We start from the raw sequence: 144179 nt of genomic DNA on the forward strand, positions 1-144179 counted from the left end.
ACCTGGATTATTCAAACAGGCCAGGTATGTTCCTGTCAGAGACCAGGACAGGTATGTTCCTGTCAGAGACTAGGCCACTCCACCTGGATTATTCAAACAGGCCAGGTATGTTCCTGTCAGAGACCAGGCCAGGTATGTTTAATGTCAGTGAAATAAAACACCTGACTCCTCTATTCATCCTCTGAAGTTGTTCTCTCCCATCCCTCGTTCCTGTTCCATTACAGAGTGCTGCATCATGCTGTTATACAGAAGGGCTTTTATAAGGACTTTTCTTATAGAACTCTACACGTAACTATTTCTACACTGAGTCCATATAACTGACACATGGCCTCTCAAGGGTTGCGTCATACTGTTATGAGTTATACAAATACTGTGGGGGTTTTCTTACGAGTTCCTTTTATTGGTTCTACAAATAACAATGTGTATACCGACACATCCTCTCAGGGTTTACCAGTACACACACATAGAACCACGCACACATAGAACCACACACACACAGACACACACACACACAGACACACACACACACACACACACACACACACACACAGACACACACACACACACAGACACACACACACACACACAGACACACAGACACACACACACACAGACACACACACACACAAACACACACACACATGCAGACACACACACACAGACACACACAGACACACACACACACAGACACACACACACACACAAACACACACACAGACACACACACAGACACACACACACACAGACACACACACACAGACACACACACAGACACACACACACAGACACACACACACACACACAGAGACACACACACAGATGTCCTAACCTGGCAGTGAAAACATGTAGAGGCCCCCCAGGGTCCCCTTCCTAACCTGGCAGTGAAAACATGTAGAGGCCTCCAGGGTCCCCTTCCTAACCTGGCAGTGAAAACATGTAGAGGCCCCCCAGGGTCCCCTTCCTAACCTGGCAGTGAAAACATGTAGAGACCCCCAGGGTCCCCTTCCTAACCTGGCAGTGAAAACATGTAGAGGCCCCCCAGGGTCCCCTTCCTAACCTGGCAGTGAAAACATGTAGAGGCCTCCAGGGTCCCCTTCCTAACCTGGCAGTGAAAACATGTAGAGGTCCCCCAGGGTCCCCTTCCTAACCTGGCAGTGAAAACATGTAGAGGCCCCCCAGGGTCCCCTTCCTAACCTGGCAGTGAAAACATGTAGAGGCCCCCCAGGGTCCCCTTCCTAACCTGGCAGTGAAAACATGTAGAGGCCTCCAGGGTCCCCTTCCTAACCTGGCAGTGAAAACATGTAGAGGCCTCCAGGGGCCCCTTCCTAACCTGGCAGTGAAAACATGTAGAGGCCCCCCAGGGTCCCCTTCCTAACCTGGCAGTGAAAACATGTAGAGGCCCCCCCAGGGTCCCCTTCCTAACCTGGCAGTGAAAACATGTAGAGGCCTCCAGGGTCCCCTTCCTAACCTGGCAGTGAAAACATGTAGAGGCCCCCCAGGGTCCCCTTCCTAACCTGGCAGTGAAAACATGTAGAGGCCCCCAGGGTCCCCTTCCTAACCTGGCAGTGAAAACATGTAGAGGCCCCCCAGGGTCCCCTTCCTAACCTGGCAGTGAAAACATGTAGAGGCCCCCCAGGGTCCCCTTCTATAACACCATACAGTCACTGTGACCTCTGCAGTGTTCATACTGTAGGACTGCTTTATACCAACCTGCTATGGAGGTTTATACCATATAAATACTATAGATAGATTAGATAAATGATTACAATGTATATATATAATATTTCTATGTGTGTGTGTGTGTGTGTGTGTGTGTGTGTGTGTGTGTGTGTGTGTGTGTGTGTGTGTGTGTGTGTGTGTGCGTGCGGGTGGGTGGGTGTGTGTGTGTGCGTGCGTGCGTGCGTGCATGCGTGCGTGTGTGTAACTGGTCATCATATTTACCTAGACAAACCAGAGATGGACCGTCTATTGGTTATTATGGAAATAGTTTGGCCAGTAGTGTTTGTTTCTGTTTACTTATGAAAACACACATCAACGATGGTGGAAACAGCATTACTTACACAACTAACCTGGATTGGAAACAAACTATTCAGTGGATTCTAGGTAATGACATTGCTGAATTCTTCCACCGTGTTACTCCATCTCCCAGCATGCTCTTCACTCAGCTACAGTCCCCCGGTGAGCTCTCTGTTCGACAGCAGCTGTGATCGATACACATGATGTCCTCAGGCTTCTTTATGGGGTCAGTGGATAAGAGACCACAGACAGAGCCCTTTATAAAATACACCGTAATGTGCCAATGTGTTGTGTTGTGTTAGACTACAGCATGTATATGCCCACCCCTCCATCCATCCCTCCCATAATAAACATAACATATCATATTAATTTGAGCGTCTCGGCTTTATGTGGACTATTTTACGTCTAGTCTATGAGACCAGGCTGGTAGAGTAGTAGTGTCAGCACGTCATAGATATTGATAGAGAGTAGAGTCATATAGCTATAGTGTAGTGAGCCAAGAGATCCTTTTGGCAGGTGCCCATCCATTCCTAGACAGCTCTCAGACCACTTAGCTTACAGAGTCAGACTAAGGTCAATGAAAAGGGTCCTGGGAAGCAATGGATGTGAAATTGCCACAATTTCCAAATTATGATCCAATTTTGGACAGAGTAGATCTGTTTGTGTTCATGCCAACTCCGTTGCTGTTCTTGTCAAGCCAAACACTGGCACCCAGGCTAGGTTAAGAGGTACAGACTGACTGGCACCCAGGCTAGGATGAGAGGTACAGATTGACTGGCACCCAGGCTAGGTTAAGAGGTACAGATTGACTGGCACCCAGGCTAGGTTAAGAGATACAGACTGACTGGAACCCAGGCTAGGTTAAGAGGTACTGACTGACTGGCACCCAGGCTAGGTTAAGAGGTACAGACTGACTGGAACCCAGGCTAGGTTAAGAGGTACAGACTGACTGGAACCCAGGCTAGGTTAAGAGGTACAGACTGACTGGAACCCAGGCTAGGTTAAGAGGTACTGACTGACTGGCACCCAGGCTAGGTTAAGAGGTACTGACTGACTGGAACCAAGGCTAGGTTGAGAGGTACAGATTGACTGGCACCCATGCTAGGTTGAGAGGTACAGACTGACTGGCACCCAGGCTAGGTTGAGAGGTACAGATTGACTGGCACCCAGGCTAGGATGAGAGGTACAGACTGACTGGCACCCAGGCTAGGATGAGAGGTACAGACTGACTGGCACCCAGGCTAGGTTGAGAGGTACAGACTGACTGGCACCCAGGCTAGGATGAGAGGTACAGATTGACTGGCACCCAGGCTAGGATGAGAGGTACAGATTGACTGGCACCCAGGCTAGGATGAGAGGTACAGATTGACTGGCACCCAGGCTAGGATGAGAGGTACAGACTGACTGGCACCCAGGCTAGGATGAGAGGTACAGACTGACTGGCACCCAGGCTAGGATGAGAGGTGATTATGTCCTTTAAGTTTCCACACAGCATCCAGCTATTCACAATCACAATCTTGTGACATGCTGCCCATAATGGTGTCATGACTGCACACACACACACACACACACACACACACACACACACACACACACACACACAGAGAGAGAGAGAGAGATGCAACTGTGTGTGTTTTCCTCCAAGCATCCCAGCTCTAAAAATATCTGTTAATTTCCCTATTATGAGACCATAAGTGGAAAAAATACTTAAAAAATGCAGGAAATAGAAAAGGAAATGAATACATCAGTTACAGTCACTGTTGCGTCACCAAACAGGAAACGGGCTGTCACTCTAACGCTGCCGACACTAGGACCCTGTACTATCTCTGTCGTAGTGAGTAAGTGGGGGAGTTTCCTTTTTTCACTTCGCTGACGTCGCAGGTCTTATACGTGCCGGAGTGAACGTGATAGAACCTTACTAAGGACAAGGTGGTAGAGGGAGACCAGGATAGCATACAGACCGTTCTGAGCTCAGTAGAGGGAGCGACCAGGATAGAATACAGACCGTTCTGAGCTCAGTAGAGGGAGCGACCAGGACAGCATACAGACCGTTCTGAGCTCAGCGATCAGAGCATCCCTCAGGTAGGTACCACTACTACTGTCATTATAGGCTGGAAAGGAAACCATTACTGGAAGAGGGGCAGAGGGGCAACAGGATAACGATGACACGATGATTTGGTTCTTATCTGTTATAATGAAGATGATGATGATGATGATGATGGGAGTGAGAAATCCTCCTCAGCTGCCACAATGGGATATAGTTATTTTGTATGGAATTGGGTACCAACCATGCTGTTGCTGACTGTCTGAAAGGTCGGCGGAGTAACTGAGGCTATGTAATGATGGAGACGATCAAAAATATGGCATTATGACAGAGAGAAGGGATGGAAGGATGACAGATTATGAAATTATTCTTTTTAGTAAAGGACCTTTTCAGAATGTGTCTATTTATATTATTTTATAAGTAGGCATCATGGCATGTCATTTTATTATAGACAAAAAATGTGTATATTATAAAATGTGTATATTATAAAATGTGTATATTATAAAGCCGTTATTACCCAATAGAATAAGTGACAGGCCATTCATTCAGCTGGGTGTGCGCTATAGTCGTGACACCGGCCACAGCATCTTGGGGGCCGGTTGGGGGGTGTAACAGCAGACCCCTCTCCTCTCCGAACAGCGTGTCGCCATCAACATCATAAAATAGACGATGTCGATCACAACCGCTGAGAGGCTCAAATATAGACCTGTAGCTTCGGTAAGTCTGTTTTTGGTTACACGTAGGCTTAATATATTTTACGTTTTTTTGTGAAGACTACAACGGCCAAGCTAACAACAGGATAAACATGTAGGCTATGCGCCAAAACCAACGCTCAGATGGAACTTTGCGCATCATCGCGGAGTGGGGTGACTGTAGTGACGTGGCGTAGATGACATCGCTCCGGGGAATCTCTATATTGTAGGCATATCTCTAGCCCAGTTCTAGGGTCCCCTGTCCCCCAACAAGCTATGTGGGGTGAAAAGAACATGAAGTAGGCTACCGATATCATACCAGGTCCGTGTTATGTGTCTGTGAGTTTGGAGATGCCAAACTCTATTTTGAGCGCACCATCATATTTCACTATGAATGCCTTTTACTTTCACTTCAATCCTCATTTCGTTGTCTATCTCACTATTTTAAGAGTCTATTATGAAATATTGCATGTGGTTCTTCTGCCTGGTGCCCACATTAGCATCTGCGCAGAGTTGCTCAGCTGATGTAACAATACCTTGCGAAGCTGAAACCATGTATTCTCACTCCACATCTCTCAGGGACCAAGTGTGTGTGTGTGTGTGTGTGTGTTTGGAAGTGTTTAACTATACTTGTGGGGACCAGAAGTGCAAACAAACAAACAAACAAACAAACATTTGACCAACTGGGTACATTGTTGGGGTCCTCACGTGGTCAAATGCTATTTCTGAGGGGTTTAGGGTTAAGGTTAGAAATAGTGTTAGGGTTAGAATTAGGTTTAGTGTTAGGAGCTAGGGTTAGTTTTATGGTTAGGGTTAGGAGCTAGGGTTAGTTTTATGGTTAGGGTTAGGAGCTAGGGTTAGTTGTATGGTTAGTGTTAGGAGCTAGGGTTAGTTTTATGGTTAGGGTTAGGAGCTAGGGTTAGTTTTATGGTTAGGGTTAGGAGCTAGGGTTAGTTGTATGGTTAGTGTTAGGAGCTAGGGTTAGTTTTATGGTTAGGGTTAGGAGCTAGGGTTAGTTTTATGGTTAGGGTTAAGGTTAGGTTTTTGGGTTAGGGGTTAAGGAAAATAGGATTTTGAATGGGACTGAAATGTATGTCCCCACAAGGTTAACTGTGCGAGATAGAGAGAGAGAATATCATCCATGATCCCCATAACACGTTGTTAAAAATCATAGTTTGGTCGATTCAGCACGTTGGTCACGTTCCGGACGCACCAACACAGGCTGACTTGCTGTACCGCGTTGCTAGGTGATTGTACTCTACTTTACGGTCAGCGAATCCATCTCTGTCCTGTCCGGTGAATGACCCACAGACCCTGTTAGCTTATGCACATGATCACCACTTCATAAAGCAGAGACCCTAATAAGAACATACACGTTCAACAGTGACATCGGAGGGTTCAGTCATTGACGGCGGCGGGCTGCGTTCACCTCAGAGTTTTCTGTTAAAGGAGAGTTCTGTGAAGTGACGATAATAATGATGGGAAGGTTGATGTGGTTCAGTAGTTTTTTATTTATTTATTTAATTCTTATTTATTTTTTAGTTTACCCCTTTTTTCGCCCCAATTTCGTGATATCCAATTGGTAGTTACGATCCTGTCTCATCTCTGCAACTACCCTACCGACTCCGGAGAGGCGAAGGTCGAGAGCTATGCGTCCGAAACACAGCCCTGCCAAGCCATACTGCTTCTTGACACACTGCTCGCTTAACCCGGAAGCCAGCCGCACCAATGTGTCGGAGGAAACATCGTCCAACTGTCAACCGAAGTCAGCCAATTTTGACTTTGTGGCTGTGGTAACTAGTGACAAACCCTTATAGCTTTTGGCTTTCCATAACACATTCGGAGCGCAGTCTACGTCTTGTCTTACACAGCTAATAGGATTTTGGACATTCAAATAAAACATTTGTTAATACTGCTGTTTTTATAATACTATATTTGCTGTAGGTTAAGCATTCAAAGGACCGTTATGCCCGCACAACATCGGCCATGTACAGTGGGCTATGGTAGCAGGTCTATTTATGAGATAGGCCTATATGTCGGGTCTTAAAGGGGAATGTCTTTGTTTGGGTTCTCAGTATCAGACTTTCTTCAAGATGGAAACAGAACTGTGTCACAGTCAATCCGTCCCTTTTAAAGCTGCGATCCAGGAAATTATCGAACTTGGAGTTTTGGCTTTAAACTTGTCCATGTGAAGACATTCCAAGGATGCGCGGGAATGGAGAGCGACCCCAGATGTTTTATTTGTATTTATTTAACCTTTATTTAACTAGGCAAGTCAGTTAAGAACACATTCTTATTTCCAATGATGGCCTACCCTGGCCAAACCGCTGGGCCAATTGTGTGCAGCCTTATGGGACTCTCAATCACGGAGCTAAGCAGTGTTCCTCCCTGGATGGGAGACCAGATGCTGCTGGAAGTGGTGTTGGAGGGCCAGTGGGAGGCACTCTTTCCTCTGGTTTAAGATACAAATATCTCAACGCTCAAAGACAGTGTAGGGTGCTGTCTTTAAGATGGGACGTTAAACTGGTGTCCTGACTCTTTGTGGTCACTAAAGATACCAGTATTGTAAGAGTAGGGGTGTTAACCCCAGTGTCCTGGTTAAATTCCCAATCTGGTCCTCATACCATCATGGCCACCTAATCATCCCCAGCTTCCAATTGGCTCATTCATCCCCCTCCTCTCCCCTGTAACTATTCCCCGGGTTGTTGCTGTGAATGAGAATGTGTTCTCAGTCAATTTACCTGGTTAAATAAAAAAACACCCATTGCAATTGATAGTTCCTCAGTATTTGACAAATCTTTCCAACATCACCAAGCACGGGAAACTCTGAGGGCCCAGAATAGGCTTGTTGATACAATGTTGCAAGTTCGGTAGTAGCAGCTTCTGGACCGGGCCACGTGACGGCTTGATAAAAATGTTGCACTTCACTAGCGATAGCTCAAGTCAAGACAGATAGAAAGGGAGGCAGACAGGCGGAGTAGAGAGATTCATGTGATCGAAAGAACCAGGAATGTTCTACTGTTTTTATTTGTTGGCCTAGTTATTTAACGTAGTTGATGATGGAAGTTAAAGGCCTAGTTATTTAACGTAGTTGATGATGGAAGTTAAAGGCCTAGTTATTTAACGTAGTTGATGATGGAAGTTAAAGGCCTAGTTATTTAACGTAGTTGATGATGGAAGTTAAAGGCCTAGTTATTTAACGTAGTTGATGATGGAAGTTAATGGCCTAGTTATTTAACGTAGTTGATGATGGAAGTTAATGGCCTAGTTATTTAACGTAGTTGATGATGGAAGTTAAAGGCCTAGTTATTTAACGTAGTTGATGATGGAAGTTAAAGGCCTAGTTATTTAACGTAGTTGATGATGGAAGTTAAAGGCCTAGTTATTTAACGTAGTTGATGATGGAAGTTAAAGGCCTAGTTATTTAACGTAGTTGATGATGGAAGTTAAAGGCCTAGTTATTTAACGTAGTTGATGATGGAAGTTAATGGCCTAGTTATTTAACGTAGTTGATGATGGAAGTTAAAGGCCTAGTTATTTAACGTAGTTGATGATGGAAGTTAAAGGCATAGTTATTTAACGTAGTTGATGATGGAAGTTAAAGGCCTAGTTATTTAACGTAGTTGATGATGGAAGTTAAAGGCCTAGTTATTTAACGTAGTTGATGATGGAAGTTAAAGGCCTAGTTATTTAACGTAGTTGATGATGGAAGTTAAAGGCCTAGTTATTTAACGTAGTTGATGATGGAAGTTAAAGGCCTAGTTATTTAACGTAGTTGATGATGGAAGTTAAAGGCCTAGTTATTTAACGTAGTTGATGATGGAAGTTAAATGCCTAGTTATTTAACGTAGTTGATGATGGAAGTTAATGGCCTAGTTATTTAACGTAGTTGATGATGGAAGTTCTTTATCCACCAATGGATCACAGTGTATCAGTGTGTCCATATGGCAGAGGTTGGTGCTCTCGCCATAGTTGAATTTAAACTTTTAGATTGTTATCATTTTAATTCTGATTTTTATGATTAACCACGTGACAAGGATTTTGAGAAAGGAACGTTTTATTTTTGAAATTAAATTGTTCCCCTAAAATGCATATAAAAATAATCATAACTGGCACGCAGATCGGTAGAAATTATAGGATAAATTGTAAGCTTCCCCAAAACTTGAAACTCATGAGCTGTGCAGCCATAACAACGTGTGAACGTAGAAGGTCCCATGAAAAAACGAGCCCCCCTTTGGAAGTCAAAGGCCCTTCCAACTGATTGGTTCTGGCGCCAGATCTGTATTAGGTTATAAGCTCTAATTGGGCTACAACAGGTGTCAGTTAGGCTATAGGCCCACTGCTAGACTAGACACATCAGACATAGTTCTCATAAAGCTCATTAGTATGTTAACAGTCCCACTAACAACCCCTTATAGGAAAAAATCATGTCAAATGTTTTAAAGGATTTGGCATTGAGAATATTTGATTAAAGTCAGCCTCAAGCATATCAGAATAGCCCCATTGTGTTTAGGGAAGTTAAATCCTACATTTCTGAGAAACTGCTGCACAGAACAGATAACTCCTGCCTGTGTGTGTGTGTGTGTGTGTGTGTGTGGCTAGCTCTCTATATCGACGGTGTCTTGGTCATAAATATCCCTCAGAGAATGCTTGGCCTGGGGGGGCCTGCCATGGTTGCTGATGTGTGGCGGTGGCACTAAAACCCATTGCTTTCTCCATTGCTGAAATGAAACTGTAAATCTCCAGAGTCCATTACGGCTCTCCATGCAGCCATGGCTCGCAATTACTCGGTGTAATCAGTCAGGCTCCTGAAGCTATGTTTGTAAATCTAATATATTGTGATGGTGGTGGTGAGTATGATTATTACAGACTATGTGTATATGGGGGTAAGCAGAATATCTTGCTGAAAGTACACACACAGCAAAGATGATTGCAATACTGTAGTGTCCTCCAGGTTTGCAAGGTCACCTGGCCGGGATATGGAGAGTAAATAATGGATTGTGTTTATATTGAACTTTTCAGTCTGGTTTAAATAATTGTTGCTGACCGTATTTCAACCTGCTGTTGCACAATGAATACAGACCGGCAAAGCCACTTTATGCAATTCTGTTCATCAATATTTAATTTAATCAATATATAATTTATTCAACAACATCTATTCATTTAGGGGCTCCCAATTGGTGCAGTGGTCTAAGGCACTGCATCTCAATGCTAGAGGCATCACTACAGAGACCCTGGTTCGAATCCAGGCTGTATCACAACCGACCTTGATTGGGAGTCCCATAGGGTGGTGCACAATTGGCCCCATGTCGTCCTGGTGTAGGCTGTAAATTGTAAATAAGAATTTGTTCTTAACTGACTTGCCTAGTTAAATAAAGGTTAAATAAAATTCAACAAGGTAATAATTAAGGCAATGACAACATGGTTATGAGGCTTAGGATATAGCTAGGAAGTTGTGTTACTACTGGTATACAATGTTATATCTACGCTGACCTTTAATCCCAACACCTAGCAACCTCGTCAAGAGCTTTGGATCTCTTGGTGTAACAGCTAAGGTGTTGGGTTGACAGACGCTGGACCGGGGTTCGAGTCCTGGTCAGGAATGCCCCCTGAGTTAGCAATACTATAACCCACCCCTCCTCTCTCTCCTCTCAGATCTAAACTTAGAGGACCATGGGAGGTGTGGTGGTGGACGAGGGACCTGGGGGGGTGAAGGCACCAGACGGGGGGTGGGGCTGGGCTGTGCTGTCCGGCTGTTTCGTCATCACTGGGTTCTCCTACGCCTTCCCCAAGGCTGTCAGCGTGTTCTTCAAGGAACTGATCAGAGAGTTCGGAGTGGGGTATAGCGACACAGCATGGATCTCATCTATACTGCTGGCTATGCTCTACGGCACAGGTAGAGAATTTACATACACACACAGGCAGGTACACGGGGGGGCCTCCCAAGTGGTGCGGTGGTCTAAGACACTGCATCGCAGTGCTATCTGTGCCACTAGAGATCCTGGGTTAGAGTCCAGGCTCTGTCTTAGCCGGCCGCGACCGGGAGACCCATGGAGCGGCGTACAATTGGCCCAGCTTCGTCTGGGTTAGGGGAGGGTTTGGCCGGCAGGGATGTCCTTGTCCCATCGCGCACTAGCGACTCCTGTGGCTGGCTGGACGCAGTGCACACTGACACGGTCGCCAGGTGTACAGTGTTTCCTCCGACACATTGGTGCGGCTGGCTTCTGGGTTAAGTGGGCATTGTGTCAAGAAGCAGTGCGGCTAGGTTGGGTTGTGTTTCGGAGGACGCATGGCTCTCAACCTTCGCCTCTCCTGAGTCCGTACGGAAGTTGCAGCGATGGGACAAGACTGTAACTACCAATTGGATACCACACAGTTGGGGAGAAAAAGAAAGACAGGTACACTGATACTGTCTAACACACACACACACACACACACACACACACACACACACACACACAGATACTGTCTAACACACACACACACTGATACTGTCTAACACACACACTGATACTGTCTCACACACACACACACACACACACTGATACTGTCTCACAGACACACACACACACACACAGATACTGTCTAACACACACATAGATTCAATATGTGTGTGTGTTCCTCTCACTGCAGGTCCTCTGTGCAGTGTGTTGGTGAATCGTTACGGGTGTCGTCCGGTGATGATGGTGGGGGGACTTTTTGCCTCTCTGGGGATGATTCTGTCTTCCTTCTCCACCAGCATCATCCACATCTACCTGTCTACTGGAGTCATTACAGGTTGGTCCACATCTACCTCTCTACTGGAGTCATTACAGGTTGGTCCACATCTACCTGTCTACTGGAGTCATTACAGGTTGGTCCACATCTACCTCTCTACTGGAGTCATTACAGGTTGGTCCACATCTACCTCTCTACTGGAGTCATTACAGGTTGGTCCACATCTACCTGTCTACTGGAGTCATTACAGGTTGGTCCACATCTACCTCTCTACTGGAGTCATTACAGGTTGGTCCACATCTACCTCTCTACTGGAGTCATTACAGGTTGGTCCACATCTACCTGTCTACTGGAGTCATTACAGGTTGGTCCACATCTACCTGTCTACTGGAGTCATTACAGGTTGGTCCACATCTACCTCTCTACTGGAGTCATTACAGGTTGGTCCACATCTACCTGTCTACTGGAGTCATTACAGGTTGGTCCACATCTACCTCTCTACTGGAGTCATTACAGGTTGGTCCACATCTACCTCTCTACTGGAGTCATTACAGGTTGGTCCACATCTACCTCTCTACTGGAGTCATTACAGGTTGGTCCACATCTACCCGTCTACTGGATTCATTACAGGTTGGTCCACATTGACAGTCCTCTCCTGTTCCCCTGTCCTCCAGGTCTGGGCCTGGCGTTGAACTTCCAGCCATCTCTGATCATGCTGAATCGCTACTTCAGTGAGAAGAGGCCCCTGGCTAATGGCCTGGCTGCTGCTGGGAGCCCTGTGGCCCTCTGCTGCTTATCACCTCTGGGACAGGTATTACACTACACCTCTAACGTCTGACCCCTAGCCATAACCCTGCTGCTGGGAGCCCCATCACCCTCTAACGTCTGACCCCTAGCCATAACCCTGCTGCTGGGAGCCCCATCACCCTCTAACGTCTGACCCCTAACCATAACCCTGCTGCTGGGAGCCCCATCACCCTCTAACGTCTGACCCCTAGCCATAACCCTGCTGCTGGGAGCCCCATCACCCTCTAACGTCTGACCCCTAGCCATAACCCTGCTGCTGGGAGCCCCATCACCCTCTAACGTCTGACCCCTAGCCATAACCCTGCTGCTGGGAGCCCCATCACCCTTTGCTGCCTCTCCCCTCTACATTACACCTCTAACCTTTGACCCTAACCCTGACCTTAATCCTAACCCTGCTGTCTCTTCCAGCTGTTGCAGTACCAGTACGGTTGGAGAGGAGGCTTCCTTATCCTGGGGGGGCTACTGCTCAACTGCTGCGCTTGTGCAGCCCTCATGAGGCCCCTAGTGGCCCCTCCTAAAAGCACCCAGCTGGAACTGGAAGATGTAGAGAAGGAGGGAAAAGAGTTGGAGGTAGAGAAGACCCCGTCCAAACGCAAACCGCTCCTGGACTTCAGTGTGTTTAAGGATAGGGGTTTCCTGATCTACACCATAGCTGCGTCTATTATGGTGAGTCAGAACAGGAACAATACTGTGTTATGTCCCAAATGGCATCCTATTCCCTTTTATAGTGTACTACTCCTGACCAGAGCTCTATGCACCCTATTCCCTATATAGTGCACTACTCCTGACCAGAGCTCTATGCACCCTATTCCCTATATAGTGCACTACTTGTGACCTAAGAAGTCCTAAGAAAACTGAAATTACAATTCAATAATTGAAAAAAAGGGTGTTTATTTTAAATGACTTCTCAATAAACTGCAAAGTAGAAGCTATAGTTCTATTTTTTTAAATTTATTTTTGTATTCATGTCACTTGACTGCAATTAAATTGTCTGCCTTCATTTCAAATTGACATTGTTAAAGTTCATCTGATCCTATCCTAGGTTCTGGGTCTGTTTGTGCCGCCGGTGTTCGTGGTGAGCTATGCCAAAGAGCTTGGCAACGAAGACACTAAGTCGGCCCTCCTCCTAACCATCCTAGGCTTCATAGATATCTTCGCCCGGCCCACCTGTGGCATCATCGCTGGGCTGAAGTGGGTCAGGCCCAGAGTTGTTTACCTGTTCAGCTTCGCCATGATTTTCAACGGATGCACTGACCTGGTGGGATCTCAGGTAAGGCTGGACATGGAATTACAGTAATGTGTTGGCTTGTTGAGCTTGATTTGGTTGTCATGTGTACATTTATGTTTGCTGTATTGACTAATGATACACACAGCATCTAAACTAAACATATGTGTTGTTAACATCCCTGTTGTTACTGTATTTTGTATCCTGAGTATCAATACTGTTACTGTTGGTATCCTGTAAATACTGTAAAATGTTACTGTAAATACTATCTCGTTTCCATGTCACCTTCAGGCGAAGGACTACCCGTCTCTGGTGGTGTTCTGTGTGTTCTTCGGGATCTCCTACGGCATGGTCGGGGCGCTACAGTTTGAGGTTCTCATGGCGATCGTTGGCACGGAGAAATTCCCCAGCGCTATAGGACTGGTGTTGCTCATGGAAGCCATTGCTGTGCTGGTGGGACCACCTGGAGCAGGTTAGTACACACAGGATTAACAGGTGGAGGTTGGGTTAGGGTTTGGTTAGGGTTAGAGTTTGGTTAGGGTTAGATAAATATAATGTAGAATTTATCCAGTTCCCTCTCGTCTCTGATCTCTCTCCCCTCTCCCTTTCTCCACGTCTCTCTCTCCCTCCCTCGCTCCACCTGTTTCTCCTTAATCTCTCCTCCCCCTCCTCCCTCTCTCCATCCCTCCTCAGGTCGACTGCTGGACGCCACTAAGAACTACATGTACGTGTTCCTGCTGGCAGGAATTGAGGTGGTTCTCGCTGCCGTGGTCCTCGCCACGTGTAACTTCCTGTTCATCAGGAAGAAGCCCGCGGAACCCGCCGCGGAACTGGAGAACGGAACGGTTTCTGCGGAAATGGAGCTTCTCAACAAGCCTGTTGCCGCTGAGGAAGAGGAGGAGGAGGAAGTAGAGAAGGGGGAGAAAGAGGTGAAGGAGATGAAAGAGGAGGTGAAGGAGATGAAGGAGAAAGAGGAGAATGAGAAAGAGGAGGTGAAGGAGATGAAGGAGAAAGAGGAGGAGAAGGAGATGGAGGAAGCGGTTGAGAAAGCGAAGGAGGACGAGGAGGACAGTGAGAAAAAGAAGGAGGAAGAGAAGGAGGAGGAGATCAGGCCTGAGAGCGTAATGGGGGTCTCAGAAGAAGTGGAGCGCTTCCTTAAAGAACCAGAAGAACAAAATGGCGCCGTGCTCTCCAGTTCTGAGACACGTCTGTAGGAGGAAGAGAACCTGGTACAGGACAAACTACAGACTTTACACTTAAACACTGACAAGGGCACTTTAAAGGGCACTAAGAAATGTACTCCACAGTGTACTTTGAAGGGCACTAAAACGTGTACTTAGAAGTGGGCCAAGAAAGTGCTTAGAGAAGCATACTGGGGAAGACAGAGCTGGTCCTAGCAGGATCCTCCTGTATGTAGTTGAGGTGTTGTTGTTATGTTGTGTAGCTGTTCTCTGTGGGGCTGTGTGCCATATCAACAACAATAACACACACACACACACACACACACACACACACACACACACACACACTCATAAAGTGAAAGTGATAAATGTCAAGTGAATAACCGTGTTAATAGTGTTGTACACTGCCATGTGAATTGTGAAGCTACCAGTGTGTAGTGCTGCAGGGCGATATGGTATACACCATGTTGTTGTCTGTAATAATATGGAATAAATAGCATCCTTCCTACCACTGTTACTCTGGAGCACAACATTAGAAGTGTTCCGGAACTTTAACCAAACCCAGTGTGGAACATTCCGTTGTCATTCAACATTCCGTTGAGTGGCAGAATGAGGAATGAATGGACACCTGGGTATTGTCAGATGCATATCATTTCACTCAGAGCTTTGACACAGACGTTTAAAGGTATAGTGATGTTGAACGGTTGAATTTCACTCTGTAACCTTTATTAGACTAGGACACACAGAGAGAGAGAGACCAATGAGAACACCAGACTAGTATCCCATGTTACATTCCTAATGGCACCCAGAGAGAGATACCCTGTTTCTGTTTGTTTCAGTGTCATAACATTAACTATGATGGCAGAAATAGGTCACACTGTTTCTAGAGTTCACAGTTTAATCTGTAGATGCAGTGTGTGAGTCCCAAATGGAACTCTTCTCCCTATATAGTGCACTGCTTTTTACCAGGGCCCATAGGGCTCCCATAGGGCTCTGGTCAAAACTAGGGCACTATATAGGGAATAGGGTTCCATTTGGAACAGACATTATTAGGTCTGGCAGAACTAGCTGACAGAAACCATTCAGTCCAGAGAAACCAATGACCTCCCATGCAGATCTAAAACACAGAACTTAAAAAATGTATTGATACTTTTATTATGTCAGTATTTGTTAAGGAAGGCTAATAGCCTCTCCATTTCATGATAAGTTATATTTATGTACTTCCTTGTTCACTGCGTGTGTTCTGTTTTCTAAAAGATAACTTGCAGTGAGACTCTGTGCTACATGTTAACTGATAAAGACCATGTTACGCAGCGGTGTGGCTATTATTTTACCTTGGTTGCATCCCAAATGGCACCATATTCCCTATATAGTGCACTATTGGCCCTGGGCAAAACTTTTTTTAAATGTATATAATCTTTATTTAACTAGGCTAGTCAGTTAAGAACAAATTCTTATTTACAATGATGGCCCAAACCCGGATGATGCTGGGCCAATTGTGCACCGCTTTATGGGACTCCCAATCACGGCCGGTTGTGATACAGCCTGGAACCGAACCAGGGTCTGTAGTGACGCCTCTTGCACTGTGATGCAGTGCCTTAGACCGCTGCGCCACCCAGGAGCCCCAAAGTAATAGGGACTAGGGTCCCACTAGGGTGCATAGTCACTTTAACTCTACCTACATGTACATATTACCTCAATTACCTCAACTAACCTGTGCCCCCACACATTGACTCTGTACCGGTAATACCCTGTATATAGCCTCCACATTGACTCTGTACCGGTACCACCTGTATATAGCCTCCACATTGACTCTGTACCGGTACCCCCTGTATATAGCCTCCACATTGACTCTGTACCGGTACCCCCTGTATATAGCCTCCACATTAACTCTGTACCGGTACCCCCCTGTATATTGCCTCCACATTGACTCTGTACCGGTACCCCCTGTATATAGCCTCCACATTAACTCTGTACCGGTACCCCCCTGTATATAGCCTCCACATTGACTCTGTACCGGTACCCCCTGTATATAGCCTCCACATTAACTCTGTACCGGTACATTGTATATAGCCTCCACATTGACTCTGTACCGGTACCCCCTGTATATAGCCTCCACATTAACTCTGTACCGGTACATTGTATATAGCCTCCACATTGACTCTGTACCAGTACCCCCTGTATACAGCCTCCACATTGACTCTGTACCAGTACCCCCTGTATATAGCCTCCACATTGACTCTGTACCGGTACCCCCCTGTATATAGCCTCCACATTAACTCTGTACAGGTACCCCCCTGTATATAGCCTCCACATTAACTCTGTACCGTAATACCCTGTATACAGCCTCCACATTGACTCTGTACCGGTACCTCCTGTATATAGCCTCCACATTGACTCTGTACCGTAATACCCTGTATATAGCCTCCACATTGACTCTGTACCAGTACCCCCTGTATATAGCCTCCACATTGACTCTGTACCAGTACCACCTGTATATAGCCTCCACATTGACTCTGTACCGGTACCCCCTGTATATAGCCTCCACATTGACTCTGTACCGGTACCCCCTGTATATAGCCTCCACATTGACTCTGTACCGGTACCCCCTGTATATAGCCTCCACATTGACTCTGTACCGGTAATACCCTGTATATAGCCTCCACACTGTACCGTGATGGAACTAAACACCTCAACGAGTTGATGGAACTAAACACCTCAACGAGTTGATGGAACTAAACACCTCAACGAGTTGATGGAACTAAACACCTCAACGAGTTGATGGAACTAAACACCTCAACGAGTTGATGGAACTAAACACCTCAACGAGTTGATGGAACTAAACACCTCAAGGAGTTGGAACTGAAAATACCACATAAAAAACAAGGCAGAATTTAAAGTCCAGGTTTATTGTTCTTGTCAGTATAGATGATATGTTTATTATCGTATTCAAGTTTAGATCCTGACTATTTAATTGGAGTCAGTTCTGATTATTTTGTTATTTGGCACTTCGGTCACATCAGATAGTAGATGAGACATGAAGACTTAGAATATTTCCCAAACTCATTTTGGTTATCAGAGCACTTCCAAGCACGACTCTGTGGAGCCATGTGTTATTTCTGTCATACTTGTTCTGAGTATACACCTTGACTGTGTGGAACCGTGTGTGTTTTAGTCATACTTGTTCTGAGTGATGAATAATGACTGAATAAACGGCCATGTTCTAGTTCTGGGGTTTTGTTGACGTTAAATAAGGAGAGAGCTGCTCTCGCTACCCTGCCTTCCCCTGTGTGTCCTCTTTTTAGCATCTGCTGCTTCCATTGAACACACGTCACCTCTTGCCTCCGGTTCTGTGGTAAAATCGTTACACAAACCACATGCATGTACACACACACACACACACACTCACTCACACAATCACAATGTTCCGTGCTGAGGTCATTTCCTGTGTATGTTGCTTGTTGACATTATGTTGATTCAGGTTGGGTTCAATTGTCAGTTGAGCAATTTCATTTCTGTTTAAACTTCCTAAAGAATGCAAACAGATTAGTCATTTTATTAATTGCACAACTACTGATAACACACTCCACAAATATGTCCTTTGTAAAATATTGTTCTCTAGTTTCAAACCGCTCTCACGACCTCAAAACAGACGTCTCTAGGGTGTATTAGTGTTTCTATGCTGTGGTACTATGACATGTATCACTAAGGTCTATAGTCCTAACCTCTCTATGATCTACGTGTGGCTCAGTTGGTAGAGCATGGCGTTTGCCATGTGGGTTCGATTCCCACGGGGGACCAGTACAGAAAAATAAAAAAAATGTATGAAATGTATGCATTCACTACTGTAAGTCGCTCTGGATAAGAGCGTCTGCTAAATGACTTAAATGTAAAATGTGTTCAAAGTGTGTGTACTGTTTGTCAATGTCTTTGAAGACTAACAATATACTTCCTGTATTAAATGCATTGATGTACTTACACAGGCCTGTATTATATGTGAACTTCTGGGTGAACCTGGGGTTTACTCATCAGGAACCAATTGGAAACAAACAGGTCAAAACAGGGAGGTCACCTTCATGAACTTGTCCAATAAGAAAGTCTTGTTTTGACTAGCTTCATTCTGCACTGATCTGTAAGCGGTTGAGCTATGGAAGTAAATTGTTCATAAACATCAACCATAATTATTTCTACCACCTATCCTATAGTTTCAGATCTGTGTGTAGATGAAGCAGAGGAGGCGTCTTTAGACTATTGGGACGCAGCCATGTGGGCTTAATGCTTGCTATGACCTCACCTGGCCTCACCTGTGTGAAGATTATGTTTGCAAAATTCCAGGAACTTTCAATAAAATTCCCTGTTTTCCCAGAAATCCTGGTTGGAGGATTCTGAATTTCCAGTTTATTCCCTCTAGATTAAAAAAAATCCTCCAACCCAGATTTCGGGAAATCCAAGGAATTCATTGAAAATGTTGCAACCCTAGTTAAGATGGCGTACTGTATGGCTGTCGTCGTGCGAGCTCGAACCAAACTTTGCTATTCTGTGATTCTTTTGGCATTTCTCTTTAAAACAAATAGTATCTACTATCATGATCTTATGATCGACAATAACTTCTGAACATCATATCAACAGTTACTAACCTCAATTCTGGCTTCAACCAGAGACTCATCTGCCCTGTTTAATTCCCACCCAATTGTCAAGCTACCCCAGAGGAAACGGCAGCATTACAGAGCCAGGAGAGGGGGGGGTCCTGGCGAGATTAAGGCGAAGGGAAAACCAGTCATCTCTTCATTCTATTGTTTAGACCAGTCACTTGATAATAAAATGCATGACCTCCAATCACGGAATTCAACGGGACTCTCATAACTGCTGTCTTTTCTGCTTTTCTCAAACATGACTTTTGGACAAGATCCCCCACATGGCTATCTATCCAACTTGATAGATTTCTCCATTCACCAAGCAGACAGGACATCGGATTCAGGAAAATCGATAAGGGGAGGGGTATGCCTCTTCATCAACAGCAAATGGTGTGTTGACTATAGCGCAGTGGAAATCTCTACCCGAAGTTCATCCGTGTTGGAATACCTGATGGTTAAATGCCGACCCTTCCACCATTTGAGTAACAGCCAGCAAGATGAACACAGAGGAGCGAGAAAGAGAGACGAATGATGTGGTGCGCATACTGGATCTGCACATACAGTATGTGCCGTAGTACGCACTTTCCGGGGACCACTTTTGGCTCGTGAGCGCTACTTTCAGAACTACTGGCTAAAAAGTATACAAAAGTACTGGGGAATCTCTTTAAGACAGGTAATGCCCAACTTCAATCAACATGTCTCCTTCACCACTAGAGTCGATACAGTCCTAGACCACTGTTACTCTAACCACAAGCAAGCATACAAGGCCCTCCCTTGTCCCCCCTTCGGCAAATCAGATCATGACTCTATACTACTGCTTCCTGTCTACAAGCAGAAGCTCAAACAGGAAGTACCCGTGACGTGTCCCGTTGAGAAATTGTCCTTCGTATCGGAGGCAATGGGTTATCACTACTTTTTGGTATTCATTTAAGGTTAAGGTTAGGCAAAAGGTTAGCAGTGTGGTTAAGCAGTTAGGTTAAAAATCACTTTTTAAGAAGATAAATTGTAGAAATAGGCAGGGTTTATGACTTTGTGGCTGTGGTAACTAGTGACTAACGAGACTGTGTTACAAGACTGCTTCGCTAGCGCTGACTGGACTGGCCTCAGTCACCGGCTTCATTAGGAAATGCATCGCCGACGTTGTCCCCACAGTGAAGGTTCGCTGCGTCCCCCAATCAAAAGCCCAGGATTAACACAGAGGTTGGTGCTAAACTAAAGGACAGGGCTACAACACACAGAGCTATCGCAGCCAACCCAGAGGCTACGGCTGAGTCCCGCTACGACCTCCTCAGAGCCATCCAACAAGCTGGACTCATATTACACAGGCTCCGCATGTGGCAGGGCTCTCAGTCCATTACAGATTCTAAAAGGAAGATCTAGCCGTGGTCTGCCCAACGATGCCCCTCTACCAGACCAACTCAATGAATTTTATGCTTCACGCTACGACCAAAAATAACACAGAGCCATGCATGAGGGCCCCCGCTGACACGAGACTCGGCGATCTCGCTCTCTGATGCCGACATGATTAATATAGACTTGTTTAACTGTCCTGTTACAGCAGTGGGTAGATGGGAAAGGGGCATGTTGTCCCACAGCGCCACTTAGTGGGGGACTACAGTGGTACAGATTGTCCATACTATGTTCACGCCAACTTCTGTTCAGCTTGAAGTCTACACTAGCGTCTGACAACGCTACAAAACAGAGTCTGACAACGCTACAAAACAGAGTCTGACAACGCTACAAAACAGAGTCTGACAACGCTACAAAACAGAGTCTGACAACGCTACAAAACAGAGTCTAACAACGCTACAAAACAGAGTCTAACAACGCTACAAAACAGAGTCTAACAACGCTACAAAACAGAGTCTGACTGCTGAAGCCACATGCTCATCAATGAAAACTGTAGTGACACAAGTGTACAAGGACTTATTCATTTATTTACACAATTTTAAAATACACAAATACAGTGGCATTACAAATGATGAGCAAAACTGACGACAAGACTTCCCATGACTCAGTGAGTGATGCATTGTGGGAACCAACGCAAGGTTCCGGAGTCCGTCCCCACGTAGAAATGCAAACACAAAACAAGAAGGAAATAAACAGAGAAAGAGGGAAAGACATGACATACCCAGATAGAAACAAGAGATCCCACGTAAAGAACTGTACTTAACACAAGTGTACCTTTATCGTCATTACCCACAATCCCACACTGAAGAGAATGAGGTGGGAGTTTCTTTTTTTCAGCCGGTCGGTTTGAGGGTTTAAAACTAACTTACCCAAAACTACAATGGAGTAAAGCATTCAACCCCCCCCCCCATACACTACCTTCATCATCATCATCATCATCATACTACACACACAGTGGCTAATACAGAGCTGGAGGTAGAACTTAACCCTAACCACAGATCCAGAATCAGGTTATCCAACTAACTCCTAACCTTAACCATTAGGAGGAAAACAATACATCTGATCCTGGAACTGCTACCAGCTCCTAATGCAGACATGATATTTCACCGTGAGTACTAGGTACATCCTATATACATGACAACAGAAGACAGACCCACCACTAAACTAGTCTGGTCCCAGATCTGGTTGTACTCTCTTGCCAACTCCTTGTCACTCATTATAATGCATTGAGGGATAAAGTTGACAAGACAGCACAAACTGATCTAGGAACAGGCTACCACTAAACCCCCTTTAACCCAGACTACAGAAAAGGCCCACAGCACCCTGAGGCCATACTACACTGAATGATATGATCAGTGGGTTGGCCCTCTTCCTGAACTAACCAATAGGACAACCAGAAGAGAGAGAACCGTAGCATTGGTCGATAGTCTACTGTACATCCACCAAACCCGACTTTGCCCTCTGGCACCAAACCCGACTTTGCCCTCTGGCACCAAACCCGACTTTGCCCTCTGGCACCAAACCCGACTTTGCCCTCTGGCACCAAACCCGACTTTGCCCTCTGGCACCAAACCCAACTTTGCCCTCTGGCACCAAACCCAACTTTGCCCTCTGGCACCAAACCCAACTTTGCCCTCTGGCACCAAACCCGACTTTGCCCTCTGGCACCAAACCCGACTTTGCCCTCTGGCACCAAACCCGACTTTGCCCTCTGGCACCAAACCCGACTTTGCCCTCTGGCACCAAACCCGACTTTGCCCTCTGGCAATTATCAGATCACTTTTTATTAGAAACGTAGTTTCATTACGTTAAAAAACATTTTCAAATATTGATTGATAAAAATCAAAAAGTTATAGATTGTGGTGGATTGAAAGCATAGGTTGAAATAGGTGTTTTAAAGCAGACCCCCCCCCCCCAACACACATTTAACTGACCAACAAGTTCAACAACAAACAAAATAACTGCTACATGAAAGTGTTTCACAGCTGTCAGCCCCAGAACAGCACCAGCAGAAGGTGGATGCTGAAGAGAGACGAGGTGATGGAGAAACAGACCCCCCGCCCATCCCAATGGACAAACAACCAGTCCTTATTTAAAACTGTCACACACACAGTCAGCTTAAGAACAGTAGAGGGTTTGCTTTCTCACAGTCCCCTTTAAAAACAACAGAGAAGGCCACGTCTCAAACAGTAACCTATTCCCTATTCAGCCCACAAGCATTTAGCTACACCTACATCGGCTAAACACGTGTATATGTGACCAATACAATGGGATTTGAACCACCCTCGACCAGAGCCCATAGGGAGTAGGGTGGTGTTTGGGACGCGTCTTCCCTCTGGAAATTGTTACGTTTCTACAAACCCGCTGTCCAGTTGGAGAATAGTACTCTCTTTCTAGGCATTGCATTGTGGGGATTAAGAGAGTCTTTGAGGACACAAAATGGAACCCAGGCCATCTCCTGCTGCACAAACATACCTCTCATATGACCTTCAGAATAGCAATTAGGGGTTATTCATTCAATATTACCTCCATCATCTCTCTTTAAAACGGAAAACACACACCACTTTTCACTTAGACAATTTCTGATTGTGTGATTTCTGATTCAGTGTAGTCAGAACAGAACACACCAGTCAGTGTAGTCAGAACAGAACACACAGTCAGTGTAGTCAGAACAGAACACACCAGTCAGTGTAGTCAGAACAGAACACACCAGTCAGTGTAGTCAGAACAGAACACACCAGTCAGTGTAGTCAGAACAGAACACACAGTCAGTGTAGTCAGAACAGAACACACAGTCAGTGTAGTCAGAACAGAACACACCAGTCAGTGTAGTCAGAACAGAACACACCAGTCAGTGTAGTCAGAACAGAACACACAGTCAGTGTAGTCAGAACAGAACACACAGTCAGTGTAGTCAGAACAGAACACACCAGTCAGTGTAGTCAGAACAGAACACACAGTCAGTGTAGTCAGAACAGAACACACCAGTCAGTGTAGTCAGAACAGAACACACAGTCAGTGTAGTCAGAACAGAACACACCAGTCAGTGTAGTCAGAACAGAACACACCAGTCAGTGTAGTCAGAACAGAACACACAGTCAGTGTAGTCAGAACAGAACACACAGTCAGTGTAGTCAGAACAGAACACACCCAGTCCGTGTAGTCAGAACAGAACACACCAGTCCAGTGTAGTCAGAACAGAACACACCAGTCAGTGTAGTCAGAACAGAACACACCAGTCAGTGTAGTCAGAACAGAACACACCAGTCAGTGTAGTCAGAACAGAACACACCAGTCAGTGTAGTCAGAACAGAACACACAGTCAGTGTAGTCAGAACAGAACACACCAGTCAGTGTAGTCAGAACAGAACACACCAGTCAGTGTAGTCAGAACAGAACACACCAGTCAGTGTAGTCAGAACAGAACACACCAGTCAGTGTAGTCAGAACAGAACACACAGTCAGTGTAGTCAGAACAGAACACACAGTCAGTGTAGTCAGAACAGAACACACAGTCAGTGTAGTCAGAACAGAACACACCAGTCAGTGTAGTCAGAACAGAACACACAGTCAGTGTAGTCAGAACAGAACACACCAGTCAGTGTAGTCAGAACAGAACACACAGTCAGTGTAGTCAGAACAGAACACACCAGTCAGTGTAGTCAGAACAGAACACACCAGTCAGTGTAGTCAGAACAGAACACACCAGTCAGTGTAGTCAGAACAGAACACACCAGTCAGTGTAGTCAGAACAGAACACACAGTCAGTGTAGTCAGAACAGAACACACAGTCAGTGTAGTCAGAACAGAACACACCAGTCAGTGTAGTCAGAACAGAACACACAGTCAGTGTAGTCAGAACAGAACACACCAGTCAGTGTAGTCAGAACAGAACACACCAGTCAGTGTAGTCAGAACAGAACACACCAGTCAGTGTAGTCAGAACAGAACACACCAGTCAGTGTAGTCAGAACAGAACACACCAGTCAGTGTAGTCAGAACAGAACACACAGTCAGTGTAGTCAGAACAGAACACACCAGTCAGTGTAGTCAGAACAGAACACTACCAGTACAAACAGCTTTTAATCAACTTCACCTAAAACACAAACAGAGGAAAAGTCAACTAGTAAATCAAGTAAAAGACAACAGGGAGGGAAAGAGAAAGAAGCTGATGGCCTGATGGCTTTATCAGTACAGCAGCAGCTCTGGAGGATACCTGGCTGGGAGGAGCATCTGCTTCAGCTGATGGACTGATGGAGGATACCTGGCTGGGAGGAGCATCTGCTTCAGCTGATGGAGTGATGGAGGAGGAGAGAGGGAGATAAGTGATGGAGGAGGAGAGAGGGAGAGAAGTGATGGAGGAGGTGAGGAGAGAAGTGATGGAGGAGGTGAGAAGTGATGGAGGAGGTGAGAAGTGATGGAGGAGGAGAGGAGAGAAGTGATGGAGGAGGTGAGGAGCGAAGTGATGATGGAGGAGAGGAGCGAAGTGATGGAGGAGGAGAGGAGCAATGGAGGGTGAGGCCATGTAAGGGGTGTTAAGCAGGTCTGTGTGCCCCATGTCAGTGTCCTCGCTGGGGTTCACGACAGCAGAGGGGTGGGGGGGGGCAGTGACTGTTCTGGGTGTGCCAGGGGCAACAAAATCCCTCCTTCCCCTCTCTCTCGTTTCTCCTCCTCCTCCATCACGTCTCATCTCCTCCGTGTCCAAAGCCAGACGTCCTCTGACAGAAAGTGATCAAGAGCACGGCTGAACGCTCTCCGAGTCGTGTGTGTGTGTGTGTGTGTGTGTGTGTCGTCCACCATGTTACAACAGCATGAGCTTGTTACTTAGCAGAGATCAGTTGATGTCAAAGAGGCAGAGCATCAGTCTGTGTTTTGATTGGCTGGTTGGATGGATGGAGTTAATAGCGGATGTAGAGGTCCTTGTCCTGCCTTTTGATTGGTTGATTCTGTAAGAGTCCTCCAGGTATTGAAGTGTGTGTTGGTGTGTGTGTTGGGAGGTGGTATGGTTTAACCCTCCAGGTATTGGTGTGTGTGTTGGGAGGTGGTATGGTTTAACCCTCCAGGTATTGGTGTGTGTGTTGGGAGGTGGTATGGTTTAACCCTCCAGGTATTGAAGTGTGTGTTGGTGTGTGGTATGGTTAGGGTCGTGCATGGTTTAACCCTCCAGGGTGATGATGGTGGTGATGGGGGACAGAGGGACTCATCGAGGGGCTGCTGACTGGAGACCACTGGGGGTGACACGAGAGAGAGCCTGGAGAGGAGAGAGAGAGAAGGGGGGACAGAGAGGGCAGAGGGAGAGTAGTTAGTACAGTAGCCATAGATACAACAGTGATATTACACATTAGAAAAGGGAACTTGGAGGGATTTAAGAGGTTGAACACAACACAAGGAGGGAAGGAGGGACAGCCCTCAAATATTACAGTCTATAGTCTCCAAACATCCAGGTTATAGAGCCAGACCGACAGACAGCACCAACAGGGATCAATAACATCCACATTACCAGACAGCACCACTCATTGTCTCACCACTGTGCTGGCTAAGTACGCAAATGATGAGGACATTCATATTTTATAGACTGGAATATTAATGAGATGGAGCTCATTATTTGGCAAGGTGTAACATTCCAGAATGTTCAGATAGAAATTCTCTGTAGTCTGATATGAGCGGCAGCCTGTTTGTACTATAACGGCAACTCCTTGTCACACCTTGTAATGGTGGCTTGACAATGGAGCTGGCAAGAGCACAAACTGACCTGGGACCAGGCTATAGAAGGAGACGACAGATCTGGGACCAGGCTATAGAAGGAGAAAACAGATCTGGGACCAGGCTATAGAAGGAGAAAACAGACCTGGGACCAGGCTATAGAAGGAGAAAACAGAACTGGGACCAGGCTATAGAAGGAGACAACAGATCTGGGACCAGGCTATAGAAGGAGAAAACAGACCTGGGACCAGGCTATAGAAGGAGACAACAGATCTGGGACCAGGCTATAGAAGGAGAAAACAGAACTGGGACCAGGCTATAGAAGGAGACAACAGACCTGGGACCAGGCTATAGAAGGAGACGACAGACCTGGGACCAGGCTATAGAAGGAGACGACAGACCTGGGACCAGGCTATAGAAGGAGACGACAGACCTGGGACCAGGCTGTAGAGGGAGACGACAGACCTGGGACCAGGCTATAGAAGGAGACGACAGACCTGGGACCAGGCTATAGAAGGAGACGACAGATCTGGGACCAGGCTATAGAAGGAGACGACAGATCTGGGACCAGGCTATAGAAGGAGACGACAGATCTGGGACCAGGCTATAGAAGGAGACGACAGATCTGGGACCAGGCTATAGAAGGAGACGACAGATCTGGGACCAGGCTATAGAAGGAGACGACAGATCTGGGACCAGGCTATAGAAGGAGACGACAGATCTGGGACCAGGCTATAGAAGGAGACGACAGATCTGGGACCAGGCTATAGAAGGAGACGACAGATCTGGGACCAGGCTATAGAAGGAGACGACAGATCTGGGACCAGGCTATAGAAGGAGACGACAGATCTGGGACCAGGCTATAGAAGGAGACGACAGACCTGGGACCAGGCTATAGAAGGAGACGACAGATCTGGGACCAGGCTATAGAAGGAGAAAACAGATCTGGGACCAGGCTATAGAAGGAGACGACAGATCTGGGACCAGGCTATAGAAGGAGACAACAGATCTGGGACCAGGCTAGGTTTTCAGTAATGTAGAACAGTGATCCATGTCAGTTCTATACATCACGTTTCCAACAGAATAAGCTACATTTCACTACACAAATCAAATGTTATTGGTCACATACACATGTTTAGCAGATGTTATTGCAGGTGTAGTGAAATGGTGCAGTAATATCTAAGAAATAATATCTAATAATTTCACAACAATTGACACAAATCTAAGTAACAGAATGGAATTATAAAGAATATATAAATATTTGGACGAGCAATGTCAAAGCGGCATAAACTAAGATACAGTAGAATAAAATACAGTATGTACATATGAGATGGGTAAAGCAGTATGTAAACATTATTAGAGTGACTAGTGTTCCATTATTAGAGTGGCCAGTGATTCCATGTCTATGTATATGGGGCAGCAGCCTCTAATGTGCAGGGTTACATAACCAGGTGGAAGCTGGCTAGTGATGGCTATTTACCAGTCTGATGACCTTGAGATAAAATGCCCTACAGCAGCTCCTAACAAATATTTTAACCAAATTCTTATTTACAATGACTGCTTACACTGGCAAAATCCAGACAACGCTGGGCCAATTGTGCGCCGCCCTATGGGTCTCCCAATCACAGCCAGTTACGATACAGCCTGGAATCGAACCAGAGTGTCTGTAGTGAGGCCTCAAGCACAGAGAAGCAGTGCCTTAGACCTCTGCGCCATTCGGGAGACCACTAGGACAGACGTGAGTCTATCTCCTAAGCAGCAATAACATCTGTTAAATATGTGTACAGTCGTGGCCAAAAGTTTTGAGAATGACACAAATATTAATTTCCACAAAGTTTGCTGCTTCAGTATCTTTAGATATTTTTGTCAGATGTTACTATGGAATACTGAAGTATAATTACAAGCATTTCATAAGTGTCAAAGGCTTTTATTGACAATTACATGAAGTTGATGCAAAGAGTCAATATTTGCAGTGTTGACCCTTCTTTTTCAAGACCTCTGCAATCCGCCCTGGCATGCTGTCAATTAACTTCTGGGCCACATCCTGACTGATGGCAGCCCATTCTTGCATAATCAATGCTTGGAGCTTGTCAGAATTTGTGGGTTTTTGTTTGTCCACCCGCCTCTTGAGGATTGACCACAAGTTCTCAATTGGATTAAGGTCTGGGGGGGTTCCTGGCCATGGACCCAAAATATCGATGTTTTGTTCCCCGAGCCACTTAGTTATCACTTTTGCCTTATGGCAAGGTGCTCCATCATGCTGGAAAAGGCATTGTTCGTCACCAAACTGTTCCTGGATAGTTGGGAGAAGTTGCTCTCGGAGGATGTGTTGGTACCATTCTTTATTCATGGCTGTGTTCTTAGGCAAAATTGTGAGTGAGCCCACTCCCTTGGCTGAGAAGCAACCCCACACATGAATGGTCTCAGGGTGCTTTACTGTTGGCGTGACACAGGACTGATGGTAGCGCTCACATTGTCTTCTCCGGACAAGCTTTTTTCCAGATGTCCCAAACAATCGGAAAGGGGATTCATCAGAGAAAATGACTTTACCCCAGTCCTCAGCAGTCCAATCCCTGTACCTTTTGCAGAATATCAGTCTGTCCCTGATGATTTTCCTGGAGAGAAGTGGCTTCTTTGCTGCCCTTCTTGACACCAGGCCATCCTCCAAAAGTCTTCGCCTCACTGTGCGTGCAGATGCACTCACACCTGCCTGCTGCCATTCCTGAGCAAGCTCTGTACTGGTGGTGCCCCGATCCCGCAACTGAATCAACTTTAGGAGACTGTCCTGGCGCTTGCTGGACTTTCTTGGGCACCCTGAAGCCTTCTTCACAACAATTGAACCGCTCTCCTTGAAGTTCTTGATGATCCGATAAATGGTTGATTTAGGTGCAATCTTACTGGCAGCAATATCCTTGCCTGTGATGCCCTTTTTGTGCAAAGCAATGATGATGGCATGTGTTTCCTTGCAGGTAACCATGGTTGACAGAGGAAGAACAATGATTCCAAGCACCACCCTCCTTTTGAAGCTTCCAGTCTGTTATTCAAACTCAATCAGCATGACAGAGTGATCACCAGCCTTGTCCTCGTCAACACTCACACCTGTATTAACGAGAGAATCACTGACATGATGTCAGCTGGTCCTTTTGTGGCAGGGCTGAAATGCAATGGAAATGTTTTTGGGGGGATTCAGTTCATTTGCATGGCAAAGAGGGACTTTGAAATTAATTGCAATTCATCACTCTTCATAACATTCTGGAGTATATGCAAATTGCCATCATACAAACTGAGGCAGCAGACTTTGTGAAAATGAATATGTGTGTCATTCTCAAAACTTTTGGCCACGACTGTATGTGTCCAATAACATCTGCTAAATATGTGTATGGACCAATAACATCTGCTAAATATGTGTGTGAGTCCAATAACATCTGCTAAATATGTGTATGGACCAATAACATCTGTTTAATATGTGTATGGACCAATAACATCTGCTAAATATGTGTATGGACCAATAACATCTGCTAAATACGTGTACAATAACATCTGCTAAATATGTGTATTAGTCCAATAACATCTGCTAAATATGTGTATGAACCAATAACATTGCTAAATGTGTGTATGAGTCCAATAACATCTGCTAAATGTGTGTATGAACCAATAACATCTGCTAAATATGTGTATGGACCAATAACATCTGCTAAATATGTGTATGGACCAATAACATCTGCTAAATGTGTGTATTTGACCAATAACATGTGATTTGATAAGCAACAGGATTGTGGAGAGGACTGGGGCTGGGCTGTAATGTGGCCTCCCTCCACTAGAGGGCGAGAACGGGCCATGAGTGACAGAGACGGAACAAAAGAACAGAACAGACACTTCTATCACGTACATCATGGTCTTTCTAGAAGCTGATTGAAGGATGTATTAATGTGACTAGAGGACAGTGATTATGCCTCTAGACAGGAAGAGAGTCGAACTGAACATCCAGTGGGGTGGCAGGTAGTCTAGTGGTTAGAGCAGGTAGCCTAGTGGTTAGAGCATTGGGCCAATAACCGAAAGGTTGCTAGATCGAATCCCCGAGCTGACAAAGTAAAGATCTGTCGTTCTGCCCCTGAACAAGGTAGTTAACACGCTGTTCCTAGGCCATCATTGAAAATAAGAATTTGTTCTTAAATGACTTGCCTAGTTTAATAAAGGTTAAATCCTTATTATATATATATATATTTTTAAATAACAGTATATATATTAACAGTCTAATAGTAATATAACAGTATATATATTAACAGTCTAATAGTAATATAACAGTATATATATATTAAGTCTAATAGTAATATAACAGTATATATATTAACAGTATAATAGTAATATAACAGTATATATATTAACAGTCTAATAGTAATATAACAGTATATATATTAACAGTCTAATAGTAATATAACAGTATATATATTAACAGTCTAATAGTAATATAACAGTATATATATTAACAGTCTAATAGTAATATAACAATATACACTGCTCAAAAAAATAAAGGGAACACTTAAACAACACAATGTAACTCCAAGTCAATCACACTTCTGTGAAATCAAACTGTCCACTTAGGAAGCAACACTGATTGACAATAAATTGCACATGCTGTTGTGCAAATGGAATAGACAACAGGTGGAAATTATAGGCAATAAGCAAGACACCCCCAATAAAGGAGTGGTTCTGCAGGTGGGGACCACAGACCACTTCTCAGTTCCTATGCTTCCTGGCTGATGTTTTGGTCACTTTGAATGCTGGCGGTGCTTTCACTCTAGTGGTAGCATGAGACGGAGTCTACAACCCACACAAGTGGCTCAGGTAGTGCAGCTCATCCAGGATGGCACATCAATGCGAGCTGTGGCAAGAAGGTTTGCTGTGTCTGTCAGCGTAGTGTCCAGAGCATGGAGGCGCTACCAGGAGACAGGCCAGTACATCAGGAGACGTGGAGGAGGCCGTAGGAGGGCAACAACCCAGCAGCAGGACCGCTACCTCCGCCTTTGTGCAAGGAGGAGCAGGAGGAACACTGCCAGAGCCCTGCAAAATGACCTCCAGCAGGCCACAAATGTGCATGTGTCTGCTCAAACGGTCAGAAACAGACTCCATGAGGGTGGTATGAGGGCCCGACGTTCACAGGTGGGGGTTGTGCTTACAGCCCAACGCCGTGCAGGACGTTTGGCATTTGCCAGAGAACACCAAGATTGGCAAATTTGCCACTGGCGCCCTGTGCTCTTCACAGATGAAAGCAGGTTCACACTGAGCACGGGACAGACGTGACAGAGTCTGGAGACGCCGTGGAGAACGTTCTGCTACCTGCAACATCCTCCAGCATGACCGGTTTGGCGGTGGGTCAGTCATGGTGTGGGGTGGAATTTCTTTGGGGGGGCCGCACAGCCCTCCATGTGCTCGCCAGAGGTAGCCTGACTGCCATTAGGTACCGAGATGAGATCCTCAGACCCCTTGTGAGACCATATGCTGGTGCGGTTGGCCCTGGGTTCCTCCTAATGCAAGACAATGCTAGACCTCATGTGGCTGGAGTGTGTCAGCAGTTCCTGCAAGAGGAAGGCATTGATGCTATGGACTGGCCCGCCCGTTCCCCAGACCTGAATCCAATTGAGCACATCTGGGACATCATGTCTTGCTCCATCCACCAACGCCACGTTGCACCACAGTCTGTCCAGGAGTTGGCGGATGCTTTAGTCCAGGTCTGGGAGGAGATCCCTCAGGAGACCATCCGCCACCTCATCAGGAGCATGCCCAGGCGTTGTAGGGAGGTCATACAGGCACGTGGAGGCCACACACACTACTGAGCCTCATTTTGACTTGTTTTAAGGACATTACATCAAAGTTGGATCAGCCTGTAGTGTGGTTTTCCACTTTAATTTTAAGTGTGACTCCAAATCCAGACCTCCATGGGTTGATAAATTGGATTTCCATAGATTATTTTTGTGTGATTTTGTTGTCAGCACATTCAACTATGTAAAGAAAAAAGTATTTAATAAGATTATTTCTTTCATTCAGATCTAGGATGTGTTGTTTAAGTGTTCCCTTTATTTTTTTGAGCAGTATATATATTAACAGTCTAATAGTAATATATCAGTATATATATATATTAACAGTCTAATAGTAATATAACGGTATATATATTAACAGTCTAATAGTAATATAACAGTATATATATTAACAGTCTAATAGTAATATAACAGTATATATTAACAGTATAATAGTGTAACAGGTGAATGCCAGCCAATGCTTAGGGCAGTGGTTCTTAACCTGGGTTCGATCGAACCCCAGGGGTTCGGTGAGTCAGTCTCAGGGGTTCGGCGGAGGTCAAGACACACACCCGACTCATATGATTCGTGATGACATGCCCCGCTTGGCCATCATTGGCTGCAGGTGATCACGCAACATCGCTTGGCCTATCTGTGCTGCAGGGAATTTGGCGCGCTCAGTAGTCGAATTGTGACTGTCGTGATGGTACGTCGTGTGATTTCTTTCTTAATATTTTAATCCCTTCATACTAACTATGTTGAGCAAAAAAAGAAAGTGGTCGGACGAATATGTACAATATGGATTCACATGTATAACGGAACGTGATGAGAGTCAGCGTCCTAACCGCATGATTTGCAATGCCAAGTTGAGCAATTCTAGTCTAGCACCGGCAAAACTAAGAGAACACTTCCTTAAGCTGCATGGAGATGGACAATACAAGAACACAACACTCGCTGAATTCAAGGTGAAGAGAGCCATTTTTCCAATTAAGAAGGGTTCGGTGAATGCGCATATGAAACTGGTGGGGGTCAGTACCTCCAACAAGGTTAAGAACCACTGATCTAGGGTGTTCGCTCTATTCAGTCCATTCAATAAGGAGGGTAGGTTGCAGCCAGGACACTGGAGTATTACAATATTACAACAATATATATAGTATTACAACAATACTTTCTCTATTTCCTCAACTGAAACACACACGTTTAGTTTGAGAACAACAAACTGAAAGGAGAGTTTGGATGAGGGTGTTTGGATGCAGCAGGTGGATTATAGTTAATGAATTATTTCTGTATAAATGCAGTCAGGCATCTGGCAGGTGCTGTTTACATACAGAAATCCAAACCATCTCAGAGAATTTACAGAAAACGTCAAAGTGGAAGAAAAATTCTAACTTGTATTTTCTTTTTATTACCGGTAAATGGAAAACAACACACATATGTTAATTAGATAAGTATTCAACCTCCTGAGTCAACACATGTTACAATCACCTTTGGCAGTGACCTGGGACGTGGCTATAGAGACAGTTGGGAGTCTTTCTGGGTAAGTCTCTAAGAGTTTCGCACACCTGGATTGTGTAAATATTGTAAAATCCAGTTGTGCACATTATTCTTTCTAAAAGTCTTCAAGCTCTGTCAAGTTGGTTGTTGATCATTGCTAGACAGCTAATTTCAAGTCTTTCCATAGATTCTCAAGCTAATTTAAGTCAAAACTACTAGGCCACTCAGGAACATTCATTGTCTTATTGGTAAGCAACTCCAGTGTATATTTGGCCTTGTGTTATTGTCCTGCTGAAAGGTGAATTATTCTCCCAGTGTCTGGTGGAAAGCAGACTGATCCAGGTTTTCCTCTAGGATTTCGCCGGTGCTTAGCTCTATTCTGTTTCTTTTTATCCTTAACTCCCCAGTCCTTGCCGATGACGAGCATACCCATAACATGATGCAGCCACCACTATGCTTGAAAATATGAAGAGCGGTACTCAGAGATGTGTTGGACTGGATTTGCCCCAAACATAAGGCTTTGTATTCAGGATAAAACATGTAGTGTGTATAAATCAGTGATAAAATCTCAAATGTAATCCATTTTAAATTCAGGATGTAATAAAATATGAATCAAGTCAAGGGGTGTGAATACCTTCTGAAGGCACTGTGTATGGACCATGGGAAGAATATGGTCCACCTAGTATATGAGATGTGTCTCAATCTGTCCACTACAGAGGGTGAATGGAAGAGCTTAAACCAAACATTACCTAACAGAGGGTATTGTTTGGGTCAGTGAAGGTCTACCTTAAAACTTATGTTATATAGCCCATATCCTACAGCCTTGTAAGGTCATGAGGTGAACCAGACCTAGTTAAGTAGGGCTGTGGTCAAGTACAGGGGTTATGAACTATTTTACAAGGGCATGAGGGTTCAGAGACGGTTAGAATCCTTGTTCAAGAGAACTGGAATTCCTATTAATTGGGGAATGCAGAATGTGGAACTGAATATGTGGATAGAACTCCACCTCTCCTTTATTACATCACCAATAGTTCCAGAATGGAATGTTTCTGACCCTCCAGAACCGGAGTTTCCAGAGTGGAGCTAGCCTTATGGGGTGTATCTACTATAGCATACTCTGGATCTCTGAGTGTAAAATACCTTTTCACCTGTCTGATTCTTTCAGGTTCAGTTCAGATGAAGGAGAGGAGACATGGGGATCAAGCCACTTTAGACCTGAGTCATACTATATATAGACTTGGTTATAGACTATTGAGATGTGACCTGTTTCTATAGGAGGGTTTAGGGGGGTTGGGGTGAGGTTGGGAGCTGACAGTCTAAAGAAGGTACGGTAACAGTGTGGCTATCAAGACGTAGCCTAACCCATAGATATTTCTATGGGGGGGTGAAATAGTCTTTAGACTATCAAGACGTAGCCTAACCCATAGATATTTCTATGGGGGGGTGAAATAGTCTTTAGACTATCAAGACGTAGCCTAACCCATAGATATTTCTATGGGGGGGTGAAATAGTCTTTAGACTATCAAGACGTAGCCTAAAGGCGTCATCATGCTTCCGTTCATCTGGAGCATAGCTGAACTCGGCTAGGTGAACCGGACGAGTGTGCTCGCATACTCGTCCGGTTACTTCCCGACCACTACCCCTATAGGCCCTGGTCAAAAGTTTGCTTGAAAAACGAGAAAAAAGCGGCAATAGTACTGTTTGTCCATCTTGAGACGCTGTAGCCAGAATTAATTTGACATAACTCCAGAAATCTGTCATAAATTGAAGTTTTTGCCAAGGAGTTCTTGGTCGCGTAACTTCACATCTAAGTTCGGTGGAGTATTTCTCAATGAAAGAATGTGTGTGAAAAAAAACCGAGTCCTCTCTCATTGAATGACAACAAACACTTCATTGAAGAATCCCTAGTGTTGACCAGAAGCCCGCGGACGCCTTAAGCCTATAGATATCTCTAAAGGGAGGGGGATTAGTGTGAGGTTGAAGGGACACCTACACCCACACTCTTACCTAACATGACTGTATCCAAAATGGCACCCTTTCCCCAATATTATAGTGCACTACTTCCCGACCACTACCCCTATAGGCCCTGGTCAAAAGTAGTGCACGACATAGTGAATAGGGTGCCATTTGGGATACCAGTGGTGACTCACCGGGAGCAGCCAGCCAGCCGTTCACACCAGGACGTGATGAGCTGCTACTTTCTCAGATGATGATCGAAGGAAATGCTATTCTGAGTTGGTGAGAGGAGGGGGGGGGGGGCGGTGAGGGGGAGACAACACTACAACTGGCTAATAGCACATTACTAGAGGTGTGTTCCAAATGGGATCCTATTCCACATACAGCGCACTCAGAAAGTATTCAGACACCTTCCCCTTTTTACACATTTTGTTACGTTACAGTCTTATTCTAAAATGGATTAAATGAAATGTTTTCCTCAATCAATCTACCCCATAATGACAAAGACAAAGCAAGTTTTTAGAAACAAAACAAAAAACAGAAATACCTTATTTACATAAGTACTCAGACTTGAAATTGAGCTCAGGTGCATCCTGTTTCCATTGATCATCCTTGAGATGTTTCTACAACTTCAATTGATTGGACATGATTTGGAAAGGCACACACCTGTCTATATAAGGTCCCACAGTTGACAGTGCACAGATCAACAAAGTACTGAGTAAAGGGTCTGAATACTTATGAAAATTGCGATGTCATTACGGGGTATTGCGATGTCATTACGGGGTGTCGCGATGTCATTACGGGGTGTCGCGATGTCATTACGGGGTGTCGCGATGTCATTACGGGGTGTCGCGATGTCATTACGGGGTGTCGCGATGTCATTACGGGGTGTCGCGATGTCATTACGGGGTGTTGCGATGTCATTACGGGGTGTCGCGTGTAGATTAATGAAGAAAAAAAAACTATTTAATCCATTTCATAATAAGGCTGTAACGTAACAAAATTTGGAAAAAGTCAAGGGGTCTGAATACTGTCCTAATGCACAGTATCGTACAATACTTTTAACCAGCGCCCTAGTAGTGCACCATAGAGGGATTAGGGTTCCATTTGAGAAGCGACCAAAAAAAATAGATGCTCTGAAGAAGCCAAGATGTGTGACTGTTAGGAGAACACAGTTAGAGGCTGAACAATGCTGTTGTGGTGGAGCAACTTGTTAGGAGGGAAAACAGGACTAGAATTGTCTGACAACACATTACTAAAAGATACTATAAAGAAGCCAAGATGTCTAAATGTTTCTAAAATGTGAAGAGAAGTGTAGTAGGGTATTTTATCAGTATTAGATCGAGGTTGAAAAGTGCTGGAGTGGTTTCTGCACCAAACTTATATAGAGAGACTTTATGTTCATCTCCATTAAATACACTATATACACACACAAAAGTATGTGGACACCCCTTCAAATTAGTGGATTGGTCTATTTCAGCCACACCGGTTGCTGACAGGTGTATAAAATCGAGCAAACAGCCATGCAATCTCCATAGACAAACATTGGCAGTTGAATGGGCCTTACTGAAGAGCTCAGTGATTTTCAACATGGCACCGTCATAGGATGCCACCTTTCCAACAAGTCAGTTCGTTGAATTTCTGCTCTGCTAGAGCTGCCCCGGTCAACTGTAAGTGCTATTATGGTAAAGTGGAAAGGTCTAGGAGCAACAACGGCTCAGCAGCAAAGTGTTAGACCACACAAGCTAACAGAACAGGACCGCTGAGTGCTGAAACGCACAAAAATCATCTGTCCTCAGTTGCAACACTCACTACAGAGTTCCAAACTGCCTCTGGAAGCAACATCAGCACAATAATTGTTTGTCGGGAGCTTCATGAGATGGGTTTCCATGGCCGAGCAGCCGCACACAAGCCTAAGATCACCATGCACAGTACCAAGCGTCAGCTGGAGTGGTGTAAGGTTTGCAGCCATTGGACTCTGGGGCAGTGGAAACACGTTCTCTGGAGTGATGAATCACGATTCACCATTTGGCAGTTCGACGAATGAATCTGGGTTTGGCGGATACCAGGAGAATGCTACCTGCCCCAATGCATAGTGCCAACTGTAAAGTTTGGTGGAGGAGGAATAATGGTCTGGGGCTGTTTTTCATGGTTCGGGCCCTTTAGTTCCAGTGAAGGGAAATCTTAACACTACAGCATACAATTACACTCTACAGTCGTGGCCAAATGTTTTGAGAATGACACAAATATTAATTTTCACAAAGTCTGCTGCCTCAGTGTCTTTAGATATTTTTGTCAGATGTTACTGTGGAATACTGAAGTATAATTACAAGCATTTCATAAGTGTCAAAGGCTTTTATTGACAATTACATGATGTTGATGCAAAGAGTCAATATTTGCAGTGTAGACCCTTCTTTTTCAAGACCTCTGCAATCCGCCCTGGCATGCTGTCAATTAACTTCTGGGCCACATCCTGACTGATGGCAGCCCATTCTTGCATAATCAATGCTTGGAGTTTGTCAGAATTTGTGGGTTTTTGTTCGTCCACCCACTTCTTGAGGATTGACCACAAGTTCTCAATGGGATTAAGGTCTGGGGAGTTTCCTGGCCATGGACCCAAAATATCGATGTTTTGTTCCCCGAGCCACTTAGTTATCACTTTTGCCTTATGGCAAGGTGCTCCATCATGCTGGAAAAGGCATTGTTCGTCACCAAACTGTTCCTGGATGGTTGGGAGAAGTTGCTCTCAGAGGATGTGTTGGTACCATTCTTTATTCATGGCTGTGTTCTTAGGCAAAATTGTGAGTGAGCCCACTCCCTTGGCTGAGAAGCAACCCCACACATGAATGGTCTCAGGATGCTTTACTGTTGGCATGACACAGGACTGATGGTAGCGCTCATCTTGTCTTCTCCGGACAAGCTTTTGTCCGGATGTCCCAAACAATCGGAAAGGGGATTCATCAGAGAAAATGACTTTACCCCAGTCCTCAGCAGTCCAATCCCTGTACCTTTCGCAGAATATCAGTCTGTCCCTGATGTTTTTCCTGGAGAGAAGTGGCTTCTTTGCTGCCCTTCTTGACACCAGGTCATCCTCCAAAAGTCTTCACCTCACTGTGCGTGCAGATGCACTCACACCTGCCTGTTGCCATTCCTGAGCAAGCTCTGTACTGGTGGTGCCCCGATCCCGCAGCTGAATCAACTTTAGGAGACGGTCCTGGTGCTTGCTGGACTTTCTTGGGCACCCTGAAGCCTTGTTCACAACAATTGAACCGCTCTCCTTGAAGTTCTTGATGATCCGATAAATGGTTGATTTAGGTGCAATCTTACTGGCAGCAATATCCTTGCCTGTGAAGCACCTTTTGTGCAAAGCAATGATGACGGCACATGTTTCCTTGCAGGTAACCATGGATGACAGAGGAAGAACAATGATTCCAAGCACCACCCTCCTTTTGAAGCTTCCAGTCTGTTATTCAAACTCAATCAGCATGACAGAGTGATCACCAGCCTTGTCCTCGTCAACACTCACACCTGTGTTAACGAGAGAATCACTGACATGATGTCAGCTGGTCCTTTTGTGGCAGGGCTGAAATGCAGTGGAAATGTTGTTTGGGGATTCAGGTTTATTTGCATGGCAAAGAGGGACTTTGCAATTAATTGCAATTCATCGGATCACTCTTCATAACATTCTGGAGTATATGCAAATTGCCATCATACAAACTGAGGCAGCAGACTTTGAGGAAAATTAATATTTGTGTCATTCTCAAAACTTTTGGCCACAACTGTAGACGATTCTGTGCTTCCAGCTTTGTGGGAACAGTTTTGGGAAGGCTCTTTCCTGTTTCAGCATGACAATGTCTCCCTGCACAAAGCGAGGTCCATACAGAAATGGTTTCTCGAGATCGGTGTGGAAGAACTTAACTGGCCTGCACAAAGCCCTGACTTCAACTCCATCAAACACCTTTGGGATTAATTGGAACGCTGACTGCGAGTCAGGCCTTATCACCCAACATCATTCATGCTCATGGCTCAACGGAAGCAAGTCCCCGCAGTAATGCTCCAACATCTAGTGGAAAGCCTTCCCAGAAGAGTGGAGGCTGTTATAGCAGTAAAGAGGGGACCAACTCCATATTAATGCCCATGATTATGGAATAAGATGTTTGACGAGCAGGTGTCCACATACTTTTGGTCATGTAGTGTGTGATTATGAATCTTGGACACCATTTCGTTGAAAAATAAAAACAATGAATTATTAGTTACTGTGGTTACCGGTCCTAGACCTTCATAAAGCCCATAATATTAACACGACACAGCATGACCCCTCTCACCCTGTTCATGCCAGCAGACAGTCAGCTTAGCCATATGGTGTTACCAGTCACACACCTCATCATGCCAGCGACTGTTCGTCATGAGGGTCTGTATAAACTAAACTAGCTAGGTGTTCACAGATTCTTTGATTGGAGCGGTGCCTTGTTTAGACTTAACGTTATGAACAAGCACAGAATATAGAGTCAAATTCCCCTTTTTCTTCTCTAGCCATTCCACTGCTTATTCACAGAGTTTCAGAGCCGGTCTCTGAGCCACACCCAGAACTTTAGTTTACTGCAATTCTACACATTATGCCGTGTTCTTATGCTATCTGAGTGACTGAAATATAAGGAACTAAATTGTTTTAATTTTTGATTCTCACTGAATGTCTAGTTTTTATATGGGTGATTTTTAGTTCTCAAAGATGATCTCATGTTAAATATCAGTCTGTTATCTTTTCTACATACTTTATATCTGTTTTTTGTCTTTTCAATACATAAAAAAAAAAAATGTATTTTATTCTTCAATGGTGGCCCGCCACTGCTCAATGAATATAGGGGAAAACACTGACACCCTGCAACATTAAAGCCATGTTTTTATGATGCCAGTGAAAAGGTTTCACATTCCTGTGTGACTGTTTGTGGACGCCCTGCGGTGTTGATCGTTAAAGTGTCATCAGTGAGAGTCCAAAAGGAATGAAGAAATTCAAACAATTAAAACAAGGCTAGAAACATGATGACGTTTTCAGACCTGTGAGAAGTGTGTGAGTCTCACCTGTGAGGTGGAAATACGGTGTGTTGTGCGTGTGTGTGTGTGTGTATATGTATGTATGTATGTATGTATGTATGTATGTATGTATGTATGTATGTATGTGTGTGTGTGTGTGTGTATGTCTAACCTGTGAGGTGGAAATACGGGGTGTTGTGTGTGTGTGTGTGTGTGTGTGTGTGTGTGTGTGTGTGTGTGTGTGTATGTCTAACCTGTGAGATGGAAATACGGGGTGTTGTGTGTGTGTGTGTATGTATGTGTGTGTGTGTGTGGGTGTGTATGTGTGTGTGTCTAACCTGTGAGATGGAAATACGGGGTGTGTGTGTGTGTGTGTTTAACCTGTGAGATGGAAATACGGGGTGTTGTGTGTGTGTGTGTGTGTGTGTGTGTGTGTGTCTAACCTGTGGGTTGTGTCATTACCTGTGAGGTGGACATGCGTGAGTCCTGTCGTCCAGTCAGGTCTGAGGAGGAGATGTTGACAGGAGCTCCACGGTGAAGACGCATGCTGACCTTCCTCTCTCGCTCCATACCTGGGATAGAGGACAGATACCTGGGGTTAGAGAGAGAGACCTCCATACCTGGGATAGAGGACAGATACCTGGGGTTAGAGAGAGAGACCTCCATACCTGGGATAGAGGACAGATAACTGGGGTTAGAGAGAGAGACCTCCATACCTGGGATAGAGGACAGATACCTGGGATAGAGGACAGATACCTGGGGTTAGAGAGACCTCCATACCTGGGATAGAGGACAGATACCTGGGGTTAGAGAGAGACCTCCATACCTGGGATAGAGGACAGATACCTGGGGTTAGAGAGAGAGACCTCCATACCTGGGATAGAGGACAGATACCTGGGGTTAGAGAGAGAGACCTCCATACCTGGCATAGAGGACAGATACCTGGGGTTAGAGAGAGAGACCTCCATACCTGGGATAGAGGACAGATACCTGGGGTTAGAGAGAGAGACCTCCATACCTGGGATAGAGGACAGATAACTGGGGTTAGAGAGAGAGACCTCCATACCTGGGATAGAGGACAGATACCTGGGATAGAGGACAGATACCTGGGATAGAGGACAGATACCTGGGGTTAGAGAGACCTCCATACCTGGGATAGAGGACAGATACCTGGGGTTAGAGAGACCTCCATACCTGGGATAGAGGACAGATACCTGGGATAGAGAGAGAGACCTCCATACCTGGGATAGAGGACAGATACCTGGGGTTAGAGAGAGACCTCCATACCTGGGATAGAGGACAGATACCTGGGGTTAGAGAGAGAGACCTCCATACCTGGGATAGAGGACAGATAACTGGGGTTAGAGAGAGAGACCTCCATACCTGGGATAGAGGACAGATACCTGGGATAGAGGACAGATACCTGGGATAGAGGACAGATACCTGGGGTTAGAGAGACCTCCATACCTGGGATAGAGGACAGATACCTGGGGTTAGAGAGAGAGACCTCCATACCTGGGATAGAGGACAGATACCTGGGATTAGAGAGAGACCTCCATACCTGGGATAGAGGACAGATACCTGGGATAGAGGACAGATACCTGGGATAGAGGACAGATACCTGGGGTTAGAGAGACCTCCATACCTGGGATAGAGGACAGATACCTGGGGTTAGAGAGAGAGACCTCCATACCTGGGATAGAGGACAGATACCTGGGATTAGAGAGAGACCTCCATACCTGGGATAGAGGACAGATACCTGGGGTTAGAGAGAGAGACCTCCATACCTGGGATAGAGGACAGATACCTGGGGTTAGAGAGAGAGACCTCCATACCTGGGATAGAGGACAGATACCTGGGGTTAGAGAGAGAGACCTCCATACCTGGGATAGAGGACAGATACCTGGGATTAGAGAGAGACCTCCATACCTGGGATAGAGGACAGATACCTGGGGTTATAGAGAGAGACCTCCATACCTGGGATAGAGGACAGATACCTGGGGTTAGAGAGAGACCTCCATACCTGGGATAGAGGACAGATACCTGGGGTTAGAGAGAGAGACCTCCATACCTGGGATAGAGGACAGATACCTGGGGTTAGAGAGAGAGACCTCCATACCTGGGATAGAGGACAGATACCTGGGGTTAGAGAGAGAGACCTCCATACCTGGGATAGAGGACAGATACCTGGGGTTAGAGAGAGAGACCTCCATACCTGGGATAGAGGACAGATACCTGGGATAGAGAGAGAGACCTCCATACCTGGGATAGAGGACAGATAACTGGGGTTAGAGAGACCTCCATACCTGGGATAGAGGACAGATACCTGGGGTTAGAGAGAGAGACCTCCATACCTGGGATAGAGGACAGATACCTGGGGTTAGAGAGAGAGACCTCCATACCTGGGATAGAGGACAGATACCTGGGGTTAGAGAGAGACCTCCATACCTGGGATAGAGGACAGATACCTGGGGTTAGAGAGAGAGACCTCCATACCTGGGATAGAGGACAGATACCTGGGGTTAGAGAGAGAGACCTCCATACCTGGGATAGAGGACAGATACCTGGGGTTAGAGAGAGAGACCTCCATACCTGGGATAGAGGACAGATACCTGGGGTTAGAGAGAGAGACCTCCATACCTGGGATAGTGGACAGATACCTGGGGTTAGAGAGAGAGACCTCCATACCTGGGATAGAGGACAGATACCTGGGGTTAGAGAGAGAGACCTCCATACCTGGGATAGAGGACAGATACCTGGGGTTAGAGAGAGAGACCTCCATACCTGGGATAGAGGACAGATACCTGGGGTTAGAGAGAGAGACCTCCATACCTGGGATAGAGGACAGATACCTGGGGTTAGAGAGAGAGACCTCCATACCTGGGATAGAGGACAGATACCTGGGGTTAGAGAGAGAGACCTCCATACCTGGGATAGAGGACAGATACCTGGGGTTAGAGAGAGAGACCTCCATACCTGGGATAGAGGACAGATACCTGGGGTTAGAGAGAGAGACCTCCATACCTGGGATAGAGGACAGATACCTGGGGTTAGAGAGAGAGACCTCCATACCTGGGATAGAGGACAGATACCTGGGGTTATAGAGAGAGACCTCCATACCTGGGATAGAGGACAGATACCTGGGGTTAGAGAGAGAGACCTCCATACCTGGGATAGAGGACAGATACCTGGGGTTAGAGAGAGAGACCTCCATACCTGGGATAGAGGACAGATACCTGGGGTTAGAGAGCGAGACCTCCATACCTGGGATAGAGGACAGATACCTGGGGTTAGAGAGAGAGACCTCCATACCTGGGATAGAGGACAGATACCTGGGGTTAGAGAGAGACCTCCATACCTGGGATAGAGGACAGATACCTGGGGTTATAGAGAGAGACCTCCATACCTGGGATAGAGGACAGATACCTGGGGTTAGAGAGAGACCTCCATACCTGGGATAGAGGACAGATACCTGGGGTTAGAGAGAGAGACCTCCATACCTGGTGATCAACCTTTATTTAACCAATTCAGTGTTTTCACTAACCTGTGTGTGAGGTGGGTGTAAGGGGTGCGGGTGCGGCTGCGTCCTGTGCTCCTCTGGGTCGTCCGGAGGCGGAGGGGATCCCTCTGGCCCCTGCAGGGGCCCTGGCCTGTCCCTGTCTCAGTCTGTCCTCACCGGCTCTCCTCTCCCTCTCTGCATCCTCCGCTGCCCTGTTGGCGCCCTGTACACACAGAGACATACAACACCATGGAGACAACAGTTACACTGTCCCACCTCCCAACCCTTCACCATCACAACAACACCATGGAGACAACAGTTACACTGTCCCACCTCCCAACCCTTCACCATCACAACAATACCATGGAGACAACGGTTACACTGTCCCACCTCCCAACCCTTCACTATCACAACAACACCATGGGATCTTATTGACCAGGAATTTGCTTAATCAGCATTCAAAATGGCTGCCGTTGCCAGGGACACCACTGCTATTCGTAGACCAACAAAATGGCCACCTTGGACATTCCATTACTATGTCTGAATTACCTCTCCTTCCTCCTAAAGTGTGCACTGGTTCACATCACTGACTTACAGTGGAAACTCCCACTAGCCCATGTCTCCACCAATCCCAACGGTTTTCAGATGTGTTGGAAGTAGTGAACGAGTGTACACTTCAGGAGAACGGAGATATTATTGTGATGAAACGATTCCAGTCCGGGTCAATGTAATGAAGGGGATGAATCAGACGTAGCAGAGATGTTCCTCACAAACTTGAGCATGTTCCAGTCGAAGACGTAGTCGTAGGAGAAGCCCTGTCTGTGGAACAGGTTTCTGAACAGCTGTCTGAGGTAAGAGTAGTCTGGCTTGTCATCGAACCGCAGAGAACGGCAGAAGTTCAGGTACGTAGCAAACTCCGCTGAGAGGAGAAAGGAGAGGATGGGTCAAGACACAGCTCTTTAGAAATCCAGCTGTATAATATGTATGTGGAATAAAATGCCTGAATGTGAATCCTCTAGTCTCCAAGACAACAAGACATACACTACAAACAGACCGTCTGAATCTGATCAGCTTTCTTCCTGGTTAGGTCACATGCTCAGGAAAAACTCCTAACCCTATCCATCACACTTTGGACCACAGAAGAGCTATCCACTTTCAAAGACTGGGAGTGGAAATTCTATATGAACAAGGGTGTACTATGCAAAAACGCCCTGTTTTGACTTGAGAAAACCTCATCAACGTCCAGCCACAGACAGGTCTTTCAACTACCCACATGGGTATCCTTTACAGAGGACCTCGATGGGGGTGGACATCTTCTTCTCACTGATGCGTTCGTACTTCTGTCTCTTAGTGGCGGCCTTCAGGCCCTGCCAGGGCAGACTGCCCAGGTTGAAGTACATCAGGACATAGCCAAGAGACTCCAGGTCATCGCGACGAGACTGCTCTGTAGAGAGAGGAGAGAGGGGGAGAGAGGGTCAGGGTGTTTGTGTTGTGTACCTGTTCCCTGGTGTGTGTAACTAGTGTATGTGTTTGTTTATATATATTGCCAAAAGTATGTGGACATGTCGAACATCTCATTCCAAAATCATGGGTATTCATATGGAGTTGGTCCCCCTTTGCTGCTATAACAGCCTCCACTCTTCTGGGAAGGCTTTCCACTAGATGTTGGAACATTGCTGAGGGGACTTGCTTCTATTCAGCTACAAGGGCATGAGTGATGTTGGGTGATTAGGCCTGACTCGCAGTCAGCGTTCCAATTCAGGTGTTCGATGGGGTTGAGGTCAGGGCTCTGTGCAGGTCAGTCAAGTTCTTCCACACCAATCTACAAACCATTTCTGTATGGACCTCGCTTTGTGTACGGGGGTATTGTCATGCTGAAACAGGAAAGGGCCCTTCCCCAAACTGTTCTCACAAAGCTGGAAGCACAGAATTGTCTAGAATGTAATTGTATGCTGTAGAGTTAAGATCTCCCTTCACTGTAACTAAGGGGCCCGAACCATGAAAAACAGCCCCAGACCATTATTCCTCCTCCACCAAACTTTACAGTTGGCACTATGCATTGGGGCAGGTAGCGTTCTCCTGGCATCCGAAAAAACCAGATTCATCCGTCGGACTGCCAGATGGTGCAGCATGATTCATCACTCCAGAGTACATCTTCAGCTGACGCTTGGCATTGCGCATGGTGATCTTAGGTTTGTGTGCGGCTGCTCGGCCATGGAAACTCATTTCACAAAGCTCCCAACGAACAGTTCTTGTGCTGACGTTGCTTCCAGAGGTAGTTTGGAACTTGGAAGTGTTCTGTTCTGTGAGCTTGTGTGGCCTACCTTCACGGTTGAGCCGTTCTAGATGTTTCCACTTCACAATAACAACAGTTACAGTTGACCGGGCAGCTGTAGCAGGGCAGAAATTTGACGAACTGACTTGTTAGAAAGGTGGCATCCTATGACGGTGCCACGTTGAAAGTCACTGAGCTCTTCAGTAAGGCCCTTCTACTGCCAATGTTTGTCTATGGAGATTGCATGGCTGTGTGCTCGATTTTATACACCTGTCAGCAAAGGGTGTGGCTGAAATAGCCGAATCCACTAATTTGAAGGGGTGTCCACATACTTTTGTATATATAGTGTATATATCCTACCGATTCCCAGGTGTGTGTTGATGGATGCGTAGCGTGCTGTGCCGGTCAGATTCTTGTTCTCGCGGTAGGGGATGTGCTGGTGTGTGCGGGCGTCACGGTACTTCTTGGCCAGGCCAAAGTCGATGATGTACACCAGGTTACCCTTCTTGCCCAGGCCCATCAGGAAGTTGTCTGGCTTCACGTCTCTGTGGATGAAGTTCTTAGAGTGGATGTACTCTATACGGCTGATCTGGAGAGGAGAGAGCTCGATCAATAACAGCTAGTCTGATCTGGAGAGGAGAGAGCTTGATCAATAACAGCTAGTCTGATCTGGAGAGGAGAGAGCTTGATCAATAACAGCTAGTCTGATCTGGAGAGGACAGGAGAGAGCTCGATCAATAACAGCTAGTCTGATCTGGAGAGGACAGGAGAGAGCTTGATCAATAACAGCTAGTCTGATCTGGAGAGGACAGGAGAGAGCTCGATTAATAACAGCTTTAGCATAATCAATAATGCGCATAATCAATAATGCGCATAGAACGTGAATAAACATGATGGCTGTCAATAGTAAAATGTAAACTGGAGGACACCTGGTAGTATAAACACCTGGAGGACACCTGGTAGTATAAACACCTGGTAGTATAAACACCTGAGGACACCTGGTAGTATAAACACCTGGTAGTATAAACACCTGGAGGACACCTGGTAGTATAAACACCTGGTAGTATAAACACCTGGAGGACACCTGGTAGTATAAACACCTGGTAGTATAAACACCTGGTAGTATAAACACCTGAGGACACCTGGTAGTATAAACACCTGGTAGTATAAACACCTGGAGGACACCTGGTAGTATAAACACCTGGTAGTATAAACACCTGAGGACACCTGGTAGTATAAACACCTGGTAGTATAAATACCTGGAGGACACCTGGTAGTATAAACACCTGGTAGTATAAACACCTGGTAGTATAAACACCTGGAGGACACCTGGTATTATAAACAACTGGAGGACACCTGGTATTTTAACACCTGGAGGACACCTGGTATTTTTAACACCTGGAGGACACCTGGTATTTTTAACACCTGGAGGACACCTGGTAGTATAAACACCTGGAGGACACCTGGTATTTTTAACACCTGGAGGACACCTGGTAGTATAAACACCTGGAGGACACCTGGTAGTATAAACACCTGGAGGACACCTGGTATTTTTAACACCTGGAGGACACCTGGTAGTATAAACACCTGGAGGACACCTGGTATTTTAACACCTGGAGGACACCTGGTAGTATAAACACCTGGAGGACACCTGGTAGTATAAACACCTGGTAGTATAAACACCTGGAGGACACCTGGTAGTATAAACACCTGGTAGTATAAACACCTGGTAGTATAAACACCTGGTAGTATAAACACCTGGAGGACACCTGGTATTTTTAACACCTGGAGGACACCTGGTAGTATAAACACCTGGTAGTATAAACACCTGGAGGACACCTGGTAGTATAAACACCTGGTAGTATAAACACCTGGAGGACACCTGGTAGTATAAACACCTGGAGGACACCTGGTATTTTTAACACCTGGAGGACACCTGGTAGTATAAACACCTGGAGGACACCTGGTAGTATAAACACCTGGTAGTATAAACACCTGGAGGACACCTGGTAGTATAAACACCTGGTAGTATAAACACCTGGTAGTATAAACACCTGGTAGTATAAACACCTGGAGGACACCTGGTATTTTTAACACCTGGAGGACACCTGGTAGTATAAACACCTGGTAGTATAAACACCTGGAGGACACCTGGTAGTATAAACACCTGGTATTATAAACACCTGGTAGTATAAACACCTGGAGGACAGCTGGTATTATAAACACCTGGTAGTATAAACACCTGGAGGACACCTGGTATTATAAACACCTGGAGGACAGCTGGTAGTATAAACACCTGGAGGACACCTGGTATTATAAACACCTGGAGGACAGCTGGTAGTATAAACACCTGGTAGTATAAACACCTGGAGGACACCTGGTATTATAAACACTGCAGCACTACTGTTGCAAAAAATGAAGTAGAAGCGAATGCTAATCGGGATGTGATCTTTCCTTTTCAAGGTGATTGGATACGTATCTAGATCCAGGGCAGGGGTTTCTCCATACCCATCTCAGCATTACAAACGGATAGAAATGACAACAGACCTATATATTTACATTACATTTGTATGTAGATTGTTCAGGTTCACCATCGGCAATAGTTTTGGTAGTTTTGCTTGAAACAAGGAGATATGTCATAGGACAGCGACCTCACTGCCACGGTTGAAGCAGGAGAAGAAGAGAAGCTCTCTGAGTCAAAACTTCCAAACGGTCTAAACCATTCCATTATGAGACGGGGTGAAATTCAAAGTTGTGCTATATAGATCTCCCCCTCTAATTGATAGTGTGGTGGTAGATGCCCAGTTTCCCTTATTGGAAGCATCCTACATACACCATAAGACATACAGGATGTAGTTTGACTAAGTTACAGATATTACTGGACCTGTTCAGCATGCTAAATGACCTGTAGATCAACCACTGTGAACACGGATCCACCCAGTTAGACACTGAAGAACAGGATGCATCAGTTGTCGGAAAAGATGAGGTATTTTTCAGAAGGTAGAAAGAACGTAATAATATGAGCCAAAAATGTGACTGAACCATCAATTCGGAACGTTTTGAATGGCTTCTCTGATCGATGCATGCTTAAACATTTGAATCGATGGGTATCGGTGAATCGTTACTTCCCTAATTGCTAACTAACTGTCAACAATTTTAGCTGACTAACTGTGACACCACTGTATTATCAATGTAGCCTGGCCTAGGACAGACAGTAGAATAAACAGCTTCTGATCCAGACCCATCTGACTGGTTCAACAGTGGGATCTATGTGTTGTATGTACTGACAGGTGGAACTGATACACTACATGTCAATGTTTTAAATGGATGTCAATTGTAAAGTCGTTTGTCTGTAATGTGTTTTTGGTTATGTGTCTGACCCCAGTACGACTAGCCGTCTCCATTGGCGTCGGCTAATGAGACCCTACTAAAACAAGAACTAACAAGGAGGAGGAAGACCCATATTCAGCAATACAAACCTGACACACACTGACACACAATGCAAATAGAATCGTGAAGCCAACATGGAGGTGCTTCTACATCAGCCTGAGAGGCTGCATGGTCACAGTGGGACAAGGCTTCCTAACATTCACAATGGAGGCAGAGTTAAGAGATGGCCAGTGTCATTCAGGATGGGGGTGGTGGCCAGTGTCATTCAGGGTGGGGGTGGTGGCCAGTGTCATTCAGGGTGGGGGTGGTGGCCAGTGTCATTCAGGGTGGGGGTGGTGGCCAGTGTCATTCAAGATGGGGGTGGTGGCCAGTGTCATTCAGGATGGGGGTGGTGGCCAGTGTCATTCAGGATGGGGGTGGTGGCCAGTGTCATTCAGGATGGGGGTGGTGGCCAGTGTCATTCAGGATGGGGGTGGTGGCCAGTGTCATTCAGGGTGGGGGTGGTGGCCAGTGTCATTCAGGGTGGGGGTGGTGGCCAGTGTCATTCAGGGTGGGGGTGGTGGCCAGTGTCATTCAGGGTGGGGGTGGTGGCCAGTGTCATTCAGGGTGGGGGTGGTGGCCAGTGTCATTCAGGATGGGGGTGGCCCCTGAAGGTGGACCCGTACCCCCAGGTTGGCACGCGCCCTGCCCCAGTGCACACACACGCCAGTCTCTTACCATCTGGTCAGCCAGCAGCAGGACAGTCTTCAGGGAGAACTTGCGGGAGCAGAAGTTGAACAGGTCTTCCAGACTGGGGCCTAACAGCTCCATCACCATCACATTGTAGTCACCCTCTGCCCCACACCACTTGATCGTTGGGATACCCACTGTAGGGGAGACAGACAGGAGAGAGACAGAGAGAGACAGGAGAGACACAGAGACCGACAGGAGAGACACAGAGACCGACAGGAGAGAGACAGAGACCGACAGGAGAGAGACAGAGACCGACAGGAGAGAGACAGAGACCGACAGGAGAGACAGAGAGACAGAAAGAGACAGACAGGAGAGACAGAGAGAGAGACAGAGAGAGACAGAGAGAGAGACAGAGAGAGAGAGAGAGAGAGAGACAGACAGGAGAGACAGAGAGAGAGACAGACAGGAGAGACAGAGAGAGAGACAGAAAGAGAGAGACAGAGAGAGAGACAGAAAGAGAGAGACAGAGAGAGAGACAGAGAGAGAGACAGAGAGTGAGACAGAGAGAGAGACAGAAAGAGACAGACAGGAGAGACGAGAGGGATGTTAGTCATGTTAAAGTAACCATGTGCTTAATCATATACCCATTGATAGCCACTGTGGGGGAAATAATTAAATTAACATTTAGGAGAGAAATTCTTATTCTTATTATTCATGTATTATAATATTCTCTAGAAAGTTTGACATTACAGCAAATGACTTGTAACATATTGAGTAGCATTTATTAGATCTGTGAGCACCAAGAGGGAGGAGTTAGGAGCTGAAACCAGGAACTAGCCCATAACTATATCCTATCACAGCACCAAGAGGGAGGAGTTAGGAGCTGAAACCAGGAACTAGCCCCTGACTATATCCTATCACAGCACCAAGAAGGAGGAGTTAGGAGCTGAAACCAGGAACTAGCCCCTAACTATATCCTATCACAGCACCAAGAGGGAGGAGTTAGGAGCTGAAACCAGGAACTAGCCCCAACTATATCCTATCATTGCACCAAGAGAGAGGAGTTAGGAGCTGAAACCAGGAACTAGCCCCTAACTGTATCCTATCACAGCACTGGTATTGGGGACAGAATGATACCACTATGGCAATCGAACATAGCTATCACAGCTTAGAGATGGTTGACAACATACTATAGCTGATGAAGAATGTAACACATACAAAAGCTCAAGGTGAGCTCTACACTGAGGAAAGGAGGACAACAGAGGGAGGTGGTGGAGGGGAGGCCATTTGATTCAGTTCAGGCTGAGATTAGATGTAATAAATAAAAAAAAATCACAAGAGGTCAGATCATATTAACCTAGTGTCTATCTACCTGTCATCAGAGAGGGAGGTCAGATCATATTAACCTAGTGTCTATGTACCTGACTGTCATCAGAGAGGGAGGTCAGATCATATTAACCTAGTGTCTATGTACCTGACTGTCATCAGAGAGGGAGGTCAGATCATATTAACCTAGTGTCTATCTACCTGTCATCAGAGAGGGAGGTCAGATCATATTAACCTAGTGTCTATGTACCTGACTGTCATCAGAGAGGGAGGTCAGATCATATTAACCTAGTGTCTATCTACCTGTCATCAGAGAGGGAGGTCAGATCATATTAACCTAGTGTCTATGTACCTGACTGTCATCAGAGAGGGAGGTCAGATCATATTAACCTAGTGTCTATGTACCTGTCATCAGAGAGGGAGGTCAGATCATATTAACCTAGTGTCTATGTACCTGACTGTCATCAGAGAGGGAGGTCAGATCATATTAACCTAGTGTCTATGTACCTGACTGTCATCAGAGAGGGAGGTCAGATCATATTAACCTAGTGTCTATGTACCTGACTGTCATCAGAGAGGGAGGTCAGATCATATTAACCTAGTGTCTATGTACCTGACTGTCATCAGAGAGGGAGGTCAGATCATATTAACCTAGTGTCTATGTACCTGTCATCAGAGAGGGAGGTCAGATCATATTAACCTAGTGTCTATGTACCTGTCATCAGAGAGGGAGGTCAGATCATATTAACCTAGTGTCTATGTACCTGACTGTCATCAGATAGGGAGGAGGGCGTGGAGATAGCGATGGGAGAGAAAGAGCGAGCGCTACGAAGGAGCTATAAACCTTCCACCAGGCCGACATGCCACCTTGAGGGTCAGAAGAGCGTGTTTGAATCGATACAGGGCGTCTCTACAGGAGACCAGATACCCAATTACATGCCCACCACAGACCTGTGTCTACCCAGAGAGGAGAGGAGACCAGATACCCAATTACATCCCCACCACAGACCTGTGTCTACCCAGAGAGGACAGGACAGGAGACCAGATACCCAATTACATCCCCACCACAGACCTGTGTCTACCCAGAGAGGAGAGGAGAGAGGGGAGGATGGGAGAGGACAGGGGAGGAGAGGCTGGCTTCTCTCAGACAGACTACTAGACATCATGGATGGATTATAAAGAATACTACCATATGATTTGCAGCAGAACTCCAGTATTTTCCTTCATAGCTTGTTCTCCAACTTATTTTAAATTAGGGAGCCAATTTGTCCTCAGCACTTTTATTTCCATGATTGAATAGAACTAGTTCACATGGCCGTCTCATCTCTCTGCAGCAGACATATGGTGAGAAATATGTTGGGAACATCCAATTGCAACAAAATCAGTTTCAAATCGCAATTCACATATACTGAACATAAATATGAACGCAACATATTCAAAGATGTTACTGAGTTACAGTTCATAAGGTCATCAGTCAATTTAAATATATTTATAAGCCCCTAATCTATGGATATCACATGACTGGGAATACAGTTATCTGTCCAACGGATGCATATCTTAAAAAAAAAAAAAAAAAGTAGGGTCGTGGATCAGAAAACCAGTCAGTATCTGGTGTGACCATTTGCCTTATGCAGCGCAACACATCTCCTTCACATAGAGTTGATCAGGCTGTTGATTGTGGCCTGTGGAATGTTGTCCCACTCCTCTTCAGTGGCTGTGTGAAGTTGCTGGATATTGGCGGGACCTGGAACACTGTTGTACATGTCAATCCAGAGCATCCAAAACATGCTCAATGGGTAACATGTCTAGTGAGTATGCTGGTCATGGAAGAACTGGGACATTTACAGCTTCCAGGAATTGTGTACAGATCCTTGTGACATGAGGTCGTGTATTATCATGCTGAAACATGAGGTGATGGTGGTGGATGAATGGGGCCGTGGATTATCATGCTGAAACATGATGTGATGGTGGTGGATGAATGGGGCTGTGGATTATCATGCTGAAACATGAGGTGATGGTGGTGGATGAATGACACGACAATGTCACGGTATCTCTGTGTGTTCAAATTGCCATCAATAAAATGCAATTGTGTTCGTTGTCTGTAGCTTATGCCTGCCCATACCATAACCCCATCTCCACCATGGGGCACTCTGCTCACAACGTTGACATCAGCAAAACACTCGCCCACATGACGCCATAACAGGGTTGTGCGGTTGAGAGGCCGTACTGTCAAATTCTCTCAAACAACGTTGGAGGTGGCTTATGGTGGAGAAATGAACATTACATTCCCTGGCAACAGCTCTGGTGGACAGTCCTGCAGTCAGCATGCAGAAATGTCCACCAGTCTGTGGAATCGTGTTGTGTGACAAAACTGCACATTTTAGAGTGGCCATTTATTGTCCCCAACACAAGGTGCACCTGTGTAATGATCATGCGGTTTAATCAGCTTCTTGATATGCTACACCTGGCAGGTGGATGGATTATCTTGGCAAAGGAGAAATGCTCACTAACAGGGATGTAAACAAATTTGTGCACAGAATGAGAGAAATAAGCTTTTTGTGCGTATGGAATATGCCATGATAATATGGTATCGTGAGGTACCTGGCAATTCCCTGCTCTACTGTAGGACCTACTATAATGTGTATACTTTATAAGTAAAACTCAGAGCATTCTCTTTGCAACACACACACACACACACACGTGTTCGTAAGGGTGAGTTTTGAGTCACAGTCAGCCCCTCAGTCCAGACAGCTGGTATATAGTAGTAGTGGTAGCTGCCGACAGTTCCTGAACATTAGCCCGCCCGCCTTTAGACTGGCCCGCCCGCCTTTAGACTGGCCCGCCCGCCTTTAGACTGGCCTGCCTGCCCTAATACAGTAGAGAGAATAGAGTAGTAGACTGGTGATCAGCATTTTACACTTCACCCAGCTCAGCTACAGACAGACACTAGTTCACAGAGACAGACATAGGCAGGCACACACACACACACACACACACACAGACAGACACACACACACACGAGAGGCCAAGTATATTCTCCATGCTCCAGCAATCTCCCTGTGTCGCAACACACACAGTCTGGTGCGTTCGTCTCTTAGTCTTAAACCCAACGTGTAGCGAGACGTGCTTTTAGCATCTGTCATAGTGAGTACATGTCTTCCAGAGTGTGTTATGAAAGCTGGAGGAGACATATATGGGCTAGCCAGGCAGAGTGTGTGTGTGTGTGTGTTAGCCAGGCTAACATCAGCACATAGGCCATCTCCAATGAGCAGTACACCACACCAGGAAGCTGTTCTTAGCAGCAGCCTGTATATAGGCTACAGTTGAAACACTAGATAAAGGGTTCTCCAACATGTTGGGGCCAGGGGCCCCTTCATAACTCCAGTGAGACAGAAATAGCATAGAAGGAGTTTATGACTTCAGCAGTGCAGGGCCGGACAAACAAAGTGTCGGGCCCTGAGAAGGAACATTTTAAACAAGGCCCACCTCTTTGCACCGGAGATAACATTTGGCAATTTTCAAGCTAATTTCAAGTCTCGGTAAAAAGCTGAGGGATGGGCCTGGAGAAATATAACCACTCAGATTAGACAGAGCTATGGATGCAAGGACTGACCATCCATGATATCAACATTATAGTTTTAACCGTGTTTTGAGGCTATACAGTGTTTGTTTACATTTAGTTTGTTTCCAAACATTGTAGTAAAACCAGGTTATATTTTGGGTTCTGATGAGGTAGGACAGCTGAACTAAGCTCATGAAGCACTTATAAGTTATATTCTTCAAGAATCAGTGGGAACATCAGGGTTTGCCATACCAAAAATGGATGTAGCAACTAAGGATTCTAGCGTTAAATTAGTGCTTTTACGTAAATAAAATAAAAATATATACTGCTCAAAAAAATAAAGGGAACACTTAAACAACACATCCTAGATCTGAATGAAAGAAATAATCTTATTAAATACTTTTTTTCTTTACATAGTTGAATGTGCTGACAACAAAATCACACAAAAATAATCAATGGAAATCCAATTTATCAACCCATGGAGGTCTGGATTTGGAGTCACACTCAAAATTAAAGTGGAAAACCACACTACAGGCCGATCCAACTTTGATGTAATGTCCTTAAAACAAGTCAAAATGAGGCTCAGTAGTGTGTGTGGCCTCCACGTGCCTGTATGACCTCCCTACAACGCCTGGGCATGCTCCTGATGAGGTGGCGGATGGTCTCCTGAGGGATCTCCTCCCAGACCTGGACTAAAGCATCCACCAACTCCTGGACAGTCTGTGGTGCAACGTGGCGTTGGTGGATGGAGCGAGACATGATGTCCCAGATGTGCTCAATTGGATTCAGGTCTGGGGAGCGGGCGGGCCAGTCCATAGCATCAATGCCTTCCCCTTGCAGGAACTGCTGACACACTCCAGCCACATGAGGTCTAGCATTGTCTTGCATTAGGAGGAACCCAGGGCCAACCGCACCAGCATATGGTCTCACAAGGGGTCTGAGGATCTCATCTCGGTACCTAATGGCAGTCAGGCTACCTCTGGCGAGCACATGGAGGGCTGTGCGGCCCCCCCCAAAGAAATGCCACCCCACACCATGACTGACCCCCCGCCAAACCGGTCATGCTGGAGGATGTTGCAGGCAGCAGAACGTTCTCCACGGCGTCTCCAGACTCTGTCACGTCTGTCACGTGCTCAGTGTGAACCTGCTTTCATCTGTGAAGAGCACAGGGCGCCAGTGGCGAATTTGCCAATCTTGGTGTTCTCTGGCAAATGCCAAACGTCCTGCACGGTGTTGGGCTGTAAGCACAACCCCCACCTGTGGACGTCGGGCCCTCATACCACCCTCATGGAGTCTGTTTCTGACCGTTTGAGCAGACACATGCACATTTGTGGCCTGCTGGAGGTCATTTTGCAGGGCTCTGGCAGTGCTCCACCTGCTTCTCCTTGCACAAAGGCGGAGGTAGCGGTCCTGCTGCTGGGTTGTTGCCCTCCTACGGCCTCCTCCACGTCTCCTGATGTACTGGCCTGTCTCCTGGTAGCGCCTCCATGCTCTGGACACTACGCTGACAGACACAGCAAACCTTCTTGCCACAGCTCGCATTGATGTGCCATCCTGGATGAGCTGCACTACCTGAGCCACTTGTGTGGGTTGTAGACTCCGTCTCATGCTACCACTAGAGTGAAAGCACCGCCAGCATTCAAAAGTGACCAAAACATCAGCCAGGAAGCATAGGAACTGAGAAGTGGTCTGTGGTCACCACCTGCAGAACCACTCCTTTATTGGGGGTGTCTTGCTAATTGCCTATAATTTCCACCTGTTGTCTATTCCATTTGCACAATAGCATGTTAAATTTATTGTCAATCAGTGTTGCTTCCTAAGTGGACAGTTTGATTTCACAGAAGTGTGATTGACTTGGAGTTACATTGTGTTGTTTAAGTGTTCCCTTTATTTTTTTGAGCAGTATATATATATATATATATATATATATATATATATATATATATATATATATATATATATATATATTTATTAATAATAGTGGAATAAAATAAGTATGTAGTTGAAAAATGGATAATTGGTGGAGTACTGTGGATACCAATATCCCTGTGAGCCTCCCAGGCCCATGTTGCCCAGGGTTAAGAACAGAATACTGTGGATACTAATGTCTCTGTGAGCCTCCCAGGCCCATGTTGCCCAGGGTTAAGAACATAAAATTGTAAATGAATAATATTGCATTTTATTACACCCTCTAAATGTATTCACAGATCCATTGGCCAAAATGTGTTTAATCTGCTATTCATAGAAATAAGCATGATTTTTTATATTAATATTTGGAGATCCGTGGACCACCAAGAGATTTAATATTTAATATTCAATATATATATATATATATATATATATTTATTTATTTACTTATTTAACTGGGCAAGTCAGTTAAGAACAAATTCTTATTTACAATGACGGCCTACCCCGGCCAAACCCTCCCCTAGCCCGGACGATGCTGGGCCAAATTGTGCGACGCCCAATGGGACTCCAGATCACAGCCGGTTGTGATACAGCCCGGGATCGAACCAGGGTCTGTAGTGACACCTCTAGCACTGAGATGCAGGGTCTTAGACTGCTGCGCCACTCGGGAGCCCCCATACTGATACAGCAACATATATTTAGAAGCAGCTCAATCTCAGACTACATAGACCAGACTTCTGGATATATTAAGCAGCAGAATGTACAGTGTCCATCTAAGGACCTGTAGGGTCACTCAGCACTAAATAGCCTGTCTGTATCCCATATGGCACCCTATTCCCTATATAGTGCACTCATTTTGATTAGACCACTATGGGCCCTGGTCAAAAGTAGTGCATTATAAAGGGAATAGAGTGCCATAGAGCTCTGGTCAAAATTAGTGCACTATAAAGGGAAATAGGGTGCCATATGGGACAGAACTCGAGTCTAAAAAAGCTTCCTCCCATCTGGTTCTGTTCCAGGACCTGGGATGTATTCATTAGGGTAAAACCTACCAAAACATATTGCAACAACAATGTTGTGTTTCTTATTGGACAAGTTCAGGTAGTCCCTCCCTGTTTCAGTCCATTTCCTACCGTAGAGCAATATGTGTATTGACCCAGTGGTCAGTAGGATAATGGGGACTATGGTGTGTATTGACCCAGTGGTCAGTAGGATAATGAGGACTATGGTGTGTATTGACCCAGTGGTCAGTAGGATAATGGGGACTATGGTGGGTATTGGGGACTATGGTGTGTATTGACCCAGTGGTCAGTAGGGTAATGAGGACTATGGTGGGTATTGGGGACTATGGTGTGTATTGACCCAGTGGTCAGTAGGATAATGGGGACTATGGTGTGTATTGACCCAGTGGTCAGTAGGATAATGGGGACTATGGTGTGTATTGACCCAGTGGTCAGTAGGATAATGGGGACTATGGTGTGTATTGACCCAGTGGTCAGTAGGGTAATGAGGACTATGGTGTGTATTGACCCAGTGGTCAGTAGGATAATGGTGACTATGGTGTGTATTGACCCAGTGGTCAGTAGGATAATGGTGACTATGGTGTGTATTGACCCAGTGGTCAGTAGGGTAATGGTGACTATGGTGTGTATTGACCCAGTGGTCAGTAGGGTAATGAGGACTATGGTGTGTATTGACCCAGTGGTCAGTAGGGTAATGGTGACTATGGTGTGTATTGGCCCAGTGGTCAGTAGGGTAATGAGGACTATGGTGTGTATTGACCCAGTGGTCAGTAGGGTAATGGTGACTATGGTGTGTATTGACCCAGTGGTCAGTAGGATAATGAGGACTATGGTGTGTATTGGCCCAGTGGTCAGTAGGGTAATGAGGACTATGGGGATAATAATGAGGGTCGTGCAGCACTGCGCCATCTCTTTTTGATCATATAATACAACATGGCTGTGCTTTGTTCTTGCTGCTACACCGGAGGCTCATTTTACCACGCACACACACTGTATGAATATTCATGAGCTGGAGGATGGAGGGATGGTGCCCCAGAGAAGAGGAATGCAGCGAGCGACTCTGCCCCTCCCCCACGCCTCCCTCCTTCCCCTTCCGTCTATTCCACCCTCTCCTCCCCAGGCACACACACCATCTGGCCAGATAGAGGGAGGGAGAGGGAGGGAGAGAGCGAGGGAGAGAGCGAGGGAGAGAGCGAGAGAGCGAGAGAGCGAGAGAGCGAGAGAGCGAGAGAGCGAGAGAGCGAGAGAGCGAGAGAGCGAGAGAGCGAGAGAGCGAGAGAGCGAGAGAGCGAGAGAGCGAGAGAGCGAGAGAGCGAGAGAGCGAGAGAGCGAGAGAGCGAGAGAGCGAGAGCGAGAGAGCGAGAGAGCGAGAGAGAGAGAGAGAGAGAGAGAGAGAGCAGATAAAAGGAGAGATTAAACTAAAGAGGAAAGGGGTCAAAAAAGAGATGACAGAGAGAGAGAGAAAGGATAGAACCAATGATGGAGAGATCGAGAGGGGAGGGGATTGGTGGAGGAGAGGGGAGCAGTGAAAAAATAAGGATATAGGGCACGAACGAATGAGACCCACGGGGCTCCAGGAACCCAGGTTATCGCTCCATCCTGTCCCAATGTCAGAGCACCCTGCTGGGGCAACACTCCAGGGGAGAGGGGCTGGAGGGCTGGGGTGGGGATAAGCCTGTTACTGGGAGTGCAGGCTGTTACACACACAAAAGCTTGCACTTGCACACACCGCATGGGGGAAACACACCATTAAACAGCACACACCCTGGAGGGGGGGGGGGAAACACACCATTAAACACACACCCTGGAGGGGGGGGGGGGAACACACCATTAAACAACACACCTTGGAGGGTGAAAACCCACTTTAAACAACACACTGGTCAGTGGGACTAGGACACACATGCACAGAGGATCCGGACTGACTGAACGGCCAGGGTAAAGGTCACAGAGGATCCGGACTGACTTGCCAGGGTAGAGGTCACAGAGGATCCGAACTGACTGAACGGCCAGGGTAAAGGTCACGGAGGATCCGGACTGACTGAACGGCCAGGGTAAAGGTCACGGAGGATCCGGACTGACTGAACGGCCAGGGTAAAGGTCACAGAGGATCTGGACTGACATAGTGGCGAGACTGAATGTAAATGTAGATAGGGTTAACCCCAGGGCTAACTGGCTCGGTCCTGTTACTCAGCTAATTACAATGAGAAGAAGGTAAACCCACACTCACTGGAATACTTCAGCAGATAAATGTATTTTAGCAGCAGCAGAGGTCAACAATACATTAAAACTGCAACAGTATTCCAGTAAGAGGTCAACAATACAAATCAAATTGTATTAGTCACATATTTAGCAGATGCTATTACGGGTGTAGCGAAATGCTTGTGGATACATTCAAACTACTACAGTATTCCAGTGAGTACAGGGTTTCCTTTCTATTTTGAAGTCTTTCTGATAGCCCACTACAGGCTGTTTGATGGGAGCAAGCCGTTGACTTTTTCACCTCAGCTATTTACACCACACTCTCCATCTACACCAGGATCAATAGGTCAGGCCTGGACTAGAGCCATCTGGCAGACGGGGTCAGAGAACTGGAGTGAATGGAGGGGGGTGGGTAAGGGGATTGGATTATTATTTAAGTTAGGGGAGTGATTGGGGTAAGGAGGGGTGAGAGGACTGTATATAAGAGGGATGTGTTGAGATGAGTGAATGTAGTTAGATAAGTAGCAGTACATTAAAGGATGGTGTGTTCTGGTATGGACCCAGCACAGTGCAGCACAATGCAGGGCAGTTACCAGTCTGATATAGGATAAGAATCGGTAGAGTGACCAAAACACCAGTTACAGGGATATACACTCCATGACCAAAAGTGTCGAACATCTCATTCCAAAATCACGAGCATTAATATGGAGTTGGTCCCCCTTTATTACTATAACAGCCTCCACTCTTCTGGGAAGGCTTTCCACTAGATGTTGGAACATTGCTGCAGGGACATGCTTCCATTCAGCCACAAGAGCATTAGTGAGGTCGGGCACTGATGTTGGACGATTAGGCCTGGCTCGCAGTCGGCGTTCCAATTCATTCCAAAGGTGTTGATTGGGTTGAGGTCAGGGCTCTGTCAAGTTCTTCCACACCGATCTCGGCAAACCATTTCTTTATGGACCTTGCTTTGTGCCCGGAGGCATTGTCATGCTGAAACAGGAAAGGGCCTTCCCCAAACTGTTGCAACAAAGTTGGAAGCACAGAATCGTCTAGAATGTCATTATATGCTGGATTGTTAAGATTTCCCTTCACTGGAACTCAGGGACCTAGTCCAAACCATGAAAACAGCCCCCAGTCCAATGCAGGTAGCTTTCTCCTGGCATCCTCCAAACCCAGATTCGCCCGTCGGACTGCCAGATGGTGAAGCGTGATTCATCACCCCAAAGAAAGCATTTCCACTGCCGCAGAGTCCAATGTCTGCAAGCTTCAAACCACTCAAGCCGACACTTGACATTGCACATGGTGATCTTAGGCTTGTATGTGGCTGCTCGGCCATGGAAACTCAATTCATGAAGCTCCTGACGAACAGTTCTTGTGCTGACGTTGCTTCCAGAGGCAGTTTGGAACTCAGCAGTGAGTGTTGCAACCGAGGACTGACGATTCTTAAGAGCTCCGTGCTTCAGAACTCTGCGGTCCTGTTCTGTGAGCTTGTGTGGCCTACCACTTTGCGGCTGAGCCGTTGATGCTCCTAGACGTTTCCACTTCACAATAACAGCACTTATAGTTAACCGGGGCAGCTGTAGCAGGGCAAAAATTTGACAAACTGACTTGTTGGAAAGGTGGCATCCTATGACGGTGCCACGTTGAAAGTCACTGAGCTGTTCAGTACGGGCCATTGTGTGCTCGTGTGCTCGATTTTCTATACCTGTCAACATGTGTGCCTGAAATAGCCAAATCCACTCATTTGAAGGGGTGTCCATTAGAGGTCGACCGATTAATCGGAATGGCCGATTAATTAGGGCCGATTTCAAGTTTTCATAACAATCGGAAATCGGTATTTTTGGACGCCGAATTTGGCCGATTTTTTAAATATATTTTTTTGACATTTATTTAACTAGGCAAGTCAGTTAAGAACACATTCTTATTTTCAATGACGGCCTAGGAACGGTGGGTTAACTGCCTTGTTTAGGGGCAGAACGACAGATTTTTACCTTGTCAGCTCGGGGATTCAATCTTACAACCTTACGGTTAACTAGTCCAACACTCTATCCACCTACTTTACATTGCACTCCATGAGGAGCCTGCCTGTTACGCGAATGCAGTAAGAAGCCAAGGTAAGTTGCTAGCTAGCATTAAACTTATCTTATAAAAAACAATCAATCATAATCACTAGTTAACTACACATGGTTGATGATATTACTAGTTTATCTAGCCTGTCCTGCGTTGCATATAATCGCTTAGGTACACGTTGCTCCAACCATAAACATCAATGCCTTTCTTAAAATCAATACACAAGTATATATTTTTAAACCTGCATATTTAGTTAATATTGCCTGCTAACATGAATTTCTTTTAACTAGGGAAAATGTGTCACTTCTCTTGCAAACAGAGTCGGGGTATATGCAGCAGTTTGGGCTGCCTGACTCGTTGCGAACTGTGAAGACTATTTTTTCCTAACAAAGACAGCCGACTTCGGCAAATGGGGATGATTTAACAAAAGCGCATTTGCGAAAAAAGCACAATCGTTGCACGACTGTACCTAACCCTAAACATCAATGTCTTTCTTAAAATCAATACACAGAAGTATATATTTTTAAACCTGCATATTTAGCTAAAAGAAATCCAGGTTAGCAGGCAATATTAACCAGGTGAAATTGTGTCATTATTCTTGCGCTCATTGCACGCAGAGTCAGGGTATATGCAACAGTTTGGGCTGCCTGGCTCGTTGCGAACTAATTTGCCAGAATTTTACGTAATTATGACATAACATTGAAGGTTGTGTAATGTAACAGGAATATTTAGACTTAGCCACCTGTTAGATAAAATACAGAACGGTTCCGTATTTCACTGAAAGAATAAACGTTTTGTTCGAGATGATAGGTCATTAATATGGTCGAATACGAGCCTTAGTTTCCGGATTTCTGTGTGTTTATTATATTATAATTAAGTCTATGATTTGATAGAGCAGTCTGACTGAGCGGTGGTAGGCACCAGCAGGCTCGTAAGCATTCATTCAAACAGCATTTTCGTGCGTTTTGCCAGCAGCTCTTTGTAATGCATTGCGCTGTTTATGACTTCCAGCCTATCAACTCCCAAGATTAGGCTGGTGTAACCCATGTGAAATGGCTAGCTAGTTAGCGGGTGCGCGCTAATAGCGTTTCAAACGTCACTCGCTCTGAGACTTGGAGTAGTTGTTTCCCTTGCTCTGCATGTGTAACGCTGCTTCGAGGGTGGCTGTTGTCGATGTGTTCCTGGTTCGAGCCCAGGTAGGAGCGAGGAGAGGGTCGGAAGCTATACTGTTACACTGGCAATACTAAAGTACCTATAAGAACATCCAATAGTCAAAGGTATATGAAATACAAATCGTATAGAGAGAAATAGTCCTATAATTCCTATAACTACAACCTAAAACTTCTTACCTGGAATATTGAAGACTCGTGTTAAAAGGAACCACCAGCTTTCATATGTTCTCATGTTCTGAGCAAGGAACTTAAACGTTAGCTTTCTTACATGGCAGATATTGCACTTTTACTTTCTTATCCAACACTTTGTTTTTGCATGATTTAAACCAAATTGAACATTTTTCATTATTTATTTGAGGCTAAATTTATTTTATTGATGTATTATGTTAAGTTAAAGTAAGGGTTAATTCAGTATTGTTGTAATTGTCATTATTACAAAAAAAAAAGAAAAATGTATTTTTTTGTATTTAATTTTAAAAAAATTTAAAAAAAATTAAAAACGGCCGATTAATCGGTATCGGCTTTTTTTGGTCCTCCAATAAATCGGTATCGGTGTTGAAAAATCATAATCGGTCGACCTCTAGTGTCCACCTACTTTGAGTAGATAAGAGCTGGTAGGATGACCACTAGGCCAGTTACAGGAGTGATCTAGATGAGAGCTGGTAGGATGACCACTAGGCCAGTTACAGGAGTGATCTAGATGAGAGCTGGTAGGATGACCACTAGGCCAGTTACAGGAGTGATCTAGATGAGAGCTGGTAGGATGACCACTAGGCCAGTTACAGGAGTGATCTAGATGAGAGCTGGTAGGATGACCACTAGGCCAGTTACAGGAGTGATCTAGATGAGAGCTGGTAGGATGACCACTAGGCCAGTTACAGGAGTGATCTAGATGAGAGCTGGTAGGATGACCACTAGGCCAGTTACAGGAGTGATCTAGATGACAGCTGGTAGGATGACCACTAGGCCAGTTACAGGAGTGATCTAGATGACAGCTGGTAGGATGACCACTAGGCCAGTTACAGGAGTGATCTAGATGAGAGCTGGTAGGATGGCCACTAGGCCAGTGGGACAGATGGATGGTGTAGTGTCGTACCTCCTCCCTGCATCATCTTGTAGATCTTGCTCTCGATGTGGAGCTGCGGGTGTTTGGTCTTCACACATTCTAGCTTGATGGCCACCTCCTCTCCTACTGAGATATCAGTACCTAGAGAGAAATACAAACAGATTTGAAATTAACACTCAGAACTGGTCAACTTTTTCATTGACTATCTTAAGAAACATTGCAGGATTCTTTAAGAAACTGGATTCGTTACCGAACAAGTCTTACACTACATCTCCGCCGCACATCACGAAATGGAAATATTCACAGACCAGATGTTGTAGCCGAATTACACGCACAGGATCATAGGGCTCACTCATACATCCACACCACAGGATCATAGGCTCACTCATACATCCACACCACAGGATCATAGGGCTCACTCATACATCCACACCACAGGATCATAGGGCTCACTCATACATCCACACCACAGGATCATAGGGCTCACTCATACATCCACACCACAGGATCATAGGGCTCACTCATACATCCACACCACAGGATCATAGGGCTCACTCATACATCCACACCACAGGATCATAGGGCTCACTCATACATCCACACCACAGGATCATAGGGCTCACTCATACATCCACACCACAGGATCATAGAGCTCACTCATACATCCACACCACAGGATCATAGGGCTCACTCATACATCCACACCACAGGATCATAGGGCTCACTCATACATCCACACCACAGGATCATAGGCTCACTCATACATCCACACCACAGGATCATAGGCTCACTCATACATCCACACCACAGGATCATAGGGCTCACTCATACATCCACACCACAGGATCATAGGGCTCACTCATACATCCACACCACAGGATCATAGGGCTCACTCATACATCCACACCACAGGATCATAGGGCTCACTCATACATCCACACCACAGGATCATAGGGCTCACTCATACATCCACACCACAGGATCATAGGCTCACTCATACATCCACACCACAGGATCACTCATACATCCACACCACAGGATCATAGGGCTGGGCGAAAAGGCCTAAAACTCATCTTGATTTTCTCAAACTTATGGGCAATTAGATAGATAGAGAGATGGAGAGATAGAGTATCAGTCAAAAGTTTGGACACACCAACACATTCAAGGGTTTATGAGAGAATGCCAAGAGTGTGCAAAGCTGTCATCAAGGCAAAGGTTGGCTACTTTGAAGAATCTAAATATATTTTGATTTGTTTAACACTTTTTTGGTTACTACATGATTCCATATGTTATTTCATAGTTGATGTCTTCAATGTAGAAAACAGTAAAAATAAAATAAACCTTGAATAAGTAGGTGTCCAAACGTTTGACTGGTACTGTATATCTCCGTTTGTTAAATGTTCTCTAAATAAGCTGTTGTACAATTAAAGGTCAAATACACGGCATTTAAAACAGTCAGCAATAATCTAATGAATTCAGGGATTGTGAAATGATACCTTGGCTGAATATATGTCTTCCACAACCATAAGATATTAACACGTTAGTATTTTAGTAGATGTTCTTATTCAGAGCAACTTACAGGAGTAATTAAGGTTAAGGGCGCTCAAAGGCATATCAACATATTGTTTTTTTACCTAGCCGGCTCTGGGATTCGAACCAGTGACCATTCGGTTAATGGACCAAAGCGCATAACCGCTAGGTTAAATAGTTCTAACTGCATTTTGTTGTTGTTGCAATAATCATAGATCTGGCTTTCAGGTCTGTCTATAAAAATGTACAGATGTAACCAGAACCATGCATAATGCACAGTCACTAATAACGTAGCAGGCATTATAGAAAATTAACACAGCTCTCAAACAATCTGTCAAGCACAAGCCCACGTGCTAGTAAGTAGACAGCTAAATACTTAGATCCAAGTTGGCTAAACTTAAAATATATCTGCTAGCTAACAAGGTAGAACAGATTGTGATGAACACACCCTTCTGTACATCTCCAGCTGTTTGAACAGCATGTTAGCCTGTCCACTTTGTTCACATGTTGGGATCAAGTGTCCTACCTGATTTATCAGAATGAGAACAAGTTGCCAATTCCTTATATAAACTGTGTTATATGCTTATTGTACATTTATAAAAACAGACAGCTAGTATAACAGTCTGGTTCAGATGCTGCTAGTGGTATTATATAACACAGACCAGACAGCCAGTATAACAGTCTGGTTCAGATGCTGCTAGTGGTATTATATAACACAGACCAGACAGCCAGTATAACAGTCTGGTTCAGATGCTGCTAGTGGTATTATATAACACAGACCAGACAGCCAGTATAACAGTCTGGTTCAGATGCTGCTAGTGGTATTATATAACACAGACCAGACAGCCAGTATAACAGTCTGGTTCAGATGCTGCTAGTGGTACCCAAATGCAGCGTGCGATACACTGAGAATTCATTTTCCAGAATCAATGTTCATTGATACTCCTGTTTCAGTAGTTACTGCTCTGCTCTCAATCTGAGGAGTTGAGACAAACAGGGTTTCATTAGAAAGGATATCTTCTCTATTACAGTAAAATAACGTCTCCATGTGTTGTGGTGTCCATATGACCCATTCTGTTGGACCAAACCTAAAATGAAAATAGTGAGGTGAAACTGCTTGTCAGAGAGGAAGAAGTGATCGCTCATCTTTGTTGTTGTGAGTGGTGGTGGGGGGGGGGGCTTGGTGGCAGGGGGATGGGCTTGGTGAGTGTGTAAATGGGAAGGTGCATACAGCACAGAAGGAGCGAATGAGACAAGACCAAAAAGATAACATGGGAACAATCGGACATAATAAAACATGATCTTTACAAACTGGAGGAAGGAATGAAGGAGATCTTTACAAACTGAAGGAAGGAAGGAAGGAGATCTTTACAAACTGAAGGAAGGAAGGAGATCTTTACAAACTGAAGGAAGGAGATCTTTACAAACTGGAGGAAGGAAGGAAGGAGATCTTTACAAACTGGAGGAAGGAAGGAAGGAGATCTTTACAAACTGGAGGAAGGAAGGAAGGAGATCTTTACAAACTAGAGGAAGGAAGGAAGGAAGGAGATCTTTACAAACTAGAGGAAGGAAGGAAGGAAGGAGATCTTTACAAACTGAAGGAAGGAATGAAGGAGATCTTTACAAACTGGAGGAAGGAAGGAAGGAGATCTTTACAAACTGAAGGAAGGAAGGAGATCTTTACAAACTGAAGGAAGGAGATCTTTACAAACTGGAGGAAGGAAGGAAGGAGATCTTTACAAACTGGAGGAAGGAAGGAAGGAGATCTTTACAAACTGGAGGAAGGAAGGAAGGAGATCTTTACAAACTAGAGGAAGGAAGGAAGGAGATCTTTACAAACTAGAGGAAGGAAGGAAGGAGATCTTTACAAACTGAAGGAAGGAAGGAATGAAGGAGATCTTTACAAACTGGAGGAAGGAAGGAAGGAGATCTTTACAAACTGAAGGAAGGAAGGAAGGAGATCTTTACAAACTGGAGGAAGGAAGGAGATCTTTAAACTGAAGGAAGGAAGTAGATCTTTAAACTGAAGGAAGGAAGCAGATCTTTAAACTGAAGGAAGGAAGGAGATTTTTAAACTGAAGGAAGGAAGGAGATCTTTAAACTGAAGGAAGGAGATCTTTAAACTGAAGGAAGGAAATTGTCACCTAGAGTGACATCTCATCAGTGAATCTTACAAGCGAGCAGGATATCTTGCTGAGTCGGAGGGAGAGAGTGAATGAGAGAGATTTGGATCTATCTGCTAGCTAACAAGGCAGAACAGATTGTGATGAACACACCCTTCTGTACATCTCCAGCTGTTTGAACAGCATGTTAGCCTGTCCACTTTGTTCACATGTTGGAATCAAGAGGGCTACCTGATTTATCAGAATGACAACAAGTTGAAAATTCCTTGTATAATTGTTTTTATAAAACACAGACTAAACAACTAGTATAACTGTCTTTATTTGACTAAAATGCTGCTGGCGATATGTGATACTGTAATGCACGTGAAACAAATTGGGCATTCATTTTCCAGAATCAATGTTCATTGATACTCCTGTTGCAGTAGCGTCTGCTCTGCTCTCAATCTGAGGAGTTGAGACATAAACAGGGTATGGTTTGAAAGGTTAACTTCTCTATTACAGTACAATAATGTCTCAATGTGGTATCCACCACTTGTCAGAGAGGAAGGAGTGATCTCTCATTATTGGTTGTTGTGAGTGACAGGGGGAGGGGCTTGGTAGCAGGGGCTTGGGGTGTGTATGTAAACTATAGAGGAAGAGGAGAAGCAAGAGGTTTCACTCGGCAAAATCTGTCGAAAAATAAGCCCAATGCGTTTCTATGCACTTATTTTGGACCTAAGCTTGTCGCCTGCCTTTCGGACAACGACTCCCATTGTTAGGGTGGAGACATGAGCATCTCGTCACATTATCCAGATCTCTGGTGTAAATGGGAAGGTGCACAGCAGAGAAGGAGCGAACGAGACCAAGAAGACATGAGAACAAGCGGACATAAACACTCATAAAAAACAAAAATGTTTGATTCTGCAATACAGGTAATGGGAATATCACGCAAAAACAGTCATTTGAATTAATTTGATATATCGCCCAGCCCGACAGCATCATCACATTATAATCCACTTCATTAGAAAACAAATGCCTCGATCAGCTTTACTCATCAGTAAATGTATGAGCAGCCCAAGCCATCCCAGTGTCAATCAAACACGGCCCTACAGAGACACATCCTGTCCATGATTAAACCATCTCAGTTCCTGCTGAAAACACATCCTGTCTGTGATTAAACCATCTCAGTTCCTGCTGAAAACACATCCTGTCTGTGATTAAACCATCTCAGTTCCTGCTGAAAACACATCCTGTCCGTGATTAAACCATCTCAGTTCCTGCTTAAAACACATCCTGTCCATGATTAAACCATCTCAGTTCCTGCTGACAACACATCCTGTCCGTGATTGGCTGTCTGAGTCATGAGCACCAACTCTACCACCTACTCTCTTTTACAGTCTCTCCATCCCTCCCTTTCACTGTCTTTCTTTCCCCCCCTTTCCCTAGTCTCTCTATAACTCTGTGCCTCCTCCTCACCCTCCCCCCATCTTCTGGCATGGCTGTAGGAGAGTGGGATCCCTCAGTATTCATCGTCACCAACTTGTTACGACAGCATTCCCTAAATAACCAACGGTGCAAAACAATAACACTGCTTCTCAGCACTCATCCTTCCTACTGTTCATGGACAGATGGGTGACAACACCATCTCTCAAGCATCCAACAAAAATCTCTGTTCTCGACCCATTCATCAACAACATCCGTGGGTCTGGTTCAATAAGCACCAAACTAAAGCTAAAGGTCAGAAATGGAGAGAGACTATCTAAGCAGCTATACAGTGGTGTGTCCTAATGAACGTAACCCTGGTGTAACCCTGGTGTAACCCCCACACCAAGATCAATATAAGGATGGGGGAGGGAGGGGGTATTTAAATCCCCCTGGAGGTCCCTTCCACCTCCCCCTGGTCCAATCCCACTCGGAGGTCCCCTCCCCCTGGTCCAATCCCACTCGAGGTCCCCTCCCCCTGGTCCAATCCCACTCGAGGTCCCCTCCCCCTGGTCCAATCCCACTCGAGGTCCCCTCCCCCTGGTCCAATCCCACTCGAGGTCCCCTTCCTCAACCCTGGTCCAATCCCACTCGAGGTCCCCTTCCTCAACCCTGGTCCAATCCCACTGGAGGACATGCACGAATACTGTGGTTGGCCAAGACTCACTTGTGTCAATAATTCAGATGATTTTCCTGATTCAATTATAAACAGAGGGCTTCACTTCTCCCATCATATTACAGGGGGCTGTTTCTTCATACTAAACAGAAGTTGAATGAACTGGAAAAGAGTGTCTTCTAATTGACACAAATATTGATGTAAAAGTGCATCAGCATTATAGGGAAATCAATCCTTTGTACTTTTCTGAACACAAGTGCAGAGAGAGGCCCAGCTCCAAAACAAGTTGTGTTATCTCAGGGACAGGTCAGCATCCTCCTGGTACGGCCTGTGTAATGTTATGGACAGGTCAGCATCCTCCTGGTACGGCCTGTGTAATGTTATGGACAGGTCAGCATCCTCCTGGTACGGCCTGTGTAATGTTATGGTCAGGATCCTCCTGGTACGGCCTGTGTAATGTTATGGTCAGGATCCTCCTGGTACGGCCTGTGTAATGTTATGGACAGGATCCTCCTGGTACGGCCTGTGTAATGTTATGGTCAGGTCAGCATCCTCCTGGTACGGCCTGTGTAATGTTATGGACAGGATCCTCCTGGTACGGCCTGTGTAATGTTATGGACAGGATCCTCCTGGTACGGCCTGTGTAATGTTATGGACAGGATCCTCCTGGTACGACCTGTGTAATGTTATGGACAGGATCCTCCTGGTACGGCCTGTGTAAATGGGACTAGTTCCTCTGTTAGAGGTGTAACAAACTCTATACAGGTTATGTAACTAACCAAAACTTTCACTTCCCTCCCTTCACCTCGCTACTGCATTTACAGCTGTGTGTGTGTGTGTCGTGTGTCCCCCACAGAGAGATGTGTAGTGTGTCTAAATGGCGTTGTATAGAGCCAGAGTCACTAGCTCACTGCCCATCATCGATTCCTATGTGTGTGTAACCCTTAAATCACTCCCCATCCAGTAAATAAACATGATTGATTAGCAAGACTGCTAGTATCGACATGATGGGTTAATGGTCAATGTGGGTTAGTTAGTAACCCTGCTAGTATCGACATGACGGGTTAATGGTCAATGTGGGTTAGTTAGTAACCCTGCTAGTATAGACATGACGGGTTAATGGTCAATGTGGGTTAGTTAGTAACCCTGCTAGTATAGACATGACGGGTTAATGGTCAATGTGGGTTAGTTAGTAACCCTGCTAGTATAGACATGAAGGGTTAATGGTCAATGTGGGTTAGTTAGTAACCCTGATAGTATAGTTGTCAATGTGATCCCTCAGTCTTTTTGCACGCATTCAGTTACGAGAAAATATTGAAGCAAAATGCCGTTAAATCTGTAGAACTCACCAACGGGAGGAACCAGTGATTCCCATTCTATGCAGACATAAATTTGAATAATTTGTATTGAAGGAACCAGTGATTCCCATTCCAGGCTGCCATATTTAGAATCGTTTGTATTGAAGGAACCAGTGATTCCCATTCCAGGCTGCCATATTTAGAATCGTTTGTATTGAAGGAACCAGTGATTCCCATTCCAGGCTGCCATATTTAGAATCGTTTGTATTGAAGGAACCAGTGATTCCCATTCCAGGCTGCCATATTTAGAATCGTTTGTATTGAAGGAACCAGTGATTCCCATTCCAGGCTGCCATATTTAGAATCGTTTGTATTGAAGGAACCAGTGATTCCCATTCCAGGCTGCCATATTTAGAATCGTTTGTATTGAAGGAACCAGTGATTCCCATTCCAGGCAGCCATATTTAGAATCGTTTGTATTGAAGGAACCAGTGATTCCCATTCCAGGCTGCCATATTTAGAATCGTTTGTATTGAAGGAACCAGTGATTCCCATTCCAGGCTGCCATATTTAGAATCGTTTGTATTGAAGGAACCAGTGATTCCCATTCCAGGCTGCCATATTTAGAATCGTTTGTATTGAAGGAACCAGTGATTCCCATTCCAGGCTGCCATATTTAGAATCGTTTGTATTGAAGGAACCAGTGATTCCCATTCCAGGCAGCCATATTTAGAATCGTTTGTATTGAGGGGCCTGAATAGACTGATTGAAACATGTACAACTCAACAATGACAAACTATTCCCACTACATAACATAGACCTACTAAAATGTACCCTACATTAACCACTACCCCCTTCATAACACACACACAGTGGGAGGGCTGCAGGGGTTTGTGGGTATCCATCATGGTGTCTCAACGCTCCATTGGACATATCACCAGCCCATTTCCATCTAAATGGAGCTTCTCTATTGTTCAGGGGAGGGACAGAACACAGACACGACACAGACACGACAGACACACCACTGAATAGCTTGTCACATTCTGCTGCACTCAGGCTATGCTCACACACACACACATGCTCTGAAGCTACGCATGTGCACAAAACTATAAACACACACAGACAACACTGCCTTCAGCATCGCTATCAAAAAGGAAAGGACTCTCTCTCAGTTCACAGCATATTAGCATAATGGTTGTGACGGTGTAAGTCTAGACGTTCAGATCTCCTCTATTAACATCAGGCGAGGCTAGCTAGGTTCACGCTCTGGCTGCAGAGCAACAGGCCTCTCTCCCTCGCCTCAGAAACACGCCTGGACAACAAACTCAATGACCGCTGGCCTGCTCTTTTCAGATCCAGAGCATTCAGTCTATGTAGTGTGTATATTTGAACAGGCCAACTAGCAAGTTTAGGTTGGGAAACACAGAAAGGTGCAACAGCATATAACACCAATCACACAAACATGTTGTTCTGCTTCAAGGCTCCAACTCATCAACATCAAAAGACCTGGTCTCTCTCTTTCTCTCTCTCTCTATAAACACAATGCCTGGAAATAAACTACACAGATTTCACTCTGTCTACACAAACAGGCCTGCCCTGTGGCCAACCACGCTTGTGAAACACAGAAACATGCAACAACAGAACAAGAACACCTCTCCTTTAGCTCCAACTCATGATGAAAAAAGGCTAAGAGGTTAGACACGCTCTCGCTATAAACACAAAACAGTCAGGGTGTGGGTTATCTTGGCTAGGGATTCTGTAGGCATGAAGAGGACGTGAGACACCGTTTTAGGGGAGCCAGTCAGGGTGTGGGTTATCTTGGCTAGGGATTCTGTAGGCATGAAGAGGATGTGAGACACCGTTTTAGGGGAGCCAGTCAGGGTGTGGGTTATCTTGGCTAGGGATTCTGTAGGCATGAAGAGGATGTGAGACACCGTTTTAGGGGAGCCAGTCAGGGTGTGGGTTATCTTGGCTAGGGATTCTGTAGGCATGAAGAGGATGTGAGACACCGTTTTAGGGGAGCCAGTCAGGGTGTGGATTACCTTAACAGGAATGTGATACGTCTTGACACATTGAGCAGGGAACGCTCCCCTTCTACTCCTACCCATACCGCAGGAGTGTGTGTGTAGACATGCTCAGACATCCCTTAAGGAATCAAACCAGGAACTAGTTACAACCTGACCTACTGAAGCAATAAGGCCCGAGGAGGTGTGGTATGTGGCCAATATACCACGGCTAAGGGCTGTTCTCAGGCTCGACGCGGCAATATACCACAACCCCCCTGAGGTGCTTTATAGCTATTATAAACTGGTTACCAACCGAATTAACAGTACAAATAAATGGCTTCCTGCTGTGGTGGTGGTGTGTAATATAATGGGTTCCTGCTGTGGTGGTGGTGGTGTGTAATATAATGGGTTCCTGTGGTGGTGGTGGTGTGTAATATAATGGGTTCCTGCTGTGGTGGTGGTGGTGGTGGTGGTGTAATATAATGGGTTGCTGCTGTGGTGGTGGTGGTGGTGGTGTGTAATATAATGGGTTCCTGTGGTGGTGGTGTGTAATATAATGGGTTCCTGTGGTGGTGGTGGTGTGTAATATAATGGGTTCCTGCTGTGGTGGTGGTGGTGGTGGTGGTGTAATATAATGGGTTCCTGCTGTGGTGGTGGTGGTGTAATATAATGGGTTCCTGCTGTGGTGGTGGTGTGTAATATAATGGGTTCCTGCTGTGGTGGTGGTGTAATATGATGGGTTCCTGCTGTGGTGGTGTGTAATATGATGGGTTCCTGCTGTGGTGGTGTGTAATATGATGGGTTCCTGCTGTGGTGGTGGTGTGTAATATGATGGGTTCCTGCTGTGGTGGTGGTGTGTAATATAATGGGTTCCTGCTGTGGTGGTGGTGGTGTGTAATATAATGGGTTCCTGCTGTGGTGGTGGTGGTGTGTAATATAATGGGTTCCTGTGGTGGTGGTGGTGTGTAATATAATGGGTTCCTGTGGTGGTGGTGGTGTAATATAATGGGTTCCTGCTGTGGTGGTGGTGGTGTAATATAATGGGTTCCTGCTGTGGTGGTGGTGTGTAATATAATGGGTTCCTGCTGTGGTGGTGGTGGTGTGTAATATGATGGGTTCCTGCTGTGGTGGTGGTGGTGTGTAATATAATGGGTTCCTGCTGTGGTGGTGGTGGTGTGTAATATAATGGGTTCCTGCTGTGGTGGTGGTGGTGGTGTAATATAATGGGTTCCTGCTGTGGTGGTGGTGGTGGTGGTGTAATATAATGGGTTCCTGCTGTGGTGGTGGTGGTGTGTAATATAATGGGTTCCTGTGGTGGTGGTGGTGTAATATAATGGGTTCCTGCTGTGGTGGTGGTGTGTAATATAATGGGTTCCTGCTGTGGTGGTGGTGGTGTGTAATATAATGGGTTCCTGCTGTGGTGGTGGTGTGTAATATAATGGGTTCCTGCTGTGGTGGTGGTGGTGGTGGTGGTGTAATATAATGGGTTCCTGCTGTGGTGGTGGTGGTGGTGTAATATGATGGGTTCCTGCTGTGGTGGTGTGTAATATGATGGGTTCCTGCTGTGGTGGTGGTGGTGGTGGTGTGTAATATAATGGGTTCCTGCTGTGGTGGTGGTGTGTAATATAATGGGTTCCTGCTGTGGTGGTGGTGGTGTGTAATATAATGGGTTCCTGCTGTGGTGGTGGTGGTGGTGTGTAATATAATGGGTTCCTGCTGTGGTGGTGGTGTGTAATATAATGGGCTCCTGCTGTGGTGGTGGTGTGTAATATAATGGGTTCCTGCTGTGGTGGTGGTGGTGTGTAATATAATGGGTTCCTGCTGTGGTGGTGGTGGTGTGTAATATAATGGGTTCCTGCTGTGGTGGTGGTGGTGTGTAATATAATGGGTTCCTGCTGTGGTGGTGGTGGTGGTGGTGTAATATGATGGAGAGGAGGGAAGAGGAGAGCTGGAAAGAGAGGACAGAGAAGGACAGAGGAGGAGATGGAGTGTGTTGAGGGTAACTGAAGCTGGTATGACAGTTTGCCATTTGTTTCACTGTGTGAAATGGACAGGAGTGTTACACCAATTGACTGGCTAACAAAACCCCTCTTATTTCTCAACACTGAGTTGCTTATTTCAAGAAGTGTAGAAAGTAGAGCTTTCTTCAGCCAGCCAGATCCACAGTCTCTCCACTCCTCTCTCCCTTCCTCCCTTTCCTCTCTCTTCATAGTCTGGAGGCAGCTGGCCCTTATTTATCCCCCAACCCCCCTAGACTCTTCCCTGTCCCCGCTTATCTCTCACTGTTCTGAGCCTCAGTCGGGGTGAGGGCTGGGGGGGGGGGGGGGGGGCAGAGGGGCTGGATATACTATGTGCAATCATGTCATCCATGCGTAGAGGAACACAGAGATCCACAGGGCTGGGTGGTAATCAGAGCCTATAGCATGTCATGTTACGCTATCAGTGAGGAGAGGGAGGGGAACTCCAAAGTCAGTCTGGTAAAAAAACACCACGTGTCCAAACATTGAACACTTTGTACACAAACACACTAAAACTGCATCAATGTTTTGTAAATATTGGCCACTGCTCAAAGTAAAAAAACGACTTAACTTCTATGGGCCACGTGGGACGCTAGCGTCTGTATGCACCAACACAGATCCCAGACCTGGTGTAAAACCTTGGAGCATAGCTATGTACCAACACAGATCCCAGACCTGGTGTAAAACCTTGGAGCATAGCTATGTACCAACACAGATCCCAGACCTGGTGTAAAACCTTGGAGCATAGCTATGTACCAACACAGATCCCAGACCTGGTGTAAAACCTTGGAGCATAGCTATGTACCAACACAGATCCCAGACCTGGTGTAAAACCTTGGAGCATAGCTATGAACCAACACAGATCCCAGACCTGGTGTAAAACCTTGGAGCATAGCTATGTACCAACACAGATCCCAGACCTGGTGTAAAACCTTGGAGCATAGCTATGTACCAACACAGATCCCAGACCTGGTGTAAAACCTTGGAGCATAGCTATGTACCAACACAGATCCCAGACCTGGTGTAAAACCTTGGAGACCAGAACTCGAGTGCAAAACACCCACCAGACTCAATGCTTGCACACAAACACATTCCCAACTCTCAAAGTAGGGACACAACAGGTCAGCTTCCCCGGGTGTGAAGAGCTCGGACAACTTTATATAAGTCCTTTAAGTAGATGAACACACCGTTTAATCACTGTGTAGATTTACAGACTAGGAGTTGGAGCGATGCCAGGTAATGTTGCAACAGCGTTTTAAAGATCTCTAAACAACACATGATGTTAGTAGTGGAGAGACTGGGGGGAGAGAGAGAGAGAGAGATGGATGACTGTTAGAATTTCTGTCAGGAGTTTGTAAACACTGGTGTTCCAGCTGAGTTCTCTGCTCTCTATTGGTTGGTTGGTGTCCCAGCTGAGTTCTCTGCTCTCTATTGGTTGGTTGGTGTTCCAGCTGAGTTCTCTGCTCTCTATTGGTTGGTTGGTGTTCCAGCTGAGTTCTCTGCTCTCTATTGGTTGGTTGGTGTTCCAGCTGAGTTCTCTGCTCTCTATTGGTTGGTTGGTGTTCCAGCTGAGTTCTCTGCTCTCTATTGGTTGGTTGGTGTTCCAGCTGAGTTCTCTGCTCTCTATTGGTTGGTTGGTGTTCCAGCTGAGTTCTCTGCTCTCTATTGGTTGGTTGGTGTTCCAGCTGAGTTCTCTGCTCTCTATTGGTTGGTTGGTGTTCCAGCTGAGTTCTCTGCTCTCTATTGGTTGGTTGGTGTCCCAGCTGAGTTCTCTGCTCTCTATTGGTTGGTTGGTGTTCCAGCTGAGTTCTCTGCTCTCTATTGGTTGGTTGGTGTTCCAGCTGAGTTCTCTGCTCTCTATTGGTTGGTTGGTGTTCCAGCTGAGTTCTCTGCTCTCTATTGGTTGGTTGGTGTCCCAGCTGAGTTCTCTGCTCTCTATTGGTTGGTTGGTGTTCCAGCTGAGTTCTCTGCTCTCTATTGGTTGGTTGGTGTTCCAGCTGAGTTCTCTGCTCTCTATTGGTTGGTTGGTGTTCCAGCTGAGTTCTCTGCTCTCTATTGGTTGGTTGGTGTCCCAGCTGAGTTCTCTGCTCTCTATTGGTTGGTTGGTGTTCCAGCTGAGTTCTCTGCTCTCTATTGGTTGGTTGGTGTTCCAGCTGAGTTCTCTGCTCTCTATTGGTTGGTTGGTGTTCCAGCTGAGTTCTCTGCTCTCTATTGGTTGGTTGGTGTCCCAGCTGAGTTCTCTGCTCTCTATTGGTTGGTTGGTGTCCCAGCTGAGTTCTCTGCCCTCTATTGGTTGGTTGGTGTCCCAGCTGAGTTCTCTGCTCTCTATTGGTTGGTGTTCCAGCTGAGTTCTCTGCTCTCTATTGGCTGGTTGGTGTTCAGCTGAGTTGATTGGTTGCCACTAGCCAAACACATGCAGATAGACTGGGCTCTACAGCCAACACTAGGGCTGGGACAACATCCTGACACAGACAAATATTACATCAGCCATTTTCACGTAAACCTGTCACAAAACCAACAGCTCCAAGTCTTATTCATGACTCAGACCACTTATTCTTGTTTCTCAGGAGAAAGGTGATATACATTGTTTTTTATAATACTTTTTACATAACCTAAAACAGATAGATGATCAATGCCTTTATTTTATTTAACCTTTATTTAACTAGGCAAATCAGTTAAGAACAAATTGTTATTTACAATGACGGCCTACACCGGTCAAACCCAGACGACGCTGGGCCAATTGTGCGCCGCCCTATGGGACTCCAAATCACGGCCGGATGTGATGCAGCCTGGATTTGAACCAGGTACTGCAGTGATGCCTCTTGCACTGAGATGCAGTGTCTTAGACAGCTGTGCCACTCGGGGAGGCTATACCAAAAGGCCAGCCAGCCCATACCAAATAATACAAACTGCTTGTCAATAAGCAGCCTAGTTGGCCCTAATTCACTGGCTGGTTTTAGCCAGCCCTCATCTAATCCAGTTACAATCTGGTTCAGTGATACAGCTTCCACCTAGTGTAAGCCAATGGGATCATCACGGGGAACATGCGCTCTAGTTTGTCTTAATCCAGTTCCTGGACAGTGCTTGGGCTTCCCACAACCCATACAGAGAGGACTCAAAATAATATCAAATGCATTTTTTTGGGGGGTTGACCAGTATAGTACATTTCTGCACAGCTGCAATGTTGGGTGCACCCTCTTCCCTATATAGTGCACTACTTTTGACCAGAGCCATTAAAAGTAGTGCACTAAATAGGGAATAGGGTGTCCTTTGGGATGCAACCGTTGAGAAAGTTTCACCCTGTTGAACCCTGTTCTCCAATCACAGGCCAAACACTGACCTCATCCTCACGTCTCGTTGCCCATGACAACACACACACACACACACACACACACACACACACACACACACACGGTCTTTACAGGACCAGGAACACAGAACAGAACACAGCACGCTACCGAGACCCTTAAGAGATTCCAGCTGTGTTCAAAACCATGATTACCGCAACACACACACAGTCAGAGACATACACACTCACCGTGACACACACACACACACACACACACACACACACACACACACACAGGGGATAGAACATGATTACACCATTGTATGAAGTGAACCAGAGTGAGCAGCCCTCCATCCATCTACACATGAAAGCAAACAGCTACAGGGGTTGTAGGAGAGAAAACAAGCATTGAACAGGATACTTATTAGCTTAGTCCCAAATGGCACCCTTTCCCCTAAACAGTGCACTGCCTATGACCATACAGGGGGCCATTTGGGACTCAGCCAATGGCGATGGAGCAGGTAGTTGTGTCTGAACAGGGCATTAAGAGCAGCTGGCTGTAACAATAACTCTCTGGCTCCAAGGACATCTCTGTTCTGCCCTTCTCTGTGTCTGCAAATGGCACCCTATTCCCTATGTAGGCCCTGGTCAATAGTAGTGCACTACATAGGGAATAGGGGGGCCATTTGGGACGCACCTGTTACATCATTACATCTCACAACAGGGGCTTTGGTGGAGTGGTCTGTTACAACATGCCAGACACAAAGAGATGCACACACAGTTCACACACAGTTTGCACAGGGAAAAGGAACGTTGTCTGAATTAGGTAAGGGCCAGGTCTTCCATTCTGACCCCAACTAAAGGGTCAACTAGTTAAGGAAGAGTAAAACTATTATTTGATTTCTTTCTTTCAAGTTGAGAATTGAGAACGTCAGAACTCGGGTGAAGGTTGAGAACGCCAGAAGTCGGGTGAAGGCTGAGAACGTCCGAACTCGGGTGAAGGTTGAGAACGTCAGAACTCGGGTGAAGGCTGAGAACGCCAGAACTCGGGTGAAGGTTGAGAACGCCAGAACTCGGGTGAAGGTTGAGAACGTCAGAACTCGGGTGAAGGTTGAGAACGCCAGAACTCGGGTGAAGGCTGAGAACGTCCGAACTCGGGTGAAGGTTGAGAACGTCAGAACTCGGGTGAAGGCTGAGAACGTCAGAACTCGGGTGAAGGCTGAGAACGTCAGAACTCGGGTCAAGCGTTCTGAATCTAGTTGGAAGATTCCTGGAAGCTGATGATGGAATAAGGCAATTTTGGGGAAATTAAGTGAATTTTACAACGCTACACAAGAAGGAGTGAAATTCAGACTTCCACCAAGAAAACATCTGTCAGCAACACATTGTAAGCAGCATCTGGGCCGACTTCTCCACACGTACAGCTGTTGCTGTGAGAGCAGCTAATCTACCAACAGGGCAGTACTGTACAAACATGCAATAAAGAGATGGCTCACGTCACCACAGGTTGTACATCACTTCTGTGTGTGTGAGCTGCCAGCCTGCCTACGCCCTTATTAAAGACCAGGGGTGTTTCTCTAGAGTGGATTCCTCTCATCAATGTGAGACAGGCCAAGTCCCAAATGTAACTATGTTCCCTACATACTGCACTACTTTTGAACAGGGCCCATAGAGCTGTGGTCAAAGGTAGTGGACAATATATGGAATAGTGTGAAATGTGGATTTGGGAAGCACCCTGTGTCAGGACACAGTGACTGACACCCACACACCAGTGTTATCACTGTTCTGCGTCGCTCTGCAACAGCGCACATTACGGCTGTATTATCTAACTAGGTAATGGTGGTAACCTACACAAGACACCAGCAGTCCTGACAGACACACTGGAGACAACAGTCAGAGTCTCCAGCAGAACAACACAACCTGGGTCTTGTTCAGTTGGCACGAAGGACGAAGCGTTAGAAAATTAGGCGAAACTTGGAGGTTCTATCTGTAGCTGTCCAATAACAAATGCTTGCTTTGTGCCCTAACGATCAAATCAAATCACATTTATTTATATAGCCCTTCTTACATCAGCTGATATCTCAAAGTGCTGTACAGAAACCCAGCCTAAAACCCCAAACAGCAAGCAATGCAGGTGTAGAAGCACGGTGGCTAGGAAAAACTCCCTAGAAAGGCCAAAACCTAGGAAGAAACCTAGAGAGGAACCAGGCTATGAGGGGTGGCCAGTCCTCTTCTGGCTGTGCCGGGTGGAGATTATAACAGCACATGGCCTAGATGTTCAAATGTTCATAAATGAACAGCATGGTCAAATAATAATAATCATAGTAGTTTTCGAGGGTGCAACAAGTCAGTAACACAGTAACACAACCCCAAACCTGAACACAGAGGACAGCCACTCTGAGACTGTTCTTTTTTTTTTTACCCCTTTTTCTACCCAATTTCATGGTATCCAATTGGTAGTTACAGTCTTGTCCCATCGCTGCAACTTACGTACGGACTCAGGAGAGGCGAAGGTCGAGAGCCATGCGTCCTCCGAAACACAACCCAACCAAGCCGCACTGCTTCTTGACACAATGCCCACTTAACCCAGAAGCACCAATGTGTCGGAGGAAACACTGTACACCTGGCGACCGTGTCAGCGTGCACTGCGTCCAGCCAGCCACAGGAGTCGCTAGTGCGCGATGGGACAAGGACATCCCTGCCGGCCAAACCCTCCCCTAACCCAGACAACGCTGGGCCAATTGTACGCCGCCCCATGGGTCTCCCGGTCGCGGCCGGCTGCGACAGAGCCTGGACTCGAATCAGGATCTCTAGTGGCACAGCTAGTACTGTGATGCAGTGTCTTAGACCACCGCACCACTCGAGAGGCCAGACACTGTTCTGTTCTGACTCCAACCTGAACACAGAGGGAAAGCATTAGTAGACAACTCAAACAGCAGCAAGTCTAGTTTGTCTCAAAGACAGTGGTGGTCTGTATATATTCACAGCCAGCCCAACACCCCACCAGAGACAGAGGACCACACCAGACAAAGACCTCCAGCATACACTAGTCTATGACAACACCAGGACAATAGAGTCCCTGCTCCTCCAACACTGGTTCCAGGACAATAGAGTCCCTGCTCCTCCAACACTGGTTCCAGGACAATAGAGCCCCTGCTCCTCCAACACTGGTTCCAGGACAATAGGGGGCAAGGTCGGCTGTCAATCATAACAAACTACAGACAGATTTCAAACCCCTTTCAGACCCCGAGCCGCCTACACGGCTGGCTGACCCCGAGCCGCCTACACGGCTGGCTGACCCCGAGCCGCCTACACGGCTGGCTGACCCCTAGCCTCCTACACGGCTGGCTGACCCCTAGCCTCCTACACGGCTGGCTGACCCCTAGCCTCCTACACGGCTGGCTGACCCCTAGCCTCCTACACTGCTGGCTGACCCCTAGCCTCCTACACTGCTGGCTGACCCCTAGCCTCCTACACTGCTGGCTGACCCCTAGCCTCCTACACTGCTGGCTGACCCCTAGCCTCCTACACATTAGTGCTTCATGTAGCCTGGGGCAGAAAGAATTGGATAGGCCCTGAAGCCTGTCAGTGGGCAAGGTGGTGGAGTCATTAATATATAGCTAATTATCCAGTCCTTTCAGCGCAACAAGATGTGGCTAGGAGGTGTATTCAGTAGTGCACACCGTTGCAAAAGAAAATGTTTATTATTGAACAATAATGTTGTCCTTTTTAATCTAGTTTGGCTTGTGGTGTTGTTAAAACCAGAGTAACAAGTGATCCAACTAGGTCTAGCCCAGTTGTTGTTTGCAAGTAAAACAAATATGAGGTAAGTGAGGGTATGAGCCCTCATCACAACCTACCCTGATGGAAGTTGGACACACACAGACACACACACACACAGGCCTGCATCAGTTTCTGTGTCACAAACATGACCTTGCTGTATCTCACCCCCAATGAATCAGCTGAAGCTGAATGAAGGAAAATAATCAATGAAAAACAGACAAAATACCATCCATCATGTTATCTAGGTTAGGCCACAGACAGTTTGTAATGCCTAACAAGTTGATAAGTCATGATCAAATAACATGCATGGACCCCTATGCACCCGGTTCTGAGGCCAGCTTGATCTCAGCTGAGAGCCTAAAAGGGATGAGCAGCAGCACTTTCATCCAGACACTACATACAAACCACCAGAACATGTCATAACATGTCCAATCTGACCACTAGTTGCTACTACAGTCAATAGGGATTGGAGTAGATAGCTAGTACAACAACACTCCAGTGAAAATAGTGTTCCACGCACTTCCATCGCGTTAACGTTTTCAAGAGGGACTGATAACAACTGAAATGCATTACACAGTTATATTATAATAAACGGTGGTGAACATGTACAATATGTCAAGTCAGCCATTGCATCTGGCAGATCGTGAGTTAACAGTCAAATTGGACATTTAGAGACACTATATTCAGCTTTGGTACTTAGCTTATTGTTACAGACAGACCGCTTCCTGGTTGACTTCTGCACAACCAAACGTATGTCTGTAGCTTGACAAAAGGTCGACAACAATGGACTTAAAACCTTTCCAGCTGGTTTAGCTAGTGTTTATGATCACCCAAGGAAGGTGGTTATATCACCAACAAGAACAATGGACGTGTGTAGTATCTCACAGATATACTCTGACAAATAAATCTGCGCATTTAAGTGATAGCTACATTCAAACGGGACAATTTGTTCTAACGTTAGCTAGAATCAGCTGGCTAAAACGAAAACTCAACAGCTGACGTTGAAGAGTTAGCCAGCTAGCAAATGTCATGTATGCTTTCTATAAAAAAGCTAAAATAAAAGATGAGAAAATAAATACTATTAACTGTTTTATATTAGAAACTTACCCAAATAAATATCTCCAAACGATCCACTTCCAATTTTTCTGCCCAGTCTGTATCGGTTTCCCACTCTCAATTCCATGATTGAGAATGTATAGCTAGCAAGCTAGCTCAAAATCCACAAAAAATGTTTCAGGCAAAAGTCCAAGAAAGTTTCAGTCCAAATATTTTTTTAAAGATAAAATAATTTCCAGAAACGGTTTATTTTTCTCTCTCTTCTTTCTGCTTCCCGTAGTCTCTATCTATCCGGATATAGTAACACTGTCCCTAGCTACAATCCAACAAACTCTCTTTCACCTCTAGTTTTAAAACAATCCTAATGTCATAAAACCATAATACTGGGTTTGTTTTGAAGGTTAACATGTGTAGTTTATGCTCTTGCTATTTTCGATATCATCCCGACTTGCTTTTCCGAAGATGAAGATGGATTTTGAAGACGTTGCCCTTGTAATTTGCTATGTTCTTTCACCACTGTCTCTGCGTCTGTCTTTTTCCATAATATGCGACTTCTCGCCGTTCAGCAATCTGTCGTACGTCGGTGTCGTCACTTCCCTTAGCAACGGCTGGCCATGGCAAATATCTGGCATGGGGGAGGGGAGCTGGGGCTGGGAAGGGCTTGCCTTGACACAATAACAACAAAAACCAGGGTTGAATCAATTTCCTTTGTCCAGCATGTCATGTATCTAACTGTCATGTTCACAGTGTGTTTGTTGCTTTTAATAACCTCTACAACAAGCTTTTATGTTGAGAGGAAATTATTGCACAGTATATTGAGACACACATCAATCTACAGTTATTTTTATTTATTTAATTAATTTACATTGTGTAATAGTAGGCCTACATAAGAAATAAGATAAATATATAATTTAAAACACAAAATCTCAATCTCACCTCTTTGTAAACATTAAAAAGGACATATTGATCAATCAGGGAGTCTGGGTGTGTCTTTAGGCATGGCATGACAAGGAAACGGAGAGATGGCCTGTAAAACCAGGTGAAACCGGATTCCCTGTGTGTGTGTAACCCTAATGGAACCCTATCCTAGTCTAAATAGTGCACTACTTTAGGTCAAAAGTAATGTACTATATAGAATGTGGTGTCATTTGGGACGCACACTGTGTGTAACCCCCAGCCTGTGTATCTGGTTAAAACAGGAAAGGCATAAACCACTACAGCATCACTTGAATAACAACATCCTGTCAGCCTGTTCCACACAGCAACACTTCCTGGTTCAAGAGAAGTTTTACAAAATAAGAAACACACAAAAAAATGTTACAAAGGAAAAACAAATTGGTCTCACACTCACTGTCATTTAGGCTACACGTCATTTAGGCTACACGCCATCCAAGATGGCGTAGCAGTCAGACGTCTTTGTCTTTGTCCGGTCGTGTCCCTTGTATATATCTTTTTACATCTTTTTCTTCGCATATCTTTTTAAAATATTTTCCTAAACCTCAACTTCTAAACACTCTCCTGCAACCCGCCTCACCCAATGTGGCGTGGATCTGTGTTTTTTCTAAAGTATTTCTGTTTACTTCGGATCTGGAATCCCTCAACTGAAGCTAGCCAGCTAACTACCAGCTATCAGTCAACAAACCATTGCTAGCGGTCATCAGCTAACCTTCAGCTCGGAAAGCTCTCGCCAGTTCGACCAACGTGACTCAAACCAGAGCATAACGGACCTATTATTATTTTTATTTTTTCCCCATATCCCCGGATTCCTACCACAAACTCTGAACATTTTCATCTGGATTTTCGCAACTAGCTAACCGCAATCCCGGGTGATTACTCCTGGCTAGCGTTTCCATCCCGGAGCAAGCACCAATTAGCCTGAAGCTAGCCCGGCCAGGGCTCCTGTGCTATCACCGAAGCCCACTCCTGGGCTACAATATCCGGACCCCTTCTACTGCCGGTACAGGGCATGGAACCCCGCCGATCCTCTACAACTGGAATACCGACATAATCTGCCCGAGGATTCCAACAGGCCCCTCAGGCGCGACATCCACTGAAGGCCCATTCTGCTAACCGCGGCCTACTAGCTACTAGAGCTACTTGGAACCCTACTAATCCACGAATGGTCTATCGACGTCACCGCACGAAGAGGCAAAAACAGACATACCCCCATCGCGACATCCCCCAAAGGCTAACTTGCTAGCCCCGGTCTATTAACTGCTAGCTTGTTTCCCCGGTCTGGTAACTGCTAGCTTGCCTTCCCCGGACTGCTAACTGCTAGCCCCGGTCTGCCAACTGCTTGCTAATCCGGTCTGCTAACTGCTAACTTGCCAGCCCCGGTCTGCTAACTGCTAGCTTGTTTAGCCCCGGCCTACTAACTGTTAGCTTGTTAGCATCGGCCTGCTAACTGTCTGAATCGCCGTGTCCCCAGTCAGCCCAACCACTCACTGGACCCATATGTTCACTTGGGTACGCATGCCTCTCTCTAATATCAATATGCCTCGTCCATTACTGTCTGGTTAGTGATTACTGTCTTATTTCACTGTAGAGCCTCTAGCCCGGCTCAATATGCCTTAACCAACCATGTTGTTCCACGTCCTACAAATGCGATGACATCATATGGTTTAAACGTCTCTAGAGACTATATCTCATTACTCAATGCCTAGGTTTACCACCAATGTACTCACATCCTACCTTACCTTTGTCTGTACACTATACCTTGAATCTATGCTATCGTGCCCAGAAACCTGCTCCTTTTACTCTCTGTTCCGAACGTGCTAGACGGCAAGTTCGTATAGCCTTTAGCCGTACCCTTGTCCTACCTCTCCTCTGTTCCTCTGGTGATGTGGAGGTTAATCCAGGTCCTGCAGTGCCTAGCTCCACTCCCACTCTCCAGGTGCTCTCATTTGTTGACTTCTGTAACCGTAAAAGCCTTGGTTTCATGCATGTTAACATTAGAAGCCTACTCCCTAAGTTTGTTTTACTCACTGCTTTAGCACACTCTGCCAACCCAGATGTCTTAGCCGTGTCTAAATCCTGGCTTTGGAAAACCACCAAAAACCCTGAAATCTCCATCGCTAACTATAACATTTTCCGCCAAGATAGAACTGCCAAAGGGGGCGGTGTTGCAATCTACTGCAAAGATAGCCTGCAGAGTTCTGTATTACTATCCAAGTCTGTACCCAAATAATTCAAGCTTCTACTTCTAAAAATGCACCTTTCCAGAAACAGGTCTCTCACTGTTGCTGCTTGCTATAGACCTCCCTCTGCCCCCAGCTGTGCCCTCAATACCATATGTGAATTGATTGCCCCATCTATCTTCTGAGCTCGTGCTACTAGGTGACCTAAACTGGCACATGCTTAATAACACCCCGGTCATCCTACAATCTAAGCTTGATGCCCTCAATCTCATACAAATTAACAATGAACCTACCAGGTACAACCCCAAATCCGTAAACACGGGCACCCTCATAGATGTCATTCTAACTAACTCGCCCTCCAAATACACCTCTGCTGTTTTCAATCTCAGCGATCACTGCCTCATTGTCTGCATCCGTAATGGGCCTGCGACCAAACGACCACCCCTCATCACTGTCAAACGCTCCCTAAAACACTTCAGCGAGCAGGTCTTTCTAATCAACCTGGCCGGGGTATCCTGGAATGACATTGACCTCATCCCGTCAGTAGATGATGCCTGGCTATTCTTTAAAAGTGCCTTCCTCACCGTCTTAAATAAGCATGCTGCACTCAATTTTTTTTTAACTAGGAATAAATATACAGTGGGGGAAAAAAGTATTTGATACCCTGCTGATTTAGTACGTTTGCCCACTTACAAAGAAATTATCAGTCTATCATTTTAATAGTAGGTTTATTTGAACAGTGAGAGACAGAATAACAACAAAAATATCCAGAAAAACGCATGTCAATAATGTTATAAAATGATTTGCATTTTAATGAGGGAAATAAGTATTTGACCCCTCTGCAAAACATGACTTAGTACTTGGTGGCAAAACCCATGTTGGCAATCACAGAGGTCAGACGTTTCTTGTAGTTGGCCACCAGGTTTGCACACATCTCAGGAGGGATTTTGTCCCACTCCTCTTTGCAGATCTTCTCCAAGTCATTAAGGTTTCGAGGCTGACGTTTGGCAACTCGAACCTTCAGCTCCCTCCACAGATTTTCTGTGGGATTAAGGTCTGGAGACTGGCTAGGCCACTCCAGGACCTTAATGTGCTTCCTCTTGAGCCACTCCTTTGTTGCCTTGGCCATGTGTTTTGGGTCATTGTCATGCTGGAATACCTATCCACGACCCATTTTCAATGCCCTGGCTGAGTGAAGGAGGTTCTCACCCAAGATTTGACGGTACATGGCCCCGTCCATCGTTCCTTTGATGCGGGGAAGTAATCCTGTCCCCTTAGCAGAAAAACACCCCCAAAGCATAATGTTTCTACCTCCATGTTTAACGGTGGAGATGGTGTTCTTGGGGTCATAGGCAGCATTCCTCCTCCAAACACGACGAGTTGAGTTGATGTCAAAGAGCTCCATTTTGGTCTCATCTGACCACAACACTTTCACCCAGTTGTCCTCTGAGTCATTCAGATGTTCATTGGCAAACTTCAGACGGGCATGTATATGTATTCTTGAGCAGGGGGACCTTGCGGGCGCTGCAGGATTTCAGTCCTTCACTGCGTAGTGTGTTACCAATTGTTTTCTTGGTGACTATGGTCCCAGCTGCCTTGAGATCATTGACAAGATCCTCCCGTGTAGTTCTGGGCTGATTCCTCACCGTTCTCATGATCATTGCAACTCCACGAGATGAGATCTTGCATGGAGCCCCAGGCCGAGGGATACTGAAAGTTATTTTGTGTTTCTTCCATTTGCGAATAATTGCACCAAATGTTGTCACCTTCTCACCAAGCTGCTTGGCGATGGTCTTGTAGCCCATTCCAGCCTTGTGTAGGTCTACAATCTTGTCCCTGACATCCTTGGAGAGCTCTTTGGTCTTGGCCATGGTGGAGAGTTTGGAATCTGATTGATTGATTGCTTCTGTGGACAGGTCTCTTTTATACAGGTAACAAGCTGCGGTTAGGAGCACTCCCTTTAACCTGTTTAGGATAGGGGGCAGTATTTTCACGGCCGGATAAAAAAACGTACCCGATTTAATCTGGTTATTACTCCTGCCCAGAAACTAGAATATACATATAATTGTTCAATTTGGATAGAAAACACCCTAAAGTTTCTAAAACTGTTTATATGGTGTCTGTGAGTATAACAGAACTCATATGGCAGGCCAAAACCTGAGAAGATTGCATACAGGAAGTGCCCTCTCTGACCATTTTTTGGCCTTCTATAGCCTCTTTATGGAAAATAGAGGATCTCTGCTGTAACGTGACATTTTATAAGGCTCCCATAGGCTCTCAGAAGGCGCCAGAATGGGGAATGATGACTGCAGTCCCTGGCTGAAAAACAGTAGCGCATTTGGATAGTGGTCGATCTGAGAACAATGAAACGGGTGCGCGCGTGCATGTGAAGAGTCCATTTTACATTTTCAGTCTTTGAACAAAAACGACGTCTCCCGGTCGGAATATTATCGCTATTTTACGAGAAAAATCGCATAAAAATTGATTTTAAACAGCGTTTGACATGCTTCGAAGTAAGGTAATGGAATATTTTGAATTTTTTTGTCACGATACGCGCCGGCACGTCACCCTTCGGATAGTGTCTTGAACGCAAGAACAAAACGCCGCTATTTGGATAAAACTATGGATTATTTGGAACCAAAACAACATTGGGTGTAAACTAGAAGTCCTGGGAGTGCATTCTGACGAAGAACAGCAAAGGTAATCCAATTTTTCTTATAGTAAATCTGAGTTTGGTGAGTGCCAAACTTGGTGGGTGTCAAAATAGCTAGCCATGATGGCCGGGCTATCTACTCAGAATATTGCAAAATGTGCTTTCACCGAAAAGCTATTTTAAAATCTGACGCCGCGATTGCATAAAGGAGTTCTGTATCTATAATTCTTAAAATAATTGTTATGTTTTTTGTGAACGTTTATCGTGAGTAATTTAGTAAATTCACCAGAAGTTTCGGTGGGTATGCTAGTTCTGAACGTCACATGCTAATGTAAAAAGCTGGTTTTTGATATAAATATGAACTTGATTGAACAAAACATGCATGTATTGTATAACATAATGTCCTAGGAGTGTCATCTGATGAAGATCATCAAAGGTTAGTGCTGCATTTAGCTGTGGTTTTGGTTTTTGTGACATTATATGTTAGCTTGAAAAATGGGTGTGTGATTATTTCTGGCTGGGTACTCTCCTGACATAATCTAATGTTTTGCTTTCGTTGTAAAGCCTTTTTGAAATCGGACAATGTGGTTAGATAAAGGAGAGTCTTGTCTTTAAAATGGTGTAAAATAGTCATATGTTTGAAAAATTGACGTTTTTGGATTTCTGAGGTGTTTGTAATTCGCGCCACGCCCTATCATTGGATATTGGAGCGGTGTTCCGCTAGCGGAACATCTAGATGTAAGAGGTTTTAAGAGTGTGCTCCTAATCTCAGCTTGTTACCTGTATAAAAGACACCTGGGAGCCAGAAATCTTTCTGATTGAGAGGGGGTCAAATACTTATTTCCCTCATTAAAATGCAAATCAATTTATAACATTTTTGACATGCGTTTTTCTGGATATTTTTGTTGTTATTCTGTCTCTCACTGTTCAAATAAACCTACCATTAAAATTATAGACTGATCCTTTCTTTGTCAGTGGGCAAACGTACAAAATCAGCAGGGGATCAAATACTTTTTTCCCCCACTCCTTGGTTCACTCCAGACCTGTCTGCCCTTGACCAGCACAAAAATATCCTGTGACGTTCTGCATTAGCATCGAATAGCCCCCGTGATATGCAACTTTTCAGGGAAGTTAGGAACAAATATACACAGGTAGTTAGAAAAGCTAAGGCTAGCTTTTTCAAACAGAAATTTGCATCCTGTAGTACTAACTCAAAACAGTTCTGGGACACTGTAAAGTCCATGAAGTATAAGAGCACCTCCTCCCAGCTGCCCACTGCTCTGAGGCTAGGAAACACTGTTACCACCGATAAATCCACTATAATTGAGAATTTCAATAAGCATTTCTCTACGGCTGGCCATGCTTTCCACCTGGCTACCCCTACCCCGGTCAACTGCCCGGCACCCTCCACAGCAACCCGCCAATGCCCCCACCATTTCTCCTTCACCCAAATCCAGATAGCTGATGTTCTGAAAGAGCTGCAAAATCTGGACCCATACAAATCAGCCGGGCTAGACAATCTGGACCCTCTCTTTCTAAAATTGTTGCAACCCGTATTACTAGCCTGTTCAACCTTTCTTTCGTATCGTCTGAGATTCCCAAAGATTGGAAAGCTGCCGTGGTCATCCCCCTCTTCAAAGGGGGTGACACTCTAGACCCAAACTGCTACAGAGCTATATCTATCCTACCCTGTTTTTCTAAGTTCTTCGAAGCCAAGTTAACAAACAGATTACCGACCATTTCGAATCCCACCGTACCTTCTCCGCTATGCAATCTAGTTTCAGAGCTGGTCATGGGTGCACCTCAGCCATGCTCAAGGTCCTAAACGACATCATAACCGCCATCGATAAGAGACATTACTGTGCAGCCGTATTCATCAACCTGGCCAAGGCTTTCGACTCTGTCAATCACCACATTCTTATTGGCAGACTCGACAGCCTTGGTTTCTCAAATGATTGCCTCGCCTGGTTTACCAACTACTTCTCTGATAGAGTTCAGTGTATCAAATCGGAGGGCCTGTTGTCCGGACCTCTGGCAGTCTCTATGGGTGTTCCACAGGGTTCAATTTTCGGGCCGACACTCTTCTCTGTATACATCAATGATGTTGCTCTTGCTGCTGGTGATTCTCTGATCCACCTCTACGCAGACGACACCATTCTGTATACTTCTGGCCCCTCTTTGGACACTGTGTTAACTAACCTCCAGACGAGCTTCAATGCCATACAACTCTCCTTCCGTGGCCTCCAACTGCTCTTAAACGCAAGTAAAACTAAATGCATGCTATTCAATTGATCACTGCCCGCACCTGCTCGCCCGTCCAGCATCACTACTCTGGACGGCTCTGACTTAGAATACGTGGACAACTACAAATACCTGGGTGTCTGGTTAGATTGTAAACTCTCCTTCCAGACTCACATTAAGCATCTCCAATCCAAAATTAAGTCTAGAATCGGCTTCCTATATCGCAACAAAGCATCCTTCACTCATGCTGCCAAACATACCCTCGTAAAACTGACCATCCTACCAATCCTCGACTTCGGTGATGTCATCTATAAAATAGCCTCCAACACTCTACTCAACAAACTGGATGCAGTCTATCACAGTGCCATCCGTTTTGTCACCAAAGCCCCATACACTACCCACCATTGCGACCTGTACACTCTCGCTGGTTGGCCCTCGCTTCATACTCGTCACCAAACCCACTGGCTACAGGTTATCTACAAGTCTCTGCTAGGAAAAGCCCCGCCTTATCTCAGCTCACTGGTCACCATAGCAGTACCCACTCGTAGCACGTGCTCCAGCAGGTATATCTCACTGGTCACCCCCAAAGCCAATTCCTCCTTTGGTCGTCTTTCCTTCCAGTTCTCTGCTGCCAATGACTGGAACGAACTGCAAAAATCTCTTAAACTGGAGACTCATATCTCCCTCACTAGCTTTAAGCACCAGCTGTCAGAGCAGCTCACAGATCACTGCACCTGTACATAGCCCATCTGTAAACAGCCTATCTATCTACCTACCTCATCCCCATACTGTATTTATTTATTTATCTTGCTCCTTTGCACCCCAGTATCTCTACTTGTACATTCATCTTCTGCACATCTACCATTCCAGTGTTTAATTTCTATATTGTAATTACTTCGCCACCATGGCCTATTTATTGCCTTAACTTACCTCATTTGCACTCACTGTATATAGACTTTTTGTTTTCTTTTGTTCTACTGTATTATTGACTGTATGTTTTGTTTATTCCATGTGTAACTCTGTGTTGTATGTGTCGAATTGCTATGCTTTATCTTGGCCAGGTCGCAGTTGCAAATGAGATCTTGTTCTCAGCTAGCCTACCTGGTTAAATAAAGGACTTGTTCTCAACTAGCCTACCTGGTTAAATAAAGGACTTGTTCTCAACTAGCCTACCTGGTTAAATAAAGGTGAATAAAATAAAAATACATTTCTTTTTTTTTCATGTAGTTCTGTCCTTGAGCTGTTCTTGTCTATTAATGTTCTCTATTATGTTCTGTATTATGTCATGTTTCATGTTTTGTGTGGAGACCAGGAAGAGTAGCTGCTGCTTTCGCAACAGCTAATGGGGATCCTAATGAAATACCAAATAGCATTCTCCAATTGTCTGAAAGTGATGACCCAGGTACACATAGATATCATATCTACCAGTCTACATACACGGTTGTTGTTGAAGACGGTCCCCCAAGTGATAGACTGTTCTCTCTGCTACAGCATGGCAAGCGGTACCGATGCACCAAGTCTAGAACCAACAGGACCCTGAACAGCTTCTTTCCACAAATCATAAGACTGCTAAATAGTTAGTTAAATAGTTAACTAATAGCTACCCAGACTATCTGGGTAGCTATTAGGGGCTCCCGAGTGGCACAGCGGTCTAAGGCACTGCATCTCAGTGCAAGAGGCGTCACTACATTCCCTGGTTCAAATCCAGGCTGTCTCACATCTGCCTGTGATTGGGGGTCCCATAGGGCGGTGCACAATTGGCCCAGGGTAGACAGTTGTTGTAAATAACAATTTGTTCTTAACTGACTTGCCAAGTTAAATGTAAAATAATCTGCATTGCCCCTTTTGACTCATCACATACGCTGCTGCTACTGTTTATTATCTATCCTGTTGTCTAGCCACTTTATCCCTACCTATATGTACATATCTACCTATTGGTAGATATCTATGGCTTGGTACTGGTACCCTGTGTATATAGCCAAGTTATCATGACTCATTGTGTATTAATTCCTTGTGTTATTAATTCTCTATTTGTCTCTCTGCATTGTTGGGAAGGACCGTAAGGAAATATTTCACTGTTAGTCTACAGTTAGTCTTAGTTGTTTATTAAGCATTTGACAAATAACATTTTATTTGATTTTATATGCCCTCATCTGCCCTCATCTGCCCTCATGGAAAAGTACAAACTATACTAAATATTTACACAGAATGTTTCCTGCTGCTCCTAGTTCTTAGTAACATCTCTCAGCCCTCTCTGTCAATATCCTTCTCCATCCTGCTTTGCCTGCTCAGGAATACAACCAGCAAGTTAATAGTCTCATTTCACAGCCGCTCAGTTAGTAGCAGAGAACCACCCACCCCCACATGGGACCTCTCATAACACACATGATCAATGCCCTCTGTTAGTTCTGACATAACTGGGTGGAAACCAAGAGCCATAAACTCCACTTATCACTCCACTTATCCAATGATTGACTTATTACAATCATGGCTTCTAGGAAGGGGCATCGAGAGGTGTCAAAAGGAGGAGGGGCTATGGGAGTGGGCGTAAACAACCCCACTTATCTCCCCTACTACTGTCCTATCATGACGTCTATGTTATTCAAGTAACAGTTCACAGTCATCCGTACTGTGATAAGACATGAATCTGTCAGTCCATCTGGTGTAGGAACTATCTGTCAGTCCATCTGGTGTAGGAACTATCTGTCAGTCCATCTGGTGTAGGAACCATCTGTCAGTCCATCTGGTGTAGGAACTATCTGTCAGTCCATCTGGTGTAGGAACTATCTGTCAGTCCATCTGGTGTAGGAACTATCTGTCAGTCCATCTGGTGTAGGAACTATCTGTCAGTCCATCTGGTGTAGGAACTATCTGTCAGTCCATCTGGTGTAGGAACTATCTGTCAGTCCATCTGGTGTAGGAACTATCTGTCAGGACATGTTGTCATGACGTAGCCGTGACGTCGCCGGAGCAATGACTCAGCTCACCCCTCCAGGCTGCAACACTTTAAACACCAGGGCATGCTGGGTAAATCAACCGCTCAATCAAACTCAAATGGCACCCTATTCTACATGTAGTACACTGGTTTTGACCAGAGCCCATAAGGGTAGTGTATAGGGTTTGGGACTAGGGTGCCATTTGGGACAGATGTCACTGAGGAGATTCAAATGTCTCAGTCAGTGAGCGAGCGAGGTTTCACACAACCAGCCAGGCATGAGGACTGGGCTGTTATGAGTCATCCTGCTGTTAGCAGTTGATGTTATTCTTTAATAACACAGACCCCAAACCAAATCAGGGGGAGGAAAACAGGTTTAATCAAATAGGACAAATCATGCTTGGAAGTAGATGGTCATTCCCTCCCTGTCCTCAGTGGTTCTCTCCAGTGATTCTCTCCCAGTGGTTCTCTCCAGTGGTTCTCTTCTGTGGTTCTCTCCTGTGGTTCTCTTCTGTGGTTCTCTCCTGTGGTTCTCTTCTGTGGTTCTCTCCTGTGGTTCTCTTCTGTGGTTCTCTCCTGTGGTTCTCTCCAGTGGTTCTCTTCTGTGGTTCTCTCCTGTGGTTCTCTTCTGTGGTTCTCTCCTGTGGTTCTCTCCAGTGATTCTCTCCCAGTGGTTCTCTCCAGTGGTTCTCTCCCAGTGGTTCTCTCCTGTGGTTCTCTCCAGTGGTTCTCTCCTGTGATTCTCTCCAGTGGTTCTCTTCTGTGGTTCTCTTCTGTGGTTCTCTTCTGTGGTTCTCTCCTGTGGTTCTCTCCTGTGATTCTCTCCAGTGGTTCTCTCCTGTGGTTCTCTTCTGTGGTTCTCTCCTGTGGTTCTCTCCTGTGGTTCTCTCCAGTGGTTCTCTCCTGTAGTTCTCTCCAGTGGTTCTCTCCTGTGGTTCTCTCCCAGTGGTTCTCTCCTGTGGTTCTCTCCTGTGGTTCTCTCCCAGTGATTCTGGGAGAGAGGTTTGTCAACATAACTTGCGTCCATCCATCCATGTCAGATCAGAGATCGCTTCAAGCAAAGGATGTGTTATAAGTATTGAAACTGGTTGACTTGGCCTGTTATGTAAAACCGGAGTTAATAGTACATCTATATTTGGCACATTGTCTGTGAAACCCTTCAGATACCTACCACACCTTAGCTGATCTACCTACCACACCTTAGCTGATATACCTACCACGTGTGCCTGTCGTCCTATTGAAGCCTGCCAGGGGACTTCAATAGGAATGACTTCCAGTTACATTACCCACGGCTGTCAGGGGACTTCAATAGGAATGACTTCCAGTTCCATTACCCACGGCTGTCAGGGGGCTTCAATAGGAATGACTTCCAGTTCCATTACCCACGGCTGCCAGGGGACTTCAATAGGAATGACTTCCAGTTCCATTACCCACGGCTGTCAGGGGACTTCAATAGGAATGACTTCCAGTTCCATTACCCACAGCTGTCAGGGGACTTCAATAGCAACGACTTCCAGTTACATTACCCACGGCTGTCAGGGGACTTCAATAGGAATGACTTCCAGTTCCATTACCCACGGCTGCCAGGGGACTTCAATAGGAATGACTTCCAGTTCCATTACCCACGGCTGCCAGGGGACTTCAATAGGAATGACTTCCAGTTCCATTACCCACGGCTGCCAGGGGACTTCAATAGGAATGACTTCCAGTTCCATTACCCACGGCTGCCAGGGGACTTCAATAGGAATGACTTCCAGTTCCATTACCCACGGCTGGCAGGGGACTTCAATAGGAATGACTTCCAGTTCCATTACCCACGGCTGCCAGGGGACTTCAATAGGAATGACTTCCAGTTCCATTACCCACGGCTGCCAGGGGACTTCAATAGGAATGACTTCCAGTTCCATTACCCACGGCTGTCAGGGGACTTCAATAGGAATGACTTCCAGTTCCATTACCCACGGCTGCCAGGGGACTTCAATAGGAATGACTTCCAGTTCCATTACCCACGGCTGCCAGGGGACTTCAATAGGAATGACTTCCAGTTCCATTACCCACGGCTGTCAGGGGACTTCAATAGGAATGACTTCCAGTTCCATTACCCACGGCTGCCAGGGGACTTCAATAGGAATGACTTCCAGTTCCATTACCCACGGCTGCCAGGGGACTTCAATAGGAATGACTTCCAGTTCCATTACCCACAGCTGTCAGGGGACTTCAATAGGAATGACTTCCAGTTCCATTACCCACGGCTGCCAGGGGACTTCAATAGGAATGACTTCCAGTTCCATTACCCACGGCTGCCAGGGGACTTCAATAGGAATGACTTCCAGTTCCATTACCCACGGCTGTCAGCATGTGATACTGTTTCATCTGTTCTTCCCGCCCGGCTTTCCCTTCCCTCTAAGTGAATTTAGAGTGATCATCCGGATCCATTCTGCTCCAGCAGATATATGGATGTGTCCCAAATGCCACCCTATTCCCTGTATAGTGCACTAAATTTGACCTGAGCCCAGAGGCCACTATGGGCCCTGGTCATAAGTAGTGCACTATACAGGGAATAAGGTGCCATTTGGGACACAGTAGGATATAATCCCCAGAGAGTACAGCTGCTGTCTGTTTAATCTGGCTCTGCCAACACACACAATGGGTTTAGTACAGCGCTTTGATATTACAACCATGATTCAATTAAAATTCCCTAATTAAAATGAAAATGTGCACATGAATTGTGAACACACACACACACACACACACACACACAGACACACACACACACACACACACACACACACACACACACACACACACACACACACACACACACACACACACACACACACACACACACACACACACACACAGGGAGCAGAAGGCTGGACACATTGTTTTAGAGGATTTTCTTATAGTCCATTCACAGTAGTGATGTCACAAATATGATCCCCACTTCATGATTATTTCCTGTATCCACAGACCAATCAGAGTTCATGTAGAAGGGGGTTACATCATGATTATTTCCTGTATTCACAGACCAATCAGAGTTCATGTAGAAGGTGGTTACATCATGATTATTTCCTGTATCCACAGACCAATCAGAGTTCATATAGAAGGTGGTTACATAGACCACATGTCTAAAGGATATATATTGTCTACTGCATTTAGAGAACAAAGAAATATGGATTAATTTAGTTGGGATTCATTGTAATAACGATTGAATCCAGAAGTCAGTTTTTTTTCTGAAGGAAGCAACACTTACTAAAATAATCACCATAGATACCTTTGGACTAATTAATTTGGATTCTACTGGATGGCCTTAAGAGTAGTAAAGTAATGACTGTACTGAATGAATATACTAAACTGGTCCCCAGTGTGTAGACTCATTTTCCTGCTCTGTGGATTCAGACCTCTCCTTTTGTCCTCTGCTCTCTGAGGTACACATTTAGAAGAGGACATTTTTGTAAGGTAGTGTTCTGATTTGCACATTGAAACATGCTGCCTTCTGCAAGGCTTTACAAGCTGTCGAAGAACTAAGGCACATTGCAGTTTATGACATCACGACATTGAACATATGTCATTCCTGCGCAAGGTATGAATTTAAAGCTACTCTCTCTGTTCCTCTCTTTTTCCTCAAATCTTACAATGTCCATTCAATTGACTTGTTAGTTGCAGAGGAGATCAGAGGGAGATACATTGTAACAACCTATCCAACTCACACTGTACAAGGAGAGAAAGTATTGCCAAAAATAATCCTACATCAACAGGATTTGAACGTTTACTTCAAAATGTTGCTTGAATGGTGGTTAGGCTATTAGCTGGCCAAAATGAGGCTACATGAAAAGTGCAATACTGTTAATATAACCGGTTTTATAACAGGTTTTCAGTGAATTTATGTCAATCATGAAGCTCATCTGCATGTCCTGCGGTGCAGGAAAAATTATCATCAACAAAAGAGTGATCAAATTAAGATCCTACATTTCTACCTGGCATGCAGTGTGTTTTGTTCTGCCAGTACTTCCAGGCGGTTTACGAGGGAGTGCGTATTGTTTTGGTACAGCGCACTAATAGGCTTCCAGTGCGCATTGGATTCAACGTGACTGACAGAGAACTTTTATTACGTAATGTCTCTGTGTCAAGCCAAGCTGAGTAGCCATGTGACAGTCTTGTATTGCAATAAAAGGCTATGGCCGTGAGATACCCGTGGAATTAGAATACTTACAGCAGTGGCCTCAGGCATTGGTTACCTTATAGCCAATCAGAATGTACGATCAGAGAGTATCAGTGCGTGTGGTGTAACCAAGGAGATCTAATTTCATGCTGATCCCCTTCTTGAGGACACACCATCCAGGGCCAGGAACAATGGCCAATATGCGCTTGCACACACACACACTACACAGACAAATGTCCAAGGCCCATCCGTATATGTAATGTCAACAGTACTGCAGTTGGAGATGTTGAGCTTGTTGTTGACTTTTCCATTCACTCTCAAACTCTAAAACAACCTGTTGGTTGATTAGTAGACATGACATTTATAAACCTCCACATTTTACAGTTAGTTTTGCATGAACAGGGTGTGTAAAGTAAGCACAACTAAGATGATCTAGGTTTTACAACTAAGGTAGTTACACAGTTCTCTCTCTCTTTCTCTCTCTCTCTCTTTCTCTCTCTCTTTCTCTCTCTCTCTTTCTTTCTCTCTCTTTCTCTCTCTCTCTCTCTTTCTCTCTCTCTCTCTTTCTCTCTCTTCTCTCTCTCTCTTTCTTTCTCTCTCTTTCTCTCTCTCTCTCTTTCTCTCTCTCTCTCTTTCTCTCTCTCTCTCTCTCTTTCTCTCTCTTTCTTTCTCTCTCTCCCTCTCTTTCTCTCTCTCCCTCTCTTTCTCTCTCTCTCTCTCTCTCTCTCTCAAAAGTAGTGCACTATGTAGGGAATAGTGTGCCATTTTGGACACAGACTATTAAAATGCACAAGTTCAAAACCAAAAGATAAAGTCAGCCAACAGAGCCCCATGAGTTAAAAACTAAACACTAGACAGATTTATACCAAACCTTTGATGGGGGATTGAGAGGTCTGATTATGTACATCTTCCATGATGCTCAGACCCTACACCACAACCCGAGAACTCTGTTCTGCCACCTCTGGTCTCAAGGCCCCTACCACCCCTACAGGAGGGCAGGTTCCACTTCTCTGTCCTGGCACCCCAATGGTGGAATGAGCTTCCCCCTGAAGCTACGACAGCAGAGTGCCTGCTGAAACCCTATCTCTTCAAAGAGTATCTTAAATAATCCCACAGCACCCCGACACCCACCCCCCCAAAAAAAAATATTTAAAAAGCCTTTCTTCCCCTCTTACTAGCTCTGGCCCTGCTGATAGCTACTTTACTGAGGAAAAATGTATTTACTATGACTGTGATATGTAGTTATCTATCCTAGCTATCTGAAGATGAATGTACTGACTATGACTGTGATATGTAGTTATCTATCCTAGCTATCTGAAGATGAATGTATTTACTATGACTGTGATATGTAGTTATCTATCCTAGCTATCTGAAGATGAATGTATTTACTATGACTGTGATATGTAGTTATCTATCCTAGCTATCTGAAGATGAATGTATTTACTATAACTGTGATATGTAGTTATCTATCCTAGCTATCTGAAGATGAATGTATTTACTATGACTGTGATATGTAGTTATCTATCCTAGCTATCTGAAGATGAATGTATTTACTATAACTGTGATATGTAGTTATCTATCCTAGCTATCTGAAGATGAATGTATTTACTATGACTGTGATATGTAGTTATCTATCCTAACTATCTGAAGATGAATGTATTTACTATGACTGTGATATGTAGTTATCTATCCTAACTATCTGAAGATGAATGTATTTACTATGACTGTGATATGTAGTTATCTATCCTAGCTATCTGAAGATGAATGTATTTACTATGACTGTGATATGTAGTTATCTATCCTAGCTATCTGAAGATGAATGTATTTACTGTAGTGGCTCTGGATATCACTCTTATTTCACTTAGACCTGTATTGTTGGAGCTCAGAGCTTAAGATTGTCACTGTACCCTGTAATTACATGGTCAACCCTGTGCATGTGACTAGTAAACTCTAATCTAATCTAATTAAAGCATCTGGGGCGGCAGGTAGCCTAGTGGTTAGAGGGGCGGCAGGTAGCCTAGTGGTTAGAGGGGCGGCAGGTAGCCTAGTGGTTAGAGGGGTGGCAGGTAGCCTAGTGGTTAGAGCAGGTAGCCTAGTGGTTAGAGGCAGCTAGCCTAGTGGTTAGAGCAGGTAGCCTAGTGGTTAGAGCAGGTAGCCTAGTGGTTAGAGGCAGCTAGCCTAGTGGTTAGAGCAGGTAGCCTAGTGGTTAGAGCAGGTAGCCTAGTGGTTAGAGCAGGTAGCCTAGTGGTTAGAGCAGGTAGCCTAGTGGTTAGAGGCAGGTAGCCTAGTGGTTAGAGCAGGTAGCCTAGTGGTTAGAGCAGGTAGCCTAGTGGTTAGAGCAGGTAGCCTAGTGGTTAGAGTGTTGGACTAGTAACTGAAAGGTTGCTAGATTGAATCCCCGAGCTGACAAGGTAAACATTTGTTGTTCTGTCCCTGAACAAGGCAGTTAACCCACTGTTCCTAGGCCGTCATTGTAAATAAGAATTTGTTCTTAACTGACTTCCCTAGTTAAACAAAGGATAAAATAAAAATCTGTCCTAAATTAAAGCCAACTAGTTAGTTCATTACTAGTTTTTAAATAACTGTGATTAGTAGCCTACACTCCCCAGCTAGACTGATTAGGAACACCCAAGAGATCATCTATAATTTCACAGGCAACCACTAATGATGATGACGGTTATTTTGAGGCCCACAATGTGCAGTCAACGTCCAGACAACGTTTGTGTGTCTTCTGGGTAGGTCACTCTATTGGCATGTCCAGCAATTATGATTTTTGGACACAATAATCCCACTATAATTATATCTAATTATAGTGGACAAAAGATTATGAACACCTGCTCTTTCTATGACATGAATGGTCCACCACCCGAAGGACATCCAGCCAACTTGATACAACTGTGGGAAGCATTGGAGTCAACATGGGCCAGCATCCCTGTGGAACACTTTCAACACTTTGTAGAGTCCATGACCTGATGAATTGAGGTGTTCTGAGGGTAAAAGGGGGGGTGCAACTGAATATTAGGAAGGTGTTCTTAATGTTTTGTACGCTCAGTGTCTACGTGACCTTTTGAATCACTGGCATGTCTGCATGACAAGGGGTTTTATATTGCCACCTAGTGGCCGGTATGAGGCCACCACTAAATCCACCAGAGCCAGAAGCCCATGCCGGGTTTTCTGTCCAACAGCACGACTAACAACAACACATTCCACGTGATCGCCTTATCTCAGCTGTCATTCGTTGGCCGTAGCACACGCTTGAACGTCATCACAACTGCAGCCAATCGCAGTAAACAAGGAAATGTTTCTTTCGCGCTCTGTCCCGAACATGAGCAATGCAAAATTCTGCCATCGATACATGTTTATGTCTTCCATTCAGTCATAGACTTCTAACTCATATTTCTCACCATGGACGGTGCTTTGACTGCTGAGCATAAGGAGGACGGGTCTTTGCGGAGGAGAAAGACAGAAGACGAAGGAGAGGATCAGATCGGGAGCAAGTTGTCAAAAACGGAAAGCACCGGGTAACTTTTTTCTGACAGCTGCCACTTCGTAGGTTGTGTAGGCCTCCCTCTGGGCTGCTCTGGGCTGTTCTGGGCTGCTCTGGGCTCCTCTGGGCTGCTCTGGGCTCCTCTGGGCTGCTCTGGGCTCCTCTGGGCTGCTCTGGGCTGCTCTGGGCTGCTCTGGGCTCCTCTGGGCTGCTCTGGGCTCCTCTGGGCTCCTCTGGGCTGCTCTGGGCTGCTGATAAGTAGAGTTGTTTAAGTTAACAGAGCACACAACCCACATTTTACAGCAGCTAGAATAAACATAATGATTTAATCAATCACATGCAATGATAAATAAAATGGTTTAAAGGAATACACTACTGAATTTCAAATCCATGCTTGGCTTCACACATGGTCTCTGTGTCTGTATGGTACTGTACCCTATGGTACTGTACTCTATGGTACTGTACCCTATGGTACTGTACTCTATGGTACTGTACGGTACTGTACTCTACGGTACTGTACTCTATGGTACTATACTGTACTCTATGGTACTGTACTCTATGGTACTATACTGTATGGTACTGTACTCTGGTACTGTACTGTACTCTATGGTATTGTACTCTATGGTACTGTACTGTACTCTATGGTACTGTACTGTACTCTCTGGTACTGTACTCTATGGTACTGTACTGTACTGTATGGTACTGTACTCTATGGTACTGTACTCTATGGTACTGTACTGTACTCTATGGTACTGTACTCTATGGTACTATACTGTATGGTACTGTACTCTGGTACTGTACTGTGCTCTCTGGTACTGTACTCTATGTTACTGTACTGTACTCTATGGTACTGTACTCTATGGTACTGTACTGTACTGTACTCTATGGTACTGTACTATGATACTGTACTCTATGGTACTGTACTCTATGGTACTGTACTCTATGGTACTGTACTTTCTGGTACTGTACTGTACTCTATGGTACTGTACTCTATGGTACTGTACTGTACTCTATGGTACTGTACTCTATGGTACTGTACTGTATGGTACTGTACTCTATGGTACTGTACTATACATTCTAAATGTATTTGTCATGTATATTTCACCAGTTTGGAGTCTTGCTTGGATGAGTCAGTTGAGTTGAGAAGTGTTCATGAAGTCATCAGGTATGGAGCCTCATCTCTGCCAGGTTGGTATAGAGTATAGACTGTATAACAGACTGTATAACAGGACAGAGTATAGACTGTATAACAGGACAGAGTACAGACTGTATAACAGGACAGAGTACAGACTGTATAACAGGACAGAGTATAGACTGTATAACAGGACAGAGTACAGACTGTATAACAGGACAGAGTATAGACTGTATAACAGTAGAGTATAGACTGTATAACAGGACAGAGTATAGACTGTATAACAGTAGAGTATAGACTGTATAACAGGACAGAGTATAGACTGTATAACAGTATAGACTGTATAACAGGACAGAGTATAGACTGTATAATAGACTGTATAACAGGACAGAGTATAGACTGTATAACAGGACAGAGTATAGACTGTATAACAGGACAGAGTATAGACTGTATAACAGGACAGAGTATAGACTGTATAATAGACTGTATAACAGGACAGAATATAGACTGTATAACAGGACAGAGTATAGACTGTATAACAGGACAGAGTATAGACTGTATAATAGACTGTATAGACTGTATAACAGGACAGAGTATAGACTGTATAATAGACTGTATAACAGGACAGAGTATAGACTGTATAACAGGACAGAGTACAGACTGTATAACAGGACAGAGTATAGACTGTATAATAGACTGTATAGACTGTATAACAGGACAGAGTATAGACTGTATAATAGACTGTATAACAGGACAGAGTACAGACTGTATAATAGACTGTATAACAGGACAGAGTACAGACTGTATAATAGACTGTATAACAGGACAGAGTACAGACTGTATAATAGACTGTATAACAGTACAGAGTATAGACTGTATAATAGACTGTATAACAGTATAGACTGTATAACAGGACAGAGTATAGACTGTATAATAGACTGTATAACAGTATAGACTGTATAACAGGACAGAGTATAGACTGTATAATAGACTGTATAACAGGACAGAGTACAGACTGTATAATAGACTGTATAACAGGACAGAGTATAGACTGTATAATAGACTGTATAACAGGACAGAGTACAGACTGTATAACAGTACAGAGTACAGACTGTATAATAGACTGTATAACAGGACAGAGTACAGACTGTATAACAGGACAGAGTACAGACTGTATAATAGGCTGTATAACAGGACAGAGTACAGACTGTATAACAGGACAGAGTACAGACTGTATAATATACTGTATAACAGGACAGAGTACAGACTGTATAACAGGACAGAGTACAGACTGTATAATAGACTGTATAACAGGACAGAGTATAGACTGTATAACAGTATAGACTGTATAACAGGACAGAGTATAGACTGTATAATAGACTGTATAACAGGACAGAGTACAGACTGTATAACAGTACAGACTGTATAATAGACTGTATAACAGGACAGAGTACAGACTGTATAACAGACTGTATAACAGGACAGTGGAATGATGAAATAGCTATATCTCTGGTTATAGTGATTCTGTTCATTCAGTTCACCCTCTTGTTTGGTCACCAGGCAGACCTGAAGACACATTAGTCAACCGTATTCAGTGAAAACTGAAATGTTACCTAAAGCACAAAGAACGAACCAATCTGTGCCTTTCCCTTACAGCTAAGCATTATGACCCGGACACCACCGAGCCAATCAGCTCCGGCCTTCAGTCCCTGGAGGAGCTGTTGTCGTGGAAACGCAGCGAGGCCAACCCCTTCAACGTGGCGACGGTGCCCCTGGCCAATCGGGAGCCTTCTCTGGCCAGCACGCCGCACCGGACTCTGGTGAGTCACGACATGATGGGCGGATACCTGGATGACAGGTAGGTTGACCTCTCACCTCTGAACTCTCACCTGTGAACAATGAACTGCCACGTCTGTTATAGTCACAGCGTCAAAACAAGTAGACTTTGTTTGCACACTCATGACTCTTCTACGATAGGCTATTACTAAATTCTCTTTAGATTAAAAGTGTTTTGTTAAGTGGTATGACTAAATTCCCTCTCACCTTTGACCCCTGACCTCTCCCCCCAGGTTTCTGCAGGGAGCAGAGTCAGAGGCTCCCTATGTGTTCTACCACTGGCAGTACATCGACGTGTTTAACTACTTCAGCCACAACATGGTGACCATCCCCCCTGCCGTCTGGACCAACGCTGCTCACAGACACGGAGTCATCGTCCTGGGTGACACTCAAAGGGGCCACGTCCCAATAATCTCTCTTTCCTCCTGAAGTGTGTACTTGTTCACTACTCCCCACAAATGGGACAACGTTGGATTGGTGTAGAGATGGAGTTTCTAATAACAGTCATTTCCTGTCAAATCCCTGAAGGAAAGTGAATAAGTGTACACTTTGGGAGGAAGCAGAGATTATTGGGAGATTATTATTCAAGAATAGCCTTGTTATTTTAGTTTATTCTACAGATACCCTTTTCACACTACCGAGCCCAACCAAGCTGTAGGGTCTAAGTGGACCTGGTAATGTGTAGTGAACCAAGCTGTAGGGTCTAAGTGGACCTGGTAATGTGTAGTGAACCAAGCTGTAGGGTCTAAGTGGACCTGGTAATGTGTAGTGAACCAAGCTGTAGGGTCTAAGTGGGCCTGGTAATGTGTAGTGAACCAAGCTGTAGGGTCTAAGTGGACCTGGTAATGTGTAGTGAACCAAGCTGTAGGGTCTAAGTGGACCTGGTAATGTGTAGTGAACCAAGCTGTAGGGTCTAAGTGGGCCTGGTAATGTGTAGTGAACCAAGCTGTAGGGTCTAAGTGGGCCTGGTAATGTGTAGTGAACCAAGCTGTAGGGTCTAAGTGGGCCTGGTAATGTGTAGTGAACCAAGCTGTAGGGTCTAAGTGGGCCTGGTAATGTGTAGTGAACCAAGCTGTATGGTCTAAGTGGGCCGGCCCAACAGTATGAAAGTGGTACAGGATACAGTATGTAGTACTGTATTGTAAACTACTGGTTTCCACCAGTCTGTTCTCTGCCTTCACTCAGAGGAACTGTTGTCTACACTCCTTCTGTGTTGGAGAGACGTTGCTCTACTTTCTCAGTCAGTTGAGAGGTTTAGTTTCACTTTTAAAACCTCTATTGTTTGTGACCTTCAGGCTTTAGTCTGTGGTTTTCACATGTCTCACTGTGTACGTGACTGTGTGTGTGTGTGTGTGTCGGAGTGACTGTCTCACTGTGTGTGTGTGTGTGTGGGTGTGTGTGTGTGTGTGTGTGTGTGTGTGTGTGTGTGTGTGTGTGTGTGTGTGTGACAGTACTGAAAGTCACACTGCTGATTGGTCTGTTTGAGTTCCACAGTGACTGATCAACGGCTGTGATTGGCTTGTTCTCTAGGCACCTTCATCACCGAGTGGACGGACGGGGGGAAGATGTGCGAGGTCTTCCTGAAAGAGGAGGAGTCTTACAGGGCCGTAGCTGATAGGCTGGTTCAGATAGTCCACTGTTACGGCTTCGATGGTTGGCTGATCAACATCGAGAACCCTCTCGGTGTGAGTTTTCTAACTTTTAACAGTTTGTTATTCTATACTAAACTCTTGTCTATTGCTGTGCTATAGAGACGTTTGTTTTCATTATGTTGTGGGTGCGTTGAAAAATGGCACTATATTCCCCCTCTATTCCCTATGACTAGTGCACTATATTCCCCCTCTATTCCCTATAACTAGTGCACTATATTCCCCCTCTATTCCCTAACTAGTGCACTATATTCCCCCTCTATTCCCTAACTAGTGCACTATATTCCCCCCTCTATTCCCTAACTAGTGCACTATATTCCCCCTCTATTCCCTATAAGTAGTGCACTATATTCCCCCTCTATTCCTAACTAGTGCACTATATTCCCCCTCTATTCCCTAACTAGTGCACTATATTCCCCTTCTATTCCCTATAACTAGTGCACTATATTCCCCCTCTATTCCCTAACTAGTGCACTATATTCCCCCTCTATTCCCTATAACTAGTGCACTATATTCCCCCTCTATTCCCTAACTAGTGCACTATATTCCCCCTCTATTCCCTAACTAGTGCACTATATTCCCCCTCTATTCCCTATAACTAGTACACTATATTCCCCTCTATTCCCTAACTAGTGCACTATATTCCCCCTCTATTCCCTAACTAGTGCACTATATTCCCCCTCTATTCCCTATAAGTAGTGCACTATATTCCCCCTCTATTCCCTATAAGTAGTGCTCTATATTCCCCCTCTATTCCCTAACTAGTGCACTATATTCCCCCTCTATTCCCTATAAGTAGTGCTCTATATTCCCCCTCTATTCCCTATAACTAGTGCACTATATTCCCCCTCTATTCCCTAACTAGTGCACTATATTCCCCCTCTATTCCCTATAACTAGTGCTCTATATTCCCCCTCTATTCCCTATAACTAGTGCACTATATTCCCCCTCTATTCCCTATAAGTAGTGCTCTATATTCCCCCTCTATTCCCTAACTAGTGCACTATATTCCCCCTCTATTCCCTAACTAATGCACTATATTCCCCCTCTATTCCCTATAAGTAGTGCTCTATATTCCCCCTCTATTCCCTATAACTAGTGCACTATATTCCCACTCTATTCCCTATAAGTAGTGCCCTATATTCCCACTCTATTCCCTATAAGTAGTGCCCTATATAGTGAATTCGGTGCCATTGGGGACACAGCCAGTCTTTACACCTCTTCACCTGTAGACACTAGTTTACTTCTGAAAGGAGTGTACAGGTTAAAGCAACATGGTAGAAACAGCAATAATTAGCTCATGAGTTGTCTGCACGCTGTGCTGAACCCAGAACGTCAACAATGAAAAGTCCTTCAGGCCTATAGTCTCCCTGTTATCTATTACTGTGCTATGAACACATTGGCCTGACACATACAATATGACAACAGTGCAGCCTTAATGGGTCCTGGTCTAAAGTAGTGGACTAGAGGACAGAGGGGGCCATTTGGGAAACTCGTTGATGATTGATAACATGTATGTATTCTGCCCTCCGTCTCCTCCCGTGTAATTAGGAGACTGCTGTGAAGAACACTCCTCTGTTTCTACGTTATCTGACTGACCAGATGCATGAGAGAGTCCCTGGTAGTATGGTGTTGTGGTATGACTCTGTCCTGGAGAACGGACAGCTCAAATGGCAGAATGAACTCAACCCATCCAACAGGTAGGTGGACAGGGGAGAGGAGGTGAGGGAGGGGGGACAGGAAAGGAGAGGGGGGAGGGAGGGAGTGGAAAATGTGGATAGGGAAGATAAGGAGATATTTTACACCTCTCTCTCTACTCCCCCCTTCACCTCTCTCTCTCTCTCCACTCCCCCCTTCACCTCTCTCTCTCTCCACTCCCCCTTCACCTCTCTCTCTCTCCACTCCCCCCTTCACCTCTCTCTCTCCACTCCCCCCTTCACCTCTCTCTCCACTCCACTCCCCCCTTCACCTCTCTCTCTCTCCACCCCCCCTTCACCTCTCTCTCTCCCTCTCTCTCTCTCTCTTCACCTCTCTCTCTCTCTCTCCACTCCCCCCTTCACCTCTCTCTCTCCACTCCCCCTTCACCTCTCTCTCTCTCTCTCCACTCCACCCTTCACTCAGAGTGTTTTTCTCAGCGTGTGATGGTATCTTCACCAACTATAACTGGACAGAGCAGAGCCTGGAGAGAATGAAGGCCTACTCAGCTGCTCAGGGCCGGCTGGCGGACATCTTTGTTGGGGTGGACGTGTTCGCCAGGGGAGAGGTGGTGGGAGGGAAGCTGGAGACTAATAAGGTTAGAACTGGGAGGGGGAGGGTTGGGAGATGGTGGGAGGAGGGTAGGGTGTGTGTGTGTCAGTGCTTAGTCACAGGTACACGTGTGTGTCTTCTTAAAGAAGTGGAGTTTATTATGGTGGTGTGTGTGTGTGTGATCATAAAAAAGTGGTGTGTGCTCGTAACAATATATAAACATCAGTCTCTCTCTGTCTTCCCCTTCAGGCTCTGGAGATGATTCGTAAACATGACTTCTCTACGGCCATCTTTGCTCCAGGCTGGGTGTACGAGTCCATCCCAGACAAGACTGACTTCAGGAAGGAACAGGACAGGTGAGATGAACTTCTACTGTGTAATGTAGTGCCGTGGTTGTTTTGGGGATTTTGTCTGATGTAGTGGGATGTTGTATCGAACGCCACACCGTAAGTGCCTCTGGGAAATATGAAGTTATGCTGTCTATCTAAGGACTGTAGATGAGTATGAGGCATGTAGCTAACATCTGGTGCTAACATCTGGTGCTAACATCTGGTGCTAACATCTGGTGCTAACATCTGGTGCTAACATCTGGTGCCATGTTTGTTATACATGGTCCCTGGACCGTGTTGAATAAACTAATAAAATAGAAGATATAGTCTATCTTATAAAAGCGCTCACTCATACAGAACGTAGCATTAGCCACAGTCGAAGTGACCCTCCTATGTCATATCCTACAATGTCACATCCTGTTTCCTGTGTGCAGGTTCTGGTCTCTCCTGTCTGACTTCCTGTATGTCCACCGGCCCTCGTCGCCCCTCCCTTTCGTCTCCTCCTTCTGCCAGGGTGCTGGGACCAGCCTCTACTGGAGGGGACAGGTGAGTGAGTGAGACAGAGAGAGAACAGCCTCTCTAAACAGACAGCAGCACCTCTTATCAAATCCTCCTCTCCCCTTCCACCTGATCTACATCCCTAGTTCCCAGAATGTTTTCAACACTGAACCATCTTAAGCCTATACAACTATCATGTTACCCTCCAAAATAGTCTCTTAGGCCATGGCCCAGTAGCATTACCATGACCCACCAGGGGGTCACAAGTCTACCCACCATTTGGGTAACAACTGGGGCAGGCACAATTACCGTGTAACTGACGGTTATGGATGAAGACCGTCATGAAAATAAAATAACTGTCATAACCGTTGAAGAAGCAGGACTGAAGATGGGACGACCGGGCATTCGTGCGATTTGAGTCCGTTTCTACAAAAACATGGACTCTTTAATAAACAACATGATGAAACTTTGTTGCCCCTTGCTGAAATCTGCAAGGTGTTGTTGTGAGCAATGAACAGAAATGGTCTTGGAACCTCTGACTTTGGCAATTTGACGGGTAAACTCATTGGTACACAACATTTCATGACTATTCATGAGTGTCGACGTAGAACCCGTCGGGTGATTGGTTGAGCCTTATTGGAGTGCGTGATGTCACACAGGTGCTCTACACAGCCGTCTGGTTGGCTAGCTCGCGCCACAGGTATGAGCAGTTAGCACTGACCGAACGACTCGTCAAACCCAGCTTCAGCTAATTAATTACAGTCTCACCAGCTAGCTACCAACCTATTTTAATTTCACTGTCCGATCATTCAACAAAAAAATGAGTCCAATAATTGTTATTTTTACCTTTCCACAAACGGTCTATAAATATGAGCAAGTTAACCCAAATGTATCAAAGGATAGGTCATGCGTGCACAATTAGTTAGTGGCTACTGCCTGGTCAGTGATCTAGCTAGCTACATTGAAATAATTAGCTATCCTAAATGCGCTGGTCAGTGGATAAACTAAGTTGAAAATATTTGTCTGAAAATAACCTAGTCGCCATTTATTGTTGCTCGTGGTGGGATCATTTCTAAGTAGCCTGTGTGCCCATGAGCTCCCAAGTCTAAAGAGTTGTGTATTTTGGCATCCACGATTAGCTAGCTAACTAGTTGGATTCTGCATGTCCAGTGTGAGCCAGAATGCTAGCTACATTTCAGCCAGTAGCTATCCTTCTAAATGCGGTGGTCGCTGGATAAACTAGCTATGAGAACATATTTGGCTGAAAACAAACAAGTAGCCAGTTGAATCATATCTAACCCGCTGGCTCCTGGCTGAAACATATGTCCCCATGAGCTCCCGAGCCTAGTTAACGTCGCAAATTAGCATTTCGCTAGCTAGCTAAGCTGTTTTATACGAAAACAGCTGATATGAATCAAACACTGAAGCTAGCTAGCAAGCCCTCCTCTGCGACAATGTTATTGGAGAGCAGGAATGTCATATTTGTATTTTAAATGTATGTGAACTGCCATTGAAGTTGGTGGTTACTACTGGTTTCAGATCTGAGGCAAGAGAAATTGTCCGCCATGTTTCGGTAAGGGCTCATAGTGATGTCACGCACTCAAGAAGGCTCAACCAATCACCTGACGGTCGATAATATTCATAAAATTGCCTCCACCATGGCTGCCTGGGTATTGTGATGCAGTACTTTCCATGATAATGCAATGTAATGTATTTGTCAGTTGAGTTGTATCAACAAATCACAGCACATATTCATGGGTATACTTCCTGCTTTGCTCCTATGGGTACACTCTCAATGGCTGCCAATCTACCCATTATGCCATCATTGACTTGAATGGGGACGCCTGTTCTATTCATTTTATTTCTATGGCAGCACATGCAGTTAGGAGAGGAGGAAGGGAGAAAATGTGTTCAGCGGTTATTACGGAGACTGCGGTCATTTGGCTGCCCAATTATCGGCATCCAAAATGCCATGACTGTCACACTACTAGTAACAACCAGGATCTGGGGCTTCTTTGGAATGCATTGTACTGCAATATGTATCACTGAATGGGTTTCTGTCCTATTTGTGTCCTGTAGTTACCCTCTGATCTGTCCTGTGTGTCTGTCTGCTGGGTTGTGTAGCGTGAGGTGGATCGTAGCTGGTTCAACCTGGATGCCCAGGAGCTGCAACCCCTATACTACAAAGAGACCCTTGAGGGGGAGGGCTGGCTGAGGACCCAGGGCTGCCCTGAAGATGCCTGGAGCGGGGGCAGCTCTCTGCTCGTAGAGGGCGTCCTACCCTCCATGCTGTCTAAAGTCTGCGCCAGGTAGGGCAGTGTGTAGGGCAGTGTGTAGGGGAGTGTGTAGGGGAGTGTGTAGGGGAGTGTGTAGGGGAGTGTGTAGGGGAGTGTGTGTTAATGAGAGCTAGTAGATTCCTCTTACAGCTTTAAGGATTCAAATGCTATGGCCCCTCTCTCTTCCCCTCTCCCCCTTCCTCTCGTTTCCTCGCTTCCCCCTCGCTCCCTCTCTTCCCCTCGCTCCCTCTCTTCCCCTCACTCCCTCTCTCCCCTCCCTCCCTCCCTCCCTCCCTCTCTTCCCCTCGCTCCCTCTCTTCCCCCTCGCTCCCTCTCTTCCCCTCGCTCCCTCTCTTCCCCTCGCTCCCTCTCTTCCCCCTCGCTCCCTCTCTTCCCCCTCGCTCCCTCTCTTCCCCCTCGCTCCCTCTCTTCCCCTCGCTCCCTCTCTTCCCCTCGCTCCCTCCCTCCCTCCCTCCCTCTCTTTTCCCATCTCCTCTCTCCCCTCCCAGGATCTTTTCTCTCCAGGTGCCTCTATCCTCCAGGGTCTTTGTGTCTCTGATCTATAAGCCGTCTCCTGGGGTCACTGTCTCTCTGGAGTTAAAGACTGCTGATGCTACACTCTGCACACACAGAGGTGTTCAGGATATACCTAGTGAGTCATATCACACACAGTTCAGGATATACCTAGTGAGTCATATCACACACAGTTCAGGATATACCTAGTGAGTCATATCACACACAGTTCAGGATATACCTAGTGAGTCATATCTCACACAGTTCAGGATATACCTAGTGAGTCATATCACACACAGTTCAGGATATACCTAGTGAGTCATATCACACACAGTTCAGGATATACCTAGTGAGTCATATCACACACAGTTCAGGATATACCTAGTGAGTCATATCACACAGTTCAGGATATACCTAGTGAGTCATATCACACACAGTTCAGGATATACCTAGTGAGTCATATCACACACAGTTCAGGATATACCCAGTGAGTCATATCACACAGTTCAGGATATACCTAGTGAGTCATATCACACACAGTTCAGGATATACCTAGTGAGTCAATGATATCACACACAGTTCAGGATATACCTAGTGAGTCATATCACACACAGTTCAGGATATACCCAGTGAGTCATATCTCACACAGTTCAGGATATACCCAGTGAGTCATATCTCACACAGTTCAGGATATACCTAGTGAGTCATATCACACACAGTTCAGGATATACCTAGTGAGTCATATCACACACAGTTCAGGATATACCTTGTGAGTCATATCTCACACAGTTCAGGATATACCTTGTGAGTCATATCACACACAGTTCAGGATATACCTTGTGAGTCAGTCATATCTCACACAGTTCAGGATATACCTAGTGAGTCATATCACACAGTTCAGGATATACCTTGTGAGTCAGTCATATCACACACAGTTCAGGATATACCTAGTGAGTCATATCACACACAGTTCAGGATATACCTTGTGAGTCATATCACACAGTTCAGGATATACCTTGTGAGTCAGTCATATCACACACAGTTCAGGATATACCTAGTGAGTCATATCTCACACAGTTCAAGATATACCCAGTGAGTCATATCACACACAGTTCAGGATATACCTAGTGAGTCATATCACACAGTTCAGGATATACCTAGTGAGTCATATCACACACAGTTCAGGATATACCTAGTGAGTCATATCACACACAGTTCAGGATATACCCAGTGAGTCATATCACACACAGTTCAGGATATACCTAGTGAGTCATATCACGCACAGTTCAGGATATACCTAGTGAGTCATATCACACACAGTTCAGGATATACCTAGTGAGTCATATCACACACAGTTCAGGATATACCTAGTGAGTCATATCACACACAGTTCAGGATATACCTAGTGAGTCATATCACACACAGTTCAGGATATACCCAGTGAGTCATATCACACACAGTTCAGGATATACCTAGTGAGTCATATCACACACAGTTCAGGATATACCTAGTGAGTCAGTCATATCACACACAGGAGTTGTATTATTATTGATTGTGTGTGTGTGTGTGTGTGTGTGTGTGTGTGTGTGTGTGTGTGTGTGTGTGTGTGTGTGTGTGAGTAGCCAGCAGTGTTGAGCCTGCTGCTTTAACAGAGGACCACCAGTTGGTGAGACAGTTCTCTCAGAGCTGTGGACAGTGGAACCCAGACGGATGGACTGTCAGGTAAGAAGACCTCTGTGTGTGTGTGGTCAAAAGAGTGTGTGTTCCCAATTGAAGCTGCAGGGCTGTGCTCTCAGGGATGTGTGTGTGTGTGATATAGGCTAGTAATACTGTTTGTAATAACGTGTGTGTGTGTGATATAGGCTAGTAATACTGTTTGTAATAACGTGTGTGTGATATAGGCTAGTAATACTGTTTTGTAATAACGTGTGTGTGTGTGTGTGTGATATAGGCTAGTAATACTGTTTGTAATAATGTGTGTGTGTGTGATATAGGCTAGTAATACTGTTTGTAATAATGTGTGTGTGATATAGGCTAGTAATACTGTTTGTAATAATGTGTGTGTGTGATATAGGCTAGTAATACTGTTTTTAATAATGTGTGTGTGATATAGGCTAGTAATACTGTTTGTAATAATGTGTGTGTGATATAGGCTAGTAATACTGTTTGTAATAACGTGTGTGTGATATAGGCTAGTAATACTGTTTGTAATAATGTGTGTGTGTGATATAGGCTAGTAATACTGTTTGTAATAACGTGTGTGTGTGATATAGGCTAGTAATACTGTTTGTAATAACGTGTGTGTGTGATATAGGCTAGTAATACTGTTTGTAATAATGTGTGTGTGATATAGGCTAGTAATACTGTTTGTAATAACGTGTGTGTGATATAGGCTAGTAATACTGTTTGTAATAACGTGTGTGTGTGTGATATAGGCTAGTAATACTGTTTGTAATAACATGTGTGTGTGTGTGTGTGTGCCAGGTGTTCCCAGTTGGAGCTGCAGGGCTGTACTCTGAGGGATGTGTGTGTGAGCGTGCAGCGTGATGGAGGAGATAAGGACACACCCTTTAAATGCCGGGTCGGAGAGATTATGGTGAGAGAGAGAGAGAGACCTTACCACAGAATTACCCGTCACCAGAATGATATCTGTCCCAGACTCTTAGGTCTGGGGCCTCATTTTATCAATATTGTTTAGAAACGGTTCTAAAATACGGAATATAGAATGTTCGTACGCATAGAAAAAAAGTGTGATTTATCGAACAATCCTATGAGCGTTATAGGCCCACCGGTAGGATATAACCGTTGATAAATACCAATTGTTCTCTGCCTCAGTGCTCATGCATGACCTTGGCTATTTGCATTTCAAAACACCTCTATGGTCAAAATCTTCCCTTTAAAGCCTGTGGGGAATACACAACGCCGTACCAGGAAGTACAACGACACAACCAGAGACTGAAACAGAGGTGCCTAGTGTCAGAGGTTGAGTACAACCACAATGTTTGATTGGACTCGCTCAGTTGTGGTTTGACCTGTAAAAATGACAACATAGCTACAAAGACAGGACCATTAGGACAATTCAAGTTGCTTTAGCAAATGACAAATATACTTCACATGAGTAGCTAGGCAACACTCACCAGTAAAGCCATCCATCCTCAACAGCTCTCTCCTGTAGACGTAGTAGGCCGACACTGTTGTTCTGCAGAATGAACAAGTCGTTCTTTCCACCTGGCCACCACATTCAGCAGCAACACTGTTGTTCTGCAGAATGAACGAGTCGTTCTTTCCACCTGGCCACCACATTCAGCAGCAACACTGTTGTTCTGCAGAATGAACGAGTCGTTCTTTTCACCTGGCCACCACATTCAGCAGCTACACTGTTGTTCTGCAGAATGAACGAGTCGTTCTTTCCACCTGGCCACCACATTCAGCAGCGACACTGTTGTTCTGCAGAATGAACGAGTCGTTCTTTCCACCTGGCCACCACATTCAGCAGCGACACTGTTGTTCTGCAGAATGAACGAGTCGTTCTTTCCACCTGGCCACCACATTCAGCAGCGACACTGTTGTTCTGCAGAATGAACAGGTCGTTCTTTCCACCTGGCCACCACATTCAGCAGCGACACTGTTGTTCTGCAGAATGAACGAGTCGTTCTTTCCACCTGGCCACCACATTCAGCAGCGACACTGTTGTTCTGCAGAATGAACGAGTCGTTCTTTCCACCTGGCCACCACATTCAGCAGCGACACTGTTGTTCTGCAGAATGAACGAGTCGTTCTTTCCACCTGGCCACCACATTCAGCAGCTACACTGTTGTTCTGCAGAATGAACAGGTCGTTCTTTCCACCTGGCCACCACATTCAGCAGCGACACTGTTGTTCTGCAGAATGAACGAGTCGTTCTTTCCACCTGGCCACCACATTCAGCAGCGACACTGTTGTTCTGCAGAATGAACGAGTCGTTCTTTCCACCTGGCCACCACATTCAGCAGCGACACTGTTGTTCTGCAGAATGAACGAGTCGTTCTTTCCACCTGGCCACCACATTCAGCAGCGACACTGTTGTTCTGCAGAATGAACGAGTCGTTCTTTCCACCTGGCCACCACATTCAGCAGCGACACTGTTGTTCTGCAGAATGAACGAGTCGTTCTTTCCACCTGGCCACCACATTCAGCAGCGACACTGTTGTTCTGCAGAATGAACGAGTCGTTCTTTCCACCTGGCCACCACATTCAGCAGCGACACTGTTGTTCTGCAGAATGAACGAGTCGTTCTTTCCACCTGGCCACCACATTCAGCAGCGACACTGTTGTTCTGCAGAATGAACGAGTCGTTATTTCCACCTGGCCACCACATTCAGCAGCGACACTGTTGTTCTACAGAATGAACGAGTCGTTCTTTCCACCTGGCCACCACATTCAGCAGCGACACTGTTGTTCTGCAGAATGAACGAGTCGTTCTTTCCACCTGGCCACCACATTCAGCAGCAACACTGTTGTTCTGCAGAATGAACGAGTCATTCTTTCCACCTGGCCACCACATTCAGCAGCGACACTGTTGTTCTACAGAATGAACGAGTCGTTCTTTCCACCTGGCCACCACATTCAGCAGCGACACTGTTGTTCTGCAGAATGAACGAGTCGTTCTTTCCACCTGGCCACCACATTCAGCAGCTACACTGTTGTTCTGCAGAATGAACGAGTCGTTCTTTCCACCTGGCCACCACATTCAGCAGCGTCTTTTGATCCTCACATAACCTTTCACCTGCACATTAAGAGAGGAAGCATTTCCTGTTCACATACAGTAGATGAACTCGTTTTGGGATGGTGCTTTTAATGGCGATGTGGGGGCCGTCTAGTTCTCTGTTGGTATTTGGGAAGCCTGATGGAAAAGAAACCCCTCGACTTCAACCTGTTTGTTTAGCTGATGATTGCATCTGAAACGTCGGCTCATCGAGGGCTGGGAGATGCCGATCGGTAAGTTCCCGGTGAAAGTGCTCGTTGCCAAACCCCCAAAGGTGGATAGCACTTGGATGTGCACCGGAATGGCATGTGTTTGCCTTTTCTAAAGTAGCTCTTAAATCCTCAATAAGATTGGTTTTGGAAAACAATATCTGATGAGCCAATCTGTACTTTCTGGAAAAAAAGTCCCACCGGTCTCTAAAAACCGGTCTGCTATATATAGCGTGTGTAAATCCTCAAACAGGGCAAGATCATCCATCTCTCATTGGATTTCCCATTATCTCTGTCTTTTATAGTGTTTTAACAAATGTTTCACTTTCACACGTGCATCTAATTTAACAAATGACTGGACTTTATATGGATTATTATCGTAACAAATGCACTGATGTGGTCAAATTATATGATACAGCCTGTCGAGATACACTACATGACCAACAGTATGTGGACACCTGCTAGTCGAACATCTCATTAAAAAATCATGGGCATTAATATGGAGTTGGTCCCCCCTTTACTGCTATAACAACCTCCACTCTTCTGGGAAGGCTTTCCACTAGATGTTGGAACATCGCTGCGGGGACTTGCTTCCATTCAGCCACAAGAGCATTAGTGATGTTGGGCGATTAGGCCTGCCTCGCGGTCGGCGTTCCAATTCATCCCAAAGGTGTTTGATGGGGTTGAGGTCAGGGCTCTGTGCAGGCCAGTCAAGTTCTTCCACACCGATCTCGACATACCATTTCTGTATGCACCTGGCTTTGTGAACGGGGGCATTGTCATGCTGAAACAGGAAAGGGCCTTCCCCAAACTGTTGACACAAAGTTGAAAGCATAGAATCGTCTAGAATGTTAAGATTTCCCTTCACTGGAACCATGAAAAACAGCCCCAGACCATTATTCCTCCTCCACCAAACTTTACAATTGGCACTGTGCATTTGGGCAGGTAGCGTTCTCCTGGCATCCGCCAAACCTAGATTCATACGTCAGACTTCGATTTAAAAAAAATTTTTGTACCTTTATTTAACTAGGCAAGTCAGTTCAGAACAAATTCTTATTTACAATGACGGCAAAGGTACAGTGGGTTAACTGCCTTGTTCAGGGGCAGAATGACAGATTTTGACCTTGTCAGCTCAGGGATTCGATCTTGCAACCTTTCGGTTACTAGTCCAACGCTCTAACCACTAGGCTACCTGCCGCCCCACGGTGAAGAGCGATTCATCACTCCAGAGAAAGCGTTTACTGCTCCAGAGTTCAATGGCGGCGAGCTTTACACCACTCCAGGTGACGCTTGCCTTTGCGCATGGTGATCTTAGGCTGGTGTGCGGCTGCTCGGTCATGGAAACACATTTCATGAAGCTCCCGACACAGTTATTGTGCTGACGTTGTTTCCAGAGGCAGTTTGGAACTCGGTAGTGAGTCTTGCAACCGAGGAAGATAAGATTTTTACGTGCTATGCGCTTCGGCACTCAGCGGTCCCGTTCTGTGAGCATGTGTGGCCTACCACTTTAAGGCTGAGCAGTTGTTGCTCCTAGACATTTCCACTTCACAATAACAGCACTTACAGTTGACCGGGACAGCTCTAGCAGGGCAGACTGACTTGTTGGAAAGGTGGCATCCTATGACGGTGTCACGTTGAAAGTCACTGAGCTCTTCAGTAAGGCCATTCTACTGACAATGTTTGACAATAGAGATTGCTTGGCTGTGTGCTACATTTTATACACCTGTCAGCAATGGGTGTGGCTGAAATAGCCGAATCCACTAATTTGAAGAGGTGTCCAAAATACTTTTTGTATATGTAGTGTATATTTGACCAACAGATGCATATCTGTATTCCCAGTCATGTGAAATCCATAGATTAGGGCCAAATTAATTGATTTATTTCATCTCAGTAAAATCTTTAACTGTTGCATTTATATTTTTGTTCAGTATATTTTTGTTCAGTATAAGTAATGTTGTAACTGTTGGTGCATTTCAATCATTTATAAAAGTGACTGATTTGCTTCTTAGACAATGTCTGTCTTTACCTTTCCTTTGTCTCCCTCATCTCTCCCCTCTCCAGATCCTAGATGCTGAGTCCCTCTCCGTTCCTCCCCTCCCAGTCCAGAGTGTGTGTATCTATGACGTGGTGTGGCTGAGGGGCGCCAATAAACTTCATCTCAACGCCACCCTGCGCTGGCGCTACCCTGCCCAACTCGTACGCCACTTCCTGGTGTACTGGCGCCGGCTGAGAGGTCCAGACCCCCGGATCCCATCTGGCAAGCTGGCCCTGATTGGCCGAGCCTACTGCCCCTTGTTCCGGGTGACCGAACTGACGGTTCCAGAACCTCCAGGTCTTCTAGAACTGGTGGTGGAACCCGTGTCCCGGGAGGGGTTCCGTGTTCCTGAGTCTCAATGGGGGAGGAGGAGTCTCAGTTACACTGAGGAGAGGACGGACCAATCATAAGAAAGTTAAAGGGTAGCAACGTACTGGCTGTCCCAAATGGAACCCTATTCCCTATATAGTGCACTACATGGACCCATAGGGCTCTGGCCAATGTAGTGCACTATATAGGGAATAGGGTGCCATTTAGGATGTACTATTGAACTTGCTACTCCACTTCCTTTCCAAAACACATCCAGTCAGTAATAACCTGATTCATTACGCTAGTTTGTAGTGATGTGATCCTCCTAGTCACCTATAGTTACCCATTTTTTTTCTAGTCAAGAAAGTATTTTAAAAAAATAAAAAAGTTTCCCAGAACAATTAGGGGAACTCCGCATTAGAGAAGCCTAGGCCAGAATTCAACATGAAGCGCGCTGTAGGTAATTCCTGATTCAGACCTTACTGTGAATGCAATCTGAGCAGATGCAGGGACATTGCCTTTAAAAAGGTGCATTGTTGAGAGCTCTCTACAACGTGCCACAGATTGAATCCTCGGAGAGCAAGCAGGACTGGACAGGTGAGAGTAAGCCAGAACGCGGTGCAGTGTCTTCTGGGTGCAGAGCAAGGGAAGGATACTTCAAGCAGTACATAGAGACTTCCCCCCAATACATATAGACTCCCCAATTGGGCAAAAGACCTTCCTCTCAGCGACTCCTCCGTGAGCCAGAAACCGATAAGTGGTCGAGGAGTGTGTCAATGCGTTAATCGGAGGAGGCTGCGCCCCTCCATTACAGATTTCCAGAGGATGCGGCAGGAAGTGACACACCCCCTTTCGTAAGGAGAAAAGCATGCACACTTTAAAACTACATGCTACGCTTCCTTTCATCTAGAAAACTGGCTGCATTTATTTTGGGATTCTCTTGTAAAAAATAATATTCACCACGTGCTAAATGAATTGAAGCAACAATAAAGATACTTTATAAAAATATATATAAAAAAAAAATCTGAATTTTGTTTGAGTCAAAACATTTGCACAACAGCGTTCCATGTTGGTTACTGAATGTCTGACAGAGTTCGGTTTGACAAAACAACATGAGGACATTTCTAAAATGTATGAAAGAATTAAGACTTAGTTTCATATTTTAGTCAAATCTCCACCAAAGCATTCAAACAGGCACACTATTTAGGAAAAAAACTGTTTTTAATTATTATTGTTCTCACGCTCAAATGTACAAAGGAAATCAAATCAGTTAAATCAACAGATGTTGAGTACCGGTCCGTATCCCCTGTAGCTCTGGTGCAGGGTGTCTTTCGGCTGCTCTCTCACCGTCGTCTTCCAATAGTGAAGAGAGAAGCCGGAAAATAACACCCTGGACCAGAGCTACTGCTGCAAGAGACGAGGGGGGAGCTGAACACTGATATAATGCACAATCTGAAGTGGCACCCTATATAGTGCACCAGTATAGAAGCAGATGGTGGTGGATAATGGTACAGTATGGATGATGCTGGACTGAGCAGTCAGTTATATTTGGTGATTCTTCTTGCCTTAAATCTGACAGAGCCATTCCAGCTGGCATCAGAGTGTGTGTGTGTGTGTACTAGAGCTGGGACGATAAACCCAAAATTAGACACCGCATCATTTTGCATACATTTTGGGTTATTTTGCTACACAACGTTCCTGTGGATTGTTCTAGAACCATTATCTGGTCAACAGTAATAGCCTATGCATTATGTTTCCTGCTATGAAAGTCTCTGCCTGTCCCTCGGGGCTGGCGCCAGGATGAATCAGTTGGACTGGCATTTGATTTCCATAAGGAGGCACTTAAGTTTTTCTTCACGGGACCTCCTCTGTGTAAAGACATGTCATTTAACTATCAAAATGTATTACCTTTTAATACGGCATGAACACAACATCATGACTGGTTTTCATCTGATTGTCAAACAAATCACTTCATGAAGTAGGTTAGCCTTGATCTTAATGCTTGTGGGTCACTTGATATTCTATGAGATTATAATGTTAGAGCCCTGCTGCTAATTTACATTTAAAAATGTGTCATTTAGCAGACGCTCTTAATAGCTCTTCGCTGATGTAAAGTAACTAACCATTAAACATATATTATAGTTATATTCATCACGATAGGACTTTTTGTCCATGTGACCCAGCTTTAGCATACCTCCACTCAAAATAACTGATTTAACAATATTGCAACAAATAAAAAAAGGAAATGTATCACAATACAGATATTTTTGTCTCCATATCGTCCAGCTCTAGCGTGTGCGGTATGCGTGCGTGTGTTATTAAGTGCGAGTGTGTGTGTCAGTCCTGCTGCGTGATCATCTTCAGCATCTGCAGTGCCATGGGTCCCTGGTCCGAGGGAATCTGATAACAGAGAGAGAGCAATGAATCATGGGAGTGCAAGTCAAAAGGATACTATGGGAGGATCTCAATTGCATGGCCTTTCCCCTGGTCTCCTTCTCAAAACCCATTGGATGAGAAAGCCAGAGGCCCCTCCCCTCCTCCTCCAACAGGCTTTGAGAAGGAGAGAGGACACGTAGAGTACGCAATTGAGATATTCCCAATGAAACGCTATTTGGGCCGTAATGACTGCATACTGGGGTTCAATCTTCTGCATCACCTTCCTATTCCAACACTAGAGTTACATCCCAATAATCTCTCCCTCCTAAAGTGTACACTCACTCACTAGTCTCCTCAAATGTAAAAACAATGGATTTATGTAGGCATGGGCTATAGAGGATGTTTCCATATACCAGTCATTTTGTTTCAAATCCATGAAGGGAAGTAAACAAGGTCGCACTTTGGGAGAAAGGAGAGATCAATGTTACTGTACCAACTCTGATGATTGACCCGTTTGAAAAGCGAATAAATATATGTTGATAAGAAAAGAGATTAGGACACATGTTTCTGTTTCCTCACCATGTGACCAGCCTTGAGGATCCAGTAGAAGGAGAAGTTCTTGTAGGTCTTGTAGAAGGCGCCGGTCACACCTGGGAAGGCGGGGTCATCAAGGGCAGTCCATTTCATTTGGCTGAAGCTCTGGAGCCCCACCCACTTCAGCTGCTTCACCCATTGCTCCTGACCTGTGATTGGACGTGATCAGTAATCAATTGATCTTCTGTATCCAATCAGCAATCCTCATGTATGAAAGTCTATCAGGGACCAATAGTCAATGTATTATTGATAATGGTTGACCGTACTATAGCCAGGGTTGGGGAATGTTTGCGTAAAAATCTTCGACACCTTTCTGTTTTCTCAATGACATTTAATTCAACATGGAAAAAAGGTATAAGTTTAAGTTTGTTCCACCTGAGACAGTCTGACCACCAATCAGAAACCACTATGATGACTAACCTAATGATGACCACCAATCAGAAATCACTATGAAGACCAATCAGAAACCACTATGATGACCACCACCAATCAGAAACCACTATGATGACTAACCTAATGATGACCACCAATCAGAAACCACTATGATGACTAACCTAATGATGACCACCAATCAGAAATCACTATGATGACTAACCTAATGATGACCACCAATCAGAAATCACTATGATGACTAACCTAATGATGACCACCAATCAGAAACCACTATGATGACTAACCTAATGATGACCACCAATCAGAAACCACTATGATGACCAATCAGAAACCACTATGATGACCACCACCAATCAGAAACCACTATGATGACTAACCTAATGATGACCACCAATCAGAAATCACTATGATGACTAACCTAATGATGACCACCAATCAGAAATCACTATGATGACTAACCTAATGATGACCACCAATCAGAAATCACTATGATGACTAACCTAATGATGACCACCAATCAGAAACCACTATGATGACCAATCAGAAACCACTATGATGACCAATCAGAAACCACTATGATGACCACCACCACCAATCAGAAACCACTATGATGACCACCACCACCAATCAGAAACCACTATGATGACCACCACCACCAATCAGAAACCACTATGATGACCACCACCACCAATCAGAAACCACTATGATGACCACCACCACCAATCAGAAACCACTATGATGACCACCACCACCAATCAGAAACCACTATGATGACCACCACCACCAATCAGAAACCACTATGATGACCACCACCACCAATCAGAAACCACTATGATGACCACCACCACCAATCAGAAACCACTATGATGACCACCACCACCAATCAGAAACCACTATGATGACCACCACCACCAATCAGAAACCAAATGTTTGATGAATTAGCGAGAAAAGAGCAGGAAGGCTTTTGTAGGCTACAGTCCAAACTGTCTTCCAATGGTGCGACTGCTGTCGGCATCCAAAGAGTATCCAACTTGAATAAACACTTAGTGGTAAGGATGGCAGCAGTGGTGTAGTCTACGGCAACACGGATACCACTTATTAATGATATCTACCATTTAGCCATTTGCGCCTAATGGATTGTGGATGGCTGTTCACAAATGTGTATTGTAACCAAATAATGGTTGAATTGAAGACGTTTACGCTGCCTATCAATCATTGTTTGAGACCAGTGGACAGCCAGTGAAAATAATGTAATCTTGCAACAGATGCATAGTGCGGATCCCAGCCTATGGAATAACAGTTTGAGTGAGTTCCTCCGTTCTAAACTCCTCCGTGGTGATAATGTGCTCCAGTCCATCCTGTCAATACCACTTTAATTAAGAAGACCACAATCTGATTCCTGCTGATGAAAAAGAATATGTCCTTAGGCCTAACGGACATGCTCAAACTCACACACTTTAGATAGACTTAAACAGCTGCAAGTTATCTATATAACAAAGTGTCACCAACAAGAACTTAAACAAAAGGCCAAACATTTTTCACATGCAAATATCACTTTTCTAAAGTGGTTAAAACATGCCATGAGAGCAATGACAATCAGTCCTCCATAGCCCCATTTATAGCTGGTTCTAACATGTCTTTTGTTCTGATCTTGTCCACATTCGAATTGTGCACACATTTTTAGACAGGTGTAAACGATTAAGACACATTGTGATCGGATCTTTCTGACCACCTCCTGAGGTAATGAGGGACCCATTCTATCCGGATATCAATCAGGTGTAAACAGTTCTGGTGTAAACAGTTCTGGGGTAAACAGATCTGATGTATATAGATCTGGTGTAAACAGATCTGGTGTAAACAGTTCTGGTGTAAACAGTTCTGGTGTAAACAGTTCTGGTGTAAACAGTTCTGGTGTATATAGAAATGATGTAAACAGATCCGATGTTATTCAACTGGTAATATTAATTTTGTATTTTTCTAATGCCTCTTATGGGGAAGTAATCTAAAAGTAATCTAAAAGTAATCCGATTACGTTACTGAGTTTGGGGGATCCAAAAGTTCCGTTACTGATTACAATTCTGGACAGGAAGTATTTTTGTTTTTTGAAACAATACAAAACATTCACATAGAAACAACAGCATCCCCCCTGTCCAGATCCACATCACCCTGTCAAGCTGCTAGTAACTGATTACATTCAGAAAGTAACCTACCCAGCCCTGTCTATACCTCCCCGGTCTACACTGTTTATGCTTCAACGGATTTCACTACAAAAATTTAAGTGTTGGATGCTGATTCTGTGCCCCCGCCTGTAAACAACTCTAGCTAGAGGAATCACTGACCCATGGTGTCCACTATGAGGTCAAGCTGTCCGTTGTAGACGGTGACGTTGACCCCAGCATCCAACAGCTGATCCACCACGTCCACCACTGGCTTCATGAAGTCACCTGACATGCTGCTGAACACTGCCTCAGCCTGACCTAGAGGGGAGAAGGGGGGGAAGGGGGGGAGAGAGAAGGGGGAGAGAATGGGAAGTGGAGCGGGAGATTAGAGATAGATAAGAGGTCAGAGAAGAGAGAAAAAGGGGTGAAAGAGAGGGCACATTTATTTCTAAAATGTGCAATATGCAACCATTTCCTGATTACAATTTTATTTTATTTTTTTAATAGTTCGCCTAATTTCAGTTTGTGACAAAACAGTTGTGTAGAGAATCATTGTACCATCTAAAGCACGGTGAAATAGCTTTCCATAACCAAAAATATTATATTTGAGCTGTTTGAAGCTGGTGTACAAGACGCAAAAATTAAACTTAAGAATGTGAAGCATAGAAATAGCACACAGAATAGATCTACCGCTTCTTAGACTTCCTTTCAAGTAGAATGACAGATTTATAACATGCGTCTTTGTGAATTTGGTCGGGTTGCCCAAAAAAGTTTTCAATTTTTGACCCAGTAGCAGCGTTTTACCTCCCCAGGTGACGTTCTGAGGGATGATTGCCAGCTTCTTCCTGATTGGCCCGTTCATCAACTGGCTCAGTGATTGGCGGTGGAGGGGGCTAATGTGGTGCCGCATCAGAAGGGCTGTGGGAGGGACCACGGAAAGTAAACCAATTGACAAACAGGAATTGACGGTGTAATCTTAATAGATTTTTCAGTCTAGTAAGGACCATCTTATCACAGACAGTATAATTTGTATCAAAAACTTTTTACCTCTGTTTTAAATATTGTATGACATCACATTTGATGTATGTTTCTGCATATATGTACCAGGATGTTCAAAGAAACTTTTTTTTTTTATTCTCTCGTTTAAGACGGAGCTGAAAATGCATCTTACAGATGTATCCTTCTCCAGCCACGGAGGACATCTTCTCATCAGGTTCCTGGGTGAGGATGTTGTAGAAGTTGACTCCGTTTGTGTTCTGAAATCAGACGGGAGCTGAAAGGATGCTCTGATGACCTTGGCATTCACACACACACACCACTGACCTGTTCCACAACGCTCTCAGTGATTCACATCAACACACACCACTGACCTGTTCCACGACACTCTCAGTGACAGACCAGAGCTCTGTGGCCTTCAGGTACTGCCCCTGATCCACCGCCTGCTTCACCGCCTCCGCTGCACTGCTCACCTCCCGCAGGCCGTAGTCATCTAGCAGGGACTGGAGAATGGAGAACAATGTGAAACAACTACACTACCCAACATGCACTGTTCACCTCCCGCAGGCCGTAGTCATCTAGCAGGGACTGGAGAATGGAGAACAATGTGAAACAACTACACTACCCAACATGCACTGTTCACCTCCTCTAGGCCTTAGTCATCCACCTTCAAGCAGATCCCTTTTGTCAAGTCAGTGCCTTTCAAAGTGTGTGTTGCATTATGGGGATAAAAATGGTCAGACTTACGCCTACATGAAGTTTACAACAAAAAAATATGTGATCAAAGGAAGTTGACTGCAAGTTTCTGCAGTTGCTCTTCAACTTCATCCTGCAGCATATTGTCAACCAATCAGAGTGTTTATGTTTGACCAACGCAAACAGGAACCAACTTTGCCGCGATTCATATATTCAGTGGATATACAAATGAATGTGATATTTGAGGGTCTCTCACTAATTGATTGGTCTACACACACAACTTCAGTTTGTGAGGGTGTTTATTTTAACAGTGTAAGAGAAAGACTCGTAGAAACATTGGCATGTTGAACTGAGCCTTGCGCTTGGAAAACCACATTCCTGTCCAACTTTCGGCTGTGGCAGATGCACCTCCTTTCATCTACAGTCGGTTGCTTTAATCTTACCACTCAAACGCGCCCAGGCACTGCACTGGGACAGTCTGAGAACTACACTACCCAACATGCATCATTGTTTACTGTTCACCTCCCCCGGGCCATAGTCTTCTAGCAAAGAGGCTTGTTTGACATTGCAGGTGACTGCAGATCACCTTGCATCATATAACTAGTCATTATTTGTTGATCAGTCGGTCACAATTTACCCATGATACATTACCGTTTTGTCGCTCTCGAACACAGTCTGGAGAGTGAAAGGCAATGTGAAACAACTACACTACCCAACATGCACTGTTCACCTCCTCCAGGCTGTAGTCATCTAGCCAGGAGTGGAGGGCAATGGGGAGACAGTCAAAGAAGAAAAAAACTACAATACCTAGGTACCAAAACATGTATTCTCCAGATTTTAAACCACCCAGTCTGCAGAAAGAACTGCATAGAATGCAAAACCCAGCCAAATAAAGCAAATGTGCCAGGAAAATAAAAAACATGGAAAACGCATGTTACTAGGCTGTGTGTGTGTGTGTGTGTGTGTGTGTGTGTGTGTGTGAGAGAGAGACTCACCGTGGTGTACAGATAAGGACCCCAGGTCATAACAGAGTCTGCAGATGAAGAGGAGAAGAACGTTTGCTTTGCTGTGATGTTCATTAGGCACCAAATGGGACAAAAACAACTGGAAAAGGGGAGGGACTACCTGAACTTGTCCAATACAGTGGTGCCATACTGAAACCTACCCAGGATTATACAGTCAGTAGGGACACACTGGTTAGCTAGCCAGGGGTGGAACAAAGCAGAAGCAACCAGGCTGAAACAGAGGGGATCTACCTCAACTTCTCCAATAACAAATGCTTGTTCACGTTGCAAAACAGTTTTCTAAGGTGTGCACTTATGAACACACCCCTGGTGACTTTGACCTGAACAGTTCAACAACCCCCTCATGCATGAAGCTGTACTGAGCCATCCAGACAAGGTTTTACAAGAGAAAACTGCAGCGGTAGATTAACTGTTTGTTCAGTCAGTCACATGACCACACAGGGAACAACAGCTGAGTACCAAATTACACCTTATTCCCGTTAGGCCACTACAGTTGACCAGGGCTCTCGACGTAAGTAGTACACTTTATAGGGAATAGTGTGCCATTTGGTACGCAGCGTGTTCACATGTGGTTAGTGAGCCTGAACTGTACACTGGTGGTAAATCTCAGGCATTTCAGGGTTAGAGTAGACTTTCTGTCCAATAAAGTGTTGTAAAGAGTGGTCTGACTTTTAAACAGCAGTCTGCTGAACGTTCTATCAGTCATTACCTGATATTCACAAGGGAAAAGCCATGTTCTGACGTTCTTCTGAGTGGGTGCTCGGATGCTCTAAGTGGGTGCTCGGATGCTCTAAGTGGGTGCTCGGATGCTCTAAGTGGGTGCTCGGATGCTCTAAGTGGGTGCTCGGATGCTCTAAGTGGGTGCTCGGATGCTCTGTGCTCTGAGGTAAATACTGACCCAGTGGAGAGATCCAAGAGTCTCCCAGAGCCACTCCAGCAAAGTTACATTTCAGGGTTCCTTTTTCTACGGCCTAGAGAGAGACAGATGTGTTAGAATAGCAGACAATTCGTGAGTGTGACACAATTACTAGTCATTAACATGCCATTACTAACAGTCATTTTACAACTGGTACCAGAAAACTCATTATTATTTATTGTAATTGCTGTTAATATTATTACCACCATAAACATAATTATTATTTCTTTATCACTAACAGCCTAGTATATTCCGGTCTTACTTGACCATCGTTGTTACAAGTTTACTTTAACAATGGAAAGGTTTTACTTTTGTGGTGACGAGAGCCTATGAAGTGAAGTCACCCTCAGTTGGGGTGGATGGAGAACAGAGCGCTACGTTCCAGGACAAGATTTACAGTTCCCCAAGCTATCCCAAGACAAATAAACTGCTCTACCTTTACGACTGAATGGCCTGAGGAGGTCAGAAGACAGTCAGCAGTACACCTTGTGATCTGCATGGGTTACTGGGGAAACCACCAGCCAGGCTTGAGAGCCGAGAGATGTGTATTGAAAGAGAGAGTCAGGGCCTTTTTTGTCCCATTTTTTTGTGACAAAGAGAAAATGGCGCCAACAGCGCAAAATGACAAAGTAAACATTTTCTTAAACACTTATTTTATTTGAACCTTTAACTAGGCAAGTCAGTTAAGAACAAATTCTTAAAAAACTGACTGACTCAGGACATGTTGATATAACTCGGAACAATGTGATATTTCTCTTCTGATCCTCCAATGTCAGAAAAGCAACATAAAGGGTATTTTGCATGAATGTACACACATTTACACAAGGAGTGCTGGGTACCTACAGGCTACGCATTTCAGGCAGAGATTGTGAAACTTCTGTACAAGAAAAATATGTTGTGGACACTTATCCTCATATGAACTTTGAAATGTGCGAGGTTTCTCTGAATTAACGGGGCATTCCCGTGCCACGTTGTTAAAGCTACTAGAGCCCGCCCTCTTGAGTATCACTATAGATTACAGGATCTGCCGACAGACATCAGATCAAATTTCTCTTGAGTATCCCTATAGATTACAGGATCTGCTGACAGACATCAGATCAAGTTTCTCTTGAGTATCCCTATAGATTACAGGATCTGCTGACAGACATCAGATCAAGTTTCTTCGAGGCAAGGCCACACCCTTTGAACGAATGAGCCCATCTCCTTGGAAACCAAACACCGATCGACGAGAATTTTTCCTGCTCAGAGAGAAGCAAATCACCCCAGAGGACCCTGTGGAACTCACTGTTGCTCATTCAAGACCAATAGACTGAGTTCACAATACATGCCGGGGGATCAGAGGAATAACTAAGACAACTCTAATAGACTTTGATTTCCTGGACTGAGAAATGAAGCGTAGCCAGTTCAGAAGGGAAACCGGAGGGCGGCAGCATCAGCTGATTGATTGCAAGTCTGGTTTATGTACTATTGTATTTGTTGAGTACGGAATTCATTTATACTGACCTGTGCAGATTCTCACCTCAATGACTGAGTTGTATTCTGTTATACCCCGCTTATGGTATTCCATTAACTACCTCATTTAGTAAATAAAACCTTCAAATTGAATTATTTGTGGCATTGAGTTCATTTGCGAGCGATTGGGTTCTTGACGTTTCAGAGCTTGACGACTTCAGAATGATAATATAGTAATTGACTGTTTAAGACCATTGTTAATATAGGATTAATGGTATAACGGCTAATGATAACTACCAATAAAGTTTATTCAAAGGTCTCCAATCCAACCCTTAAAATGGACTAGTAACCGAAAGGTTGCAAATTCAAATCCCCGAACTGACAAGGAACAAATCTGTCATTCTGCCCCTGAACAAGGCAGTTAACCCACTGTTCCTAGACCGTCATTGTAAATAAGAATTTGTTATTAACTGACTTGCCTAGTTAAATAAATATATAAAATGGTGCCCCTCAGATTCATTGGGATAGCATAACCAAATGAATTATTCCAGTAATTAATCAGTAAATTATCTTGAATATCCATAACCAAGAGGCACAACACCTCCCATGTCATTAAAGTATATTGAATTGAGAGAGACAGAGAGACAGGAAGCCATGGTACAGTGCTGACCAGTGTGGGTAGAGGTTTGAGGAAGTAGGCCCCAACTTAGCACCAGTCATTAGTTCCTCTCTATGTCATACATGGCTCAACACATGACAGTGCATCTCAGTCTTCAAATCAAATGTATTTATATAGCCCTTCTTACATCAGCTGATATCTCAAAGTGCTGTACAGAAACCCAGCCTAAAACCCCAAACAGCAAGCAATGCAGGTGTAGAAGCATGGTGGCCAGGAAAAACTCCCTAGAAAGCCCAGTTTCAGTTTGAAAGCCTTGTTCCATTACCGAGTCAGGTACAATTGAGCTACCAGTTTTTCCATGCATGGTTCCTATTCACTTACATACCAAGTGCTAGAACTGGAAAAGGTTTCCCCACAGCAGAGACAGGACAGTAGGTTCTGATCCCAAATGGCTCCCCTACTCCCTTTGCAGTGCACTACTTTCGACCAGAGCCCGTATACACTATATAGGGAATAGGATGCCATTGGGGACGTAATTTGTGCCTACCTTAGTGAGTTCCAGTGAGATCGCGGCAGCCATCTTCCCTCCATAGGACTCTGAGAATATGTAGAAGGGCACGCTCTAGAGAAGACAAAGAACAATAGGTTAAAACAAATGTAAATGTATTGAGTAGTTTGAGCCAATATGGCCCTGTTCCAATGCATCCTTCCTTCCCTCCCTCCCTCAAGGAGACTCCTGGGGTGCGTTCAGTTCGGTTCAACATTTGCGTGACTGTTTGTACTGAATGAAAGATTTCCCCAGAAACAGAGCCTTTAGGTATGTTTTCTCCTGTTTGGTGTGGTCTGATCAAAAAGGGTGTGACCATTTGAAATCGCAAAACTTGTGCAGCACAAACCATACAGCAAAAAAGAATCACAGGACTGAAACTTAAAGGGAGACTGCACTTCCTGATTTGGTCTCGTTTTAGCGTTGCTTCATTAAGAAATGCTAACAGCCATGACTGAATTCAAACAGGAGTTGGTTACAGGGTGTGGTTTGACCTGGTTGTCGTGTGTGTTCGCAGGTGGGAAGAGTTACCCAAATTATTTAGCCAATTAGCTTTAACTGGCTGGTGTGCGACCATGGCAAAATTGGTTTGACTTTGGATAGCCCATCTCCGGGGCTGGTTAGGGTCCTTCAAATTCCCTTATGTAAATGAGACAATATTTTCACATCTTTTAGTTCTCATTAAATGCTTTCATTATTTGTATATGAATTTCTACAATTTATAGATGTTTGCGGTTTAAATAATTGAAATTTGTTGCTATTGGAAATGTTAAACATATTGTCCCATGTACATTGTGTAATTTACCGATAGTGCCCAACTAGCCCCATAGGAATATCCAAAGTAAACCCAAATTTACCACCTTCATTACGATTGGGTTGCATGCAGCTGCACTCTGAATTGATGATTACTTGTGTGCTGCCAGCTGTGGGCAGGTTTGAAACAAATCCAACATTAGTTTACGTTGTGATGCAGTCACAACCACAAGTCTCACAAAACTATTTTGAACGAGACCGGATTCGACAAATTATCCTATACACACTTCGTAGTACATTGTGACGGTAGAATAAATGTTTGACTCATATCGATGCCACAGGCTGTTTTCTAAATGACAAGTCGTTTTTTAGGGGCAGTTGCTCTTTAAGTCGATCTCAGCTCCAGGGTCACGTCGGGATTTTGAAATTCAGAGGGCTGCTCAGATTATTTTATGACCGATTTGTTAGTCAATCTAATTTGCAGGACAGAAAAATAGCAGTTATTTGAAAACATATAGGTCCATCATCATTCTCCATTCTTTATGTTGTTTTAGATGTTCCAGTGTGACCTGGAGGTTTTTTCCTTCTTCTCCCCAAATAATAATCCCCCCACCTAAAAAATATATTATTTTGTTTTGACTCAAACCTCCTGCATCATCCATATGATGGAAATCCGTCGCAGTGATGAAAACTTTAACCCCTGCCATACACAACCTCCCTCTGTGCCTCCATAATCACACCATTCTTCAACTGGTCCTTACAGTACCGTTTCCACTGAATTAAAAGTTCAACACCGTTCTGAACTCACCCCTGGTGATCCAACCTGTGTGAAGATGAACCCACCTGGAATTCTTCCTCCTTGTTGAAGAACTGTTTGAGCAGCACCAGCATGTCGGAGGCGACCGTAGCCACGTCAGTAGCGAAGGCCTCGTCTGAGTCCGTGTAGCTGAAACCTGTTCCTACCGGGTTATCAACGAACAATACACTGGAGTACTGAACCTGCAGGGGAAAAACACACACACACACACACACACACACACACACACACACACACACCTTAAACACTGACATCAAGTTTCCATTGATGAGCCGTGTGTGTGAGTATGTGTGTGAGGTTTACCCAGGAGTTTTTCCTAGGCTCAAGGTCTCTGTCCAGGGGTCCGATCTCTTCAAAGTTCCCAAAGCCACAGCCTGATCCTCCCGGGCCTCCCTGGAATGGAGACATGTACCACTATTAGAAATACATTATCTACCATCCCTCCCTCCCTCCCTGTTAGAGATACATCCTCTACCATCCCTCCCTCCCTGTAAGAGATACATCCTCTACCATCCCTCCCTCCCCCTGTAAGAGACAATATCTACCATCCATCCCTCCCTCCCCCTGTAAGAGACAATATCTACCATCCCTCCCTCCCTCCCTCCCTGTTAGAGATACAGGGGGAGGGAGGGATGGTAGAGGATGTAAGAGACAATATCTACCATCCCTCCCTCCCCCTGTAAGAGAGACAATATCTACCATCCATCCCTCCCTCCCCCTGTAAGAGACAATATCTACCATCCCTCCCCCTGTAAGAGACAATATCTACCATCCCTCCCTCCCTCCCCCTGTAAGAGACAATATCTACCATCCCTCCCTCCCCCTGTAAGAGAGACAATATCTACCATCCCTCCCTCCCCCTGTAAGAGACAATATCTACCATCCCTCCCTCCCCCGTAAGAGACAATATCTACCATCCCTCCCTCCCCCGTAAGAGACAATATCTACCATCCCTCCCTCCCTCCCCCTGTAAGAGACAATATCTACCATCCCTCCCTCCCTCCCCCTGTAAGAGACAATATCTACCATCCCTCCCTCCCCCTGTAAGAGACAATATCTACCATCCCTCCCCCTGTAAGAGACAATATCTACCATTCCTCCCCCTGTAAGAGACATTATCTACCATCCCTCCCTCCCCCTGTAAGAAACACATTATCTACCATCCCTCCCTCCCTCCCCCTGTAAGAGACAAGATCTAGAATCCTGACTAGAACCAAAAAATGTGATCATATTACTCCAGTGCTAGCCTCCCTACACTGGCTTCCTGTTAAAGCAAGGGCTGATTTCAAGGTTTTACTGCTAACCTACAAAGCATTACATGGGCTTGCTCCTACCCATCTTTCCGATTTGGTCCTGCCGTACATACCTACACGTACGCTACGGTCACAAGACGCAGGCCTCCTAATTGTCCCTAGAATTTCTAAGCAAACGGCTGGAGGTAGGGCTTTCTCCTATAGAGCTCAATTTTTATGGAATGGTCTGCCTACCCATGTGAGAGACGCAGACTCAGTCTCAACCTTTAAGTCTTTACTGAAGACTTATCTCTTCAGTAGGTCCTATGATTAAGTATAGTCTGGCCCAGGAGTGTGAAGGTGAACGGAAAGGCTGGAGCAACAAACCGCCCTTGATTTCTCTGCCTTGCCGGTTCCCCTCTCTCCACTGGGATTCTCTGCGTCTAACCCTTTTACAGGGGCTGAGTCACTGGCTTACTGGTGTTCTTCCATGCCGTCCATGGGAGGGGTGCGTCACTTGAGTGGGTTGAGTCACTGACATGGTCTTCCTGTCTGGGTTGGCGCCCCCCCCCTTGGGTTGTGCCATGGCGGAGATCTTTGTGGGCTATACTCGGCCTTGTCTTAGGACGGTAAGTTGGTGGTTGGAGACATTCCTCTAGTGGTGTGGGGGCTGTGCTTTGGCAAAGTGGGTGGGGTTATATCCTGCCTGTTTGGCCCTGTCCGGGGGTATCATCGGATGGGGCCACAGTGTCTTCTGATCCCTCCTGTCTCAGCCTCCAGTATTTATGCTGCAGTAGTTTATGTGTCGGGGGGCTAGGGTCAGTCTGTTACATCTGGAGTATTTCTCTTGTCTTATCCGGTGTCCTGTGTGAATTTATATATGCTCTCTCTAATTCTCTCTTTCTTTCTCTCGGAGGACCTGAGCCCTAGGACCATGCCTCAGGACTACCTGGCATGATGACTCCTTGCTGTCCCCAGTCCACCTGGCCATGCTGCTGCTCCAGTTTCAACTGTTCTGCCTGCGGCTATGGAACCCTGACCTGTTCACCGGACGTGCTTGTTGCACCCTCGACAACTACTATGATTATTATTATTTGACCATGCTGGTCATTTATGAACATTTTAACATCTTGACCATGTTCTGTTATAATATCCACCCGGCACAGCCAGAAGAGGACTGGCCACCCCTCATAGCCTGGTTCCTCTCTAGGTTTCTTCCTAGGTTTTTTGCCTTTCTAGGGAGTTTTTCCTAGGGAGTTTTTCCTAGCCACCGTGCTTCTTTCACATGCATTGCTTGCTGTTTGGGGTTTTAGGCTGGGTTTCTGTACAGCACTTTGAGATTTCAGCTGATATACGAAGGGCTATATAAATACATTTGATTTGAATATCTACCATCCATCCCTCCCCCTGTAAGAGACACATCCTTTACCATCCCTCCCTCCCTCCCCCTGTAAGAGACAATATCTACCATCCCTCCCTCCCCCTGTAAGAGACAATATCTACCATCCCTCCCCCCCTCCCCCTGTAAGAGATTCATTATCTACCATCCCTCCCTCCCTCCCTCCCCCTGTAAGAGACACATTATCTACCATCCCTCCCTCCCCCTGTAAGAGACAATATCTACCATCCCTCCCTCCCCCTGTAAGAGATTCATTATCTACCATCCTTCCCTCCCTCCCCCTGTAAGAGACACATTATCTACTATCCCTCCCTCCCTCCCCCTGTAAGAGATTCATTATCTACCATCCCTCCCTCCCCCTGTAAGAGACAATATCTACCATCCCTCCCTCCCTCCCCCTGTAAGAGATTCATTATCTACCATCCCTCCCTCCCCCTGTAAGAGACAATATCTACCATCCCTCCCTCCCCCTGTAAGAGACAATATCTACCATCCCTCCCTCCCTCCCCCTGTAAGAGATTCATTATCTACCATCCTTCCCTCCCTCCCCCTGTAAGAGACAATATCTACCATCCCTCCCTCCCTCCCCCTGTAAGAGATTCATTATCTACCATCCCTCCCTCCCTCCCTCCCTCCCCCTGTAAGAGATTCATTATCTACCATCCCTCCCTCCCTCTGTAAGAGACATTATCTACCATCCCTCCCTCCCTCTGTAAGAGACACATTATCTACCATCCCTCCCTCCCCCTGTAAGAGTCAAGATACATTAGCATCCATCCCAGATAGGTAAGACAATCGTATAGTGTAAGGCACAGGAGGCTGCTGATGGGAGGACGGCTCATAATAATGGCCAGAAAGGAGTGAATTGAATGCTATCATTCCACCAGTTCCGCTCCAGTCATTATCATGAGCCTGCCCTCCCCAATTAAGGTGCTACCAACCACCTGTAGTGTAAGGTTACCCACTTCACCTCTAGATAGGTAAGAGAGTAGTGTAGACTAGTGTAGTGTAAGGTTACCCACTTCACCTCTAGATAGGCAAGACAGTAGTGTAGACTAGTGTAGTGTAAGGTTACTCACCTGCAGCCACATCACGAGAGGCAGCTGGGAGTAGCTGGCTGACGGGCTGTCTGCATAGTAAAGCCACCAGAACATATGAGCCCCCTCCCGAACGTCAACATAGCCCCAGGACTCTTTGGATTTTAGGGGATTCGAGAACCCTGGAGATTTGGAGACATTGAAATGACGTTTTTAAAAATTCTGCGTTTGGTCTTAAAATGCAGTCTAATGGCAAAATCCCCAGCCCTGATTGGTGCAGCAGATGTCGTGGAAGAGCGCAGTGGAGGGTTTCTGATCAGGAAAACGTCAACATTGTAGCGAGCCGACTTTTGCGTTCACATTTATCGCTGCCATGAAACCCGACCAAGTAAAGCAAATGAATGGATTTGATCAATTTGATTGCTGGAGCCTGAGTCTCCGTACTTAGCGGACTAAACTCTGGAGTCACCGTCGTGATTTCAAGCATGTTTGGATATCGGCGCAGTTAGTATTCAAACTGGAATTGAACAGTTATTGAAACACCGATATATCGGACACAATCACTTCACATAGCTAACTACTTACCTGTATCAATTGCCACGACAAGTAGCAACACAACGCTGCAAGCGCTTGTTTTCGTCAACCCCATCATCTCGACTTGCTCGCAAGAACTTCACAATGACAACACTTTTCATTAGACTATCGTGTCATGTCAGACTTCAGTCACATGACGAGCGAATCCTCAGCTGACCAGAACATGAGGAGAGGATCAGGATATTTAGAGCATTGCGGGGTTAGCCACGCCAACCCTCCGTCAAAATAAAAGTCCCGGGCAAAAATGTCCTGTGAATTTTCCATATTAAAAGCAACGGAACACAGGAGAGGTATAAACAGAAGATTGACAAAGAAAAATACATCCTGGTTTTATACTTCTGCGGGAGGTCAAAAGAGGTAATCAAATTAATAAATCAATATCAATCAATCAAACCTCCAAATCATGTGACGATTGAGCAGTCTTGAGCAGTCTTAGAGTGAGCAGTCTTGAGCAGTCTTAGAGTGAGCAGTCTTGAGCAGTCTTAGAGTGAGCAGTCTTGGGCAGTCTTAGAGTGAGCAGTCTTGAGCAGTCTTAGAGTGAGCAGTCTTGGGCAGTCTTAGAGTGAGCAGCCTTGAGCAGTCTTAGAGTGAGCAGTCTTAGAGTGAGCAGCCTTGAGCAGTCTTAGAGTGAGCAGTCTTAGAGTGAGCAGCCTTGAGCAGTCTTAGAGTGAGCAGTCTTAGAGTGAGCAGTCTTAGAGTGAGCAGTCTTGAGCAGTCTTAGAGTGAGCAGTCTTAGAGTGAGCAGTCTTGACTCCTGGCCTGAAGGAATGATTGTCCCAGCTAATGCTCTAGGGTTTGGATCCCATCAGTGAGAGTCTGTGTCTCTATCCATCGACTCTATCTTATCTTGAATCGGCTTCACCTTCTACTCAGCCTCGTTCTTCAAGGCAGCGATCCTGACTGCCTCATCCTCTCTCAGGAACTGATGACGCTGCTCAAACTCACCTATTATCTGCTGTTCAGTGTGCTGGGTCTGGCTCTGGAGACGGGGAGAAAACTGTTACTGACTTAGTTGCCATAATAATGCTACATAATTATTATGTAAGTTACATAGGGGTGGCAGGTAGCCTAGTGGTTAGAGCGTTGGGTCAGTAATCGAAAGGTTGCTAGATCGAATCCCCTGGCTGTCGTTCTGCACCTAAACAAGGAAGTTAACCTACTGTTCCTAGGCCGTCATTGTAAATAAGAATTTGCCTAGTTAAACATGTTTTTTTACATAGAAAACACATCTCACTAGAACCATGAGGAATACTGACCAGGGCTTGGGGTCAGGAAGGGTACCTTAATACGCCCTGCAGTTTCTTCTAAGTCTTGTTGTGTATTAAGACAGGTCCCCAGCTTCCTCCATAGCCTATTCAGGGTAGTCACCAGTTCCTCCTGAAAATATAAATACTTATGTCAGTGGAGAGAGAGATTGTTTAACGTTAACTAGCCACACTGAACTGACAGTATAATGAAAAGTAGACCTGTCTATGTTACGGTACAGACAGTGAATGTCTTTATGCTATTGTACCTTGTACTAGGGATGTCAAACATCCAGACTGTTACACAGACACTATGGACCAGTGATGCCAATTTAGCAATTTTGTTGCTAGATTTAGCAACTTTTCAGAGTACCCCGGCAACTTTTTTTTCAAACAGCACCTAGCAACAAATTTAGCTACTTTTAAAAATGTATTTGGAACTTTTAGCAACTTTTGAAAAGTGACTCAAACGCTAAAATGCACACATTTTCCCTCTAAATGACACAAAACCGATTTTCTCTGTCACACACTCGGTCACAACACACATGCCTGGCTGCAAAAGTGTATTGTGAGTGAAGTCAGCAGCAGGTGCTCAGGCAGCAGCAGGCCAGCAGCAACTTCAGTAAATTGCAAATCATTGTTGGCTGACTGCAACAGCAGTAGTATGAGTTCTACGAGACAAACCCAATGGATATAGTTGGTCACAAATGTTTGATCTTGAACAGAACTTACAACATTAATCAACATGTCTCAATCAAAATTGTACAGCCAGAAGTACAGAAAAGAGTGGGAGTCTGTACCTGAATTTAAAGGGTGGCTGAAGCCAGTAATTGGGGATGATTGTCAGGCATACTGTGCGTACTGCAAATCAGATATGCTTGCAAAAATGTATGACATCAAAAAACATTGTGCACATTCTTCCTTTAAAATATTGTGCACCCCAGTCATCACGGATGCATTATCAATGCCAATACCCTGAAGAGAGCACTGTGTACCAACTCAGTCTTGCGCCAGAGGACAAAAAGGTCATTCGGAGACAGTGCATCAACTACATTGTTGCTTTAAGCAAGGAGCTGCAAGCAAGGCTCCCAGACAACCTAGAGGCCTTGTGAAACATGGCCTTGTTCAGTGTTAAGGAAACGCTAAAGCACAATAAAGGCACCACTGAAATTATTAAAGTAGCTGAGCTACTGGGGTACCAGCCTCAAACAATTTATAAAAATGTTCCCAATGGAGAAACATCCATCTGTTTAGGTGGGACAACTGAAAATACAGTCGAGTTTTAGAGTGAGGTCAATAACTACACGGACTCTTCCGGGTCAAATCCATTTGAAGAACTGTGCAAAGCTGCACTTGCTGCCCTCTCCTTGCCACACTCAAATGCGGAGGTTGAACGGCTGTTCAGCCAAATGAGTGTGGTCAAGTCAAAGTAAAAAAATAGAATGTCACTGCACACTCTCAACTTCATACTCCTGGTGCGGTATGGACTGAAGCTGGCTGGTGATACCTGTTACCAGCATGAACTACCAAGTGAAGTTGTGCAGCAGTTTGGCACCACAGCAGCATACAGCTTAAAGGCCACTCCATCCTCTACTGCTGGTTCCAGCTCCGTCACAATGCAGTTGGACAGTGAAGATGAAGAGGATTTCCTTGCCAATCTATGATTCATCATATTTACAGTATGTATGCAAGGAGTGGACTTTCTGGAACTGGCGGAGACACACAGCTGATGGTGGCAGTGTGCACTGCAGTGTGAGCGAGAACAGTGGCAATATCTGGAGGAAACCATTGAGCAGCTAGCCAGCCAAGCAGCACAACAACCTGGAGAGAGCTGGAGAGAGATGCCTAGCGCATACATCATTATTTGAGTTAAGTTGCTTGTTCAATAAGATAGCATATATACCTTGTAATTAGCCTGTATCTATAATTGTTGATCAGTTAGGTAGCATGTTAACTAACTACCGACACACTGCTTAAAACTATAATTGTTCAGAATGTGTAGGTTTACTAGTTAAAAAGAAAATAAATAAAATGTAATTGTTCAATAATGTGTAATTGATCAATAATTCAATGTGTTGTGTTTAAAAATAAAACCGTGATCATATAAAATCTGTTGTGTTTATATTACAAATAAAAATATATGATAATAAACAAACAAATCTAAACTAACAAATATCAAATCATATTTTTCGCCGAGATGGCCAGTAAATTTGAGTAACGTTATTGTGTATTCTACGTAATGACGCAGTTTTATATTATTACGTAATGACATCATCACGCAATGACATCACAACGTGATTTAGCAACAAATCGACCTGCCTCTAGCAACTTCCCCTGAAAATGAGTTGGCAACACTGCTATGGACACTCAGGTCTAAAGCGCTTGATTAAATTGTGCTTAGGTTGACTCGTAACCCGCAGTCTCCAGTTCCTCCTGAAAATGTGTTGATGAAGGGGGGTTGAATAAAGAAAAAACAAAACAAATCCATAAATGTAGAATTATTGTGCAATTTATATCTATAGGCTAAATAAAAAGTAGTTTATGTATTTATTTTAGTGTCTCTGGCATTAGTACGTAGCAGCGTTAAGGCCGAGCTGGGTGTGCGCGCCAAATAGTCTACATGCCTATCCCCAAATGCTTTTTGGAACGGGCAGAAAAAGTTCACATTGATCCATGGAGGTGAAAAGGGACAATGTCGGAGTTTAATTCAATAAGAGAAAGGCTGCGAAATGGAGGGTTGAAAATAAAGAGAAGGGAGGGACAGGAAATGAATGTTTGAGAAATATTTGGTGAAGTGGTAAAAGACAATGATAGCAGTGCCGGCTATGCCATGTGTGATGATTGTGAGGCACTATACAAATTCGACAGTCCAAGCCAGGACTTCAAATAGGCCTATGGCACGTCAAGGGAACTTTTCAAATGGGTTAAATGGAATCTGAAATCTGGACACTGACTGTAGGCCTATAACCTCTCACATATCCTTAACATGAACTTCTGCTGAAATTATACACCAAATGTCGGCAAAAAATGGCTTTGGAAACAGGAGTGGAGATATTATTTATTAATCTCAGCATCTTGAGAGAATCTGAATGCGCAGTTAGATACCATCTGTAGAGGTGCTATCTTTGTCAGCATCATAAAAGCTGATAGTATTTCAACCAGATAAAATATGCATCCAAGCCAAACAGAAATCAGAAACATGTTGGGTCGTTTTCACAGCTTCATATTTCATTATGAGGTAAAAACGACTGAATGCGTCCCAAAATGTGCTATGATTAATTGATTTAGATTATAGAGAAATCGTGAAAATATATGTTTGTCCTGGCTACTTGTACTCTTGAGTAGATTCCTCAATGGGGTAGCAGTCGTGTTTTTGGTGGTCTGACAAACAACACATACAGTGCATTCGTAAAGTATTCAGACCACTTGACCTTTTCCAAATGTTGTTATGTTACAGCAGTATTCTAAAATGTATTAAATAAAACATTTTCCTCATCAATCTACACACAATACCCCATAACGACAAAGCGAAAACATGTTTTTAGAAATTTTAGCAAATGTATAAAAAATAAAAAAACAGAAATACCTTATTTACATAAGTATTCAGACCCTTTGCTATGAGACTTGAAATTGAGCTCAGGTGCATCCTGTTTCCATTGATCATCCTTAAGATGTTTCTACAACTTGATTCGAGTCCACCTGTGGTAAATTCTATTGATTGGACATGATTTGGAAAGGCACACACCTGTCTATATAAGGTCCCACAGTTGGCATTGCATGTCAGAGCAAAAACTAAGCAATGAGGTAGAAGGAATTGTACATAGAGCTCCAAGAGAGGATTGTGTCGAGGCACAGATCTGGAGAAGGGTACCAAAAAATGTCTGCAGCATTGAAGGTCCCCAAGAACACAGTGGCCTCCATCATTTTTAAATGGAAGAAGTTTGGAACCACCAAGACTCATCCTAGAGCTGGCCGCCCGGCCAAACTGAGCTATTGGGGGAGAAGGGCCTTGGTCAGGGAGGTGACCTAGAACCCGATGGTCAAACCCTAGAGCAGGAGCTGGGATGAGTTGACATCTCGTTCCTTCAAGTCAAGACTCCAGACTGCTCTCTCCAAGTTCACATGATCTGTGGGTTTGATTGATTGACTGGTAGGTATTGATTGATTTTGATTCTCTCATTTGACCTGCAGAAATGTAAAGCCACAGCGAAAACAAGGTAAGTGAACCATCTCTCTCTGTATCTCTCTTCCCCCTTATTTCCCTCTCTCCTCTGTTGTTCTGAACCCAGCCCCAAAGCAGCCCTGACTCCTGAATGTTCTTCCAGAGACCGACACATTGCTGTACCTGAACAAGACCGGGTCTCGGGATGGCTGGTCGACGTGGCCAAACCCCTGGGCAACCTGCACTTCAGAGTGTGGGAGAAGATGAAGGCTATTGTGACCTATAGTGAGTATCAATGTGTGATTATACTGTGCAATATGTAGGTTTTCAATGAAATAAGGGAACTACTGTATCAGAATCAAAGGTTCTACTTCAGAATGTCTCTATTTCTCCTCTGCTCCTGTGGTTCTGGACCTCAACACTGCCCACTCAGATTGTGTCGTGTCTGAGGACTTGACAAGTGTGGAAAATTCCTGAAAACATTGTGGAACCTCAGAGTCCTGACAACAGAACTAGGTTTCTTCCCATCAGCTATGTCCTGGGCTCAGAGGCATATCACTCAGTGGAACACCGTTGGGATGTGGACGTGGGGACAATGGACAATAGAGGCTGGGTGTGGGCTGAAGGAGCCGGGAGGAGGGGGGGCAAACTTCACCTGGTCAAACTGCAGTCTGTTGCACAAGGATGGGATCTACAGACTCTCTTCTGTAGTACAGGGTACTGGTCAAAA

The 144179-nt window shown here is 45.1% G+C and overlaps 4 protein-coding genes and 1 long non-coding RNA gene across 7 annotated transcripts; 2 read left to right on the top strand and 3 right to left on the bottom strand.

Annotated features, from left to right (window-relative positions):
• Nucleotides 1–3882: 3882 nt before the first annotated feature.
• On the top strand, nucleotides 3883–15995 carry LOC115155612 (monocarboxylate transporter 4). 2 transcript variants are annotated; one of them, XM_029702813.1, is made up of 8 exons: nucleotides 3883–4098; nucleotides 10408–10648; nucleotides 11386–11757; nucleotides 12144–12280; nucleotides 12685–12942; nucleotides 13319–13546; nucleotides 13793–13973; nucleotides 14195–15995. In XM_029702813.1, the coding sequence occupies exons 2-8, from the start codon at nucleotides 10426–10428 to the stop codon at nucleotides 14713–14715; spliced, it is 1920 nt and encodes a 639-aa protein (XP_029558673.1). In that variant the 5' UTR covers nucleotides 3883–4098; nucleotides 10408–10425; the 3' UTR covers nucleotides 14716–15995. The 2 variants fall into 2 exon arrangements, with proteins under 2 accessions (XP_029558673.1, XP_029559527.1); XM_029703667.1 differs by having other exon boundaries at nucleotides 3888–4098; nucleotides 11386–11529.
• A 9403-nt stretch (nucleotides 15996–25398) lies between these two features.
• Nucleotides 25399–84651, bottom strand: LOC115161922 (casein kinase I). 2 transcript variants are annotated; one of them, XM_029713176.1, is made up of 9 exons: nucleotides 84098–84651; nucleotides 64897–65007; nucleotides 50587–50735; nucleotides 46840–47068; nucleotides 45478–45648; nucleotides 44975–45123; nucleotides 44250–44427; nucleotides 41168–41277; nucleotides 25399–25977 (listed from the first exon to the last, which is right to left on the bottom strand). In XM_029713176.1, the coding sequence occupies exons 1-9, from the start codon at nucleotides 84171–84173 to the stop codon at nucleotides 25927–25929; spliced, it is 1224 nt and encodes a 407-aa protein (XP_029569036.1). In that variant the 5' UTR covers nucleotides 84174–84651; the 3' UTR covers nucleotides 25399–25926. The 2 variants fall into 2 exon arrangements, with proteins under 2 accessions (XP_029569036.1, XP_029569861.1); XM_029714001.1 differs by lacking the exon at nucleotides 25399–25977 and adding an exon at nucleotides 35868–35948 and having other exon boundaries at nucleotides 84098–84173.
• On the bottom strand, nucleotides 47902–48219 carry LOC115179741 (uncharacterized). Its single transcript, XR_003873019.1, has 3 exons — nucleotides 48104–48219; nucleotides 47970–48066; nucleotides 47902–47931 (listed from the first exon to the last, which is right to left on the bottom strand). It is a non-coding gene; the product is annotated as an uncharacterized LOC115179741 (long non-coding RNA).
• A 17738-nt stretch (nucleotides 84652–102389) lies between the features above and the next one.
• On the top strand, nucleotides 102390–121446 carry engase (endo-beta-N-acetylglucosaminidase). The gene is made up of 14 exons (XM_029700531.1): nucleotides 102390–102695; nucleotides 103770–103849; nucleotides 105450–105651; nucleotides 105863–106011; nucleotides 107160–107314; nucleotides 108830–108978; nucleotides 109400–109571; nucleotides 109775–109881; nucleotides 110289–110400; nucleotides 112477–112661; nucleotides 113138–113280; nucleotides 114764–114863; nucleotides 115626–115737; nucleotides 120156–121446. The coding sequence occupies exons 1-14, from the start codon at nucleotides 102580–102582 to the stop codon at nucleotides 120537–120539; spliced, it is 2166 nt and encodes a 721-aa protein (XP_029556391.1). The 5' UTR covers nucleotides 102390–102579; the 3' UTR covers nucleotides 120540–121446.
• Nucleotides 121447–121638: 192 nt separating this feature from the next.
• LOC115160351 (retinoid-inducible serine carboxypeptidase) lies at nucleotides 121639–138191 on the bottom strand. Its single transcript, XM_029710939.1, has 13 exons — nucleotides 138035–138191; nucleotides 137492–137631; nucleotides 134085–134174; nucleotides 133808–133963; nucleotides 132212–132286; nucleotides 129576–129648; nucleotides 128648–128685; nucleotides 127331–127459; nucleotides 127132–127216; nucleotides 126765–126878; nucleotides 126141–126278; nucleotides 123394–123557; nucleotides 121639–122838 (listed from the first exon to the last, which is right to left on the bottom strand). Exons 1-13 carry the CDS (start codon nucleotides 138099–138101, stop codon nucleotides 122776–122778), a joined length of 1332 nt encoding a protein of 443 aa, XP_029566799.1. The 5' UTR covers nucleotides 138102–138191; the 3' UTR covers nucleotides 121639–122775.
• Nucleotides 138192–144179: the final 5988 nt, after the last annotated feature.

Source organism: Salmo trutta, chromosome 1 (assembly GCF_901001165.1).
Source record: "Salmo trutta chromosome 1, fSalTru1.1, whole genome shotgun sequence".
Classification (NCBI taxonomy): Eukaryota; Metazoa; Chordata; class Actinopteri; order Salmoniformes; family Salmonidae; genus Salmo; species Salmo trutta.

Excerpts from the sequence above, each read along its gene's own strand:
- LOC115155612 (XM_029702813.1), top strand. The coding sequence starts at position 10,426 with ATGGGAGGTGTGGTGGTGGACGAGGGACCTGGGGGGGTGAAGGCACCA. Across the intron at positions 11,758-12,143 it reads CTCTACTGGAGTCATTACAG|GTCTGGGCCTGGCGTTGAAC; the intron begins GTTGGTCCACAT and ends CCTGTCCTCCAG. Across the intron at positions 13,547-13,792 it reads CTGACCTGGTGGGATCTCAG|GCGAAGGACTACCCGTCTCT; the intron begins GTAAGGCTGGAC and ends TGTCACCTTCAG.
- LOC115161922 (XM_029713176.1), bottom strand. The coding sequence starts at position 84,173 with ATGGAATTGAGAGTGGGAAACCGATACAGACTGGGCAGAAAAATTGGA. Across the intron at positions 44,428-44,974 it reads ACTGGAACATGCTCAAGTTT|GGCGCCAACAGGGCAGCGGA; the intron begins GTGAGGAACATC and ends CTGTGTGTACAG. Across the intron at positions 25,978-41,167 it reads CACGCATGTCCACCTCACAG|GCTCTCTCTCGTGTCACCCC; the intron begins GTAATGACACAA and ends TCTCCTCTCCAG.
- engase (XM_029700531.1), top strand. The coding sequence starts at position 102,580 with ATGGACGGTGCTTTGACTGCTGAGCATAAGGAGGACGGGTCTTTGCGG. Across the intron at positions 102,696-103,769 it reads TCAAAAACGGAAAGCACCGG|TTTGGAGTCTTGCTTGGATG; the intron begins GTAACTTTTTTC and ends ATATTTCACCAG. Across the intron at positions 113,281-114,763 it reads AGGTGTTCAGGATATACCTA|CCAGCAGTGTTGAGCCTGCT; the intron begins GTGAGTCATATC and ends GTGTGTGAGTAG.
- LOC115160351 (XM_029710939.1), bottom strand. The coding sequence starts at position 138,101 with ATGATGGGGTTGACGAAAACAAGCGCTTGCAGCGTTGTGTTGCTACTT. Across the intron at positions 134,175-137,491 it reads CTCTCGTGATGTGGCTGCAG|GGAGGCCCGGGAGGATCAGG; the intron begins GTGAGTAACCTT and ends TCTCCATTCCAG. Across the intron at positions 128,686-129,575 it reads CTCTTGGATCTCTCCACTGG|ACTCTGTTATGACCTGGGGT; the intron begins GTCAGTATTTAC and ends CTTCATCTGCAG.